This window comes from Festucalex cinctus, chromosome 1, assembly GCF_051991245.1.
Source record: "Festucalex cinctus isolate MCC-2025b chromosome 1, RoL_Fcin_1.0, whole genome shotgun sequence".
Classification (NCBI taxonomy): domain Eukaryota; kingdom Metazoa; phylum Chordata; class Actinopteri; order Syngnathiformes; family Syngnathidae; genus Festucalex; species Festucalex cinctus.
In genome coordinates this window covers 1,677,091-1,811,034 of record NC_135411.1, presented here as the reverse complement: position 1 = coordinate 1,811,034, position 133,944 = coordinate 1,677,091, and the positions used below count along the sequence as shown (strand labels likewise).

The window sequence follows — 133,944 nt, the reverse complement described above, 5'->3', positions numbered from 1 at the left end:
ATATGATGGATTTTAGTTAGTTGAGGCTGTTGAAGTGGAAGACGAAGCGCAGATTGATGAACTACAAAAACAAAACAGAGCAACCTCGTAAAGCGACCTTCGAGATAAGCGTACGGTTCCTTTTTGTCACGGCCGCAGGGAAAATGTGCAGGAGAATGTCGTTGTCCTCACCAAACCAGAAGGTTTGGCTTTTCTTCAGAACGGCGCTATTGTGCGTCCAACAATAGCGCCCTAATGGCAGGCAATTGTCGAGTTTTATGGCGTTAGACCATCAATCCCTCCTCAGTCACTATGTGAGGAGGACAAGCCTGTTAGCAAATCAATTGGCCTTCAAGCAGGAAGGGGCCGTGTCGCCCTCCTCTCTTATTTCCGGTCAGAGAGGACCGTCATTCTTTGGCCGACAAATGAAGTTGAAAAACGCTATATGATTTACAACCCTTTGGATGGGGCTCAAAAATGTAAATCAGCGGGCTCCAAAGTTTGAATGAGAGTCTGAATGTGTCGGCCTGGTGAATTGGCACAAGTTAAATGAGGCAGAAAGTTAACACTAAGATGAGAAACAAAAAGGCCAGCGAGAGCCATTAAGAGGACGTCAAGATCTCACAGAAAAAAAAGCAGCCCGGAGGACACTTTTGTGATAAAATAAACCCAAGGGTGATGCGGGGGGAAAAAAGACGGGCTCACTGCTGAGCCTTAAGTCTAATAATAATAAAAAAAAAGTGTTTAAAAAAAACAAAAACAAAAAAAAACACCTGGAGGAGGTGTGCTACGAGACGAAAACATGTCATTAAAGAACATTTATTTATTGGTTGTTTAGCTACTTTCAACATCATGAAACTACACTTTTAAAACTACACTTTTAACGTTTAAGTTTTAACCAGCTCAGTGGTCTAGTGGTAGAGTGTCCACCCTGAGATTGGGAGGTCGTGGGTTCAATCCCCCCGGCTGGGTCATACCAAAGACTATAAAAATGGGACCCAATTGCCTCCCTGCTTGACACTCAGCATTAAGGGTTGGAATTGGGGGGTTAGATCACCAAAAATGATTCCCGAGCGCGGCCCCTGCTGCTGCTCACCGCTCCCCCAGGGGATGGGTCAAATGCGGAGGACAAATTTCACCTCACTTCGGCGGATGTGACAATCAGTGGTAATTTAATTTAACAGGACATTGCCAAACTGACTGTGGTCAAAAGTCACAATGGCCACAAAAGTGGACTGACTTGGTTATGAAACTGACAGCGACAACACAAGGCTGGAAATAAGCGCTTTGTGAGGCAAATTTCGTATTTTGCGCCATATCAAGACACACTGAATTGCAAAGCTGACAATCAACCACCCAGACTGTCCACCAAAACCTTCGTTGGACTGGATGTACACCAATTCACATGAAGCAACACGCCAGTCGGAGGTCACGGCTCGAGTAGCTCGGTGCTACTTACGCCGCACCAGCTAGCTAAAAGTAGCAACATGCTCCGGCTGGCGACTGCTGTGGCGAAATACGTTGCGGAGTCACTCTCAAGTCCGTAATCATCACCTAGGTTGCGACGAATAAGCTACACTTCTATTCTGATAAATATCATCATCCACTTCTTACGAAAGGATGACGAGCAAAGATGGAGAAGCCATGCTAATTGCTAAGCTAAGACTGACATGGCTAGCGTGTTTAACATTGGAATTAGGTGCTTAGGGCGATTGAGTCCATTTTTTCACAAATGTCTGGCTTGAACTGTATTAAAGTGGAGAACATCCAACTTTGAACAACAAAGGAGAAGGCAAATTAAAAAGTGTCTGGACTCCGGTGAGAAAATCTACTCATTAAACAGAACCAGAATGGAAATGAATTATGCCATACAACAGCCAGGAGGAGTGGCCTATAAAGGTTTAATATATATCACTATAGTAGAAAATATTCACATATCAGGCATGTTATTAGTTTGTTTTCACGATGGAATCAGACCAACTAAATTAGAGTATGTGTATATGTTCAATCGATTCGATTTCGATTCACAAGAGTTCAGTTCGATTTGATTCAATTCAATTCAATCCAATCCGATATTAATTATGGAACATCAATTCTTCTTAAATATCAAGGACACAATAAAAACTCCACACAAACAATAAATTAGAAATTAAATTTTGTGTAGGCAATAACTGAATAAATGATTTAGTTTATTCATTAAAGTAACACGTGTTGTAATCACTAAGTGTTAAACACATGACATCAGCAAGGATGAGATGAAAACATTTGCATAATTCTAATTAAATAATTTTAACTATAAATTAAAAAGATTCTAAATAATGGCCTTAAAGTGCAATAAGTCAGGTCTTTTATAGATTCTCAACTCAACTTACCTCAACTCAACTTTATTTATAAAGCGCTTTAAGAACAGGCATACTTTTATATATGTAACAAAATACTTTTAAATTAAGTAAATTTCGAGAAAACAGTAAGATACAATAAAAATGGCCTTTAAAATTCTATTTTCTTATGTATTTATGGGAAAAGAGATATTAAAATAATTGAATCATGGTTTTATGAATCGATATCAGGCTCGAAAAGGAAAATCGATTCAATATTGATTATTCAATTTTTTTTAAACCCAGCCCTAATATGTTGGACAGTTTTCGTGGAAACAGATACTTGTATGGGTTATGTTTTCCACTGGTTGTCTACAGACGCGTTTAACAGGACCTGCTGAAGAACTACAGCATGTTATAAAAAGTAAAAATGATCATTAAGTTCACTTCCTTGATTTTCATGATTAGTTTTAGAAAATGTGTTGCTATTACGAATCAGTCCCATCATGGCTCACATGCTCTAACAATGTTAACCAAGCTCACTGCTGAAGCCTGGAAAAAAAAAAAAAAAAAAAAAAAAAGTCGAGTTGAAAGCTAGAATGTGAAAGGAAGTGAAATGGTAATCCGTGCTTCTGTCTTTTGTTTGGAATAGAAGAGCAATCCAAACAGCGGTTGGCTTTAGACAGTCGGGAGGGGAAGCGGGGCGCTTTGAAAAGGACACTTCCTCACCGCAGGAGGCAGAAAAATAAAATCAGCAGATTTAGCATGTCAAAGTGGCAGGACGGCACAGGGTGGGAGTCGAAGAAAGGGGCGGGGGCGTGCTTCAAGGGAGTGAATTTTCTCAGTATGGGGGGAGATTTAGGAAATTGGACTTGGTGGTTACTTTTATACGCCGATTTCTCCAGCCTTGAGCGCATACTTGTTCCCCGTTTGGCTGTTACTCAGGGGACAGGAGGGAGCGCCGAGTTCCCAATAAAAATGCCAGTGTTGCTTTCCAGCTTAAGAACAAGCTGTGTTTACATCAGCCTTCCTGGTAATTGCCGTTTAACTCCACAAAAGGACTGGGGTAAACATCCAAACACTAATACCGTCCTGGCACTGGTGTGGAAACGGGATTCCTGGTGTCCTCTTTCGTTTGTACCACCTGCATAAAAGGTGGCCTGAACAGTAGAAAGGCTTCTTTTATAATTCTATTAGAGCTCACAGTTGAGCAATGGCTCCTGACCCTGACTTAATTAAGTGGCAAATGGCGGAATGATTCTCCTCAACGCGAGCCCACGGAGTCAAGAACACATGACTGGATCCAAATAAAGAGCAACAAACCAGGACAATTAGTCAAGCCTGAAAAGACAATCGGGGATTTATAGGAATGGAAACTGAGACGCCGCGCCGGGCCGGGCCATCGGAAGAGGAGGGCGCCCGTCCCACTGACAACAATCAAAGCTTGCCTTTGGCTCCTCCTCCTCCAGATTGACTGCACGCACATCAAATAGACGCAGTGAAGAGGAGAAACGGTGAGCGGGCGGGACCGAGCAGCCTGAACGGAGCTCACAGTCGGGCACCTCGTAAGGGTTCCATTCCCATGCGGCCCCAAGCGAGGGGAGGGAAGAAGAAGAGCGACGACGGCGGCAGAGGGACAAGAGAGAGAGTTGGGGGCCAAGAGGGAAGCGACAGGAAGAAAAGAAAAGGCAATGAAAGCTGGGCCCCAAACTATCAAAGGTTGCTAAGGGCCAACAATCCAGTAAACGAAGCAGCCAAAAGTGCTAAATAAGTCCTGCTACAGTATATGCCTCCCCTTTTTCCACATAGCACTACAGCTAGCTTCACTTGCGCTATTTTTTTTTGTAGCTGGAGAAGTTACCGTATCATTCCTGTTGGGGCACCAACCAACATGTGGTTTCCCTTAAGATGATTTAAATAAGCCGTGAGGCTAAACAATACCAAAAGAACTGGTTGACATTTACATCCTAATTGCCAATTTTTGTCGGGGTCAGCAATTTAAATGATGGGAAGGGGCCACAATATTTCATCATTGGTACTGGGAGGGCCACATATGGCCACACACTTCTTAACCAGATTTCAATTCTGACGCTTTTCAGATTTCGGACACACACACACACACAAAATGCAATTGAAAGGAATACAAGAGTTATGAAAAACTATTCTGTGAAATGGTTAATTTCAACTCTTCCCTAAAAAAAAAATTGTCAATTTATGTTGAGCCATTATGATTTTATAGAACTTTTTATGATTTTTTTTGCATTAAGTACAGCATCGGCCATTTTGGATAGTATATCCAAAATATATAACTACAGGGTGTTCCAAAATGGTTGACCCCATTCTAAATGCCCATATCTCGGAAACTACTTGATGGATCGTAATGAAAGTAAATACACTTTATGTTGAAGGTCATAAGTTTTATTGGTTACATTTACAAAGAAAAGTACAAATATTTGTTGGTTCTATGACAGATTTTCATAAATGTTCAACATCAAGTGGCAGGTTATATTTTGGAATTACAGCGCAAGCGCTTTTTAGGACGTTCAGAACTTCCTTTCCTGGGTTTTGTGTAAGCTCGATGTTACGCACAAAAACTTGAAACGTTTCTACACAAGCTGTGAAAATTTTAGGTCATTCCAACGAAAATTGTCAAAATTATTGGCCTACGAAATGGGTCAAACATTTTGGAAGACCCTGTATATTAATTGTGAACTTGTTTCTTCAATCAGATTTAAAATTTATCATTCATTTAAGCATTTTTCTGGTTCGTTGTTTTGAACAGCCAAGTTTGACTCACAAACTATGAGTAGCGAGCTACACATCTTAATAGAGCGAATAATCAACACATCTGGTGAGTGTGATCTAGGGGTGTTCCATATCATACCTTCGACAATATCACCGGTGTATTTTTTGGGGTGATAAAAATTTGAAATGTCATGAAATTAACGTGATGACCTAATGCGTAAATTAGGAATGTAACGATATACAAACATCGCGATATGATATTGTCACGATATGAAGGTCACGATACGATAATTATCACGGTATTGTGGGGGCTTTGGCGATATTTAAAAAGATCACAATATTGTGCTTTTGTACATAACAGAAATGCATATAAACCACCTACAATCTCTAATGACAAATTTGAGGCACATGCTAATACAAGCACACATTGATCGCTTCACAAGCAAATTAGGTTCCCCTTCATCTGACAATTAGCATAGATTTTAAACATAGAAGGCCAAAACATCCCTAACGAAAATTACATTGCACTAATAAACTAGCCACTCGAGGGCACTAGAACTGCACAAATGGAAAACAACCTGACTTTTTTTAACAGACGTGTTCCTTTTAAATATTGTGAACATGACGACGACGATATTGTGGCAGTTTTAATATCACGATATCACGATATTGCCCTTATTGTGACATCCCTAACGTAAATGTCGGAGCGTGTGAGGCTACAAAAGCTGCAGCCAGTTCTGTCGCGTCTTCGGTAAAGTCGGAGTGAGCTTCATCATGCACTCATTATGAAAAAAACAGACGGTGATTGGTTAATACCGAAGCGGACATATTTTGTTTGGCCAAGATAAACAATCCGCGGTGTTTATGTTACCGTGACTGGTAATTCGCCACAAACACGAAGGTGAAGGTGCGCATCTTACGAGACCGTCGTCTTGAAAACGCAGTTTACACGTGTCGACACTTTTCCTGCCTCCCCAGTCTACAGATGTACAGTTTCCGCGTGGCGGCCATTTAAAAGGTTGTTTTGTGTGTCCGAGCCGAACCGGACGGGCGAGCATCTGGGCGCCGCGGGCGGGCAGACGGACGCGTTGAATATTTGCGACATTAATGAGCTTGTCACACTCGGCCATGATGGAGTGGCTGCGTTTTTGTGCCGACAAGGCTTAACATCCTTAAATGCTCATGCTGTTAACCCCTGCTCAACCCTTGACTCGCGCACAAAGCCGATAGGGGACGACGACACGTCGCTCTTGTGCCCCGGCACGTCCAAATCCTCCAAATTGCTAACAGCCACACCCCATTTGTTACTGTTGCTAAGCGCGTCAAGCTTTTTCAACTTTTTAGGAGTATATTTCAGAAAGTAGAAGGCAAAAGGTGTGTAGGCAAACTCGTTTATATTTTTAAGTCCAACTTGTCAATTAATCAACGACAAATTGGGTCGACAAAACATGTTATGAATCCATTAAGGTTGGACATAAGTTGAACTGAGCAGATATAAGTACTGCTATTTACATATGCATACCGACAAAATTAGCCCATGCTAAACGGTTAGCAATTGCGATTAGCATTAGCATGCTAGTGATTACCCCTTCAGGTAAACAAACACTCACTACCATTTAGTTCACACATCCATCATTATATCTACATTACACATGCAATAGTGTCTCTACAATGGTACAGCTAGCTGCTAGCTACTTGAATTTGTTTGTTTGTTTGTTTTTTTAAGATACCCGAGGTCAATAACTAACTTCCAGTTCCTGTCTTCTTCTAAAGACGTCTAGTGCATGGCTGCCCTCTACTGGTTAAGGGATGAAACCCTAAAACCGAGTGTCAGGTTATATATTTTGCATGCATTTTTTTTTTTTTTACAGTTATGTACTTATTTTATAAAATTTATGAAGGTTTGAACATTGAGAATGTAAAAGTTTATAGTAAAAGTTTTTCTTTTTATCTTAAAATGTATTTCCCAGAATCCCACCTCATATTGTAGTCAAAGGTAAAATCCTGGCGGATTCATACGACTTGTAAATCTTTGTGGTAATGGAAACTAAATTGCGACAACCATTCTCTATTTCTGTACTTCTGGCAAAAATTGTTTCTTCTTCATCTGCTTTCGAAGACGACGAAGAAGAAAAAGACAAAGTCAAGGTCATGGCAACTTGGTTTCGGTTTACCTGATTGTACCTTTGGCTACAATGTGATGCGGGATTCTGGTTAAAGTAAGTTTAAAAACAAAACAAAACAAAACATTCCACCCCTTCTGTTAAAAATCAGCAAAGGCCCAATTATCGGATGTCTCTAAAAGATTTTCTTCTCTGATCAGTTTATATGGTCTTCATCCCTCTCGCTGGGGATGAACTCCTTCTGGGTGCCTTTCCTGACAGGGTACTTCTGTGCCCCGCCATGTTGTGGTTTTCGTGTGTCTGTTGTGTTTTGGGTGTGTCCGATCATGGGGATGTGCGGGGGAGTTTTTTTTTTTTTTTTTCTGTTTTTACTTTTTATTGTATTATGGATGTTCAGCACTTTGAGGTGCATTTTGAATGTATGAAAGGTGCTAAATAAATAAAGTTTGATTGATTGATTGATATAACAGCCTCGTTGAACCTGTTCAATATTCACGATCATTGATCATAATGCGCGTGGTGGCTCCTACTGAGCCACAGACTCGGCTAATGAGAGATGATTTGACATCTTTAAGGTCGAACAAAAGTTTCCAGTGCCAGTCAACTTGGTGGCATGGGGGTAATTAGTGAGTGCGGTTCTCCCACACAGGCCTAATTACTGACCTGTGGCTTTGATTTAGACAGCGAGAGAGAGGCAGAGCCACTCTTTCAGTCATCTTAATTAATTACTCTTCCTCCACGAGTGCTCGAGGCTATGCTAAAGCTCTTCTGGGAGTTCTACTACTTGTAACCTGCGAGCCCTTCTTAACAGACTCATGTGCGGAAGGGGTGCCAGAGGAGAAGGGGTTAAAAGCGTTGTTGCAGAGGTGGAGGAAGCAGGGGCGGGGGCACAAGTTTGGAGAGGTTAGCGGTGTGATTCATTTTTATTACCGCGCGGCCCCTGCAGGCGGCAGGAGTGGCAAATTATTTCTGAAACAAAGTGGAGGGCTCTCATCAGAGCTATTACCTGGCCGTGGCCGAGGGCGGCGCGCGGCCCACAGAGGGTGACGGCGAGGGGCCCGCGCCGGTGAGGGATAGCCGTCCGTGTTGGCCCGCGCTGCGGGACATCCCCTCCCCTCCTCCCTCCCTCCCCCCAAATGAGAACTGCTGTCTCTATTTCTGTGTGTGTGTGCTGTTTTCTATCACAAACTCGCCAAGCAATTAGAGGCGACGTGCAAAACACGACGACTGCCGGGTGCTAATGAAAAGAACAACTCCCTTCCAATATTTGCCGAATGCAGTCACGGGCATGAGACGCCCGCAAATGTATTAACAGAAACAAACAATTAATTGATCGATTACCAGTTGGGATCGTACACCTGACACGTCATTTGTCATCTTCACAAGATATTTAGGGACGCTTTCAACTTTGTGGGAAGAGCTTAGAAAAGCACAACGCAAGGTGCCTGCTTGGATTAGTTTGGTGCGGAAGAAATTTACAAAGCACATTTGGGATAAACAAGAAGCAATTACGGTTATTTTTAGGGCCCGACCGATATGCATTTTTTTTAGGCCGATGCCGATAAAGATTATTGGCAGGAAAAAAACACCGATTGCCGATTAATCTGCCGATTATTTAAAAAAATATATAAAATGTATAAAATTAACCCTTTCCTTTTCAATGGGTGCGACTTACACACAAACATTCGCGATGCAATGAAGTATACAAGGTCATTCTATAGATTTATGTCAATAATAACGTATAAATACGTTTTTAATACTTTGTCCTAAACTCCCCAAAAAGTTTTTTTTATGTGATTTTTTTTATTTTTATGCTAGAACATAATGATGGCACTTCTAACCTGAAGTGGTCACTTAAAGCAATGGTAGTTATTACCAAAAAACGGCCAGCACGTGGCAGCAGAGTATAAGAGATCAGCCAGGGCCGTGTTGCAACAAACTTTTTTTCCCAGTGTTTTCAAGAGGTTTATAAATAATGATGAAACTTAGCTATATTCTAATGCTAATTGCTACATAACTGAAACATTTTTCTTTTGGTAGGTTCCATGTTTTTATAGTAATAGAACACAATATTCTATGGGCCTTGCAAAATCAGTCAAAATCCAGGAAGTACTTCAGTGAAAATGGCTAGGAGTGAATGAGTTAATTGAAATAAAGACGCCTCCCATTAACATACCTGCAATCAGTCTGATGTACACAAGTAATCTCTCATTCTGTCTGCCTATGACTGGCGTTCTCCATAAACCATCTTGCGGATGAACGCATTCACGCTAAATCGTCAAAAAAAAATCGAAAGCAGTAGGGGGTAAAACTGGTGTTGCAGGAGACATTCAATCAGACAGCCGGTTGATACTCGAGTAGTTCCTGAGTCGTTTAGATGAGGTGTCACTAATGTTTAGCGGGAGCGCGGCGCCACAAAGCTGCCGCACGTCTCCGGCGGGACACAATTAAAAATCGTCAAAATGACGCGCGGCAAAAAAGAAGTCAGGTGAGGATTTATGGCGTGGAAAAAGAGAAAGAATCCCATTAAGTTACCGATAATTCATCATTCATGATAAAGCAACACCATACCCGACACGAGAGCTTCTCGCTAACCATGTGATATTTTACAACCGCTCTGAAGATTACTTATACCACAAATGAGATTTATTGTTTGACAGTGGAAAATAATGGAGATGCCGCTCCGGGATAAGATCGTTTTTTTTTTTTTTTTTTTTTTTTTTAAAGACAATGAAGGACCTTCCTTCCCCAGGCGACACGCGGGACGAGTGACAGCGGTAGCGAGAGGAATCAACATCAATAATCTTTCTTCGGGACGACTGGCGCGAGCAATTTGGAGCAGAAAGCATTCGATAAATAACTGTAGGCCATCATTCAGTGGAGAAGTGGCAAGAGGAAAGGAAAGAGGCGGCCTGCCGCCTTTGCATCTGAAAACACACAAAACCAGCACAAGTACTTTTCTATGGAGGTTTGTCGTAATGTTTTGACCCGTGACCTGATCTGATACAGCAAATGAGAATACCACGATATATGAAATAGTATCAGCTAGCTTAGAGAAGAGATCAGTTAAAAAAAAAAATGACATTGCTGTGCTTCTTATCAAGGCTTGAATCGGACTGATTTTCAGGACCAGCTCTGTTTCATGCAAGTGAGCGAGTTTGCAGATTTGCTCAAGAGCAGAGCCGAAAGTTCAAAGCAAACATGGTGAAGTGGCATTTAGCTGTTATGCTGTATGAAGATGGAATAAGCTGCCAACAGAAGTGAAATTAGCCCCGGGTGTAAATGATTTTAAATCCAGGTGAAAAACTTTTTTTGTTTTCTTTTAAATATTTGAAACCAATTTCACAGTACAGTTTTATTATAGTCATTTTAGAAGCTTACTTTTATTTCTTTACACTCTAAAACAATTGGGTCAAAAAAGACACAAAAAGGGACCGACCCCACATTTTAGGTTATTGAATTTACTTAAAAGTAGTCAAAATTTCCTTTTTTTTTTTTTAATTAATATGGGGAAAAATCCACCTCCTCAAAAGCGTAACTTTTTTTTCTCTTTTCAAATTTCTAGCATTTCCATTCAGGTTTATTTTCACAATTCTTGAAAATTTAAAATAAAAAGAGGTGGATGGAAACTCGCCTACCGTCCATCTATGTTAGCAACGTACAGTGAGCAGCACAAGATTAAGATCGTAGATGGCAGAATTAACAAGCATTGCATGTTGCAATTTCCCTATATATATAATAAATATATCCCTTGGCTCAATAGAAGTTAAGAAACATTGGTTCAGCTAGATTTAGCCAATCAAAACAATAACTTCAAAAATGTGTGCATAAGGTTCATTAGGTGTGAGTTTTGTTTATTTATTTTTGAACAAAGATGCCTTGTGAAATGGAAGGCGCTGCGTTCACTTTTCCCCAGTAAGTCCAAAAGCGCCAGCAGGGAGAACGTTCAGACAGTGGCAGCCGTGACAGACAGAGCGATGACCCGGGCCCCGGTGATGGATATGTGACGGGGCCTCTGGGGGCCCGAGGGTCCGGCTCTCGGGGTTAGGCTTTAACTATAATGGTGTGCTTAATTACCTGCACAGCCACACAGCAGGCCATTAGTCAGCCCGGGACGCCAGGCCTTACCTGTCAGCGCGAGATAAACAACCGTCCAGCTAGCGCGTCTTCAGACACGAGCTGACGGTGGGACGGCAATTTTTTATTTTTTTTTTAAACATCACAAGATCTTTTCCCCGATTAACACTTACATGTCAAGTGAGGAACTTAATGGATTTGGAGCTAGTCAACGCATTTAGCACGAAGCTGCCAAATGATGTCACACTTGGTATGCTCAGCGTGAATTATGAAGGAAAATCAGGACATAAACGGACGATGTCGCAACAAGTTTGTTACATCAAGAAGAATCTGTTTTATGTGTGCTTGAAATACTCAGTTTGGGTGCAAATAAAGACATTAGAAGGTATGGTTTCGTCAGCCTACTGATACTATTACTAAAAATATTTATTATTATTAAATCCAACAAAAGGGAAAAATGCATTATTATTATTATTATTATTATTATTATTATTATTATTATTATTATTATTATACTATTAATATTTGTCTTTTATTTATTTTTATTTTTAATGCATTTTATTAGCACATTTAACATTTTAATATTTGTATTAATATATGTACAGTATTTCATTTTATTTATCAGCAAAATAAACAAAACCTTTTAACAAAAAAACTTATTTCTGTCAATAAATATTTAAGTGGGTTTAATGTTTTATAGTACTATCACTGTTCAATTATGTATATTATTTTGCTTGAGAAAATACACAAAAACACAAACACATAATACATTTCACAAAATGTATTTACTTATTTATGTATGTTAATATGAATATTTTTAACCTTATATTTATTTCCAAATTATTTAATGTTTCAAATTATAGTATAGTATTTATTATGATGAAAATAAAGGTATTTTATTTCATATACAGTATTAGAAAACAAATATATATTATAAATACAGAAATGGTAATTGGAGTTTTTTTTTTTTTATGAGAAGTATATAAAAATAATTGCCATCATCATCATAATCATAGATGTTTCGTGAAACATTTTTTCTTATGGCTGTTTCATGAAACACTTTTTGTTATATCATTATTTGTTATTATTCTTATTAAAACTAATATGAACCACATACTGTATTTATAATAAAACCACAATAACTAGCTAACTAACTATAGATCACCACAATGTATCCGACTGAACAACTTCTCAACCCTTTCATTGGGGAAAAAAAAAATAATAATAATAATAATGATAATAAAAATAATAATAATAATAATAATAATAATCAGAAATTGGTCTAAAGCACATACTTGCATACTGTTATAAACACAAACAATGCCAGCATGTTTCCGACACACTTGTGCAATCTGCATGTGTTCTGGATGAGCAATTTCCAATCCCAAATTTCATGTGATTGTAATTTGTGGATCTCACCTGCTGCTGTCGCTGCCCGGCCTGCTGTAGCCCTCCAGGGCGCCCTCCCAAATACTGTTGGCCATGGAGTTGCCGATGGCCGTCATGACCATGCTGAGCTCCACGGGCCAGTCGTCCAGGTCCAAGGAGCGCACGCGCGACAGGTGCGTGCCCAGGTTCCTGTGGATGCCCGAGCACTCGATGCACATCAGGGCGCCCAGGTTCAGGCTGGCCCAATCGGGATCTGCACGGTGCGGGGGACAACGTCATGTCACAATGTGACGTACAGTAACGCAGGAGAGTTTTAAAAAAATCAGACTTCAACATTAGTATTAACACTGGCTTTTTTGTGACACTGTCAGCCATTTTTTTTTTTTTTTTAATACGGCTAATATCTTAAGATGAGTTTGAAATTATATTAAACTGTTTTGGGATCACAGTATGTTTGACACTTTATTAATGTTGAAAATATTATTCTAGGTAATTATTAGAGGTGTGAGGCGATGAATTTTTTTTAATCATACTTAAATTAATCTCATGACTTCAATATTTAACTCACGTTTAATCTCAACTATTATATCTGTTCTAAATGTACAATAAAATCTACAAAAGAATATTTTTTCTAAGTTTTCAAAAAATGTAAACTAATAGAAATATGGCTGCATCTTTTAGTCACTGATACAAATAATTTCATTATAATGCATACAATTGAGTTAAAATTAAAAAGAGGTGCTGTACTGTAAAAAAAACAAAACGTGATATTGATTTGTGTTGGTCATATTTCTGCCACTAGATGGCATAATTGCATTTGTAGGGAATTGGTGACAGCTCAGTGCAGTTTTTTTTTTAACATGAAGTAACCTGTGAAATTCTGCACATTTTTAAAATTGTAAAATACAAATTGACCGCAGTTTCCACAAATATATGAATTATTAGGGGTGTGAATTGCCTAGTACCTGACGATTCGATTCGTATCACGATTCACAGGTCACGATTCGATTCGATACCGATTAATCCCGATACGAATTTATAAGTCGATTGTTGCGATTTTTTTTCATTTAAATTTAGAAAATACTAATCAGTAAGCTTGTAGAGTAACATTCTTCCATGCTCAAGGTGTGAATCCTAACCCGAAGTCAGACGTTTAGTTGAATATTTTTCCATTAAAAATGGAAGTTTAAAAATCTATTCACACACACACAAAAAAAAAAAAAAAAAAAAAAAAAAAAAAAAAAAGGGCAATGATGATAAGACGTTGAATCGGTAAGACTACCGAATGAACAATTCTGAGCTCTTTAAAAAAATAAAAATAAAAAAAATAAAAAAAATCGATTCAGCCGCCTATTGAATCGATTCGAGAATCGAGTTGAATGTAGTTTCGCGATATATTGCCGAATCGATTTTTTTTAACACCCCTATGAATTATTATTAAATATATCACTGCTAAATTTTGACATGGACGTGTCTGTTGCATTATGACTGGAATTCCCCCACTACAGGTTTTATAAGTAAAGGGCGGTCATTAATCCCACGTTTAAAAAAAAAAAAAAAAAAGTGTTAAAGGAACTTTACATTAACTCAAAATTAGCACACTAATTTTTACACCCCTAGTAATTATGATATAATAATGATAAATTTGCGGCCGGGCTGTGTCCCTATCTTCCGTAAATATTCATTGCTGTTTACTTCTGTTTTGTTCCCTGCCTGGTGTTTTTACTTTTACGTACAGTTTGAGCATCTGCGCATGCATTTTGTGTTCCGTTAACTTACAACACAACCACATAGAACGCGTGTGGCTGGAAATATACATGGAAATTAACCACATCCCAAAAGTAGCATGAATCAAGTAATTTGGAAATAAAGTCCTACCAAAATGTCGCAATGTAGAAATGGCAGAATTCTGAATAAAATTGTACCTAAGGATGTGCCGTAGTGGATCTTTGATGTGAACCAAACATACTCACTTGCTGCATCGCAGTCCACGCAGAAGCTGTTGCCCCTCACGTTGCGTATGGACTGGATGGCCATGGCGTCGCTCTGGCTGCCCAATCGAGACTGCGGCGAAAACGAGGATGAGAGAGAGAGAGAGAATGAGTTGCGGCCAACTAATCAGCGTTGGAGAAGGACAACGCTTTATAAAATGGAGCACGATCAAGCAGGCAGAGTAGAAAGGAGACTCAGTCAAAATAAAATATGAAAACAAGGCGTGCTGACACGAGCCGGCTTCTGTCTCTGATGCCCGTCACTTGTAATAAGACAACACTGCTGTGCACCTGTCTGGCAGCCTCCCATGTGTGACAGCGTGAGGAGGAGGCGCGATGGAGTTTGGAGAGGAAAAGAATGGAAATCAAGTGGCGGACGTACCTTATTCTTGATGCTCTCGCACGACTGCAGGCTGGCGAAGATTTGACTCTCGATGGCCTGCACCCACAGCTCGCGCTCCTCGTACGTGGACGCCTCGAAGTTCCACGTCTGGCCGGTCAGCGACACGATGATGAACTCAAAGGAATCCTCTTGTTCTGATTGGGAAAAAAAAAAAAGACAACTGATTTTTATTCAAAGTTAACAAAAAGTGGCTCTTGAGGAGCATGGTGGCCTAGTGGCTAGCACCTCTGCCTCACAATCGAGAGGTCATGGGTTCAAATCCTGGCTCTGATGCACTCCCATGTGGAGTGATTTTTGTTCCGGGTCCGCTAAATGGCGGCACACTATTGTACACTGTTTAAATTTGAAAGAAGAAGAACGAAAACCGGAAGTATTTCAAGACCAACCTTGTTTTTGCTGAACATTACCACATGTGAAATCCTGCATTTCTACAGAAACAAACCTTCATTTTCCAATATACATATTTGGGCGTGATTTTTGATGTACATTATGAGATGATTAATTAAGTTTGTTAATTCAAGAAAAGAATGGGATTTGATTACTCGGGGTTTTCTACAGCTTGCACACAGCTTGTTAAAGGCACGGTCTTACGTTTTCACTCAGGAAAATGCACTATATAAATACAGGATGTATACCCATGAACCCCTTCTCAATCTACACCTCTGGGCTTCTGTTAATGTGTGGTGGTGATTTGTTCCGAAAACCCCACCCCCCCCAGCCTGTATTTTGCCATTTTGTGTTTGTTTTGTCAACAGCGAGACGTTTCTGTGGACAGACAGTTGTTTACCCCTCCGGCCAATCGCAGAGTGGGGTGGTGGACGGGGGCCGGTCGCAGACGGGGCCGGGCGAATTTGGCGGCTGCATGACGTCACTCCCGTGGCAACTTGACAGCACGCACGGATTTTTTTTTTTTCACTCACTCACTCACTCACTCACTCACTCACTCACGTAAGCTTGTTGCTAACTTGCTTGCTAACTAAATTTTTATGAATTGATGGAGTTTAACAGCCTTAAAATAATGTATAAAGCCCATCATGAAATTTTATCAATTAACATACAAATCAAATTTTTTAAAAAAGGGAAAGTGAGTACTAATTATGAGGAACAGATATTTTTTCCAAACCTCAATACAGAACAAAACAAAAAGAACGATGTAGTACCGTATTTTCCGCACTATGAGGCGCACCTAAAAGCCTTCATTTTTTTCAAAAGCTGACCATGCGCTTTATAATCCAGTGCGCCTTAATAATGGCTCAATATTGAGCCGCAACAGGTCTCGCTGTCAAGACGCGGTGACGCGGATGCGCAGAAGATCCCGCCATCTTGGATTGCTAGCTAATACTAATACTTTACCTCAGAGAAAATAATAAAACAGCTGTTTATTCATTTTGGGAGTGAATGGAGTTGTCAGAAAGCTGGTTTGTAATCTATTAATAAAGTTTGACTGACCTACCTGACTGTTTTGTTGACATTCCCTTTAGCGCAGCATCATCTAATGGATGCTTAACGTAAACCCAGCCTCTACTTTAGCGACTTTATATGGAAAAAGTTTCAAAATATGTCATTCATTGAAGGCGCGCCTTATAGTGCGGAAAATACGGTATTTCAACTCAAAGTGTTAGTTTGTGCACCAATCTGGATTATCAAACAAAATAATCTCAGTCCATCTGTATTTTTAAAAAAAATGTATAAAAGCACAATTATTGTAAAACTATATATAGCACAAGATCATGCTGTTGAATTATTTTGTAGAATTGTTATATTGAAAGTGTCTTGACTGCTTGCTGTTATTGATTTTGTGTTGATCAGGGGCAGATATAAGTTTGACTTTTTTCTGTCCCCTTTCATTTCTTTTTTTTTTTTTTTTTAAAGAGTGAAATAAATTTGAATTTAATTGAATGTTATATAAATTGACTCAAAAGTACTATTTAGTATGTTTACTAAACAGGTTGTCAAAACAAAAAAAAGTGTTTGTATACAGAAATGCTTGTTTTAAAGCACTTTATAAATAAAATTGAGTTGAGTTATAGTTAGGCCTCTTTTTGACTTGCTCTGTTGTGCAAATTGTGATTGCCCAAACACAAACATTTGCTGCAAAATCAAGAACCACGGGAGTTTTCTTTCAAATATTCCGCCTCTCGGTCCAAATGAGACCAATTCCCCCGTGTCTCCTAAACACGAGTTGTGGACACAACATATGTTGCGACACATGCTGTCGTTGCTTAACAGCATACTGTACATCGTGTCGTGCAGCTGCAAGCACACGCTCGCTTCAGCTTGGCGCCAAATGATTTGTAATTACCTAATTATGTCAATGTAAAGAGTGGCCTCGTTTGCATACATAAATCGAGTAGACGCTCGGAGGGGGGAAATGAGCCACAAGGTGCGGGGAAAAAAAGATTTTGCAATTTGTTTTTTGTATACTACTTAATTGTTATAAATTAATGTGTATCTTCGGATTGATTTCTCTTTCATGATGTTTTAATATTGGTCTTGTTCAACACGAGCAACATGCACAGGTGTTTGGGTGTTATGCCCGTTAGTTTCAACAGGGTTTGTTTTGATTAGATCAGGGGTGTCCAATCTTTTTCATTTGAGGGCCACATACAGAAAATCAGAAGGACGCAAGGGCCACACAATGCTATGAAGAGAAATTGTGTTTAGTAATAAAAACTGTACAAATAATTTATTTGCGCTTTTGCATATTTAGAAAAATGCTACAGTATATAAACCAATTTATTTGTAATATGGCAGTAAGGTTATTATAGTTTTGGAATTTTTCATTTTAGTTTTTTTTTAAATTAGTTTTCAGGGTGGTTCTGTTAGTTTTTATTAGTTTAGTTCTTTAAAAAAAATGCTTAGTTTTAGTTTAGTTTGTTAGTTTCAGTATTAGTATTGTTTTTTTTTTTTTATGTGTATTACTTGTGCGCAATATTTTAAAAACACCATGGGAGCAACGTCATCTGAAGGTGCTAAAAGGAACTAAAAATCACATTTAAAATCATCCCCAAAGGCTCATGTATTAAATTAATTGCCAAAGACCAAAACTAAGGACATGTTTTCTATAATTATAGTTAGTTTTAGTTAGTTTTGTAAACATAAAATGTAGTTTCAGTTAGTTTTCGTTTTTTTAAAAAGCATTTTTGTTTTTATTTTATTTCGGTAACAATATTGTTTTTTTGAATTTTAGTTTTTTCATTAGTTTTAGTTAACTATAATAACCTTTAATGGCACCTGTTTTTCGATACCCTCCCTTCTTACTTTGACCATCTCCAAACATTTTTGTTTTGTTTATTTTATTTGAACTGAGTGAAATGTCATTTTTAGCATATGTCGTGGGCCACTGAAAAATGGAGGGCGGGCCGCAAATGGCCCCCGGGCCGTAGTTTGGACACCCCTGGATTAGATGAACATGTGAGTCGGGCAGTTACGTTTTAATATGCCTCACAAAGCTTTGCCATACAAAGACAATAGATGACTGTCTTGTATTCCAGCTTTGAGAAACATGTCCACATACTCAGCTAAGTGTCTGGTTGTTATGCCCAAACAGCTTTGGTGGGTGAGTTTGGGCACAAACAGCTTTAATGTGTCTTACATTGCCTCAATTTAATAAACATAGTTTTCACACAACATTTCGCGAGTGATAATTTCTCCATTCCTCTACAGTTTTCGTGACAAATTTGCCATCGCAAGTCAAAGCCTATTTATTCGACACGTAGCACAATCCATTCACTTGAAATTAACTCTGTACTACTTGCTAATTGACAGCAATCGCCGCGGTTCGTAATCAATGGCGGCTCCCGGGCGCCGTGACGAAGCTGTTAAATGACAGACGTGTGACGGATGCTCGTAATGTAGCGCCGTGGCAGAAGCAATAATCCAATTAGCTCCACACCGACTTCAATTATCTGATTCCGTTTGTGCAATCGACTACAGGTCGCGAGAATTGATCCGGGCCTCGCTGAGCCTCTTTATTTAGAGTTACAAGAATGGTCGGCTGTCACTAGAAAGCACTAGTTGGGGGTTAGCGCACAAATATAGCCATACAGGCAGTCTGCAATCTCTTTCAAAATGCCTCTTAAAAAAAAGGTACTTTTTCAAGTTTCAAATGGCAATGAGAACAAAGTATGTGGGACAGTGCCTTTGTGCAAAATAATTCTGGAAAAGGAGGGACAGCCGTGTGACTGTTTGCAAGTCAAGGCAATAACCTGCTTTTGCTTGGCTGCACGGGCGATATTTTGTTACTGTTACAGTGCTAAAATTTGCTATGTCGACTTTGGCCACCCTTTACGTGTGGGTGCCACTTAACTCATTCACTCCCAGCCATTTTCACAGAAGCAGTCCCGTTCGCTCCCGGCTGTTTTACTGGATTTTGACTGATTTTGCAAGGCCCACAGAATATTGTGTTCAATTGCTATAAAAGCATGGGACCAAAAGAAAGAAAGATTAAAGTGTCTTCTTTCATCAGGAAAAAAGAAAGAAAGTATGTTTCTATCTGTTTCCGTTTTGCAGCAATTAGCATTAGAAGAGAGCTAAGTTTCATCAGTTTTCACAAATCTATTCAAAATTGTAAGTAATTTAGCTTTTTTTTCTAGATGGCCCTGGTTGATCTCCTTTGCTCTGCTGCCACCTGCTGGCCATTTGTGTAATAACTACCATTTCTGCAACCGTTCTTTGCAGTTGAGAGGCTGCAACAAAGCCTTCTGTATGCTCTAGCATAAAAAAAACAAAAAAACAAAAAAACGTATAAATATGTCTTTGGGACACTTAAAAAACGTATTTAAACGTTATTGGGAGCAAATGAGTTAACACGTAAAAAGGCAAAAAAATTCAACTGTCTCTACTTTCTACTTACATAATGGCACCATACATTCTATCCATACCGCAGTAATTTTTCAGTGACGTGTATAAATGGTACGATAATGGAATGGCGGTACAAAGCAATTTTCAGCATCAGCACTTGTAAGATGGTTTGAAATGTTAAACATTGCCTGTTTAGGGTAAAAAAAAAAAAGGGTTTAGATGTTCTCTGTTAGACCCTGGAATAGATTATTTCTCTGTCCATTATTCATTTATGCGTAAAATACTTCCAAATATAGAAAGATCAGAGTGTAAGAATTGTGTTCAAATTTTCCCTTCATATAATTTGCTATTTTCAGGCTCAAATGCTGTTTTACTCCTTTTTACAGCTTTAAAAAACAAAAAACAAAAAAAAACAAAAAAAAAAACAGAACAAAGCTAATTACTCTGTTGGCTGCCCAGGCAATAAATTGGAGGCATTAAAAGACTTTCATTATGGAGATTAAAAATGCAAAGGATGGCTGACTTCCTAAACTGATGAGCAGAGAAGGGAAAACACATCTAATTCGCCATGCACACGAATGCACTCTTGTAACTGTAGCCACTGAAGAAGCTTATATTTAAAGCGAGTTACACGCTTATTCCAACAATGGGGCCAATTTGGGTGTGTTCGGAGTGATTTGCCACCCGTATCTACTCAAAACATAGTAAGGGCTGACGAGGTGATATTGTTAAACCTGTTCAATATTTCCGATCACAAATTCATTTAGCTCATCCCCGGCTTCCGTGATTCTGAAATGAGACCAAAACGATAGCCAATTAGGAAAAGATTTCAAGCTGTTGCTAAACACAAGACACGATTAAAATGACAAGACGGAAAACGCAGTTTAGTTATGGCAACAAACAATTAGCTTAGCTTCTTCTATTAGTTCTCCTACTGCTCTTTCTACTTGTTTGCATTTTTCAGGAGCCAGGATGCCCCGAGGCACCGTGCTGACTCTCACAAGTCACTCTTTGTTCTTCAACCAACATCTGGTTCAGGGGACGAGACTCATGATTGTCGATGGAGCTTAAGGGTTTGAACGACTTGATTTTTTTGTAGTAATCACTCATCTGATCAATGATGTCATTGATATATTTTCAGTACAGTAGAGTTGTCCCTGAACTTTTTTATACCACCCACCTGTTTCACGTACTGATATATTTAGACGGACTGGCATACAATCAAAAACAAATGATTAAAAACACAACTCAGCATTACAGCAGGCTCCACAAGGCATTTCTCTGTTTCACTGTTTTTATTTCACTATATTATTAGAGACTTGACTTGGATATTTTGCAACTGACCTTGTTTATGGCGCTACCAGTTCCTTTGTTATATCACCACATACTTGTAGGATACACAAGCCGTACGCTGTACTGCGACAAGTGCTACAATACTAGGGGCGGGAACCAGTAATTTCGCGTTGTCGTGCAATTCCTTCACACTTAGCGAGCGCAGTGTGAAAAGGGCTTTATTGTCTTGCGACACGGTAGACGGGCGATTTGATTCATAACCCCGGGTTTTCACCGGATGCGGTTGCGGTGCGGTTGCGGTGCGGTCCGGCGACGCAAGCAATTAGATTCCATTCATTCGAATGGTGCAGTTTACACCGCTTGCGGGTGCGTTGCGTGTCGACTGCGGAAGGCCTGCGGCGTGCCGCAAGCCTTCCGCAAGGATAGCCTATTTTCTATTTTTGCCGGACGCCGCAGGGGTAGGCCTCCGGCAAATGGCAAGCTAGCACAAAACACATCGAGCGGGACAGGAAGACCGACGCAGTTTCAAAATAAATTTCCGGTTACCTTTCAGAATAAAACACTTGCCAGCTCCTATTTCGCAAGTTTTTCAGCAAAACGTGACGTGGGCGTCGCCGGGCCATGTGCTCATTCACGGTTTAGACACCAGCGAACATTGGACGAGGAGAGGTTTATATTGGAGGTGGAAAACCACAAAATAATATATGACACGGCACATCCTTTTTATAAGGACTGTAATGTATTTTGAGTTTGATGTTCGCGATTGATTGTTGTGCCCGTCTCGCTTGCCGTACTGAGCGGCAGCCGAACGCGGAAGACAGAAATAAAGAGTGGACCCGCACTGACCCGACTCTCGTTATTAATATACTTTACAAGGACAACCAAAAAAAGGATGCTGCATGGAATCTCATAGCAGAAGAAGAAGAAAAGGTTAAATCAAAAGAAGTCCACCTCTCTTTCTGCTTCTCTGTTGAGCACAGACATTCTGTATGTTTGTCGTTGTGAAATGCCACATGATCGCGCGCGCGCGGTCCCGCGAGACACGTTGGGAAGTGGGCGGCGACGGAGCTGCCGCACCGCAGCTGTGCGGAGCCGGTGTGGATTGACAAAAAAATTGACCCGTCCGGAGCACGCAGTCAAGACGCACCGCACCGCAACCGCACCGCAACCGCATCCGGTGAAAACCCGGGGTAAGTCCTCTGTACATTGACAGACTGAAGAATGAGATGCCAAAAAGATGTGATTAGCGGTTAGTCAACGTCAATCTTCAGCTCATTTTTTTTTTTTGTCTTCGCCGTGTGTGTGATCTTTCACATTTTAAAACTAGGTGAAAATGTTAACTCTTTGACCGCCAAAAACGTTTAATAACGATTAGTAAAATCACAATGTATCCCGCCATAAACGTTAAATGACGTCAACTACGTTATTTTATTATTATTATTATTTTTAATCAATGGGAAGTGCAATGTCTAAGTGCAGCGCTGTCTGGTCAATGAGTTGTGGAATCAGAAACACTCACAAACTATGGCCAGTAGATTGTATCTCTTTTCAATGGGCTGCCAGTGTATGGAATCTGATGAAATAGAATTTTTTCAAGGATGATGTGAAAGATCAAAGCCTTTGTCACATTAAATCTAATTCACAGAGCGTCACTAAACAAAAAATATTAGCGTCAAAGTCACTGTTTTGGAGAAAATGTATCTTTTCACAAAAAGGTTGTTTTCTCCTTATCTTTTCAATTTTCGCTCCATGTCACTCAAATTACCCATTTTTAAATGGTGATTACTAAAGAATGGAATAAGGTAGAAACACATTTTTTTCTAATGAAAGAATAGAATGCGATCTTTCATTTGTTTTTTTTGTATATGTAGTAAAAGCACACAATATTCTGTTTGCCTTGAAAGATGAGCTAAAATGCTCGAAATTGGCTGGCACTGCGGCATGTGGCAGTAAAAGAGTTAATAATCAGTACAATACAGTACAGTTATTCCGTCACAGTTTGACAATTACACAGCAAAGTAATTCCGCTGCATGTAAGTGTTGTTTTTTTTTTCCTTCTTCAACCAGACACACTAAATCTTAACATGAACAATGCGCCCAAAGCTTGTATCGCTGCAAGCTTTACAGGCAACCTGCAATGAGGAGCCTGCGAAGAGGCCATTAGAGCTTCTGTTATTACCTCGTGGTTGCAGGTGGCATCCTGGAACAATCACCTCGTCACATTATGCTGAGCATTAACCTGTTGACCGTGTTTATCCGCCAGCTCTCCATCAACAAGTTCCTGACAATTACAAATAAATTTAACGGCAGGAGAGAGCGGGCGACCGAAAGCCAGCCGGTGAGTGATGCGCTAAATATGATTTTCCTTAATTAACACGGCGTAATAAAAAAGGGAAGTTAAGAGCGTAATGGCTGCGCGGCGACAAAGAGGGAGCAGCGGAAGAAGATAAACATCGTCCGGCATTTACATGGATCATAAATCACTTACACAACTTGTTCTGGGAAGGAAGGAAGTTTGCATGTTAGCTGGCATATGTTCACAAGAAATGGATGGATGATATATGGCTACAATGTCTGCTGGAAGATGCACAAAAGTTAAGATAATTTGTAACTACTTATAACGACCATGTTAGTGTATGTTGGGGGTAGACCACGGAATGCTAAGAAATTCAGATTACTGTTACAGTGTGGTGGAGATTCTGGAAAATGTCAAATTTTGTCATCAAATATTAACTAAGCTCAGTGAAATCTATGGACAAGAAACACAAATAAAGAGAATTGCGCTCAAAGCATTTCAAGATCAGGCTCCTTTGTCACGCTGAAAGAAATGAGGACAGTGACAGCACCTGTGGACCAGATTAGCACCTCAGGGCGCCGTCGCGAGTCCAGCTGAGTTCTCCATTGTACGCGAGCCTCTCCGGAGACCGCTGTGACAAAACCTTACAAAGGACTTAGCAACAATCTTTAGCCTTGAGGACCTCGTCTTCTTTCCCTTTTTTTCCAAATCCATTTGTGTGAACACTTGGCGGAGACGCCGCTCGGAGGGGGCGAAAGGTGAGCTATTGTTTGGCGCCGTGGCATCGCCTCGTGTCGCACGCCGCCGCACGCGTCAGGCAGTCACTTAAAGAAGTGCTCGCCATTCCCCGTGAATTAATGAGCAGTTGGGAAGAACAGGCCAAGGCGGCGCCCATCTGTAAATGTCAGCGGCACTGCTTGCTCATTTTACACATCATTAAAGCCAATATTCCTAACCTGTATCAGAGCAATCAGGAGCAGGCCATTACTGCGACAGGGGCCCCCCGGGGGGGGAACCACGACCCAACTCAGACAGAGAGAGAGAGAGACACTGGATAGCACTCGCTATCTATCTGACACACACCTCTGCACACCAACACCAGCCAATAGTACAATAAACAAACACATGAAATCAGCGCCGCTACCGCTAATAGCTAGCGCGTTTAACAACAGAGCCCGATGAGAGCGGCGGCCAATTAAACGCGCGTCTGTGGGCAGCCCCAAATGACAATCTTGTTATTTCCTTCCCTCCGTCGGGCGCGTGGTGCGCAGGAAGTCATTACGAGAGCGCGGGCTCCGGGGACAGCTTTGGGAAATGAGAGCGAGTCGGGGAGCGACAAAAAAACCAAAGTATTGAGATAAACACCCGCCATTAGCGCAGGCAGTTAAAGCTCCATCTCCTAATCCTCAGCTGGACTCCAGAGGAGGTTAACCCTTGCTATGCTGAGGTGCAGGACATTTGCACACTTGACTAAATTGATTCTCCTTCGCACAAAAACTTTACACCAGTTGGGTGAAGTGCTGGCTGACTTCAGAACTTTTGCTGTTTTCAACTTGCTAACTACTTATTAACTTTTTAAGCCATGTACCTCCTACTAAACGAACCTTATTCTGGCTAATCAAGGCATCATCAAGCACCATTTATTTGCAGACTAGATGAGGAGGGGTAAACATCTACTGTGGAGAGAGTTCTGAGTTTCTAGAAGTTGTTGCAAATCACTTTTTTTGGGGGGAAAAATAGATGCTACAGGGGTCGTAAAAGTTGACCAAAGTTGTCGTAAAGTCCCTAAGATTGCAACACTGAGTATCCACTCGCTAGTTTGCAACTCCCTAGCTCCTCCCATGGTCACCATGGTAAAGAAAGTCGCATTATTATTCATTGTGAAAATGTATCATACGTTTCCTTTAAGCCAAATAACCACCTGTCTTTAATTGACAACTATATAATTATCTTATGTCAGACATGCGATTGTTCACAAATGGACATTAAAGAGTTCATTAGGACTGCTGATCCCATTTGAACTCTGAGCAAAACACGACACATTGTCTTACCTCGTGTTGTAAACAGGTTAGCTTCAGAAGAACATTCCGGTATAATCTTAATGGGAGTCCTACACAATGGTTGTGTATGTCTGTGACTATGTTTACATGCAGTCAATAACCCTTCAAAACCCGAATATTGCCAGTACTCTGGCTTTGAAAGGACAGGCCAACATGCGCAAGTCGAAAACCGAAACATTTGGTTATATAAACACGATTGACGTACCTCATCTGAACGGAACATTGGTTTGTATTCTGTGAACGCTCTATTCACACTTTTGAGTACAGGAACTACAATATAAGATGGCCACCACGCATGTTGCCACCCATTAGGCAAGCCTAACTTGAATACTTTGAATTCTCTTCGATGTGTTAACGTTATTTTCTGTCTTTACGGCGAAAATGCCACAGTGTGTGTATATCTAATCACTAGTGTTGTTCCGATACCATTTTTTGGCTCCTGATACCGATACCGATGCCCAGCTTTGCAGTATCGGCCGATACCGATACCATACCGATACTTAAGGTTTTTTTTCGTCAACATGAAAAAGCTGCCCTGCCATTGGTTCAGAGCATTCAAGAGCCAATAGGATCTTAGATCGGCATGCAGTGAACATGTCACATATCAGTGAATGTCGTGCACCAGCAAGACACAAGATGCAGCATCCAAAATCCTATATTAGCTTTGGAATTAATGGTATCGGCATGTTACTTGTGAGTAGTCACCGATACCACTGTTTTAATGCAGTATCGGCACCTCTGCCGATACCAGTATCGTTATCGGAACAACACTACTAATCACATATACCGTATTTTCCGGAGAATAAGTCGCTCCAGGGTATAAGTCACACTCGGCCAAAAATGCATAATTAGGTAGGAAAAAAAAACATACATAAGTCGCACTGGAATATAAATCCCATTTTTTGCAGGTACAGACATTACGTCATCTTGGAAGGAAAGTTATGACATTAAGAAAAGAATAGAGGACAGGCTGAATAAGTCTAAGATATGCTAACACGATGACGGTTCACTACTTAGAATATGATTTTCTTTTGGGGGTGATTTGTGATCAGTCGTTCTCAGTTGTCTTTGTAAGCTAGCGTTTGAGGAGTTGGAGATATCTAAGTCTAGAATAAGTCTAGAGTAAGTAGGTCTAGAATGCCCTCTTGTGGCTGTCTGTGAAATTATATACTCCTGGTATATTTTGTTCATGTGTAAGTCGCTCCGGAGTACAACAAGAGCAGCCAATCTATATAAAAAAGTGCGACGGAGTGCCGGAGGATACGGTAAGCGTGTATATAACGCTCCGGTGCGCATCCCACCGAAAATACACAAACGGAGGTAAACAAACATGGCGACGTAGCACAGAGCCACACTTTTGGAGTGAGGTGGAAACGGACTAGTTTATTAGTGTGTTGAGTGACATGAATATAATGTCTTTTAATTGACCAAACATTAGAAAGTCAAAAGTAGAAATGACGTTTATTTGTGTAATGATGTCCGTACTTCACGGCTCAGATTGGGATATATATACAGAAGTAACTCTGTCCGCACATGCATGTACGTAAACGGGCCAACCAAATGTTTTGGAATCCGTAATTCTGATCTTAACTCGAATATTGATTACCGGTACATGTAAACGTAGCGTATGTTCCACTGAGCTGCGTAACTCATTAGTTCGGTTGTTGCCGTATCTCTCCATAAGTTTTTTTTGTTTTTTTGTTATAACCGTTACTTTCACTTGGCATAAATTGTATTACGAATGACTCTGTTTTTTGCATTTTCATTGGCATTACTATGATTATGATGATCTTAATAAACAAAACTATCTTCTTCCACTATGCTGCTTAACATTCTTCCATTCAAGTGGCAGATTTTTTCAAGTCGACACACTAATGATGTTTGCTGACACCGTACATTCATCAGAGAGAACGCAACTCTTTATCGGCCATCGGTTTTCCAGCAGAGTTTATGGTGGGGTAGCTCATTGAAAGATCTCGTCAGCGGCCGCTGAGAAACGCATTATGGGCTGTCACTTGTCCCGCCGTGCGTTCTGCATCATTCTTTAAGCACATGAGAAGTTCATTACATGGCAGAGCGCAGGATATTAACCAGCGTGTCCAATGTGAGAGGAGTCGCATGGTAAACGAATGCATCGAAAGTACCGGTAATGATACTTGAGAATATTTTGAGATATTATTATTGTGTCCATTGCTATATTATCCAGCAAGGTAAAAAGTATTGGGAAACGTGTTTTCCCCGCAGCAGTTATTATACAAACTGTTCATTTGGAGCACGATCAAAAACTGCTTTTCACACAAATTCGTAAAGCGCCTATCCCACTGAGCGGCGTAGGTTTGTGAAGGCAGCAAATTTTTTTATGGTTACTAACAGTTTTGTTGTCACCAAGAATTGATTTAAAGCTTCCTTTTTGACAATAAAAACTGTTTGCATCATTTAAACTGTTAGTGAACGTCTGTGGAACGTCTTTGTGACCTTGAACAAATTTTGAACATGCTCAAAACTTTCTCATAATACGAAAAAACGTTTGTGACCATCAAAACTGTTGGCAAACATCTTTGCAACTAGTGTCGGGAATGTTACTTTATAAAAGTAATTAGTTATAGTTATTCATTACTTTCTCATAAAAGTAATTGAGTTAGTAATTACAAAAGTAATTTGTTACCAGGCAAAGTGACTATTTTCACTATTTTTTTTAATTGTCTTACTGTATATCAAATAATTTGGATTTTATTAAAAAAAAAATATTATTGTTATTATATTTTTTTTATACATGGACTTCAAATTATGTTTAGGCTACCTCTAAAAGGCAACATTTAGGCTACTCGACTATTGTCTTTATTATATTTTGTAGAATGGCCCCTGAATGACAAGTGAGAATGAGGAGTAAACCTGCACATCCATTTTTGGAGGTAGTATCAGAGCCAATTTAAAACTGCATGTAAAAGGTGGAATTTTCCGGACTATTTTTTTGTGAAAAAGGCTACAGTTGACAGCGACATCACCACGTTGAATATAAACACATTGGCAACTTAGTGATGATGATGATGACTCTGGCCTCTGTGGTCAAGAGAGTCATACAAATCTTAAATAGCAGCTGTCAAGAGGCGAGTATTTTTTTTTTTCATGTCTAATGATTATAAATGCTAAGCATCATTTAGGAGGCGTCAACTCCATTGTTGTCGTTTTTTCCAGCGTATCCATCTTGTTGATTGATCACGCCGCTCGCCTGACATCAGTTTTATGGCCTCTGAGATGCGTCTGAGTGTTTCCACAATGCCATCCAATTAGAGCGCTCCATTCATCATTTGTGCGGCGGGATCGTTATTAATTGGGTGAAGAGTCGGGCTGACAATCCCCCGCCGAGACAGGCTGCGGCTTCTGGACGGGGCAGTACGCACCATGGCAACCCAACTTTGAGGATGTAATGGCAGCGCGCCTCCATGCACTTTTATGGGCAACCATTCAGCTACATTTTAAATCAATTAGCAGCAACCGAACTCCAGCTTGCAGTTTTGTCATCATTTTGACAACACCAATCATAAACGTATCATCAATTTGTAAATATCTTGTGTCTCTCTTATCTTTCCTACCTTCATTTCCTGCGGATAGACCGTCAGGCTTGGTGATGCCCGTGCTCTTTTTCCGTCTGTGTTTCTTGCGGTTGGCGTGTGGCGAGGGCGGCGGCTCGAGCTTGGGACTCGTGGCGCTGCCCGCACTGCAACTGGCCGGGTCGCTCATTCCGTTGGCTGGGGGGAAAAAATAGATAAAGCTTTAATTAACAGGCCAGAGGGCTCAGTTATAATAGTGAGTCGTATAAATGTATTAACTCTTCATCATAGATACAACATTGCATTATTACATTCAGTCATTATCAACCTTTTGAGTTTGATATGAGAAATAACAGAAAAATTGTGGCAAATAGGCGAGATATTCAAACGCAGTGGTTTGAAGTACAAATGCTCCTAATGACGTACAATTTGGATGACCATATTTTTAACGGCTGGAAAAAAAAAATTCTCTGACAGTTAATGTTATAACATTTTATGTGTCTGGTGTTAATTATTGCGTTTATGGAATAACCGTTTCTTCTTGTATGGCAATATATATTTATATTAATGATCTGCAGCATGCCGACAGTTTATGCTCATGAAAGAATCATTCTTAATTTTGATTGAATAGGAAATGAGGTTTTGTAAGGATAACCTAATTCAACAAGCATCGACTCTGGTGCAACTATCTAGTTATTAGGTATGTTAGCATACTATGTAACCTTTATTTAAAAAGTTTGCGAACAAATGCAGCTTATATTGGCACTACTCACAACCAACATAAACAAAATGATTAGCAAGAAAGATGCAATAAATGTAAATGGTTGTCAATTGTTTGAACGTATGTTCTCAACTGTATACTATGGTGTTTATTTTAGCCGCCATTTTTAAATTTTGTGTCAGTTTAGTCCAGTTTCAATCACACTTGTTAAGTTTTATTATAGTTAGTCACCCTCATCCCGTTTTTATTTACTCGACTATATATTAAATATATATTTACTCGACTAATAGCATTTTAGTCTTTATTTTAGTACAAGAAACCATAATTTTATTCGTCTAGTTTTAGTCAACAAAAAATGTTAACATCTTAGTGTAATTTTAGTCAGAACAATCATATTACCCCTGTATTTCTTTTGTAAGCAGATAATGTTGAACATTTCAGATCTCAAACTATTTCACGTAAAATGTTCTCTCATCTTTTTGATGAAAAACAACTTCACACACAATTACAGTATATCATCAAGTGGCTACTATGTACTAGTAAATTAGCCAGCATTAGTTAGTGGTTGGATTAACATTATTGTTGGATGGTTATAGCCAGTCGATTAATGTTACATTATAACGATAAACTTACTTTTTTTTTTTTTTTTTTTTTAACTTATCACCATGAATCCACCTCCTGTCTGTCCCATGTTTGTGCATGTTGCACTCACTCGCTGCAGATTTGAAGGGGGTGTGTCACTCTATGTCACATGACAGTGTCACAGTGACAGATTAGCAGAGACCTGATTTTACAAAATCAGATAATTTTGTTCATGAACTAAAATGTCCATAGATTTTAGTCCAGTTTTTATTAAGCGAAGTACATTTTTGTCTCATCTTCATTAATCGACGAAAATGCATACTGGTTTAGTCCCAGTTATTGTTTATTAATTAGGGTTTTAGTCGAGCCTAGTCTAGTTTTAGTCCGGTGAAAAAGGTGTGTGAACGAAAATATTTTTCTTTAGTTTTCATTGACGAAATTAACACTAGTATACGATAATCATTGTTATTAAAAAAAAAAAAAAAAAAAAAAAAAAGTACAATATAGAGAGATTAGAAGTTTGACACTGACAGGTTTTAATTACTGTTACAAAGTCAGAAATAGCGGTACAGTATGTGTAAGTGTCAACAGCGACAGTGTAGGCTAATGTTAGCATTTCTGTGTATCTCAAATGTCCAACCTGGTATCCCAATAAGTGACAAGTTGTGGTTTATGTCAACCATAAGAAGGACTACCTGACTGGGAGTACCTTTCAATGGAAATTTACCACAGCAGGTTGCTACTTGATAGATAATGGTAGGTACAATCTGCACAAGTGCCAAGCTAAAGCATGACAACACGCTAGGCTAATGTTAGCATTTCTATTTGTGTACAGTCTTCCCTCGCTATAACGCGGTTCACTTTTCGCGGTCTCGCTGTATCGCGGATTTTTTTTTAAGTGCAATTTTGCATAATTTTTTTTACAGTAATATGCCCATTTTATAAAATTTATGAAGGTTTGAACATTGTCAAAGTTTGAACAAGAGAGAAATGTGAGAACATGTAAAAGCCTAAATGAGAAAAGTGTATAAATTGTGCGGTCGGGGATTTTAGAGCCTTAAAACATTTATAAGAATTGTAAAACATAAAGCTAACTACTTCGCAGATTTCATTTATTGCGGGTATTTTTTGGAACCTAACCCCAGCGGAAAACGAGGGAACACTGTATCTCAAATGTTCAATCTGGTAATGAGTGACAAGTAGTGGTTTATGTCAACCATATTATACACATACACATTAAAAAAAAAAAAAAAAAAAAAACGTTTAATGGAAAATTACCACAATAGGTTGCCACTTGATCGCTAATAATGTCCATTTGGTAGGTACAATCTGCACAAGCGCCAAGCTAAAGCATAACAACACGCTAGGCTAATGTTAGCATTTCTATTTGTGTATCTCAAATGTTCAATCTGGTAATGAGTGACAAGTAGTGGTTTAGGTCAACCACATGATACATATATATATATATATATATATATATATATATATATATATATATATATACAAAACAAACACAAAACCTTTTGATGGGAATTAACGGGTTGCTATATGTTAGCTAATAATGTCATTCGTCTTTAGACTTGATGGCGCAACATGTGGTTCCTTTATCCAAGGTTATTGTGAACATGCTGTTCCGCTTAATGTTTAGCAGAAGTGTATAGAACACATTGCTACTATATACACAGTTTTACTCATAACAAGGCATTGCTAGCAAGTAGAGCCATGAAGGTACACCATGTAGTGGAAAAGGGGCATCATGAACCCTCTCAGTGTTTGTTGGACTCCATTGTAACTGTTTGTAGCTTTTCCAGGGCTAGTAAAACCACGGAAACAAAAAGTACCACCCAAGTAATAAGACATTGTAGCCCTCAAGGTTCAGTAATACGACCTAACAACACGGACTGGGTTCATCATCTGTTGCCAAGGAAACAATTCAGAACTTCCAAGAGTCAATAAAGCTCAGACAACATATTGAGTCACTTGTTTGCTTCCTAAATTGTTCAATTATTTGAACGCGTTAGCCTGACAAAAGCTCATATGCATGAGATACGTGTATAAAAGCCGACAGGAAACGGTTACTTCACTAACTGTGTTGTTGCTTTCCGCGGAGTGAACAACAGGTACGGGGGCCATCAGTGGACAAATGGACACTTCAGTTAGCCTCCGGCAAAACTATATGACTGTCTGAGAGTGACGGTCGGGGGGGGGGGGGGGGGGGGGGGGGGGGCGCAAAGAGGCAGCTTTGTTTCTTGTAAGTGATTTTATAAATGTGATATTAACCTGTGCTACCGTTGGGCAAAGGGATAAGAGGGATGGGACAATGGGAGGGGGTTGTCAGCTCGCCATCCGTCTGATTTCCTGACATTTGACATCACTTTCCCTTCTTCTTCCCCCTCCGGATGCCATTATGAAGCTGGGAGAGGAGGTTGGTGTGGTAGGGTGGGCGGAGGGAGACGGGCCTGAGGGGAGCAGGGAAGGAAGGACGGTGGGAGGGAGGGCCGGTCGGTAGATGGGCCCCATATTGCTCTGCTCTTACCACCCTGTGTGGCGCTGGCAGCCTCCTCTATTGTCTCCCATCAAAAGCTCATTGTAGTGTGGCAAACTCCATTCATTTCCCTGAGCGCCGTCCCAGCCCCCGGGGGCGGAGTGCAGGAGGACAAGAAGGCTTCGGGATTATTGCTGTTGTCGTTGCCAGTTGCACATGCCGTAATGTGCGGCGCGGCGCCATTAGCCAGTGTACAACATTAGGCCTAATTCAGTCATTACCTTTAGGGAGATGGGGCTGTATTGGAGGAGTGGGATGGGCTCAGCGGGGGATTGAAGATGCTAACGTCGAGGAATGGGAGCGTGATGGCGGTGGTGGGGGAAACTTGAGCTGAGAAGGCCCGCGGATTGTTTGGAAGTGGGGAAAGTGTTGGAGACAACACCTGAGACATTTAAGGTGAGGAGATTGGATTTTAGTAACATTGGGCTACAGTTTTTGTTCGGGATGTAACGATAAGGGCAATATCGTCATATCATGATATTAAAACCGCCACAATATCGTGGTCATCATGTTCACGATATTTAAAAGCAACACAACTGTTCAAAAACAGATGGATTTCCATTTGTGCAGTTGTAGCACCCTCTGGTGGATACTTTTTTTTAGTGCAATTTAATTTTCATTAGGGATGTTTTGGCCCTTCTATGTTTAAAATCGATGCTAATCGTCAGATGATTGTTGTAATACGCTTGCGAAGCGAGTCAATATGTGGAGGAACTCAATGTTGGCTAGCATTAGCATGCAAGTTCCTCAATATTTTTATATATCTTATATTTACATATTTTGATATATAATATTTATATTTTTATCATATTTTTCATTGCTGTTATGTATGCCTGTTTGTCTTGTTTAATAAATGATTGAAAGCACATTGGAGACTGTTGCTATCTTTTCTTTTCACTTGACTCGAGCAGTAGTGGACAGTTGTGCTAGAACATTAACATATCCTTGGGATATGTACACTTATGAGCATAATTGTAAATATACAAAAGCTAAACAATACATGCCTAAATGATAAAATAATGCTATTGAGTCATCACCAAAATTCACATGCACATCTCAAATCATGTCAACTTCAACCTCTGAAAATAAAACAATTGCCACAGTATTTTGGATTTTATGGGCATTTTAAGTCTTTTTCTCACCATATGTTTACACAAACTATATTTGAAGCTCGCTTATAAATTACAAAAACAACAAAACAAACAAACTCCTAAATTGGGGCATTCTTAGTAGATATAGCATGAAAATAATGTATCCCCTTTGGTCGTCGCCAACACTTGTCACTGAAACTAACCAATTACACCTCAAATCTATAAAGGTTATCACAACGTTTCAGCCTGAGAAGCGATTAAAAAAGGGGACGTTGCATCACATTAATAAACATAGCTGCGCCGCTGGTGTCGACTTGAATGGCAGCACGCAGCCACACATGTAGCACATCCTGGTCCAGGCGTCTGTTTCAATTTCCCTGCTCGCCTACAACAGCCCCCCTGAGACGAGTCATTAGCTGGCTCAGACAGCTGGGGGCACGGGGGTCCTCCGTATGCCTCCCCCCCCCCACTCACCAACAACCTCCCACCCTCGGCTTCCTCCTCCCTCTCGATGCTAACGTCTGTCCCGCCATCCCCGCGCCGTATGGCGGGGCTGCGAGATTGGAAGTGCGACCCGCCTGCGACGTGACAGCCAGCATTTGTTTAATGTCGCTTGAGGTTAAAGGGGAGGGCGACGCCTCGAGGGGGGTTCTCTTACAGAGAGGCATGAACACCTCTAATTATCAATTTCTGGCCCTAATGTTGTGGAAAATGACCCCTGGGTCTGCTCATCCTCTACCTGAAACAAAGATGGAGATACGCCTCTCCTTCTAACTCAAGGTTGGGCAACCGATTGCCCTGAGCCGTATACAGCCCGTGACAGCATTTGATTCGGCTTGGCAAGCCCCGCCCTAATGCTGACTGACCAATCACAGCACAGCACGATAGTTTGCGAAGATAGTTATCAGTTAAAGATCTGTGCCTTAGTTCTTGGTTTACAACAGTTTATTCCGAAAATTTTAAAAATCAATGTGTAAAAAAAAAGTACATATATGTATATATATATATATATATATATATATATATATATATATATATATATATATATATATATATATATATATATATATATATTAGGGGTGTGAATTGCCTAGTACCTGACGATTCGATTCGTATCACGATTCACAGGTCACGATTCGATTCGATACCGATTAATCCCGATACGAATTTATAAGTCGATTGTTGCGATTTTTTTTCATTCAAATTTAGAAAATACTAATCAGTAAGCTTGTAGAGTGTAAGATTTATATGAAAATGTATTATTTATTTATCTGAAATTTCAGTCTTATAGAGGTTGTAATCTGTTTCATGTTTGAACAGCATTAAAATAAAATATTAAGGCTTAATGTTCCGTTCATATAACATTCTTCCATGCTCAAGGTGTGAATCCTAACCCGAAGTCAGACGTTTTGTTGAATATTTTTCCATTAAAAATGGAAGTTTAAAAATCGATTCACACACAAAAAAAAAAAAAAAAAAAAAAAAAAAAAAAAAAAAAAAAAAAAAAAAAAAGGCAATGATGATATGAATGAATGAACAATTCTGAGCTCTTAAAATAAATAAATAAAATAAAAAAATAAAAAATTAAAATAAAAAAAAAATAAAAAAATAAAAAAACGATTTTTTTTTTATTGAATCGATTCGAGAATCGCGCGATGTAGTATCGCGATATATCGCCGAATCGATTTTTTAACACCCCTAATATATATATATATATATATATATATATATATATATATATATATATATATATATATATATATATATATATGGTTAACATTGCGTTAGTGGTCTATGAGTTAAGTAGTAAAAATCCAGCTCTTATTATCAACATCAAAAGGCGGCCATTTTGACACTTGCTGTCGAGTGAAATTGACATCACAGTTGCTCAGGTCTCAGGCAACGACCAATCACAGCTATGCAATGGACATGTGAGCTGTGATTGGTCGGTGCCTGAGACCTGAGCATCTGTGATGTCAATCAAGCAATCAAACTTTATTTATATCGTATCTTTCATACGTTAAAATGCAAATCAAGGTGCTAAACAATTAAAACCATAATACAATAAGGAAATAAAACAAAACACACCCATCCCCTACACACATACAAAAAAAAAAAAAGCCGGGGCACAGAGAAACCATGTGAGGAAAGGCAACCAAGAAACACTGGAGCTACAAACTAAAAGACACAAAATAAAAACAGTTAAATGCTAAAAGAAAACAGAATAAAAGGCAAAAACAAGTCTAAAAGACAATATGATAAAAGGAACTGGGAATGAAGAAAAGAAAAGTGGTTAAAAGAGATCCTTTAAATATCAACAGCATGTGACAAAATGGCGGCCCCCTGAGAACAGCTGGATTTTGCTTCATAACTCATATTCCACAAATGTAATATTAATCAGAATGTCATGTTTACACTAGTGAGGTCACATATAACATATTGGCAAGAAATATTTGAAGGTTGACTTCCCCTTTAAGAAGCGATGGTAAACAACAATATATATTTTCTATAAAATCTCCCCTTCTGACTTTTCAACAACTGCGGGATCCTATCGCAAATCCGTAAGTGGAGACGTAATTTCATTGTTATTCAAGAGGCTGCGTGCGACGAACGCTGTGATTTCCGCCGGGCCCCTTGACACGGCAGCCCTGCCTGTCCTCAATCAAACGGCTGCAATTAATGGCAAAAATTAGAAACAATCACCGCCTCCCCCTTATTATCCTCAATTAGAGTGTGCTAATCAAGGCCTGATCGCGCTCCGCTGCTCTCTCCAAACTAAATGTCAAACTTCATTACGGCCCGCCGTCGAAATCAAACCCCCCGAACATGCCATCACCTTCACATCGGGAGGCCCGTTGCGCAAAACACGCTGCTGCGAGGGAAAAAAAAAAAAAAAAAAAAAAAAGAGGCTGTGCATCAATTTTGGAGCTTAATATTTCTGTATGGTATAGGTACAACTGTGTGGGAGGCACAATTGAAAATTAATCTTAGTATTTTAGATGTCTGAAAAACTATATTTTGGGTCCAATTTGATTTTAATCAGGTTTAAATAAACAATAAAGAGCTGAGTTGAGAGGAGTTTTTTTTTTTTTTTTAAAGTGGTATCGACCACCCCTAAAGATTAAATAACCATCCCTTTATTAGCAACACAGCGGGGAATTTTTGCATTATAACAAGTATGATTAAGAAAAACATTATTGTATTGCAAAGGGAAATTTGTGCCAATCACTCTTTGTAATTTTTCTAATGTATGCATTATAATGGCTAATACCGTCTACAGGCCATTACACATCCAGTTAACGATCTTGATCTAAAAAATAAACATAAAGCAACATTACTTAATCATTTGACTTAAAAAAAAAAAAAAAAAAAGCTTTTAAATCATGGGGATGGTATATTGGCTCATAACAAGCAGAATAGCATGTTCTAATCTCTGATGGATTATCCCTGACCAATCACAGCTCACCTGTATTCTGAAGCTAGTACCTGATTGGTTGTTACCTGAGCTGCGCAACTGTGACGTCATCGTCAGTCGACAGCAAGCGACAAAATGGCCGCCCCCTGAGATGGATAAAAACGGCTGGATTTTGCTGCTTAACTCGTATTTCACAAACTAGTGGGGGCTTTTACAACATATTGCTGGAAGGAATTTTTTGGGGGGTTGACTTCCCTTTGAAGAGCACATCGTTTTGATCTAAGACAAGCAAACAAAACTTTCTTCTCATTTAAAACTGGAGCGCAAGGAATGCTTGAAATAGATGATGGTTTTCTGACGGAATCACTTGTTTATAGAAAATTGATAAATGAATTATTTAGTTCATTAAAGATGGTAAAATGACATCATTTTATAGACCGTGAATAACATTTAACCAAAATCACTGTCCTTAAAAAAAATATTTAAAAAAATGTAATACCGTAATTTGACGTAAATTCTTTTAAATTTAATATTTAAGTCATTTTATTAATTCGCTTTTGCAACGTTACACAAAAAATTGTGTCAGTTTATAAAATGAAACAAATAACCATGTGACTGACTGGCATGTTGCATGACAATAGAGTTTAAGAAAGACACAAATTTGTTCACAGAAAGTTGTCTCTGTCAAGACATTTGGATTTGTTTAAAAAAGTACACTAAAGTACTCACTGTGAAGAAGACATCAGTTTAAATATCGTGTTTTAGTGATGGTACAAAAAGAAACTATTTTCTCATTTAAAAAACAACAGTTTATGTCTTGAGTAGTTTTATCGTGGATTTATTACCTGACCAATGTATCGATAATCGCGGCATCCTCATATCGTGAGCTTTGTATCGCATATCGTATCGTATCGTGAGGTACCCAGAGGTTCCCAAATCATACCCTAAAACATCTTAAAAAGACTAATAACCACCTAATTAATTTAACTCCCCCGTCGTCAGTGAATATTCATATTCTAAGACTTTTTCCAAATTCTAACAGTTGAACATTGTGAACAAAGTGGGCAATGCTCAGCCACATTAGCAAACCTTGAGGAACTTTAGACTGTCTGCGAGCTTCAAACGTGGCCCCTTGCTTTTAATTTACCACCAAAGATTGAAGTGCAAGGAGGAGCGCGGCGTCTAAACAAGCATGCGGCGCATTAAGAATGGCTGCCCTCATGAGTGCCAGCATAAAAAAATAAAAAATAAAAATTGGGCCTGGATTTAATCAAAAAAATCGGCGCTCAATATTCAAGAGCTGTTGCGAGGTGTGCGTCCGCCTTGGCACAATAGCTTTACAAATGAGCACATTCTCTAAATAATATGGAAATGGTTACGTGGGCTAAGAGACGGATTCATTCGGGGCCCAATCATCAATCTGATGCTCTTTTTGCATCCCGCCGTTGTCGTCCCCTTTTGCGTTTAACCTGCAACCTTCGCCAAGGATAATGGAGCGACGGGGCTTCATTTAGGTCCACGACGGGAGCGAACACCCGTCACTGCGGAACACCCTCCCATTGATTGCTGAACAGGTGATGGAAGACTGGCGACGCATTTCAATCATCTTTTCTGAGAGTTTCTGTTCCACAATATTTGCTACAAATGCATGATCTCATCACAGATGGCTGCAAATGTTGCTTCAATAGCCGAAAAACTCACAAATTTGTGTTTCCTTGTGAAAACTGATCTATTTTTGGGGTCGCGGACTTGACTTATGGATAAAATAACAATGTTGACCCGTTTAAAAATATTAAGACCAATGTAAAAAAAATAAAAAAAATAAAATAGAAACTGTATAATTATGTAAGTTCCTTTTGGATCAAACTATTCAAATCAATTTATATATTGGCGATATTGGCTAATACAACATGTATATCGCAAAGACATATGAAATTTTATGCTTTTATCTGAATTTGAGTCAGCCACTAACTAAACTGTACCACCATCCAATAGTTGAACATTATCGAGAGGTCATTACATTTAATTAACTAAGATTATATTGAGTAGGGGTGTGCTCAAAAAATCGATACGGCAATATATCGTTGCGGGCCTCACTACAATACACGTGTATCGATACGCAGGCGTCAGAATCGATATTGCTCGTGAACTTTAAATAGACAGTTAACGTTTGCCTTTGCAGCTTGCATTGTACCTAAAAAATAAAAACCAGCAGCATCTTTGAAGTTAATTGCCTTCAATTAATGCAAAAATAGCTCACCAGTGATTGGACACTGTGTCTTGCTAAAAAAAATGAAAGCAGAGGAAGAATATCAACATTTATTTACTTATAAACTTAACATAGCATGTGTCTTAATGTACCAATTTTCGTATGTTTTGTTTAAAAAAACGAAATACAATGTGTTACATGAAAAAAAAAAAACTTTTTATTTCCCCAAATATTTCAAAATAAGCACATTTTAGAGCTGTAATTTTAATACTTTGATATTTTTGCTCATATCGGCTTATGCCTATTAAATTTTTTTCCCGGTGTGTCTGTGAAAACTACTCCTTGCTCTGCACTGCATACATATTTAGACCAGGCATGCCGCTTGGTGGTAAACCAGAAGAGCTGCTAACAAAAACATTTTTGTCATCCAGCATAATAAACATATCCTTTAGGTATACATATGACTGTTATTATAAAATGCAAGTAAATGAATGTGAAATATCGGGATACGTATCGCCTTGAAGATCAAGTATTGGGATACATATGTATCGCGATACGTATTGTATCATGAGGTGGGCGGCAATACCCAGCCCTAATATTGAGTTTGCTTATTTTGCTGCATGAAAAACTGTAATTCTTTCATTAGGTAATAAAAATTTAATTTCTTTACACGTTAAATAATAACGCAATAATATCGCTATATTCAGCAACCTTATCGCATATCGCATAATTTTCCAATATCGTGCCAGCCCTAATATATATATATATATATATATATATATATATATATATATATATATATATATATATATATATATATATATATATATATATATATATATATATATATAGCGGCGGCACGGTGGTCGAGTGTTTAGCGCCGGTCTCCTCCCACATTCCAAAGACATGCATGGCAGGTTAATTGGGCGCTCCGAATTGTCCCTAGGTGTGCGTGTGAGTGTGGATGGTTGTTTGTCTCTGTGTGCCCTGCGATTGGCTGGCAACCAGTCCAGGGTGTCCCCCGCCTACTGCCCAGAGCCAGCTGAGATAGGCGCCAGCACCCCCCGTGACCCTTGTGAGGAATAAGCGGTCAAGAAAATGGATGGATGTATATATATATATATATATATATATATATATATATGTATATATATATATATATATATATATATATATATATATATATATATATATATATATATATATATATATTATTATTATTATTTTAATTTATGTTGGCAAAAACTTGGGGTTGGAGTGCAGCATGTGCACAGTGCAGATTTTTTTTTGGTAACAAGAAAATGTTTCAATGTAAAAAAAACAAAAAAAAAACAATTACAAAATATTCAGACAAAATTCTTTGAAACACTAGAATTATGCAAGTTCCTTTTGGATGAATTTTTAAAAAGGTGCAAATGTATATATTTAAACAAATCATAAATTAGTATTAATATATATATATATATATATATATATTTTTACGATTATGCAGATTTTATAATCGTGGAGTGTAATATTTGAAATTGTAATTTTGAATTTCGATTAATTGCACAGCCCTATTACTATGTGATAAATTTATCCACTGACACCAGTTTGAACAATGGACACGGAAATGGGTGAACATGTTGAGAATGGACGTGGGTCCAAAATTGAACAGAAAGTCACCCAGTTCGATTCAGAGCCGCCATTTTGAGTGGTGTTACATACATTCGAAATGGACACGTTTGACAGTTTGAATTTAATCTTATTTAATAGGAATAAGTGTTTTTAAAAATAAAAGGAAGACAAAGTTGTATTTCTTCTTCTTTTTTTCTTCTTCTTTTTTTTTTTTTTTTTTTTGCTGATCCAAAAAAATGATCTGATCCGAACCGTATTTATTTATTTATTTATTTATTTATTTATTTATGTATTTATTTATTTATTTTTTTTATCCATTGCACCAAGTGATTAATACTTAGTGAAATGAATAAAAATGTGTGTTGTAAAAAAACTGCATCAATATAAATAAATTAAAAATGGATCATTAATCGTTTCATAATCGAACCGTGAGTTGTCCAAAGATACCCCTAGTTTTTGAGTGGTCAGGTGTTCAACCCTGAAAGTACACAAATTTTCACCAAAATATACATACTTGGAATGATTCATGACATTTTCAAGTCATGTTTCGGGCCCCAAAAAGTGGTGATTCATTTACACAATTTGATGATTCCAAGAGGTCTTGGGCTTTATTGGAAATACATGCTCCTCGCTGGACAGTGGCCATTTGTCGTGACAAACGTGTCAAATCATAATCAGGACGCACTTTTGCTGACGGGTGACGGCAGAAGCGATGGCGCCGCGCCTCCAAATGAGCGGAGGGCCTCGCAGTCGGCCTCCTGCAGCGCTCGTAAAGCGCGCTCTTTAAACTGCCGCGGCCCCTGGGAGAGGACGGGGAGGGATGGAGGGGGGGCGGGGAGAGCCTAGAGTGGAGTAGGGGCGGGGGGGGGGGGAGTCGCCGCCGCCAATCTAATGAGAACTACCAGAGTGCAAACATGCATGGAAATGACTGTTATTCTGTTGATGTGCATTTAAGTGCTTTTTTACTGCCAAGCACAAAGAGAGGGAAATAACTGGTGATGAATGGTACCCCCGAAAAACATTCATTTTCCTCCGCGCAAGAGAAGAGAGCAGCAAGAGGGGGTGATGATGATGAGGGGGGTGGGGGGGGGTGGGGGGCTTTGATGGAAGGAAAAGACGCGCGCGCTGAATATATTATTTGACTTTGGTCGTCGACGCCGCCGCTACGGCGAGGGTGGCGGGAAGTTAACCTTCCGGCGTCGCTCGGCTCGGCTCGGCACGCGCTCAAAAAGGTCACGACGACGATCGCGAGGCCCGATCAGCTCATCAGCCAAATGAGCCTCGCAACACTCGTAACGCGCCTTAAGTGGCCGAAATTCTCATTAATGTGCCAGATTGTGAATGAATACGACGATTAGAGACATTTTCCTCCTCAAGTCATCTCATTTCATATTTGTGTGTTTGTATGCGAACATGCGGATGAAATAGTCAATATAATACGTTTTGGTATTCATTAGTACAACATGTGCCCATTTAACAAGACTTTTGAAGGCTTTACTTTTTTAAACCGTTTACTGCTGTCACCAAACTAAACCTAATTTAACTGTATTTAATCTAGAACTGTCAAATGATTACATTTTTTAATCAGATTAATCACATCTTAGAATTTTGATTAATCATGATTACTCACTGACTTAAAAAGGCTTTTTTTCCCCCAACATATTTTGCCCGCTAATTTTGAAGCGCACCTGTTATGTGTTAATTTTTTCGACATTTAATGTTATGAGGACGTCTTGAAAAATTTATATCCACTGCACATGCTCATCCTGCTTTTTCTAATCAATTAATTATTTGCATAATTTAAAATGGGAAAAAAATGACCTATGGCATATGTAAACATTTATGAAATGCTTTACTTTAATGCATGTAGTTATGTTAACGTAACCATCCGCTGTCGGCTAAAAAGGATCATCTGCGGTCAGAATTAAGTGTGATTAATCTGTGGCAATAAATTAATTAATGTGATATTTTTTTGTGATTAATTAATTAGTTAACGCTTTAACTTTGACAGCACTAATTTAATCGTAATTCGATTTCATGTTAACTGCAGCACACACTTATCAAAAGTTTGTACAAAAGAAACTTTTTTTTTTTTCAGACCAATACCAGTACGATTACTCAATTCTTGAGTACCGATACTACAAGTTATTTTTGATACATAATAGTTGAAACAATAAAAAGACTAGCATTTTTCCTTAATATTGCACAAAATTAAATAACAATTTTCTATTCTTCTAGTTCTTAATCATGAAACGGACACACGAGGGTGGCTGATACTTGTATCGGTCACGAGTATCGCTACGTTGAAATAAGGCCTGGTATCGGCCTGATATCGTACTCGCACATCCCTCATCCAAACGATCTTATTTTAATCCAATATGTTTGTGACTTCATGCAAAACTAGTCTTAATGAAGCTCTCATGAATTAAAATAATAAAACTCTATCATGTTTCATCTCAATGTATTTTTAACGTACTCATACCGAAATGTTTTGATTCATTACAATTCATCTCAATTTAATAGCTGCCTAAATTACCTTAATCTAATTCTTGCCATACAATATATATTCGCTGAGACTAACAAGTTATCTTCCTTTAACTCATTTGCTCCCAATAACGTGTAAATACGTTTTTTTTTTTTTTAAATGTAAGTGTCCCAAAGACGTACCAAACCTAGAAAACAGGTGAGCTGTGATTGGTTACCTGAGCCCTTGTAATGTCATTTTCAGTCGACAGCAATTTACAAAATGTGTTTTTAACTCATTTGCTCCCAATAACGTGTAAATACGTTTTTTTAATGTTCTAAGTGTCCCAAAGACGTATATATACGTTTTTTTTTTTTTTTTTTTTTTTTTTTTTAATGCTAGAGCATACAGAAGGCTTTGATTCAGCCTCTCAGCTACAAAGAACGGTTGCAGAAATGGCAGTTATTACACAAACGGCCAGAAGGTGGCAGCAGAACAAAGGAGATCAACCAGGGCCATCTAGAAAATAATCTAAATTACTTACAATTTTAAATAGATTTGTGAAAACTGATGAAACTTAGCTCTCTTCTAAAGCTAATTGCTGCAAAACAGAAACAGATAGAAACATACTTTTTTTTTCCTGATGAAAGAAGAGACTAATCTTTCTTTTGGTAGGTTCCATGCTTTTATAGCAATTGAACACAATATTCTGTGGGCCTTAGAAAATCAGTCAAAATCCCGTAAAACAGCCGGGAGCGAACGGGACTGCTTCTGTGAAAATGGCTTGGAGTGAATGAGTTAACAGGAAATTCAATGAACATCGTCGTATAAACTATACGTACAAGATGTATACTTCACAAAAAAATTAACACATTTTATTTTTTTCCCCCCATGTTGACTAAATTTTAAACTAATCCTAATCTGGTATCAATTTAAGGGGTGTCAGGTGATTAATATTTTTAATTGTAATTAATCGCATGACTTCAACAGTTAGCTCACGATTAATCACAAATTTTATATCTGTTCTAAATGTACAATAAAATGTAAAATATTTTTATAGCCTATTTAGCTCATTTGGTTCATTTCACATGTGTAGAATTTGTTAGTAATAGACTTTAATAATAAGATGTTTATTGGGATTTTTTTTGTCGTTTTTGACATGCTTGGAAATTAAGACACCTGTTTTGTTGTGTTTAAAAAAAATACAAAAAATAAAATGTGTAGAAGAAAACTTCTTCTGTTCTTTGTATTTTTAATAAGGGTGTCAGGTTATTAAAATTTCTAATTGTAATTAATCCCATGACTTCAATAGTTAACTCAGGATTATTCACAAATTTGATCTGTTCTAAATGTACGATAAAATATTTTTTTCCAAGTTATCATACTCTTGTTAATATAAAAGTGTGAAAAAATGTAAAACTAATAGAAATATGGCTACCTCATTTAGTCATTGATATAGTAATTTCATAATATTCATAAAATTGAGTTAAAATAAAAACAAAAAAGATGTATTGCACTGTAAAAAAAAAACAAGTGTGATATTGATTTGTGTTGAGATTATTTTCTGCCACTAGATGGCATAATTGCATTTGTAAGATGTTGACAGCTCAGTGCATTTTTCTTTTCATATTCAGAGTATCTAATCTTGAACATGAAGTAACTTGTGAAATTCTGCACACTTTTACAATTATAAAATACAACTTGAGCTCACTTATGGGCAATTTCGAGCCTTCGTTGAATGCATGTTTTAAGAATGTGGCAGAGAACTCCACCTCAACACAGGAAGGCGAGATCCGGGATTTGAACCCAGAACCCCAGAAGTGTGAGCTGGCCGTGCGAACCATTAAACCAGCGCTCTGTCTCACTCGATCGTATCGCATCTTTAAACATAAGCATCGCTTACGGGCGCCGCTGCTCGTACTGGTGTTGATGGCGTCGTTCCACTGGTCGGCGCTGGAGACGGAGAAGGAGTGCTGGTGCATTCCGTCCTTGCTGCCGCCGAACAAGGAAGCGCCCGTCTGCAGGGACGTGCTGCTGTTGGAGTGCGGAGCGCCTGCCGACAAGACAAGAAGATCGCCCGTTAGCGCCACTTGCGAGGGAGAGGAAACAGTCAAAAGTTTTTTTTTTTTTGTTTTTTTTTTGGTGCAGGAGCACACGCACACGCACACACACAAAGCTCCTCTAATTAGGCCTTAATTAACAAGATACACTCTGAAGGCTAATTATCTCGCCTCATCCCTCTGACTGCCACATCCATCTCTCCGCGCCGGCGTCAGCGGGCGCACTCCTCCTCGCCTCCAATCAGGCAAGCCGCGGACGCCTCTTCACTAATTCATGGGCTCAGCGGCGCCATGTGGGGCGCTTCCTCCAGCTCGCGGGCACAGCCAGGATCATCATGAACTCACAACTCTTCGCCATTTATTCATAGTGAAAAGAATTTAAGCTGTAAGCAGTCATCTTTACTGAGCCAAGCCACACAAAAAAAAAAGTGTAGGAAATGGGTTTATTGTATCCTTCTGACATGTTCTTCCTGTTACTATATGACGCTGGCAGAGCTAGCAATTTGTTTCCCCACTGGCCGCTGAATTGGTGGAAGCTGGTGTTTGTGGATCTCGCTCTGCTTCACCTATCCTTCCTTCCTCATTTAGTCTTTCCTCTGGTCTCTTGAGGTTTTCCTAATTTGTTGGAATTTAGATGTTTCGGGGGCTGGTAAAAGATTCTGGTTTGTAACTCTGGTGTTTGTGGATCTCACTCGGCTTCATTTATCCTTCCTTTCTTTAGTCTTTCCTCTGGTCTCTCGAAGTCTCCCTAATTTGTTGGAATTTAGATGTTTCTGGGGTTGGTGAAAGATTCGATATTAATTCTGGGTTAGTAGGTGGTGGCTGGTTGGTGCTGGGTTTCACTTTGCTTCATTGTTCCTTTCTCTGATCCTTCCTCTGGTCTCCTGACAACTTCACGACTCTGGCGGGACTCTGAAGTATTTGGTTAAGGTGAAGGTTACTTTTTTTTTTTTTTTTTTTTTTTTTACAGGATTCAGCTGAATTAATGAGCACTTGAATTAATGCATGCACGTGCTCGCACACACCCAAAAAAAAGAAGAAAAAAAAAGAAGAGCAATGATGTTGACATGTTAAATCAGTAAGACTACCGAATAAACATTACTGAGCACTCTCTCTCTCTTAAAAAAAAAAAAAGGATAGTTGGACAAAAATATATATTATTTGTAGTAAACAAATCATTATTGGGCCAGTTGATGGTGGCACACTTGTCTAATGTCTAGTATATCTGTTTCTATTGGGGGTTCATTTGGAATTTGCTCAAAATGACTGCTTCAAAACCAAAATGGCCAACTTCCTGTTCCAGTTCAAATGAATAAGAAAAGACGAAGGCCTGAATAATTTACCACATTTAAATGTTAATGGAAATGTAAGGAGAATTCAGTAACACCATTTAAAAAAAAACCTGCTAAAAATTAAAAATTAATTTTTAGCTGGTTTATTATTATTATTATTATTGTTCTATATTATGTATTATTTATTTTATTCTATTTATTTATATTATTATTATTATTATTATTGATCATTTAATTTATTTTTAAATTATACAAATTATTTAAAAAATAAATACTATTTTTCTAAATTATTTTTAAATATTACTTTATTTTGGTTCCAGGTACACATATCAAGGCCTTTGATTTTATGATTACATATTAGCTTGTGATTGAGGCAACAACAGCAGAACATGTATAGTGTGTGCGCGAGTGTGCGTGTGGGTCGCTCAGTAAACTAAGCGGCACGGGCGCTTGTTAGGATAATATGTCCTACTCATTATCCAGAGTAATAAGTGTATCAAATTCACATAATCATGTCTAATTAGTATCGGTAATTATCTTGTTGGGCCCAAGAATATTAATCTTGGGGTCCCAGAGGGGGTGGGAGCGCCATCGCAGCACGAGTGGGAGCAAGCGCGAGAGCGAGGGAATCACGCTGAGGAGCGGAGAGGAAAATTAGCATGCGGAAATCAGAGCAGAAGAGGAAGAGGAGGAAGAGGAGGAGGAGGAGGAGGAAGAGTGGTATTGGCAAGCAAAAAATGGGAAACTTTGTTTGAGTAGAAAATAGAAATGCAGCATAAGGTCACCACATAGGTGATAGAAACAGGTCAATAATAAAGCATATACTAAGAAATACGTTATAAAGATTTTATTGCTTTTTTTTTCAGGAGCAGCAATAATATTGCTGAGTCAATTTGGAGTGAATTTTTTTTTATTTCTGATCATTTCTTGTCTCCTTTGTGGTATCAAAGTACAAGTAAAGAACAATATGCAGGCTTATTTTCACGTGAAACGTTAGCGCTGTGTTCTGTTAAGCTACACTTGGCGATGCTAACAGAATTAGCCCACATTACATCATCAATCAAATATCGACAGAAGGTAAATACGAAAGGCAAAAGTTGTCCTGGCTGGTCCAATAATGAGAACAGATGTCAGTGGTATTCTCGAGTTGCCATGGTAACAACATAGATACCATTCTACTTAAGACACGCTAGTGTAGCATCCATTAATTGAAAAGCTGAAAGGTAAAATTACTCCGTATTGTTGCTTTAAAGAAAGTTTGACTCTCGCTATATGAAAAACAGATAACGACAAAAGAGCGTCGCCTGCTATTTAAAATTCAACAATCACATCTAATTGTCAAATTGGATGCTAATGATAAATGAATTATACATGGCTGCACCCATTAGTCCCCACAGACCACTCCTGCATAAAGGGGACGATAATGTAATTACAGTGGAGAAATAATAATCAGCTTGTGGCATTTGAAAAGAGCTAACAGCTCCAGCCAGGAGCGCGCCTTCGTGCTACATGCAAGCAATATGGACGCTAATGAACACTGTCAACTGTTACTCAACTTTCGGAGGGTCAGTGAAGGCGTCGTAAGGGTTAAATGTAAACACAATGATAAACTAGATTGCGTCTCAATGAATAACAATATCATTCAAATCAAAAAATCAAACTTGTTTAATACATAAATTGACTACAACGCGGGAATATTTTATGATTTATGAATACAAGATCTATCAATATGACATATGTAACAATCAAAATTATCTTCAGTCTAGAAATTACTCAACTCAACTCAAGTTTATTTATATAGCGCTTTCAAACACCTGAACTGTCACAAAGCGCTTTACAGAACACACACACACACACACACACACACACACACACACAAAAGTACTAATGATAAATTACATTTCATCAAATTTTGTGTGAAACTGCTATTCAACTTTTTTTGCAGTTACTACTGATGTTATTATTAGCATTATTGTGGTCATGCTGCTTTGTAAGGATCATTTAATGTCTCTCTGCAAAAACTGGACAGCATGAAAATGGTTCTGTAGAAAATATCTCAAATGTGAAAACAGAAAATCATACTGCATAATGTTATTAAAAATTAGGGGTGTCAAAATTAGTGCCTTAATTTGGAGTTAATTTAAAGTTACTTTAACGCTTGATTAATGACCACCCCTTACTTGGAAAGCCTGTACTGGAAGAATTCCAGTCACAACGCAGCAGACACGTCCACGTCAAAATTTAGCAGTAATAAATGTTATAATAATGCATATATTTGTGGAGATTGGGGTCAAGTTGTATTTTACAATTTTCACAAGTTGCTTCATGTTAAAGATTAGTTAGCTCTTAATATGAAATGAAAAATGCACTGAGTGGTCACCAGCTCTTACAAATGAAATTATGCCATCTAGTGGTAGAAAAATTACCTCAACACAAATCAATATTACATGTGTTTTACAGTACAGTACATCTTTTTAATTTGAACTCAATTTTATGAAGTATTATGAACTTACTGGCTCAATGTCTATATGGTGCAGACATATTTCTAGTAGTTTAACATTTTTTTTTTTATTCTTTTATGTTAATAAGTAGGGATAGACCGATTATGGCCAGGCCGATTATCGGTGCCGATATTTGGCATCGGCCAGTTTTTTTTTTAATCTGAAGGCCGATAAAGTTGGTATCTATCTCACTGAGCAATGAATAATTGCGAACGTAGCGAATTTGGTATTTTCATCAGAATTTGTAAGACGTTCACAGTCAGTTTTTATTTGTCGTAAACACATTTGGAACATATTCAGACAATTTTTCACTGTGAAGATCTTTTGAAAACTTTCCCGAACCCTAACAAAAAACCCAAATTAGCGAGTCGCTTGCATTTGTCACTCAGTGAGATGCAGGAAAATTTTCATTTATGGAACTATTTAAATTTCCACTTTACAAAAAATAGGAACTCCCTACACTTTTTATTTTTAAAAAAATCAAAAAATTATGTTGAAATTTTAGAAAACTTTATTTACAGTAGAAATCTTTCGGGATCTATTTACTTGCTTTTTGATTTTTATTATTATTATTTTTTACTTAGCTTAACACAGGGTAATGACCCTGGAAGCTCTGCATTTTTTGTTATATTTTTCTTTATACAAATCTGTCAATATAGTATAAAGAAAAAAAATCCTCTATTTCACAGAAAATGAATATCGGCTTGAAATATCGGTTATCGGCCTCCTTTACTACTAATAATCTGTATCGGTATCGGCCTTGAAAAAAAAAAAAACCATATCGGTCTATCACTATTAACAAGATTATGAAAACTTGGAAAAAAATATTTTGTTGTACATTTTATTGCACATTTAGAACAGATATAAAAATTGTGAATAATCGTGAGTTAACTATTGAAGTCATGGGATTAATTACAAATTAAAAATTTTAAATCGCCTGACACCCCAATTAAAAATACAAAGAACAGAAGTTGTGTTGTTTTCTACACATTTCATCGTTGTTGTTGTTGTTGTTTTTTAAAACTATAAATGGGTCAATTTGAGCCACAACAAAACAGATGGCTTAATTATCCAAGAGTGTCAGAAACGACAAAAAAAAAAAAAAAAAATCACAAAAAACATGGTTTGTATCTTATTATTAAAGTCCATCAAATCGCAATGAGCTAAATATGCTACTAAAGTGATTCTGCATAAAGATAAAAGTACAGATATCCTCTCGCGCATTTTGGAGGAGGGAGGCGGTGGTGATAAGTAGAAGCGATGGATTAAGCGGGAAGCGCCTCGCCTCTCTTTAGGCCAGGGCCGTCAGCGAGCTGATGAGCCGTGACGAGGCCCGACCCCTCGGTGGAGTTGTTGCCATTATGTACGAGTATTGGCATAATGACGCGCTCATGCTAATGCGGGGCCGGGCAGCACATCATCTGCCTCCGTGTAATACACCGCTATGATGATGATCATCATCATCATCATCATCATCATTCCGGCTAGCATGCTGACATCCTCCCACTCTGACCTCTCCACATTACTATGTCATCTGTTATCACATCTATCTAGCCATGCTACACCGCAATTAACATTTTTATTGTGTATTTTGGGCATCCGGTTTACGTGGATGAGATTTCATCTCTGCTGTCATTAATGACGAGTTAAGTGAGTGACATAATGACTGTTACATATATTGTGCAAATATTTTGCATAATGATTAGTGTGAATCCACTAAATCACGCGTGGAAAGAAATGAAAGAAAGGAAACAAAACATGTTGCTCTAATGTCAAAGTAATATGAATATCATTCCTGTCAAGTGATATCAGAAAGTAAAGTGCATTATAATTTTGTGTTGTTGTTTTTTTTCATGGATCATAATTTGACTTTAAAAAAATAATAACAAAAACAAATGATTTGGAAATTGTCATATACAGTATATTCTATTCGATAACAATAAATCTTTTAATTCAAATATATTTTTTTTTTAAAAAAGCCTTTCACTTTGGACAGTCACTATCAGGGTGGGAATTACCAATTATGATTCACATATAACTTTTGAGAACCAAACTCTTACAACTTTTTGTATGATTTATGACCTAATTTCACTTAAATTTGACCTCAATTGGGCCAAATATGCATGGCCAAGTAAGCTATAAATAACAACCAGTCTAAATACTTCCTGTTTTTAGTAATAATAATTACAAATACATTCCGAAAATATTCCTATTTAATGTTAGTTTACTGCAGAGTAATCCGACTATTCTTAATGGGATACTTTACTTATTTAGTCATTTTTGGCAGTCAAACATTAATATTTTGCCTGTAATTAATTTGATACTTTCATTATTTTTTCACATACAAATAGTACCTTTAAAAACATGTTTTGCAACTTGCTTTTGACTGAAAATGGCATCACAAGGGCTCAGGTAACCAATCACAGCTCACCTGTTTTCTCGGTTTGGTCATGTGACATTCATAAGCTTTTTTTTTTTTTTTAACAATATTGTGACCTTTTTTTGTATTGCTAACCTCCCCACAATATCGTGATGAATATTGTATCGTAACTTTATTGTATTGTTTGGATATCGTTACATCCCTTCTTTATAATGTTGCGAATTTTAGATTTTTTTTCTCTCGCAAATTTGTGAGTTTTTGTCTCGCAATTTTTTTCCCCACTTTATAATGTCACAAATTGATTTTTTTTTCGCAAATTTGTGAGTTTTTTTTCTTGCAGTTTGTCCACTTTATAATGTCACAAATATTAGATTTTTTTTTTCCTTGTAAATTTGTGATTTTTTTTCCTAGCAAATTTGACACTGGATAATGTCGCAAATATTTGTTTGTTTTTTTTCTTGTAAATTTGTGTTTTTTTCTTGGATGACCCCCCTCTAATATATACATGGCCCGAATACGTCGTGGTAGGTATGTGCTAGCCATGAGGATTATAGATAAAAGTAAGTTTCAGTGTGAGACAGTGCTTCATTTTTGTACAATATTCAACTGAATCCTGTGAAGTTTCATTTTGCGAGAGCAGGCAGGAAGTACATGCACCTCTCCTCCCTGTAATCTTGACTACAAGTGACGAGTCCTATTAATACTTGGAGGGTGCGGATCTGTCAGTGGTTACACACAAGCCGGGGGTGGGGGGGGGGGCATCGTGTCAAAAAGGGTTGCGCTCAGCAGCCGGCAGAGAAATTAAACGTGGACGCCTGGCAAAGTGGTCTTCATCTTCCCGTCTTGCCCCGCCCTTCCTTTGCCTCGCCGCCACTATCCCTCTCCTGGCGGTGATTATAAAGGTCTTTAGAAGCGAGGGATGCATGAATTACCAAAGGCAAAGACAAGGCTTGTGATTTAGTCGCCCTGAATGAGAAATTACCCCTTTGTTCCCCTCATCAATTGCATGTCTAATGAAATCAAAACCCTGATCGCATAATCAGAAGAGGGTCCTCCACCCGGAGAGAGACCTGATGTGATTTGTAACCTTTCTCTCGCTAAATGCAGATTAAGGCCAATCTCACTCGCTTTGTTCCCAGATGCGCATGGCGACTGATAACGTCGGGAATTTACCTTGGAGGAACCTATACGAACCAGTTGGGGCTGTTTTACCCCCCCCCTGAAAATCTCAGCCGTCCTGTTCCGAAGTGGGAACGACCCTGACGCCACGTCCTCGGCTCTGCAAACTCTTTCATCTTCTCTGCATTTTGACTAATTGAGACATTCGGCGGTGCCAGCGACCTGCCACGACAGTGCCGAGGCTCCGCGGGTTTTTGGCTCGGAACATCGTTTCCTGGCCACTTGGCTCCAGTGAGAACCCGCCTCTCTCAACAGGGAGGGGAAGGCTAATTATTATTAATTACTCTTAAACGTGACCCCAATCACACTTTTAGCAGGCCAGCTCGCCACTCACTAGAGGCTTTATTTTTAAAACTTGAACCTCTGCCATGACGCTTTGGACCAGACTGAGCTCCTCACCCTTGCACAGACGTAACTAGGACATAGGTCGAGGCCACGTCCCAACAAAAGCAACTTTTTTTTTTTTTTTAATGCATCACTGATGAAGGACTATTAAAATGCTTCTCGTGGCCGCTCGTTAAGGTCTCATTGTGCCACGCTAACTATGTGCGAGGCAGCTAATTTGCATGTGTGGAACATGTGGAGAACACGTAATTAACCTGCCGGGACACGCGCATTTTATGATGAATCACAAACCCGGGACATAGAATGAGCACAGTAATGACAGAGTCATTATACAGCGGAGCAATACGGTCAAGGAAGCTAAATTTAAGACTTTTTATTAACGCTTCAAACTTAGAAGTTCTCATTTGCTCAATGAGCTTCTAGAAATTGGCAATTAGGCTCAAAGGTATGTCACACGCAAAACATTGTGAGGCTAATTTCAAAATATGAAATATTTTAATGAAATTATTTTTAATTGACTGCAGGTTGAAGACTATTTAAATCTACTGTTTTCATACTCAAAATCGTTATTGAAGAAAACCAAAGTTTCCGACACTATGAAAAGTACCCTGAATGCATTTTGCTTTCGTAGCATTAGCAACTAGCAAGTGTGTAGCGTATGCTATTCTGTTGTCCCTAAGCGTCCTTTTAAGTTGTTTAATGACAACAGTTGGAGTTAACTATAAAACTAAATACACAACGTTAAGAATTACATCCACTGTTATTTAAATGCAAAACATGCTTCGCTTTTAAAACATCGCTAGCCTAGCGTTAACAGGAAGTTAGCAAATGCTAACAGGAAGTTAGCATCAACATCGGGAGTGTTTTTCCTTCAAATAACGAATGTCCACACACAAATCTTGTGGGAACACCACACTGCCTCCTAGAGGCCAAAACACAAAGTAGCAGTCAGCATTTATTCTTACTGGGGTTTTTTTCAGCTGCTATTATTGAACTTTATTGTTATTATTGTGTCATTGTCCTTTCAAGTTATATGCCCAGTAAATCGCAAGACTTGTGAAAATAACACAAGATAAAAATATATAAGAGAAAAGGTTTACAGCAGTTGTAAACAAGTAAGAATGGTTTTATTATTGACACATAAATCTGTACAATAACCTTGTATACCTCATGAAGTTTTTTTATATGGACTTGTCATTCAAAGCAGAGAATCTTAATAGTGAACGTTTGTGCATAAGTGACACCCATTGAAAAGGAATTCGGCAAGGGGTTAAGTTTATGCATTAGATATATATTTTTAAATAATTGGCAGATTAATCGGTAATCTGTATTTTTTTTCTTGCCAATAATAGGTATTGCATCATTGGTCAGGCCCTAATATTTGAATTTTATTTAGTTTTTAAAAAGTCATTATATTCCTTTTCATATACTTGTGGCAAATTCATTACGTTTAAAAATGCTGTTCCTTGCTGAAAAAAAAAGTGATCACTTATGCATGTTCAAATAAACAGTTGCAGTTTTGTACAGTTTGAACAAGGCCATTGAAACGTGACTCCATTAACGAGGCACGAAAGCGTTACCTGTGTTCCCGATGCCCAGTTGCAGGGCGCTACGGTCCTTGGTCATCCCGTTGGTCTTGGGGCTAGCGGTGGGGGCGACGGTGGTGGCCACGGCCCTCGGCGGTCGCTTCCCGGGTACTTTGACGGTCGTCCGCAGCAGGTCGATCTCCTTCCCGTGTACATTCTGCATGTAGTCCTGTGGGAGCAAAAAGAGTTTTTCTTCACAATGGATACGAGTGATTCACTAAAACGAGAATGGAGGGAAAAACGATTTGAAAGTCCATTGCTGTTAGTTAGTCAAGCAAATAGTTGTACGGTCATTATAAACCCACAAGGGTGCTCATGTGATTAAATGACATCAATGACAAGTGTACAGCGGAAGCAGACACTTTAGCAACATGCTAATGCTGTTAACAAGTGTACAACTGTCACATCAGTTGGCTATATTTTCTGTTTGCGGGCTACGTTTTATAACTTTTGTAACTAACTACATGACGTACTCACGTGACACGACTTGATGTGAAGTGGACTCATCGGCCAAAGCTTCATTTTGTTTAATAATTGCTGTCAATGATGATGTTGACACTTTAGCTAGTTAGCATGTCACGCTAATGGCTAACTCCATGGCGAATGTCACTGTTAGTGTAAGTATTTGTGTTGCTGGAGCTGAATAACAGGATTAATAAAAACAATGTGTTGCCCTTTATCATTGTTAAGTTATGAGTTACTTGTAGAACTGTTGTATAATACCACATTGTGATCAGAGGTGGGCATTCCATCACTACTGATGGACTGACTGTCAGTCCGTCACTGACCGATACTCGTTTTTTCTGATGAATGACGAGAACCTTCAAAATAATGTTGATTGAGTGATGACGGAAGTGTGGTTAAAGTAAAATGGCGGACTAACCATCACTGAAGTGTGGTGACAAAACAAAATGCCCACCTTGCTCTGACTGTGATTATCTTTGGCAAGACCAAATCACAATTGTGGTTATAAATAGTACAATAGTCCCGCTTGTAGGTTACTATTTTCCTACGTTAGAGCGCATTAAGAGTATGTATATTGTAAGAACCAATTAAAAAAAAATATATTGCTGGAAAAAAATAACTGAAAGTGGGGAAACACTTGACAGTAAATTTTAGAAATAATCTCACAAAGCTCGATAAATGTTCAGTTTGTGCAGTACACGTGACATGAGAGAACTTCTCCTTTTTGACTTTCATTTTGATCTTTTAATATTCCTGTATGAGTATTTTTATTGAATTTCCTCTTGGTGGATTGTGTTCAAGCATAACACACAAAATGGCTTTTTCATTGACAATGCACAAAATAGCATCACACTTAAATATAACATTAAACAGCGAGAACTGACTTAGTCAATGAAATGAAGGATGCACGATAATGCTATTTTCAACCGATACAATAAACCAATCATTTAGAAAGTGCTGATGTTAATAACCGAAGTAACCCGATAATTGTTTGCAAAATGAACTTGAATACAAATATACTTTCGAGTCCTACTATAAGTCTAACATGTCCAAATACATTGAAACATTGTGTAAAGCAGCATGAAGCTGAATTTTATTGATATTTCTACTTCAAAGAAAACCAGTAACTCATTTTGAGTTTACCAAAACAAAACAATCATGTTTTAAAAATCCAACAAAAAAAAAAAAACTAACATTTTGGTGAGACACAGTAAAGCAAGCCCACACTGGCTTCTGCCATGTCGCCATGATGCATCTTCTGTGAACACGAGGTTGCACACATGACATCACGAATATGCGACACTACCATAGGAGAGGGGAGGGGTTGAGGAGTTTGGCACAATTTGAGCCACAACCACAACAGATGGACCAACGTAGCAGGTCTAATACTATCGGCTGATTTATTTATTATCTGGTTTATCTGTATGACATCAAATTGGTTGATAATTGCCGATAATTATTGGTGGATTTCGTCATTATCTGGTTTATCTGTTTGACGTCAAATTAGTCGGTAATTGCCAATGATTACGATATTACCGTGCATCCCTAAACGAAATGATGTAGTACATCATCAGCTGTCCCAACGCTGCCTCTTGAAACAGCCTCACCAATGAAAAGCAAACACTCCTTCTGTTTCAATTTGCTCTAAAGCCTAAATGTGGCGAGCCAGGTTGAAAATCATCGTGCTCAGCAGAAAGAAAGAGAAAACAAAAACAAAAACAAGAAAGCGGCGACGACGGCCGTCTTTTCCGTCCCCCCACCGGCTCCTGGCTTTTATTACCAAGCCATAAAGCACTCATTTCTTTCCCGAGCCTCCTTGCTAATTACCCAGTGAGCGCTCTCATTTCGTTTTATTGCGGGAATTAACAGCCAGATCGAAGCGTGCAAAGCTATTAAGATGTGTGATTAAGCCACATTCAATTAGTTTCTACAAACAATTTAATTGATGTAGCAGATAGAATTAACAGAAGGTGATTGTGTGGATGGCTTGGCTGGCTGTGAAATTAAAGGATCCCGCTCGCTCCCTCGTTCGTCTCTCTCTCCTTTCCCAGCCTCTCTCGTCCCGCTCCCCCCCCCCCCCCCCCTTTGCGCACTTCCTCGCTCGGCGGCTCCGAACAAGCTGTTACGGAACTTAACGCAACCCTCATTCGGCGCTCCCTGCGCGAGGCCGCGCGTTCATAGAGCGGCCCACTGACCTGTGATGGCTGTAATGATCAAGAGATAGCAAGTTCAGTCAATTACGTACATCGTGGAACGGCGTAGCTCGGCTCGTAAATTAAGATGCTCGCGACTGCGCCGGAATCCATTTGCTGCGAGGCTGACCCGTCTCGTTAGACAGAAGACGTTAATAGCTTTCATTTTTTTATCTTGTCGGAACAGACGCTCGAATGCTGTGGTGCAAAACGTACCTGCCCGTGAAATATTTGGAAGTGGACCACACAGAAAGAATATATTTGATATTTTATTGATCCTCACCAAGTCAGATCTGTGTAATATGTGGCAAATGAGGCAATGACTTCGATAAAAAGCTCTGAAACGTTGCATCCGTTTCTGCCATTTTGGCTGCTTGTACATGTGACATAACTGTTATTGAAGGGTAAAACAAACAAACATTGGAAAAAGTGTGAAAATAGCAGTATTACTACATCTGTCTAAATCAGTGATGGCATTTGGCAATTGATTTATTGTAAAAAAATCCAACAAAAATATTGGTAAAATAATGCATTTACAGTTAATGTATTTAGACGGTAATTGGCAAATTAATTATTCAATTAATTATGAATAATGCAATTATGATAAGAATGGAATGTTTAGATTTAAAATTGTATCATCATTATCATTATTATTATTATTATTATTAGGCATAGAAGATTTTATTTATAAAGCACTTAAAACAACCATTGCTGCATACATGGAATAAAAATCTCACAGTAAAGAGAGGTAAGAACAAAATAACACAAAATAATAAATAACGTAAGTTACCAGACATGTGAAACTAGCTTTTTTTATTGAGCGCATTTTTTTTCTACCACTCTTCTACTTAGTTATTAGGGTTATTTAAAAAAAAGTCACAATATTGTAAAAATAAATAAATAAATAAATAAATAAATAAATAAATAAATAAATAAATACAATAAAAAGAGCTCATACTAAACAAAAGCACAATATTGTGCTTTTGTACATAACAACAATCCATATAAACCACCTACAATTGCTAATAACAAAATATTGTTATTGAGGCACTTACAAGCACACATTGATTGCTTCACAAGCAAATTAGGTTCCCCTTCATCTGACAATTAGCATAGATTTTAAACATAGAAGACCAAAACATCCCTAATGAAAGTGAAATTGCACTAATAAACTAGCCACTAGAGGGTGCAAGAACTACACAAATGGAAATCAACGTGACTTTTTTAACAGCTGTGTTCCTTTTAAATATTGTGAACACGACGATGACGATAATGTGGCAGTTTTAATATCACAATATCATAATATTGCCCTTATCGTAACATCCCTACTTTAAAGGGGAAGTCACCCCCATTTTTAAATTTATTATTATTATTATTTTTTTTTATTTTTTAATCACAATAATATGTTCTATGCAGCCCCACCAGTCTAAATATGGTATTCTGGTAAATATTGCTGCGATTGGCTGGCAACCAGTCCAGGGTTACTCTGCCTACTGCCCAAAGCCAGCTGAGATAGGCGCCAGCACCCCCCGCGACCCTTGTGAGGAATAAGCAGGCAAGAAAATGGATGGTTAATATTGTATTACTGGAATACGAGCTAAGCAGCAAAATCCAGCCGTTTTTATCCATCTCAGGGGGTGGCCATTTTGCCACGGTAACAACCAATCACAGCTCAGCTTCAGAAAACAGGTGAGCTGTGATTGGTCAATGTCTGAGCCCTGAGCAACATTGATGTCATCTTCAGTCGACAGCAAGTAGCAAAATGGCCGCCTCCTGATGGCTGGATTTTGTTTCATAACTCTTATTCCACAAATGTAATATTAATCAGAATGTCATGTTGAGACCAGTGAGGTCACAAAAAACATATTATTGTCAAGAAATGGTTAAGATTGACGTCCACTTCCAGAGCAGTATCCACACCCACTTTTTCCCCTTGCTACGTTTACGGGTCTCCCATATTTAAAAATCGGCATTTGTATACCTCACTGAAAGCGTGCACAAAAGAAGAGTCATAGATGGAGACGGACGTTCTTCGGCGTGGCACCGACAGCCAGTCGGGTGTTTAAGGCGTATTAGCGGCCCGGCGGGACGGTGACAAAGACGGATGCGGAGGGCCGGTCAGGCTCGGCTGCCACGCGGGGAGAGCCATCACAAGTACATGGCAGCGTGGGGCCGAGACGCGGCCGTGTCTCCATTAGCCGTCGGCGGGAACGAGCGCCGCGGGAGGGAGAGATGACCACCAGGACGCCCCTCTTGCTTAACACTAATGCCCGAGACAGGAGAGTGGCTTAAACAGCCATTATACAGCAATCAAGCCCAGGCCAATCATTAGCTACGTGTTTGTAATCGACTCCGATGCAGCAGCGGTAGTAAATGTAATCGCACGGAGAGCGAGTGAAGCTCGGCGGTCGGGACGGAGGGAGCGGACCAAACACATAAACCCGATTGAAAAAGAAATGGAATGTGAGGAGGAGGAGGAGGGGCTTGCGGGCACGACGATACTCACGTGTAAGCTGGGGTGATAAGTGAGGACGCCGTTATCGCACAGCGTGACGTACTTCTTCTTCCATTCCTTGTTGAGGGATTTGCCACTTCGCTTCAGGAGGATTCCCTGGAAGAGACGACATCACGCGCGGTGAGCGCCAGCCATCGATGGACGTTTAAACAACATGAAATCAGCTCGCGCCGCTATGACGCAGAGCGCTCGGAGCAACAAGAACTCATCGGGTCGGAAATGTTAAGCACAAGTTTGTCTGAAGTAGAGGTTTACCTATAAAGCGAGCATTGCAGCAAACATACCACAAAAAAAATCAACACAAACTTTTTGTTTACAATAACATGTTGAATGTGCCCCCACTAGTCCAAACATAACATTTTAAATCCTACAGCAATTGAGGAATGTGTTATGCAGCGAAATCCACCCGTTTTTATCCATCTCGGGGGACGGCCATTTTGTCACTTGCTGTCGACTGAAGATGACATCACAGTTGCTCAGGTCACGACCAATCGCGGCTCCCCTGTTTTCTGGTAGTTTGGTAATGTGACGTTTACAAGCTGAGCCGTGACTGGCCGTCACCTGGGCCCTGAGCAGCTGTGATGTCATCTTTAGTTGACAGCAAGTGACAAAATGACCACCCCCTGAGATGGAAAAAAACAAAAAACAAAAACGGTTGGATTTTGCTGCTTAACTCATATTCCACAAACACAATATTATTCAAAATACCGTGTCTAAACTAGTGGGACTGTAAAAAATTTATTATTGGAAAGAAAATGTTTGGGTTGACTTCCCCGTTAAGATTTATTTATACTTTATTTTTTATTTTTCCTCCTAAATACGGAAATAATTTATTTAATACACTGTAAAAAAAAAAAAAAAAAAAAAAAAAAGCATCTTGTGTTTTTTGAGGGCTAAAACAGTAATTTAAGTTGGAACAACTTTAAAATATAAATTGTTGACATTTACGTCAACTACAGTATGTAGTTTTTTTTCTTTTCTTATATCTTTAAATTCAAGGAACAACAACAAAAGTGGAACCGTTTTGTAAACTCTTATTTCTTTTTCACAACAGTAAAACCTTAAATATTTAGCCCAACTTTAAATTTTATCAAGTTGCCTTGAATTTTTGAGTTTATTCAACATTTTTTCCCACTGTATACATGTACTATAATTAAAAGTGAAGAAAATTTTTTTTCTTTGATGTATTAATGGATTAATCATTAGTAATGAAAAAAATGAAAAGAAAGCACTTATTTTTTTTTTTTTTTTTTTTAAATTACCTATTTTTTTTACCTGCACATTTTTGCTTGTATTTTTTTTGGGACAAACGGAACCCATTTGTTATAAAAATCAAATCCGGCTCTTCAACACTAAAATTTGTCCACCCATAATCTAACCTAATCAGATTTTTGAAATTTGATTTAATCCGTATTATATGGTGCATTCCACAAATGGCCGACACGCTACGGAGAAAACTCTTCCGTTACGTCGACCAACAAAAGTGTCACAGCACAGTTTGCAATGTCAACATTTTAAAACACATATAAACATCCTAAAATTTAGTGATAATAAAGAAGAAATCTGAAAAGATTCCCTCCAATTGAGTGGCTGTCATCTTTAGTGATGCAAGTGATTCGTTGTGGTGACCATCTGAACCTTCGCACTCCTTTGGGGCACATTCAGACCTCCTTCCTGCATTCATACACATAACACGGCGAACTCTGGAAGACCCCTCTAATCCGGGGGATTAGGGAGTGTGATCGCCCCCTTCAAAGCCCTTTTTTTCCTTTTTTTTTTTCCCCCTATTGGACTTTATCATCCAATGTAGGGGTGGCGGCCGTGGGGGGGCTTTTAAGGTTCTCTTATCTGCCGAGGGAATCCGCTGGCAAACAAAGCAAGTTCCTCGGCTGGAGGTGACCAAACGCTTCTGACACAAGGAGGGCCAGCAGGCTCTCTGCTGTTAAATGGTGAGGAGGGGCACGCTTAATTAGGGGATTAAACATAGCCCATGTTTGTGCTTTTACAGCCATTGTGTGTATGTGATGGAGAAGGGAATGTGGAGGAGGAGGGTGTGTGTTTGCTTGCAAGGCCCAAACTGCAGGCTCTAATCCTGATTAACACATCAGGAAGTTGACCGTCGGTGACCTGGGCACCAGGCTGTTTGCCGACAATCATCCTAATCCCGACCGTCACTTTGTTGGTGTGTGTGTGCACGTGCACGCGCGAGTTTTTGGTTTTAATTTCATCAGGAAGCACAGCAATTTTATATTGCCAAATTGACACATTTTTCATATAACTTTCTCATTTTAATATCTGCGGTATATTTGCTACATGTCATTTTCCACACTGGCATTAGTAATTGTACAATTTAATTACCCAGATTTGCTATATAAAATCACTGTAATTACATTGTTTGTTTGTTCTCATAATAATTTTGTGACTGTGCATCAGTGTTAAAGGGATACTTCACTTATTCAGCCCATTATAGCAATAAAAAGTTAATATTTTTCCGGTATTAATTTGATACTTTCATTATTTTTCACATACAATTAGTCCCTGTAACTCTTTGACTGCCAAAAACGTTAAATAACGATTCTTAAAATCACGACGTATGCCGCCATAAACATTAAATAACGTCAACTGTTTTTTGTTGTTGTTTTTTTTAAATCATTGGGCAGTGCAACATCTAAATGCAGAACTGCCTGGTCAATAGGTTGTGGAATCAAAAACATTAACTATGGCCAGCAGATGGCAGCATTTCATCTCTTTACAATGGGGATGCCGGCGTATGAAATTACAATGAAACATGACTTTTCAAGGATGATGTGAATGATCAAAATGCCTTTGTCATATTATTATTTTTTTTGATAACGTATGGCAGTAAAAATTTTGTAAATTGCTGTCGACTGAAAATGACATCACAAGGGCTCAGGTAACCAATCACAGATGACCTGTTTTCTAGGTTTGGTCATGTGACATTCACAAGCTGAGCTGTGATTGGTTACCTGAGCCCTTGTGATGTCATTTTCAGTTGACAGCAAGTTGCAAAATGTGTTTTTAAAGGTACTAATTGTACGTGAAAAATAATGAAAATATCAAATTTATTATAGGCAAAATATTAATGTTTGACTGCCAAAAATGACTAAATAAGTAAAGTATCCCTTTAATTGGGCCCCCCCCCCCCCCCCAAAAAAAAAGAGATGAAATTATGTATTTTAAATAACAGAAAATTAACTTTCTTTTTCAACGACCTCGTTTCCGTTGTTAAAGTTTTTAGGAATCAAAAAGTGCTTTTAACCTAATTACTTTTTTTTTTAATGGATGCTTTTATGGTAAACTTGATGATGTCCTTCAGCTAATCACTCCCCCTCTTCTCATCGCCATCAATAAAATAAATGTAAACAAGTATAAACAGCGCTTTCTAATCATAGAAAGCAAAATGACGGCGCCGGCGGGCAACCCGGGTCGCCGTCGCGTCGCGTGTTCTTACAAGAAAATATGCTGTTCATCTCATGATCTTGCTGGGGCGTGCACTAATCTATATGTGCAATCACAAGGCGCCGCTTCTTCGCATTATTCGACGGCGGCGTGAAGCGGATCGATAGACGACGCCGCGGCGATAATGTGAAAATCTTTAACAACGGACGGAATCATTTTTCATTTGTGTCACATCCGGTTGCCGGCAAACGGCGAGCGAGGCGTGATGCTTGTGAGCTTGCCGTTATGTGGTTCGTATGGAGAGTGAGGGGAGCAGATTTCATGTGTGGGTGACTAAATCGTAGACCTCAACCTCACCTAGGAAAAAATTGATGTTAGCCAATTACGGCATCGTGTTCAATCACACAATCACGATCGGTTGAAATTTTGACTTTGTCGAGGAAGTTCCATATTTATAGGCCCACCGTGTGCACACGTTAGCTGTCCATACCTCCTCAGCAGTTGTCCTCCCGAACTATTTTTATAGATGGGAGGGGGGAGTGAGGGGGGTAGGCCTGCCGTGCGTAATTTGGCCCTGCTTGAAGGAGGGGGGTGGGGGAGTGGTAATTAAGATCACATTGAGACTTTGATCCCCCTTGATTGTCCATTTGACTGGCCTGCAGATCTGTTAGTCACACTACACCCCTCCACCCTCGAAAAACTCCTTTGTAGATAAAGAAAAAAAAAGTGGGGTGGAATGGGAGGTGTCATGATACTTTAAGAAGGTGGTGCCACATAATGTGTTGCTTAACAATGCGAGGGCTTTACACCCTCAAGATGGCTCGAAGGTGCATGGGTGTGCGTGAGTGTTTAACTTCCTGCTCACCTGGAACAGGTAGACAAGCAAGGGAATGACATTCATCTACTTTAGAAGCCACGACAACGAATGCAAACATGTTGTGGGCAGATATTTATGACCATGTTTAAAATGGAGGATTTGGACTCAAATGTGTCATTAATTCCATATTGTATATTATTCAGTGTCATTTCATTAAAAAAAAAAATATAATTCAGAACTTTTCTAATGTATCATTCATTGTATTTATTTAGCCATGTATATAATGATGTAATGTTAATTATGTTATTATGACACAAACAAAGTAAATCAAATCATTGCAGCAGGCATGATTTAACTCATTCACTCCCAGCCATTTTGACAGAAGCAATCCCGTTCGCTCCCGGCTGTTTTACTGGATTTTGACTGATTTTGCAAGGCCCACAGAATATTGTGTTCAATTGCTATAAAAGGAACCAACCAAAAGAAAGATGAAAGTCTCTTCTTTCATCAGGAAAAAAAAGTATGTTTCTATCTGTTTCTGTTTTGCAGCAATTAGCATTAGAAGAGAGCTAAGTTTTAGCGGTTTTCACAAATCTATTTAAAATTGGAAGTAATTGAGGTTTTTTTCTAGATGGCCCTGGTTGATCTCCTTTGCTCTGGTGCCACCTGCTGGCCGGTTGTGTAATAACTACCATTTCTGCAACCGTTCAAAGCCTTCTGTATGCTCTAGCATTAAAAAACAAACAAAAACAAAACAAAACAAAAAAACCCCAAAAAACAAAAACAACAACAACAAAAAAACTATAAATACGTCTTTGGGACACTTACAACATTAAAAAAAAAAACAACGTATTTACACGTTATTGGGAGCAAATGAGTTAATATAAAGTTCTACTTTAGTGTATGAGTAGTATTTAATTTAGTACAAAGTAAGAACAGCTATGCGATCGATAAACATAAAAGACATTACATTTAATTACTACAAATTACTTAAATATATGAATAGGTATGCTTATAGTGATGCAAACAGTGCAACACAAATGCTCACTTTTTATTAACATGTTAATCATTTATGTATTTATTATTGTAGTTTGTGTTCTACATTATGCTGACAACCGTTCACGATATTTTGCCCTATGAATATACCGCAATAATATTAACAACGGCCATTAACAATAACACAAGTTATTTATAATGCAAAAAATCAAATCAAAATGTTTCTCTGACAGTGCAATTCAAGCAATTGTCATTACAAAGGCAGAAATTATAATAAAACATATTAATCTGAACGACCAACATGATAATTATTATAAACTTAAGGATATTAATCATATAAATATATTTTTTGTCTTTTGACATTAGTGTTACATATTGTATGCTCCCAGTATGTCAGTAAAGCCACAGTGGCGCTTGGGAATTTGTGAGTCGCCTTCAATACCGCTTTATCTGTGCTGTGCTACCATCTAGTGGCCATTTTAACACACGGCAGGTGAAACATCTCAGAAGCATTTTCATTGGGCAACTAAAGCAATTGTTTCCAACCTTTATTGAGCCATGGCTCAAATTTGACATGAATATAATCTCAAGGCAGTTTAAAAATACATATATACTGAAATAATGGCCTCCTCTCAATTCACTCACCATTTACTTGAGTGTGAAACCTGAGCCTGTTTAGTTAACATGAAGATATCACTTTGTTGTAATAGGGAAAAGGTAGATACATAGATTAAGTCTTCCTTCTAGTGGAAGAGCAAGATATATTTAAATATTTTTTTTTAATAAATTATTTTCAGACCAATTAGGTTAAATTGTGTTTTTCCCATAGTACACCTACACAGAATATTCTGTAGTGTAAATCTGACTCTATTAAAGTAATTTTTGACTCTATTCAGATAGGGACCAAATAGACTCAGTTTTAGAGTAAACTAAGATTTATACTAGCAAGAAAGTAAAATAAAAAATAAAATAAAATGAAACTGACTCAAGGGTTCAGGTTCGAACTCACGGCCTTCAGCTTGGGAGACGGCCACTCTACTACCTGGGCTATGCCCCTCCTACTGTTTGCTTTTCTCCAAGCGACCAAAGATCGTTGTTGGTCTGTTGGAGTTTGGAAGATTCCATGCAATCATGGAATCAGCTGCAGCTGACATGAGCGATATACTAGCAGAAAACAGGAACTGTGTGTCTCCTCCCAAGCTGTAGGTCGACCTTGAGTTGATTTCATTTTTTATTTTTTTTTCCCAATCCTTTACTCTCTTCGAAGTGTAAATGTTATTCTGAAACTGAGTCTATTTGGTCCCACTCTAAAGAGAGTCAAATTGACTCTACAGAATTTACTGTGTGATTATCTTTCATGGCACAATAGAAGTTGGGAATCACTACTACGACTGTACTAAAAAATGGGCCCAAATTTATTTGGTCAATTTCGAGTAGATCCGAGTCATTTGTGGTCATCCATAAATCTCATTCACTCGCAGCCATTTTCACTGAAGCAACCCCCTTCACTCCCGGCTGTTTTACTGGATTTTGACTGATTTTGCAAGGCCCACAGAATATTCTGTTCTATTGCTATAAAAACATGGAAACTACCAAAAGAAAGATTAGTCTATTCTTTCATCAATTAGATTTTTGTTTCCGTTTTCCAGTAATTAGCATTAGATATATAGCTGAGTTTTATCATTATTCACAAATCTGCTTAGAATTGTGGGCAAACGGCTTGTTTTCATCATGGCCCTTTGTTGTGCTCTTATACTCTGATGCCACCTGCTGGCCGTTTTTGTAATTACTACAATTTTTTCACCCGTTCTCTGTAGTTGTGATTCTGCATCAAAGCCTTCTGTATGCTCTAGCATAAAAAATAAACACATATTGAGGATACTTAATACATTTAAAATAGAACGTATTTATACGTTTTGGGGCGCAAATGAGATAAAAATCAGTCAGGTGAGATTATTATTATTTTTTTTTATATCATCTTATATATTGTTTCAAAGGGGAAGTCAACCCAAAAATGTTATTTCCAATAATGTGTTCGATGCGCCACCATGATATTCTGATTAAAGTTTGTAGAATGGGAGTCACAAATACTGAAAATGACATCGCAGTTGCTCAGGGCTCAGGTAACGACCAATCACGGCTGACCTGTTTTCTGAGTTTGGTCACGCGACGTTTGCAAGCTGAGCCGTGATTGGCTCTATACTCACCCGGTGCATTGTGGGAAACTGAGGCTGTAACGTGTGTGCGCGTGCTCACCTGTTTGATAGGAATGGCCCTTCCACTGCCTATGCTGTCTGTCTTACTCTCAACGCTCTTTGACTGCTCGCTGGCTTTCCGCGACTGCAAGGAGAACGAGAGACACAATCAGACGCCGCCCACGATGATGATGATAATGATGATGTCATGGTTTGTGTTGTGCAAGAGTATGAACGTGTGTGTGCGTGTATCTGCGTTTGTTTTTGTGTGTGTGTGTGAGTTGCAACATAAAAGTCCAAAACAAAACAGCTCAAAGACAAAAAGCAGAGCAGCGCGACAAAGAGCAGTAACACCAACGTGCAAAAGCAAGACCACAATTGACACACATCTCAACACTGAGGACGACCACATATTTATTCTGAGGTTGATTTTTGAGTCATGACTCAGCCCTGAAACCCTTTTTCGGCGATCCGTTTTGCTGCCGGTTTGACTCCCAGCTCAGGTGGGGGCGAGCGGCTGCCGCTTGCGCATAACGCAGTCGATATATTAAAAGTTTAAAAAAGGAGAGAAGGGATTAGTTCATGTTAGTTATCAGCAGCTTCCCACGACCTGAAAACTCCTAAAAGGGTATAAGCAGCTTCTACATGTCAAATAAGTCACATCTTTCCTTCAAAACAGGGGAAAAGAGCATCTTTGCATCATAATTTGTTCAATAAAGCTTCCCACCAAAAAAAAAAAAAAAAGATGAATCGGGACAGACGTGCATGGTCTCACTCAGAACATGAAGAAAAACGCCCATGCACGCATGAAGAGAGGAAGACTTGGCACTCACGTTTCATATCTCTAACATTTTTATTTGTTTTGACCGTTAGGATGACTTGTTTGAGCTTCTATACAGACACCATACAAAGCAAGTCACAAAGTTCACTTCAAAATATTCAACAGATTGAGAGCCAAACATTTGCAGTTCCCCACAAAGTATAGGATGGACGATAAAAGGCAGTATTTCATTTCATATATGTTCTTCCTTTTTTTTTTTTTTTTTCCATGTATAGAATCAAATACAATACAAGATATACAGCAGTCTATCGGGTTGAAGGTAAGTCGGCTCGTGATAGAAAAAGCGATTATGCGAGAGTTCGTCATCATCTCCGGAAAAAAAAAAAAAAAAAAAAAAAGATAGAAGAACAGAAGAATAATCAATAAATAAATCAAGTGGAAAATACATACAAGTGGAACTACATTCATACAGGTCGGTGCAACCCCAGCTTGTCTCTACGCTAACTGACTTTTATGAAGGCCTTCATAAAAATAAAAACTGCTCTAGTCTAACTTGCAAAGGAGAAGGAATCAAAGAAAAGACAAAGAAGAAGAAAAGAAGAACGTGGCAACTCGAGTCCTTCAGTCCGGCTTCATGGCAAAAAGGCAGTGTGATGATGTAACGTGTGGGGGGGACGTGTGTCCTTTTGGCATACAGGTCCAACTTTTGTGTGTGTGCGTGTTTTGTTTTTTAAATGTATATATGTGTGTGCGTGTGTGTGTGTGTGTGTGTGTGTGTGTGTGTGAGTTGGGGGTGGGGCATTTCCAGTACAGTCCCTGCAGTCTGTCTCGCGCTAATTTCTCATTATTCTAAATCTCTTCTAATCGGGGGGTGGAATTGGAAAGCCCTTGTAGTTGACCGAAGGATCTGTAAATGGGACATTATTGGGATTCTATAAATAGCACTGGATGACCATGAGGAAGGAAATTGTTGCAAATTCCGAGCTTAATGTGCTTGTCAACGCGCATAAAAGAAGGACAGACGTCTTAGCAAGTTCTTCGTAATGGAAGCACTAGGAAGGAGGATGGTATGATCCAAGATGGCGGCAAGGGAGGTGCGTCAGAATAATTAATAGGGGCTTTTTTTTTTTTTTTTTTTTTAATTTGAATTGTGGGACATTAAGGCATATTCCCGTCCCTCCAATCATCAATCAATCAAAAAACAACAACACGGCGTGACTACTTACACAAGATTAAAAAAAAAAAAAAACTTCGGACAAGGACGATTGGGAATATTATTTCTCTCTCTCCAAAAAGGTTCTTCATTGCTATATTAACTGTACACCCCTCTCCCCTTCCTCCTCTTCCTCCAGACCTCCTCCCACCCCCCCTCCTCCTCCTCGCTGCTCCTCAGAAGGTCATGAGCTGAAACTCCCGCTCGGCCTGCCACTCGGGCACCCACACCGGGTAGGTGGCGTGCTTCGGAATCTCCATGACGCGGACGGGGAGGAGCGGATCGTTTCTCTGGTGGACATGGTTAGTCACTACCTAGCAAGGGAGGAGGAAGGGGGAGTAAGGGGGGGAGGGTAGGGGGAGGGGGAGACAACAAAAAGGGAGGTATAGCACAAGGCCTGGACTGCTCGGAGGGCCGCCCACGCGCGGCTCCCACAGCAGCCGTGGAAAGGCGGTAAAGGAGGATGAAGAAGAGCAGGTAGAGGACAGCGGGGGGGAGGTCAGCGTCAAGAGGGGACTGACCAAAGAGGAGAAGAGAGGGACAGGGGGGGAGAAGAGGCAAGAAAAGAAGCAATCTCACCTTGCCTGCACTGTCAGAAAATAGGGTCGTTTTTTGACTTTAAAATTCCCCAAAAGTCTCAATTTTTGAGGGGTTCGCCAATCGTCAGGATGAATCGAATTTACCTGAGGAGGAAGCCGGGAAGGTAACCCCTGGTCCAAATTAAAGCAGTGGCATAGCATGGGGTGGAGAAAAAGGGGCGATATGGTGGCAGAGAACTAGAAACACCGTAATTGCCAAACTATAAGCTGCAACTTTTTTCACACGCTTTCAACCGTGCGGTTTATAAAATGATGCGGCTAATAGATGAATTTTGACATCCTGAACCGTAACAAGCATTTGTAGTCATACAATTAATTAAATTAACACGAAGCGAGAGAATATTTGATCTTTTTCTCATTCTGTGTGGGAGGATTTCCCATCGACAAATTGATTTATTTTCACATTGATATCTTTGGGGATCTATTTTGTACTGTGGATGAGGCCATCGGCGGAAGGTTACATGAAAAGAAGGGGGGAACTTCTGCCATTAATTTAAAGCGTGCATGTGTCCTCTTTTTGTTTTTTTTCTTTTTTTGCTTGTTTTAGAGCAGTGGTGTCCAAACTACGGCCCGGGGGCTATTTGCGGCCCGCCGTCCATTTTTTGGTGGCCCGCGACATATGCCAAAAATGGCATTTGACTCAGTTCAAATAAAATAAACAAAACAAAAATGTTTGGAGATGGTCAAAGTAAGAAGGGAGGGTATCGAAAAACAGGTGCCATTAAAGGTTATTTTAGTGAACTAAAACTAATAAAAAATGTAAATGAAAAAAACAATAGTTACTGAAAGAAAATAAAAACGAAAATGCTTTTAAAAAAATGAAAAACTAAGTGAAACTACATTTTATGTTAACAAAACTAAAACTAACTAATTATAGCAAACATGTCCTTCATTTTAGTCTTTGGTAATTAATTTCATACATGAGCCTTTGGGGATGATTTTAAATGTGATTTTTAGTATATTTATTTTGATATCAACCGGAATAATGACGTTTGAAAGTATGTCACAGAAGTGACGTCATCTAGCAGCAGCCAATAGAAAAGCAGCTTCAGGTGACGTTGCTCCCATGGTGGTTTTTAAATATTGTACACAAGTAATACACATTTAAAAAAAAACAAAAAACAAAACTAATACTAATACTGAAACTAACAAACTAAACTAAAACTAAGTAATTTTTTTTTTAAAGAACTAAACTAACAACCCTGAAAATTAATAAAAACTAACTAAAATGAAAAATTCCAAAACTATAATAACCCTACTGCCATATTACAAATAAATTGGTTTATATACTGTCGCATTTTTCTAAATATGCAAAAGCACAAATAAATGATTTGTACAATTTTTAGGACTAAACACAATTTCTCTTCATAACATTATGTGGAATTTTGCCGTGACACTGTGATTGTCCATGACATGGGGAAGAATGACTTGCCTGCATTCTGCGAGTTGAAAGTGGGTAAGCGAGATCTTCTGCTTACAATAATGAAAGTGGTCACTTACATAGTACCGTCTTTCTTTGTAAATATCTCATTTTCAATGTGGGCACATGCGGCTTATAATCAGGTACGCCTTATAGTCCAGCAATCACGGTAAGTCTTCCGCTCTACCTCGCAAAATTACAAAAGAAAAAAATGGAAAAAAGGAGCATCCTCTACTATTCTCTAAAAATACAAATTTGCTGGAACTATGCTGATGTGAGTTCAGGATCTTCATTTAGACAAAATGACTGCTCATTAGCAACACTACAGTAAAATCATTTTGCATCCCATCCTCTTCCCATTTAACATTCCTCATCTTTCATGGAGGGCCTCCCAAACTTGGGGCCCGGTCTCCAAAAGGGAGGTGGTGGGTTGACTTTTGTTGGCTTGCCGACAGTTAGGCGGAAGAAAATTGTGTTGTGGAAGAACAAAATGTGCAATTTGGGACGTAAGTTTCAAATGTTTGGGAAGCCCCGGCCTACATTTTTAATGAATCCCATCGGAAATTATGATGTGGCAAGGGGGAAGTTAACAAGATGACACAATTTTGGAAGGGTGCACAATTTTCAAAGGAGAAAAATATTAGTCTGATTATAATGATTTCACCCCGATCTTCCTATTTAACAGTCTCTGTTCGTCATGGCGTTTCTTTAACGTACAATTTCGGCCAGGAATTCCCAAAATGGCCTAGAACAAGTCGAGGGTCAATTTTTGATGGGTCACCAAGAAGAAAAATTGCTAGAAAAGTTTCCTAACGAACGTTATAGGGAGTGACGTAAGATGGCGTTGGGTAAGCCGCATTTGTATGTATTTATTTATTTATTTACGGAGCCACAACACTGACAATAAGATTTGGTATTGAAAAAACAAATGTCAATATGTAAAAAGCTGTATTGACATTGAAACAAGAATTGGCATTTTAAAACAAGTATTGACATTGTAAAAGGTTGCATTGAAAAATAAAAGACAGATATTTAAAAAAAAAAAAAAAAAAAGAATTTTCTTTTTCAATGTCAATCTGCAGATTTTTTTTACACTCCTTTTTTTTTTTTTTTTTAAAACAAGTGTCAGGTTTTCAGCTTCAGTTCTCTTTTTTTCTATTTCAACTTATTGGGAGCGTAGTAATGTGGAGGGGGGGGGCTTTGAGCGTGAGAGAAGAGGTGAGAGTGCACCCTCTGTCGGCTAATACAACAAATTCACCAGGAACTCGCCACAAGGTTATGTGGTTAGATATGTTACTTGTGGCAATAAAACCACAATGTTTGAAATTACTTTATGCATCATTTCATGCTAATTTAGCTAACGTGCTAAGTGATTTACTGCAGAAACATTAACACTGACGTCACAAGGTTGGGAAAAAAAACAAAAAAAAACACAGGCGGTTTTGCAGTTCCTGGTGAACTTGAGCTGGCAGGCGTTCTCGTGCCCAAAGCCCCGCCCCCAACCCCGCCCCTCCACTAAAAACACTGCCAATAAGTTACTTGTTTCAATATCAATGCAGCTTTATCAACAATATTTTTTTTTCAATACCAGATCTTATTGTAAATGTTGTGGCTCCATATTTATTTAGCTGTCAAAATTCTAAAAGAAGAAGAAAAACAAAAATATATACAGTAGTTGTATTACTAGAAGTGGGGGTCAAATGGGGTATATGCCACGGAAGAGGCGGGACTGTTTTTGCACATCAGTTTGTTTCCGGTTCAGTTTGCGACGTGTGGGCTGCGTCAAAAATACTTGTGCTTCCGACTTTGTGCCCCTCGGTTGCGCGTTCGGAAACAAACTGATGTGCAAAATCACGTCCTGCCTCTTCCGTGGGCATATACCCCATTGTATTCATAAGGATTCTAAAAAAATAATCAGCGGCAGTGGCATAGCTGGTTGGGAGTTGAGGCCAACTTTTTTAGGGTGGACGCTTCATAGTAGTAGTAGAATGTTCCTGAGTTTGTTTGTTTTTTGCCCCCATGGTGGTTCCTGAAGCTACAATCGACACCAGAAATTCCTAAACATTCCAAACGGCTTGCTATATTTTCATTATTTTCTGCATTGCTGCTCTTAACATATGGTGGCCATAATGGCTAAAAAGTACTTTACACAACAGATCTGAATATATGACTGGATAGCCGCTAGCCCATACAAAGCCCACCGTACAAGCTGTTGAAGTCGCAGGGCGGCCATCTTGCTCCTTCCGTCGCTTGAGCAGACTACTGTATAAAGTATACGGTATACGTACAGATGAGACATATACAGCTCGTAGGCAGTTCGTATAAGGCCGGGGAGCAGGGTGGAGGTTTGTGGAGGGGTAACAAGTAAAGTATTTACCGTATTTTCACGACTATAAGGCGCACCTAAAAGCCTTCAATTTTTTTTCAAAAGCTGACCATGCGCCTTATAATCCAGTGCGCCTTATATATGGATCAATATTGAGTCGCCACAGGTCTCGCTGTCAAGACGCTATCGGTGACCCTGCACAATCGGTGAAGCGCATGCGCAGAAGATCCCGCCATCTTGGATCGCTAGCTAATACTAATACTTTACCTCAGAGAAAATAATAAAACAGCTGTTTATTCATTTTGGGAGTGAATGGAGTTGTCAGAAAGCTGGTTTGTAATCTATTAATAAAGTTTGACTGACCTATCTGACTGTTTTGTTGACATTCCCTTTAGCGCAGCACCGTCTAATGGATGCATAATGTAACCCAAGCCTCTACTGTAGCGCCTTATATATGGAAAAAGTTTTAAATATGTCATTCATTGAAGGTGCGCCTTATAAGGCGGTGCGCCTTATAGTGCGGAAAATACGGTAAGTATAAAGTCCTCTGGTTAATGTTTACGAATTTAAAACATCATAAATCATGCTGTTTCAACTAAGTACTGTCTCAAATGTTCTTCAGTTTCCATCCATCCATCCATCTCCTTAACCGCTTGCTCCTCACAAGGGTCGCGGGGGGTGCTGGAGCCTATCCCAGCCAGCTTCGGGCAGTAGGCAGGGTACACCTTGAACTGGTTGCCAGCCAATCACAGTGTTCTTCAATTTCGATACTGCAAATTATAGGGTGGTATGCTGAGAAACATTTCTTGGGAGGAGCAATATGGCGGTCTCGCAACCTCAAAAGTCTTGGCCTAACGTCTATCCAGCCATATATTCAGATCGGTGTGCAACCCACACTACGTCACTGCCCATTGGGTAAATTACTGGAAGCCCAAGGTCATTTTTAAAGGTAAAATAGGTTAAATAAATAAATAAATAAATAAATAAATAAAGCATTTGTACAGCCGATGACCCAAGTGTCAAGCCAGTGTACCCCTAAGAGTACAATAATTCATTTTTTTTTCTGAGAGTGTGAATCTTGTCTCAAATCCAAGAATAAAAAATGAGAGCATTATTTTAAAAGGTTGGCTCGAATCTCTGAGACAAATTTGCGGCTCGGTGAGATGAGGAGAAGGAGAGATGAGCGCAGGCAGAAGGGGAAGAAGACAATTATAAAAAAAGACACGCTAAGGAAAGTTTAGAGTGGTTAGTGCACACCACAGGCTGCCGGTTAAAGCGACAGGACACGGACTGGGTGGGGGGGTTGAGAGAAGACGAGGGTTTGGGATGGGCAGGTTTTCTCTTGTTTTGTTTTGTTTTTTAGATCAGATTCGACAGGGGCAAGTAGGGAGGGGGGTTATTATCAGAGCTTATGATGTAAAAAGAGAAGGATCCAGTCAGTCAGAACGAGAGGGTGTGGGGGGTGAAAGATTTGGATTGGACAGCGCAGGGGGGCCTTCGTCGTCACAGGTTCCGTGAGAAACCTAATCCACTCACTACATCCAATTAGAGGAAAAAAAAAAAGGGACAAGAAAAATTTCCACAGTGTTAATCTTTGTTGTTTGCTTTTTGAAGGGCTCTAATATAACTTGTGTTTTCTGTTTTTTTTTTCAGTGCCCACTGTGCTGTACGAGCCTGCATAGGAGACAAGAAAGGCTGCTCGGGCACTTTTTGTCTTTATATGACTCCCCCCTCTGGTGGACAAAATGCGCCGCGCCCCCTTAGTAATGCGCGCGGGTGTTACTTTGCATCAGCTGTCGCATACTTACTGTGAAAATGTTGGAGCGGCGCTTGGACTGCTTGCGGATGGGCGTGGGCGTGTTGGAGGCGGCGATGGTCTCGATGCGCATCTCCCGCTGGCTTATGCTGGGGGTGGAGGGGACGGAGGAAGAGTAGTCGCTGAACGCGCAGCCGCCGTTGGCCGCCTGGCGGGGGAAGAGGAGGGGGAAGAGGAGAAAGGAGGAAGGTAAAGAGGACACCATCGGATGAAAAGGAGGAGAGGAAGTGACAACAACAGGTCAATTTGGGTACAAGTTTAGAAGCGGTTACATAAGGAAACGATGCAGACGCTTTCCATTTACACAGTGTGGAAAGTAGGGGCGTGACAGCCAATTGATTGATTATTTGTGAGGACTTGATTGTTGATTGTAACGATGGGAAAATACAGTTGAGTGTACTACTTAGGTTTGACCAGCAGAGGGTACTGTTGATTCAGTATCTACTAATTTGCAAAGAAAGGAAAATACTTCACATTCCCCGTTATTCAAATGGGTTAGGGGAGTGACAACAAATAGCAAAATCTGTCCAAAATGTCCGAAAATTGTCATCTCACAACATTACTCTTAACAATGAATAACTAACATATTATTTGATATTGATAACTTGCCTGGAAGTACAGGGGCGCAAGCATGCTTTTGCAAACCCATTAAAATAACAATTACTACTTTCCAATTGACCGATACTTTTATACAGAGGTGTCCAAACTACGGCACGGGGGCCATTTGTGGCCCGCCGTCCATTTTTCAGTGGCCCGCGACATATGCTAAAAATGGCATTTGACTCAGTTCAAATGAAATAAACAAAACAAAAATGTTTGGAGATGGTCAAAATAAGAAGGGAGGGTATCGAAAAACAGGTGCCATGAAAGGTTATTTTAGTTAACTAAAATTAATAAAAAAAACTAAAACTAAAATTAAAAAACAATATTGTTACCGAAATAAAATAAAAACTAAAATGCTTTTTAAAAAATGAAAACGAACCGAACCTACATTTTATGTTTACAAAACTAACTAAAACTATAATTATAGCACACATGTCCTTTGTTTTAGTCTTTGGTAATTAATTAGCCTTTGGGGATGATTTTAAATGTGATTTTTGGTAGATTTATTTCAATATAAACCGGAATAATGACATTTGTCACACAGAAGTGACGTCATCTAGTTTTTTAAATATTGTGCGCAAGTAATACACATTAAAAAAAAAACTAATACTGAAACTAACAAATTAAACTAAAACTAAGCAATTTTTAAAGAACTAAACTAATAAAAACTAATAGAACCACCCTGAAAACTAATAAAAACTAACTCAAATGAAAAATTCCAAAACTATAATAACCCTACTGCCATATTACAAATAAATTGGTTTATATACTGTAGCATTTTTCTAAATATGCAAACGCACAAATAAATTATTTGTACAATTTTGAGGACTAAACACAATTTCTCTTCATAACATTATGTGGCCCTTGTGTCCTTGTGATTTTCTGGATGTGGCCCTCAAATGAAAAAAATTTGGACACCCCTGATACCTTCTTGTGACATCACAGCAAAAGTACAAAAATATGGATGAATTTTTCAGCCAATTTTTTTTAGGCTACAGTACTCATAACCGCACGACAAATAGTCGTGATTAGCTGATAATCGGACCAAATTTGAGTTCTCCGACCCCTCCAATGCCAATCAATGAACACAAGGTCTGACTGTCAAAACGTCTCTGAGAATTATCCTAAGTCAGGGGTGGCGAGATCCGGTCCTTGAGGGCCGCATTCCTGCTGGTTTTGGATGTTTCCCTTCTTCAACACAGCTGATTCATGATCAGCTCATCAGCAAGCTCTGCAGAATCCTGATAACGAGCCTGTTAATTGGAATCAGCTGCACTTCGAGTAGGGAAATCTATAAAACCTGCAGGACTCCGGCCCTCGAGGACCGCAGTTTGCCACCCCTGTCCTAAGTGATTACAGTGTGTTAAGAGATTTTTCCTCATGGATCTGCTCGGAAAAAACAGTTGGGGCAACAATCGTAAATGTTAAACCTATGCAATATTCATGATTAGAAATCCTTACGTGAAACAAATGGAGAGTTTGACATATAATGCAGAATTGCAAAAAGACCCACAAACTGCCCTTGTGGTCCTACCTGATTAATGTGAACTGAAGGGATGGTTGCGGCAGGGACTGACGAGTGGCTGGGCGAGTTGGGCAGAGACTTGCAAGGGCCGATGGAGAGCTGCTGCTTTTTCCTCATGGCCACCACCTTCTGGGCCACTGCAGGAAAACAAGCATATTAGTGTCACACAATGTTTGTATTTGCTTATTTCCTATGACTCAGGATTTTTCCGATCAGGGACCAGAAAAGAGAATTATATGAATACAAAGTTACCATTATTTTTTGCCCTTTTTTCAAACTACAATCATTAAACATTCATACACTAGTAAATATTAAATTATGAATATATTTCAGCGTTGTTGTAAAACACTATTATCCATCCATCCATCCATCCATCCATTTTCTTGACCGCTTATTCCTCACAAGGGTCGCGGGGGGGGGGTGCTGGAGCCTATCTCAGCTGGCTTTGGGCAATAGGTGGGGTACACCCGAGACTGGTTGCCAGCAATCGCAGTAAAACACTATTATGTTTATTGTATAATACTGTGTTTTTATTATTTTTCAATGGCTGGAGTGTGCCACCTCTGCCTCGCAAACAGGAAATGGGCGTGTGCAACGATTGCTCCATGATCTGTTTCTTATTCTACGGAGCCCCTCTGGTGTCAGGGTCTGAATTTTTATTTATTTTTTGCTAATCTGTACCCACAGTTTACTAAACTGTAAACTGTAGTAAACCGTGGGTATGGTTTACTAAACTGTGGGTACAGATTAGTAAACTGTGGGTACAGATTGCTAAACTGTGGGTACAGATTAGCAAAAAAAATAAAAATTCAGAACCTGACACCAGAGGGGCTCCGTATTGTTCGGCACATTAAAGTAAAAAAAAATAAAAATAAAAAATAATAAAATAAAATAAAAAATAAATACAAAAATAAATAAATATTAAAAAAAAAAAAAAAGCACGACTGTTGATATCGCGCCTCCATAATTGCGCAACACTGCAACTGCATTTAAAATGCGTTCTTGTCGAGCTCAATCAACACAGCTGGAGCGCGGTGCAAATTAGGTGGAGGTGGCCGCCTCTGAATTTTGTACACAGGAAAAACCCTGTATGTCATGTAAACATGAAGAGCTAAAATATTGGGTAGCGAGGTACTAAAAATATGAATAATTTACCCAATGATGACAAAAATAATAAAGATCAACAGTAATATCGCAACAATTCTAAAATCAATCTCAATTTTTTTAAAGGACTTAAAAAAAAACAAGTCTATTTTTGTTTTTTAATATATTATTCCATTGTATTTGTTTATTTTGGGTGGCATGGCTCCATGGTAGAGTGGTTGTCTCCCAACCGTGAGGTTGTAGGTTTCGATCCTCAGCCCTTGTGACCATGTCGAAGTGTCCTTGAGCAAGACACTGAACCCCAATTTGCTCCCAATGGACCTGGCAGTGTCATGCATGGCAACAGCTGACCACTGGTGCATGAATGTGTGTATGAATGGGTGAATGTGATGCATTGGAAAGCATGTCAGTCCATTTACCATATTTCATATTCAATCTATTCCCAATTACATACTGCAAATGCAATTTTTTTATTAATTGGGAAAGCAGATGACTGAAAAAAAAAAAAAAGAATAGTCACAACCAATTACGTACGTTGTCATTTGATGCGACGCTGAAAGTGTGACCAACGTTTGAGCGGCCCCGTGCAACTCCTCGTTTAATTAACGCGGCAAATGGCAAATTAGCGTCGGGAAGACGGGAAGCGGCGCTGACAGCTGGGACAGGTAAGAGCTGGGACGACTTCGCCTGACAGCAGAAACGCCTTCATCTCGTTTTAATCGGCACCAATTGGGCTTTGGGACGCAATTAAGGAGCTGGACCAGCAAATGCAAAGTCAGCGTTTTGTTTGATATTGTGGCCAGCTTTCAAATATGCTATAGGGAGAATAAAGGATGACTTCGTTATAGATTTAAGGGGAACTTTACATACTTGATGCTTTATTAATAGAAAGTATACTGGACAAATCTATGCACTGATGGCCGGCTAAACTGTGAAGTGACAGTAGACGGCGGGTAAATGAGTGTAGAATTTCCAAGCTACGGTAGCGGACCATTGGCCCTGGGTGAGGATGCTCACTGCCAGAGACCTCTGCTACTACCTGTGTGTAGGTGACATGAGCACATTACAGCCACATACGTCCAGCCCAGAGAAGCTTTACTGAAAAACTTAAAAATCATTGATTCTGAATTTTGCTATTCATTGTGTTTTTTTGAGTGGCAAAATATCAATTTTCATTTGCAAACTGGGATGCGAAACTCGAGAGTCAAAAACATTCTTACATGTTAACAATCAGGGCCCAGTTGTTCAAAACTCAGTTATATCTTTAACCATTGGTTACGTAGATTTAACTGACCATTAACTTTAACGGCAGTGTTATCTTGTTGTTCAAAACTGGGTTAACTTAACTTAACCAGCTGTTAACAGTTAACACACCTAAGGACCGCCGAGTATCCAGGGCTTGACTTTGACATTCCTGATTATTCTGATGAAGTTAATCACATGTTACAAAATACTCACAGTAAAAAATAAATGATGATGATTTAAAAATAATGTCACAAAAACTCCTATATTACTTTTCATCGTCAGCAGAAAACTTCCGGCTTCTTTTTTCTTTCAGCGAGTGCTCGGGGTCATTTGGATAGTATTCCATTGCTTTTGCCGACCCGGAAGTAAACAAAAAGAGGAATTGTGGGATATATCGGTGCTAACCAGTGACATAAACGGCACGGTTAACTTTGACGGTGCCATTAACAAACGGCGTAACTAACCATGTTTTGAACAACACATATTTAACGGCCGGCTAGTTAAGTATTTAACCGGCGGTTAGGGGTTAATTAAACAGTGGTTAAAATAACCGAGAATTGAACAACTGGGCCCAGTACGCTAACGCAAGATACCCCGAGTATGAAAAGATTTTAGACAGATAGATAAGTACTTTAAATTGTGCCATGAAGTCAGGGACTATTTCTGATGAGATTGGCGATGCTGCTAATAGGCTAAAAGTTGGCATGCTAACTCATAACAAGTAGGAACCTGGGTACAAAACGTGTTAATTTAGATTTTAAAAAGGATTTTACATTGTGTCATGTAGTCAGATACTATTTGTTGTGAGAATTGATAATGAGCTAGCATGCTAGTAGTTGGTATGCGAACATAAGTGGCAACTGAAGACCAAAACAAAACTTGAAGGCAAATGTAATATCTTTATATAATATTTCTGAGAATTGATTAAAATGTTAAAGTTTATATGCTAGCATATAACATGACATCATGGAGAGTATAAAAAGACGTCAGGCCGAGCGCTAAGTATTTACATCATGCCATGTATGTTTGCAAAGAGACTTGATAAAATACAAACATGATGCTACCAAATTGTATGCTAACATGTCCTCTCACCATCCTGGAAGACCCTCTCCACATTGAGGCCGTAGGTGGAGCAGGTCTCGTAGTACGTGCAGCGCTTCAGGTCATTGGACAGCTTTCTGGCCCGCGAGTCATCGATGACTCTGGGGTTGGCAGCGCTGATGGCATCTAAGGACAGAATTAGTGTTTCAAGAAAAGCCCCGAATGAAGACTGAATGGCCATCATGAGCAAGTCCGACGTAAACACCTTGTGTCCCCACGAGGACCATGGGCACCTCGGCTGCGTTCCTGTAGCTGGACAGGCGCAGGAAGTAGTTGTAGACCGTCTGGAAACTGATCTCGTCCTCCAGGCTGAAGACAAAGACCACCGCGTCCACCCAGGCGGCAAACTGAGGGAACAGAAAAAGATGATGGATGTTAAGTTGAAGAATAATCACATTTCCATTTTTTTTCCCCTTGCCCCGAAACAGTTTATTTAGTTAGCTACAGCTATTATTTTGATTACATTAGTACATTATTGCTTTTACAATAGGTGGCCGAGTGGTTAGCACGTCTGCCTCCCAGTACTGAGGACTCGGGTTCGAGTCCAGGCTCCGACCTTCCTGGGTGGAGTTTACATGTTCTCCCCGTGCCCGCGTGGGTCTTCTCCGGGTACTCCGGTCTCCTCCCACATTCCAAAGACATACATGGCAGGTTAATTGGGCGTTCCGAATTGTCCCTAGGTGTGCTTGTGCGCGTGGATGGTTGTTCGTCTCTGTGTGCTCTGCGATTGGCTGGCGACCAGTTCATGGTGTCCCCCGCCAACTGCCCAGAGCCAGCTGAGATAGGCTCCAGCAACCCCTCATGACCCTTGTGAAGAGTGAGCGGTTCAGAAAATGGATGAGTTTTACAATACAGACCGATGAACAGGATTTGCAAAGGTTGACACTAAATCAATAAAAATGAACATACTGCAAAATAAAGGAATACAACTATATTAAATAAAAATTGCTTTTTATGCATGGAAATGGCAATATAGAAAAAAATCACAATTTACACAATTATAAAAATATCACAATGCCAACATGTATATTATGTAGGTGAAATATTCTGAACACTAAATTGATAATAATAATAATAATAATAATAATAATAATAATAATAAAATTAACAAATTAGATTTATTTATATTTCTGTGTATACAAAAATATTTACATCATATAAAATTTAAACTGAATAAAAAAATATGAATATTTCAGTATATTAAGAATCATATAGAAAAAATAAATAAATACATTTTATCAAGTACCAACATAATAAATACCAATATAATACAAAATCTAACAGTACATATTTGCATACTTGGATACAGTTTTTAGTATGGTAACAGAAAAATAGAAAATATCGTGCAATATTCATATTCATGTAGAGTTTATCCGTTTGTTTATTGTGAGTGCAGCTTGCAATCATGTATATTTTCCCATTGGTCAATTAATAAATTATCACTTATTCCCATAATTGTGCAAGTAAACCCAACCCATCTTGAAAAAATATAGCTCTCACCACTCATCACCACATGATGGCAGTGTGTCACCATTTGTGACCTAAATGAATTTGGACATAACCAACAGGAGGTGGAAAGAGTGAAAACGCTGTGGCCAACCCCTGTCGGTAGTAGAATCCACACTAGTACGCATTGTTATTGTCTTACAATGAAATCTTTTTCATCTTTGTGTCGAGTCACGCACAACTTGTGTTATCTTTGAGTTGTTACAAAACAGCAAAAACTTCGAGTGGAGGCAAACAATGCCTCAACGCATGTGCCATTGATTTTCAGTGCGGCCACAGAGGGATGAAACACTACCAAAAGCCAAAAGGTAAGCAGAGCTGCATTGGGTTTTGTCAGATGCAGAGATGAGCAGTCCTTGATTGCTTGCAGAAGTTAATGAAACAAATGGATAAAAGAGGGACAATATAAGGTTGTTATATTTATTTTAAATATAAAAACATAGCTTTTTTTTAAGACAAGTCTTACATTGTTAAAGAATTAATGAATGAATATTAAAGTTTAGTATCAAGAGAATAAAGCATTTCAGAGGGAAAAAAATAGTTTAGACAAGTTAAAACTATTCACAGCAGACAATTGACTCACAGTGTTGTAACTCCACATAAATATTTTTTTCTGGATACTTCCTGTCCTCGTTATCACCTCACCAGAAGTAATAAATCATACATGGAATAAAATTACATTTTACCACCCACTAGTGTAATAAAGTAGGTCACACCACCTTAAACTGAAAAGGTTGCTGAAACTGAAATGTATTATTTTATTCTTGTGTTGGGCTCTGTAAAGAAATAAAATAAATAAATAAGAAAAAGTAGTGGAGACGAATGGGAATACCCATTAAACTATTTTCTATAGCGCTTGTCCTCGGGTGATGGTCGCGGGTGAGCCGGAGCTTATCCCAGCTGACTTTGGGTAGGCGGGGAGCAGCCTGGACTGAACGCCAACTAATCGCAGGGCACATATAGTCAAACCATTCCTACTCATATTCCCACTGATGGAACATTTTACAGTTTTCGGTGACCCTAAGAGTAAGTAGAAACGATGAATTTGCCGGCTGCTCCGTCTCAGCATGAGGTTGGATGATTGCACAAGTGATTTCAAAAAGAAGACGAGGGAGCGTATCATATCAAAGCTTGTTATCTTATCATTCCTCAGTCAAGCTTCCTCCGTTATTCTTTGTATTCCTCAGGCTTATGAAAACGATTAGCTGCCTTCTCTTAGGTGTTTGACTGCAAGTTGCTCGTTGATCCGCTGTGACCTTTAAATGCATGTGAGTGGAAAGGGGAGAAAGCAGCAAAAAGAGCAGCAGGGAGGTAATGGCGTGTGGGCTAATACTCTCTTTCTAGTTGACTGCTGCTGATGTTTTTTTTTTGTACTCACCTGTAACTCTGGAGGCCCTCCTTCGTCTCTTATCAAGAGGAGGTAACTCTGCCCGTCCACCACGATCTCCTTCTTGAACCGACCACCTGACAAAAAATGACATGTATTATTGCTTTTAATCAAGTATTGTCATTGAGATTTTATTGCTGTTAATGATCTCTTGAGATTTAAATAAAGTTTTGGAGAAAAATGAAAAACAAATATAAATGAAAATATGAAGTTCCAAATAACAGTCAGCAAAAAGAGAGCAAAAACAATGCCAGGAAAAGCCTACTGGAGCATATGAGATGTCGAATGCTACATTAGCTAGCTCGCTAGCGACCAACTTTTGGTAAACAAAACACTTGTTTGTATTTGTATCTGCCTGACTAGTGTTTCACATTTGAGTCTGCTAGTGCTATTTGGCAAAAAGTAATTAGCTAGCTAGCTGGCTAGCTAGACCAACTTTTGGTAAACAAAACACTTTGATGCGTATCTCCCTGACCGGTGTTGCGTATATGAGTTTGCTCGTGCTATTTGACATGAGGTAGCAATGAGTCAAGATTGTAGAATGCTATCTTAGCTAGGTAGCTATTGACCAACTTGTGGTGAGCAAAACACTTATTTGTAGTTGCCATGACTGGTGTTGTGAACTTTGAGTCTGGTAGCGCTATTTCTCAGTGAGTGAAGATTGTAGAATGCTACATTGGCTGGCTAGCTAGCAGCTAACTAGTTAGCTATCGACCAACTTTTCCAGAGCTGGGTACATCTGTTAATCGTCACTTTCCATGATGTGAAGCCTTTGGAAAATACACAGACTGAGCACCAAATGAAGCACATTTAAATTCATCATCCGGGGTGAGTACAGACGGTCCTTCTCCTTCTTTGTATTTTTGTGAGGCCTCATGTCAGTCAGCATTCGCCGAATATGCGAAAGCAAGTGGCGAAAGGTCGGCATTGTCATCGACGGGAATTGACGATTAACGGAAGTGCCCAACTCTGAACAAAACATTTTCATTTGGATGCGCCATGACCGGTGTTGTGCAATTGAGTCTGCTAGTGCTATTTGACAAGAAGTAGCAATGAGTGAAGATTGTTGATTGCTACGTTAGCTTCTCGCTTCAGCCACTGACTGGTTATCTGCCATATATTTGTCACTTGTCATCAACAGATAGCTCAGATAGCTTTAACATGTTGCATTAATAGTGGTTGGTTTCATTTTCTACTGTGTGACAGTTCATCTTAAAGACCGTGATGTTGCTGGGGGCTTGTCTGTGCCACTCAGGTATCACTACAGAGCCAGATGAGCGTACGCATCGGGGGGAACTGGCGGCATTGCGGTGACTTTGTCGCCCGAGCGCCTACCGCAGCAGCTGTGCATTAGACACGCTAAATTGCAATTCTTCGCCTACGTAATTGGCTCCTGAGAGACCCCCGGCCGGCTTCCTGTCAAGGCACCGTTGTGACGCTCACGAGGAGCTTCCCTTCGACTTGTCGCCCAAACTTTTTATGAGGTCACGCTGTGTTGTTGTGTTGCATTATCAGGTACACCACAACACAGGCCGACACACAACAGTAAAAACAAGTCACCGTTTGCTACTTTGCACCCCTCTGTCTAGTCCAAGAATTTTCTATTATCAACTCCAGGCAGTAGGAAGCGTCACCTTCATGATCTTTTCATCTCCAGGGGATTAATTTGTTGGTTTGTAAGCCTTTCGATTCTCGTTGGATGCAAGACATTCCTCCGAGGTTGTTCTCATTACCTTTTGCTGAGAATTGTCTGTGCGTGTTTGTGTTTTTCAGAGAAGTGAAAACACATTAGACAACCGAGAGACTGGTTTCGAAAGTGTTCGTATTCTCAAAAACAGTATAGTAACTAAGACAACCAAAATATTAGGAACAGCAATCAGTAAGTAGACATGAGAAAAAGGGAGTAAAGGAAGGAAGGCAGATCAGCCTTCAGTCTCAACGAGTGCACAATTCTTTCCTACATGTTCGTCATCATATTACATCTCATATAAGATGCATATTATTCCCAGCTGCAGATAAGGGAGTCAACACTCAAAAGTCAATCCCGTCTCGCACATTGTGATCGCTTGGAGATTAAAACATGGACGGGGGGGGAAAAAAAAAGAAGAAAAACTCATGCCTGGCTTATGAATATATCCCGAGCGCCATTTGACAAAATTGAATAATACAGTCAGTTGCGATTAGGACATGAATCAAAAAAAGGGAGAGCGAACGTGTCCCTGCAGAAAAAATTATTATATATATTTTTTACAACTATGTAATTTTCTAGCTGCACGCAGGCTTCTTGGTGATAAAGAAGATGATATTGTAGATGATAAAGAATGGGAGCGCTTTGTCAGGGTAAAAATGCTCTCCAAGTCCATTTTTGTCATGGAACTTCAACTATATCACACGAGACCTCAGTTCAGTGAGCATTTAAAGGAATACAAGACTTATGAAAAACTAACCAGCTATTCTGTGAAATGCTTCATTTCAACTCTTCCCTAAAAAAATTGGCGATTGATGTCGAGCGATTATGATTTTATAGTACTTTTATGAATATTTTTGCATCATGTACAGTATCGGCCAATTTGGACAGCCACATCACCATCGTGATGCACGCTTTAGTCCACATAAGGAGAGGAACCCCCTTAATTTATTAGAAGTATGAGGTTTCTGGGGTTGGCATAAGACTCTGGTTTTGTAACCACGCAGGAGGGGTCTTGTTGGTGCTGGACTTCACCTTGATGGATTGGATGTACTGGCTTCTATGGATCTCACTCTGCCTTATCGATCCTTCCCTCCTTCCTCTCTTTAGTTTTTCCTCTGGGCTCTTGAGATCTCGCTAAATTTGCTGGAATTTAGAGGCTTCCGGGGTTGGCGTAAGACTTTGATTTTGTAATCATGGGGAAGGCAGGAAGTGTTTGGTCGGTGCTGGATTTCACTTTGATTTACCTTTCTTTTCTCTTTATTTCTTTTTTTTTTCTGACCTTTTCTCTGGTCTCCTGACCATTTAAACCTCACGACTCTGGCAAGATTCTGAAGTACCTGGTTAAGGCGAAGGGTAATGGGATATTTATAAGGTTTTAGGTGAATGAATGAGTATAAATTTATACGTATTTGCACGCACGCACACGCACGCACGCGCACGCACGCAAACGCACGCACGCAAACGCACGCACACGTACACAACAAAAAAAAAAAAAAAAAAAAAAAAAAAGAGCAATGATGACAAGACGTTGAATCGGTAAGACTACCGAATGAACAATTCTGAGCTCTTTAAAAAAAAAAAAAAAAAAAAAAAAAAAAAAAAATTATTTGTGTGGATCTATTTTGTTTCTTACTTGGCGAACAATTGTGACTGAGTTTTACTGGCGGAAGTATACCTGCGGTGATGAGGCAAAAGATAAAACGGATTGAGAGAGTTATATTGTACTCACTCTATGGAGCGAGGCTACTCAATAAAAATTTGCTGTGGAGCTATAATTCCCTCTTGTGTGCTGTTCTTTCTCCATGACCTTAGCTTGAAAGTTGAAACTATATCACTCACACACACAAAAAAAAGAGTGTTACACAGATGGCAGAAGCTAGCAAAGGATAGAGAGAGCAAAGCAGTGGCGGGAGTTCCAAGGACTCAGGGTGTGGAAGGTAAGCGGCGGTCGATCATTGGGTTCAATATTAGCTGCAAGCACCACCAGAGGCGAACTAAGTTTGCCAAGTTCTTCTCCTTCGGGCATCCGAAGCAGAAAGATGGCGGTGAAAAAACATGTCAGTCTACCGAAGGCGAGGCACAACATATGTGATGTAATTAGTTAGGGCTGTGCAATTAATCGAAATTCAATTACAATTTCAATTATTACACTCCACAATTACAAAATCAACATAATCGTTAAAAAGATTTTTAATACTAATTTTTGAGCAGTTAAAATGTATACATTTTGACCTCTTTTTTTTTTTTCTTTTAAAAGAATTTAATATTTAGTTTCACCCAAAAGGAGCTTGCATAATTATAGTGTTTCAAAAGAGTTTTATTTGTCTTAATATTTTTATTTTTTTTCAGGTTAAACATTTTCTTGTTTTGTCCCAAAAACATAAATGATTGTCCAACTGCACAGTGGTCCAAAAGTAACTTACATAATTATAGTGTTTCTATTGTTTTAATTGGTCTTAATATTTTTAAATGTTGTAAGCATTTTGCTGTTTTGTACCAAAAATAAATAATCGTTTGAATAATCATGATTTCAATTATTGCCAAAATATGTGATTATTATTTTTTCCATAATCAAACAGCCATATAATTAGTGATTTATAGACCAATAATTATATATTTAAAAAATGAAAATGTACGTTAATGTGATAGTCGAACATTTTTTTTGCATATTATTGAAATTAATAGTGGATTTTAAAGAGAGACTTGACTCATTGATCCATTTTCAGCAATAAAAAAGTTAATATTTTGTCTATAATTAATGTGGCAACTTCATTATTTTTCATGTACAATTCATACCTTTAAAAATATATATTTTCTATTTGCTGTCGACTGATGATGACATCACCTGTGCTGAGGAAGTAGGTAATGACCAATCATGGCTCAGTTTACTGACCAAACCCAGAAAACAGGTGAGCCATGATTGGTCGTTCCCCACTTCCTCAGCACAGGTGATGTCATCATCAGTCGACAGCAAGGAGAAAAAAAAATACTTTTTAAAGGTATTCATTGTCTGCGATTGGCTGGCAACCAGTCCAGGGTGTACCTCATCTACTGCCCAAAACCAGCTGAGATAGGCTCCAGCACCCTCTGCGACCCTTGTGAGGAATAAGCGGTCAAGAAAATGGATGGAAGGGATGGAGGTATTCATTGTACGTGAAAAATAATGAAGGTATCAAATTGATTCTGGACAAAGTAACTTTTCACTGATGAAAATTGTTCAATGAGTCAAGTATCCCTTTAAAATGAATGGATTAGATCACCAGTAGATGGCACTAAAATATTACACACAATCCCTTTAATGGCTTGTATAATAGTAATAGTGTTGTTGTTTTTTTAATGTTTGTGTGACACGCAGGAATGATGATGATGTTGACTGTATGTCTCTTGCCTCTGGGAAAATGTGTTTGACGAGCGCTTTGTGGCCTCAGAAGTTCCGCCGTGTTGGCTGGCTCTCATTCGATTGCATAAGCAAGTGTCCATTCTTTCAAAAGGTTGACTCAGTTCACCTCCTCTCGGCGAGTGAAGCCACTTGAGTCAGTCGCCCTGGCAGCCTCGTCGAGTCCACTTTAGCCTGCTTAGCAAGAGGCTGGACACTCTCAGCCCGCTGGATGAATGACGCTTGTGTAACGGCGAGCCATCCACGCAGCGGCAGTTATTATTTTTTTTTAAACTGAAGCTTTTGACGATTCAGACAAAGCGTCGAGAAAGAGAGCGTCTGCCGCCTCTCGTAACAGGGATCAGAACAAGGCGCCGAATGAATGATTTATGGAGCGAGAGTCTGCAATGGAAGCATATATGCTGTCAGACTATGGATTTTGTTGCATAACCACCCAGAGGTGTCTTCAAGCTCCTTCTATGATGATGATGATGATGATGAGGATGATGATGAGTTACGTGAGCAGGTCAGGTCTCACTTAAAAAAAAAAAAAAAAAAAAAGTAGAGAGAGGGCGGCCGAGGTGGGCGGCACTCGCACAGTGGCTCAGACCTTGACATCCGACGGCGCTCCATCCGTTGTTGCCATGGCAACACACCCCGGCGATTGTTTCTTTTTTTTTTTCCCGCACGCTGTATATTAAAAAACAGCCACCGCGGAGCTCTTTTATCGGGATGATTGGAAATGTGCACAACACGGCTGCTAATCGGGTACGTCGAGAGGTGTGCGGCAGGGATAAATGGCACCCGGCTGGGGTGGTTGCAGCAAAATGGCAGAAAATCCGGGACACAAGTGCACGCTGCAACTATTCCAGTTAATCTTTGAGGATGCCGAAGCGGGGCCAGAGGGCGCCGTTCTCATTACGATCCTTCTGATACGCTTCAGTTGTCATCTTTGCGTCTCCGCAATTGAAACTGAGGCGTCATTTTCAGGGATAAACGGCTCAGGAGAGCAACCTGCATTCAAAAGTTTGAGGGCAAATATTATAGAAAAATTTAAATTTTAAGCGTATATACAGTGGATAGCTGGTTCTCGTTTATCTCACTTTTTTTTCTGAAAATGTGTCTGTGGGTTGCGATAAAGTATCTCATTTACATAATAACCCCCCCTGCACAGTTTCTCTGTCCATAACATGGCCACGCTGATCATTTCATGCTGTATGAAAGAAACACCATCATGCAGAAAAGGTCAAACTGAATGATAAAATAAAAAAAGTAAAAAAACAAAAAAAAAAATATTTGTCTTAAATCGACATTTGAATGATATTTTCCTTAAATAAATTATGATAAACATATTCAATTATCTTTATTTAATGAAAATGAAACTGAAAATAATGTAAAATAATTTAATATAATAATAATAATAATAATAATAATAATAATAATAATAATAATAATGATGATGTAACCTGTACACTCTAAAACAGTCCAAATTAAACCATTATTTGGGTAATAAATCAATCAATCAATCAATAAAAAGACTGATCTTGATCCACTGGGGTCATTTTGTATCGAACAACCCACATAATTGGGTTGTTTTTTACTGGGTTAAAATAACCGAAGTATTGGATTGGTCCTTTTTTTCTTCTTATTATTTTTCATAATAATAATAATAATAATAATAATAATTATAATGTAACTTGTACACTCTAAAAAAGTTGGCTCAAAATTAAACCATTATTTGGATAATCAATCATTCAATCAATCAATCAATAAAAAGACTGATCTTGATCCACTTTCAAAAATGGGGTCGTTTTGTATAGAACAACCGCCATAATAGGGTTGTTTTTTACTGGGTTAAAATAACCGAAGTAGTGGACTGGTCCTTTTTTGCTTCTTATCATTTTTCATAATAATAATAATAATAATAATAATAATAATAATAATAATAATAATAGATTAAATTAAATTATTTTAACATTATTTTCAATTTCATTTTGACCCAAATTATTAGTAGGGATGATTTTTTATTTATTTATTTATTTTTTTTGTGCCCGAGTCCAAGTCACTTGATTTTGAGTATGTGCCGAGTCCTGATACAATACATCTGCAATACAATGTAATGGAAAAGGAAAAGAAGAAAAAACATATAATTTAAATTTAGTATCAACTTCACTATAAAGGTCTTTAATTTAATTCGTTTGCTTTTAAATGTCTGTAAATCTGTTATTTCTAAATGTTTGGTTTGGTTTATGGAACATCGAACATACAATACAAATTATAAAATAAAAGTGAAGGAAATGTGTTTAAATGAAGTCACTACATGTTTTTTTAGTAACAAAAAAACACATGCTTTTCTTCTCCCAGCTTTGCGATTATATTCTGTGGTAAATGCATTTAGGTGTGCTTTTGGCTGCCTCGTGTATGTAATGTGCAATATAAATGAAGTTGCTGCAAGGATTTCTTACCTTCAGGAGACTCCTCCTGCACATACGTCCCCGTCAAGTAGCGGTGGACTAAGGCCGACTTCCCGCTGGACAGATTCCCCACAATTCCCTGCAAAAACAACAGAGAGTCAAGAAAAATGAGTGAGAGCCATTTACGGCTATTTAGTTACATTTCAAATCATGGCTGCTCGTCACACAGTGCAAATGAATCACATGCCGGGGACTTGCAATAACAATTAAAAAAAAAAAAAAAACTCATCAAATGGGACAGACAAATGGTGGAAAGATGAGGAAATGATCACGACAATTTAATATTTTCTCAGGGAGTTTACACAGGCAAATGGATGCCATACACACGCACACACACAAATCTAGATCTAGGCTGTGTAATTTAGTATACTTTGTCCCATTTTTATTCAGTTGGGGTCAAAAAGGTAATAAAATACAGATCATGATATTTAAAAACATTTGAATATAATGTAAATATGCAATATTAATTTTTCAAATAAATGCAATAGAGTAGCTTGTTTTTTTATTTTTACTTTTTAGGAAAGTGCAACAAATGCACTGCCATTAGCGTAACACACATTACCTACTATTAGTATATTACAATATGATCTGCCATAACTGTGATTAAATGCAAATGTATTGTAAAAGCCGAGTTTGTGCCACTGTGACATTATACAGGAATGGAATTAAATTCAGTGATTCTCTCACATACAACTAGAGGGAGCCGTTAGAAGTTCACAAACAACAGAATCTAACTGGAACTCCTCAACTCAACAGCATCAAGTTGCCACAAGATGGTGCCAAAGTAAATTAAAGCTGCTCTCTGTAACAATTTGCCCAAAAATATCTTTACAGTAGCATTTTTACTTAACCATTTCCCGCCCTCTGTCTGTGGATGTGACGTCATATGCGCATTGTGTACGTTAAGACGGGTGTGTGCAGTTTCATTTTTCGTCAACCAGTGGCAGTAGCGATTCGAAATGTCATTTTCTGCATTCAGTAGCTTTCAATGTGAAGTCAACATTACTTGACAAGAATGCTATATGTGACCTCACTAGTCTAAAAATGGCATAAAGCCGTCTTTATCCATCTCAGGGGCGGCCATTTTGCCACTTGCTGTCGACTGAAGATGACATCACAGTTGCGCAGAACTCAGGCAACGACCAATCACACAGCTCACCTGTTGTCTGAAGCTGAGCCGTGATTGGTTGTTATCTGAGACCTGAGCAACTGTGATGTCATCTTCAGTCGACAGTCAGTGGCAAAATGGCCGCCTTCTGATACTGATAAAAGCTGCTGGATTTTGCTTAACTCATATCCCACTAATGCAATATTAACCAGAATACCATATTTAGACTAGTGAGGCCATATAAAACATATCCCAAAATATTTTTTGTGTTGACTTCCCCTTTAAGCAACACTTTTATTGCATTGGACCGAATACAGAAAGAATAGGTGACTTCGTCAGTGGAGCGGTTCCAAAAACAAACCAGTGATGTGAATTCTCAAATGTTGAACCACAAAATGCTGTTTTTCACTTACATGAATTATATTTTTTTGTTATATTTACTATCATTGCCACAAAGGAGTAGCTATAAAAATGCCACATTACATTATCATCTTATGTACCGTAAATGAAAGTCACAAGTTGTTGCGCCTTCTTTTAATTATATTTTCTCTTTATGTTTTGCGCATAATCGTTCAGCTCTTAATCATCAGCAGAGTGCAACTTAATTACAGCAACAAAAAAAATGCTGTAATTAATTGTATAAAACAACAGTCCACCACTTTTTTTTTTTTTAACTGCTGCAAAATTAAAAGCAGCTGCAGCTTGCAGAGAGGATCATCAAAGTAAAATGTTGAGCTCAGCTCGGATCACAGTGGGATGTAAAGGAGAGTACACGTGTTTGTTTAGGCGGTCTTCTTGGGAGAAAAGTCACTTAGCATACATGTGATTGGTTACAAGCTTTGCTGTGTTTCCTCCTGCCGGTGAAGAGGGGTTTAAAAAAAAAAAAAAAGTTTTCAGGGGGTGGGGTTGGCTACGACATACCTCATCGCCATCCTCCTCGTCCAAAGATCATACGTGGGCGCTAAAGTCAGGTATGGTTCTAATTATAAAGGACGCCTGACGGGCAATCGGCATCTGATTTTCCTCGCCACAAATTCAAGAGTTGGCGATATGAGTGTGTGAGTAAGTTAGCAAAACGTGTAGGCTGTGCGCTGTGAAAACAATGAGTCAACTCAGAAAGGCTACCACCACCGCCACGCCGCCTTCACGCAACAGAAACGCTGCCTCAGCACTATGTCTCAATTTGGAGATGCTCCGTTACAACATCCAATTTGTTTGGATTTGGAAGCAAGTTTGAAAAATGGCGACAAGCACGTCTGACCACGGAGCTGGAGGAGCTGGCCAGAACCGTGTTTTTTTTTTTTTTTTTTAAACCAGCTCCAAGCTAGTTAAAGAGATATGACAGATTTAGCCATTTTCAGCAATAACATGTTAATATTTTGTCTAATTTTGTCCATTAATTCAATAACATAATTATTTTTCATGTACAATTGAATTAATAACTTTAGAAATACATTTTTTACACTTGCTGTTGACTGAAAATGACATCACGTGTGCTTCGGGCTCAGGTAACCATAACCAATCATGGCTCAGTTTGAGAAAATCACATGACCAAACCCAGAAAACAAGCACTAATTGTACATTTATTATAGACAAAATATTAACTTTTTATTGCTGAAAATGACTAAATGAGTCAAGTGCTTCTTAAAAAAAATGGTTTGTCCACATCAATCGAACAAAAATAAAATTGCTCCTCCCTGCTTTCCCGTCTATATTCACGAAGTTGGGGGAATGCTAGGCGCTAAGCTAACTTGCGCCGCACCACATACACGCATGGCCGTTAGTCAATCGGAAGAACGCTTAGTACAGTATTGTGAACTCGCCAAGAATGGTCTTCCTACGAACGTACTGGAGAACATACTGTACTTCCTAAGAATGCTCGTTGTCATTGGAACTGCTGTGTACTTGTGACTTACGAACGCATACTGCGGCTTGCTAGCTGGCGCGGCTAAACGCTATCCTCTCTCGTCTAAGTGACAAATCTTCGCCTTGGCAGCGGCAAATCTATCTTGATCTTCGGGGTTCTTTGACAAAAGCACGTCACAGGCAAGTTATTAAGACACTTGGGGACTATTTAAAATTGTTAAAATAAAAGACAAAAAGGGCATAATGTCTCCAGGAGATTGAGCTTCAGAGGTTCTACTCTATTTAAGAATTAAAAGCAAGGGAGACGAGGCTAAAGCTGAAAAAGACCCAAAGCGATTTATCTCTTGCTTAAAAAGAAATTGACACCGTTCGCCTGATGTCTTATCTGCATGAACTTTTACTTCATCCTTGAAAGTTGCGCACCAAATGATTGCTTTTCTTCTCAGAGGTTTAATTGCGTCTTTGCTGAACAAACCCCCGTGCGGACCCGGCCAATTAACACCAGCAGAAGTTGGAGCTGCCTTTTAAGTCATAGTGGCGCCAAGAACGGAAGCGTTCCATTTTCTATTCGTCGACTCGTGGACGATGGCTGTGCTTTTTGGCAGTCTGAAGGGTGGGATCGCACCCAGGATGCGGCGACACTCATCCAGCACCAAAACTGTCACTCATCCCATCACGTGTCTCCATGGAAACACATTCATTACAAAAAAGAAGAAAAAAAACTCAAGCTAATTGGCAGGTAAATGTCAAACCAATTCCTTTTAGTGTTCCCAAAGAAACAGGCATACATAAGCATGACGCTTACGAACTCCAGGGTCACACTGACAAGAATTCTGACTGGGGACTCACCACTTTCAGCTCTGGCACAGACCGGCTCAGCGTCCATTCCTGACTGTTGACAAAAGAGTCTGAAAGAAGGACAAAAAGAAAAGGAGTCCATATTAATAAATCACTCCTCATTATACACAATTGTCATTTATTACGGCGTTTGAAATAACATTTATGCATGTTTTAAGCCATTCAGGTGCATATGTTTTTTTTTTTCGGTTTCTCTGTATTAACGGCATTATTTTACATACATAGTGAAATGAACTGAGCTTCCGCCCCCAAAATGAAGAATATGATTTTTGTTTAATATTGGGATTCGGGACTGTTTTCTTGTAAAGTTGTCATTATTGTCTACAAATTAGAAGCTCATTCATATAAGAATATTACATTGTAATACTATAACATTTCCTGAAAAAAAACAAAAAAAACAAAAACATTATTATTATCAAATTGCAACTAAATTCCACCCCAAAATATTTTTTTATTTTACCATTTTTAATAATTATTTCAACTTTTCCCCCACTTAAAATTACTACTTTTCTGAATTGAACACCCATATTGATCTGTAGAACATATTCCTGCTAAGTCTCATTTCAAGATTTCATACTCCATAGTAAAATAATACTTCAGTATTGTCAAATAAAATACTTTTTCATGTGATTAAAAAAAATCACAAAATAAAAAAAAACCAATATATATATTTTCTCCCCCCAAAATGTTTTCCATCTGTCCATTTTGTATTCATAACATTATAACTATTCACATTAAATAAATAAATTACATAAATAAGCAGATTTGCGTCTTTTATAATCTTACATAATATTAAATAGTGAATCAGTGTAATCATCTGATGATCGTGCATCAGCTGATGCAGCTGGCTTGTAGTTAAGCTATAAAAATGTGCAATCTGTGACAATATCGCCCAAAAGTCCTTATTGGCACGGAACACTTTGCTTAAATAAATGAGGTGGCTTTACCTCGAGAAAAAAAAAAAAAAAAAATCACAAGTCTTGCTTTAGTGAATGAACCATTCATTGTCATCATTATCATTTCGTCTTGGGAAAATTTGCAATCAGGTTGTCTGAGGGTGTCCAACACCTGCACACTCTAGACAGCCTCTTGTACTGTGCCCGTTTCCACACAAGGGGTCCACACGACCGAATCCACTTTTTTTTTCTGTCACGAAGTCGCACATTATCTGACTTGATTGAACTTGTTCAGCTTCACTGTGACATTTCAAGGTGAGTCTCGCACTGAGACGAGAAGCAAAACTACCGTGTCATAACAATTAAAGCAAAGGCCATCCTTACGGGTGTGGGTCACAAATTTCTAACAAAAAAAAAAAAAAAGAGAGAGAGAAGATACCATTTTAAAAGAGAGCGAGACTACGAAGATGTGTCACAAAATGTGTGCAAACTATTGGCCTATGCGATATGCATATCGCAAAGACATGCAATACGTTTGATTTGGAATTTTATGATTTTATCTGAATTTGACCAGTCAGACTGTCAGTTTTGCCTGTTTGACATTTTTAAAACGTGACAAAAAAAGGAGAGAAGACACTCAGTTCAAAGCTCGCGAGGAGAGAGGAGAGGAACTGACTGATACAATTCACTACTGCTGAAAAAAATCCCCTCCTCACCCTCTCTTTTTATTTGGTTTCCCCGCCCCTAGTTCCATGGGCGTTCCAACCCGAATAATGCAAATGCAAAACATAGTTGGAACAAATTCCCACATCAACTTACATCTATTCCATTTACAATGTATTTTGTAAAAGTGATAATTTTGAGTATCGGGTATTTATTTTTGTAATTGCTACTTTTGCAATGCATTGGAGGAAGGTGCAAAAACAATTGTTTCAAAGTCAGTACTTTTCAAAAATAGATTTCTCTATTACAATAAAAATAAGATTTACTCTGGTGGAATGAATTCTACATTTTCTGGAAAATATTAAACATAAAGTGCCTTTAGAAATAAATAAGACTTCTTTGAACCAAAATACTTTGTGTTTTCACAGATTTCTGTACTTTTAGCAGCGGTAGTGTTCCGTTAAATTATTCTGGAAAATAATCGTTTTTCAACATTTATGAACCGGAATCTAATCGTCACGTGGCAAACCTCGATGAACCTAATAATCGATGTATTGGCACACCCCTAGTCATCGCTGTGAGTACCGATATAAAATAAGACTGGTTAAAAACTTTGCTTTTTTCTTATACCTTTGATTAGGGACTTTTAAACAGCTTTAATTAAGTGTTTTTTTTAATTATTATTTTTATTTTTATTTTTATTTTTATCATTATCATTTTAAACTTCCTTATGTTAAATTTTTTAAAGTTTGTTGAATAATGTTTTAAGATTGTTAGTTTGTAACCTATTTTCATTTATTTTTCTTCCTCTGAATGTTAACTACTGTTTCTTGATGCTTATGTGTTGGCTTTCCTCGTGTAAAGCACATTGAGTTGCCTTGTGTATGAAATGTGCTATACAAATAAACTTGCCTTGCCTTGCCTTGCCTGGTATTGGCACCGATACAGAAACCTAGTATCGGGAGTCACCCCTCATAGTCTTCCTCAATTTGAGCCAGGAAAAACCACAACTTTATCAACGTTTGTGTCTTTTTTTCCTCAAAAAATGTATGACAGCAAACACATACATACAAACATTTTAATCATATCCATGATTCTCCCAAAATTTGTATTTTCTTGTTTACAAAAAAACAAATAAAATCTGAAAAACACTGTTTTGTTTTGTTTTTTTATTTCATATTAAAAAAAAAAAAAAAAACCTTCTTGGTGCCCTTCTAGAAAAAGCAAATCCATCTTATCCATGATTCTCCCAAAATTTGTCTTTTCTTGTTTACAAAAAAAAAAAATCAGAAAAACACTGTTATATTTTTTTATTTCATATTTAAAACAAAAAAAAACCCAAAAAAAAAACCTTCTTGGTGCCCTTGGAAAAAAAGCAAATCCATCTAAATCCTACTGAGAACATCTTGTTAAAAAAAAAAATATAACAGTTTGAAGAAGTAAACACAAGATCATCACCACAGTGATAAACATATATACAATTTTCTCTTCATGTATGTACACTCAAGTATCGCAACCCCTGCAATTAAGTGGGGAAAGGCCCTCCGCTGAGACGTTGATGCATCAAGACTTCCCACGGCGAGTGCGGAGTCTTCACGCGACCTCTTTCACGTGCACCGAGTCTACACTTTTCCTGTTTAGCGGTGTCCTTTTACACCGCACTTTAACATCCACTTTACGGCTTTTACATGTCACAACATGCAGAGGAAGAAGAGAGCCGACTGGTTGGGTTTCGACTACACGTCAGTGAAGGCACGTAAACACATCCTCGATCAAGCTGTCGGCTCGTTTACAAGCATTTCCTGTTAGTTTTGAGGACTACTACTTATTTGTAGTATTGTTTTCTTGTTTTTTGTTTTTTTTTATCACCGGGGAGAGATCAGTGCTCAGAGCTTACAGCACGACCGTGCATATAAAAAAGGCCTAATTGAATCCATGTGCTCCACTTACGTCACCCATAAGGAATGAGCATCCCCCAAATGACTGTGCCCCAGAAGGGGTGGGGGGGCGCCGAGCAAACCCACCCACGTTTGCGATGCCTTGACAGGACACCAGCGTCTTTGTCTAACAGAAAGCGGGAAGCTGCAGCTTGTTTGCCTGCTTTTTCACTTCACCGCTCATGTCGACTTGCATCTTAAATGGCCAGTCAGTTTCCTGGTGGATTACACTGGCAGGAAAAAAATGCAAAGCCAGCAAAAAAAAAAAAAAAAAAAATGGATGTGCAGTGGTTTATTTCAGTGGGGGGACCTTGAAATCTATATTTCCCCCTCAAAGATTTTTCCAACCAGCGTGCCCACTTCAAATTATAGAGGGTGATTTTTAGCTAGCAATTAAGTGCTTCTGCTTCCCTCGGTTGGGCATCAAATGATGTTCACTGTTGGACCATCGGAAAAATTAAATCAGTCAGGAAGGAAGGGGTACAATGACTTTTCCGAGTACCCTTAACCCAAGTTGTACGTAAGTGACAGAAATTGTACAGCAGCCATCAAGATTAGGTCTAACAGTTGATGCGCTAACAACAATGTAGGAGAACAAGATTTTAGACGGAGACAATTTTTTATCCCAGAGGAGACTAAGAGCAGCAACGTCGAGACTGTGGTATAACAACGCAGCATCTAGCACAGCAACATTCATCTGTGCTTATGTCCTAATTTGCCATACTGGCTTGTTTATGCCGTACTAGAGTGGTTCAAACGACCAGCAGCAAATTTCCTGAAGTCAGTTAGGATGGCTCCAGCTCCCAGTGATCCTGAACAGGATAAGTGATTTAAATAAAAAAAAAAAATGTATATGGGTGGATCACAGTGAAGACACTGATCACGTTAAGAATTAGGGATGTAACGATAAGGGCAATATCGTGATATTAAAACTGCCACAATATCGTCGTCGTCATTTTCATGATACAGTGTTCCCTCGTTTTCCGCTGGGGTTAGGTTCCAAAAAATACCCGCAATAAATGAAATCCGCGAAGTAGTTAGCTTTATGTTTTACAACTCTCATAAATGTTTTAAGGCTCTAAAATCCCCGACCGCACAATTTATACACTTTTCTCATTGAGGCATTTACATGTTCTCACATTTCTCTCTTTTTCAAACATTGATAATGTTCAAACCTTCATAAATTTTATAAAATGGGTATATTACTGTAAAAAAATATGCAAAATTGCACTTAAAAAAAATCTGCGATACAGCGAGACCGCGAAAAGTGAACCGCGTTATAGCGATTATTTATAGCGGGTATTTAAAATCAACACATCTGTTCAAAAATTCAGATTTCCATTTGTGCCGTTATAGCACCCTCAAGTGGCTACTCTTTTAGTGCAATTTAATTTTCATTAGGGATGTTTTGGCCCTTCTATGTTTAAAATCTATGCTAATCGTCAGATGATCATCGTAATATGCTTGTGAAGCGAATCAATATGTGTAGGAACTCAATGTGTGCATGCATTAGCAAGTAAGTTCCTCAATATTTTTATATATCTTATATTTATATATTTATATATATAATATTTATAATATTTTTCATTGTTATGTAAAAAAGCACAAAATTGTGTGTGTTTTTTAGCATGAGCTCATGTTTTTTTTTTACAATATTGTGACATTTTGTATCGTCAACCTCCCCACAACATCGTGATAATTATCGTATCGTGAGCTTCATATCGTGATAATATCCTATTGTGATGTTTGGATATCATTACATCCCTATTAAGGATTTCTCATAATTGTTAACTACAATTGCCGGGTTTACATGGAGTCTTGTATTTGGAGCTGACAAGTTATCGATTATCACATTAATCTATTTTAACAATCGAGTAATCGTTGAGACATTTTTTCATTTGCAAACATCTGTTTTTACATTGTAAAACAATGACTGAACCGGTAACATAGTACAGCATCAAACCCCCCACCCCCTCTTTTTTTTTTTTTGTTTGTTTGTTTATAAATCGCTATAGGAATACAAAGTACGAAATAAACTTCAATCAAGGGGAAATGCTTTTGTAATACACTTTAATAAAATGAATCAGATTAGTCGATTAATCGATTTGCGTTACGACAGATTTATCTATTCTAAAAAATATTCAATAGTGACAGCACTAGTTCTAATTAATGTCTAATTAAGAGTTGACCAGATCTTCAATCGGATAATGCTATGTTGGTCACTGCTGGTGTCGTAGTACGTTTGCCTGACTTGGGTGGGTGTCTCGATATTATATGCGCTGCGACTGACGGGCGGTGTCGTCCGCTTTTTGCCCAAAGTCTGCTGGGATTTGCTCTAGTTCCCCTTAACCCTTAACTACAAAGTGGGACAGAAAGTGAACGGATGGATTGGTTTAACAAAGTAGGAAACTGATCAAGATCAATATGCATCACTATATACCTATTAGGGGTGTTAATTGCCTAGTACCTGACGATTCGATTCGTATCACGATTCATAGGTCACGATTCGATTCGGTACCGATTAATCCCGATACGAAATTATAAATCCATTGTTGTGATTTTTTTTATTTTTTTTTATTTTGAAAATACTAATCAGTAAACTTGTACAGTGTAAGATTTGTATGAAAATGTATTTATTTATCGGAAACTTCAGTCTTATACAGGTTGTAATCTGTTTCATGTTTGAACAGCATTAAAATAAAATATTAAGGCTTAATGTTCCATTAATATAACATTTTCTCATGCTTAAGGTGTGAACCCTAAGACGTTTTGGGAAATATTTTTCCATCAAAAATGGATATTTAAAAATCGATTCGGCCGCCTATTGAATCGATTCGAGAATTGCGCAATGTAATATTGCGATATATCGCCGAATCGATTTTTTTTAACACCCCTAATACCTATACATCTCTACAAGTGTTTACATGCTACAAAAATGATTAATTTTTCCTAGGAAATCACAATGTCGCATAACTGGTGAGCTAGTTTTACAACAGGCCCATTACGACTTGTGGTCCTTGGTAGCAAGACTAGTCTAGAATTCAGCTGAAGAAACAAGCCCTGGAAATGAACAAATTTGTCACTTACATCTACAAACCCAAGACTTTTTCTTCATTCTTCACGATTTTGAGAAAAGGTCAGGAGGATCTCAGAGTACATTCCTGTTCTTCTCTCCAGAAGCAATTTACAGAGTGACTAGTCAAAGCCGTTTATCGGTGTTCTGCTGAGTGCCCAAACACCAAACCGTTATCTGTCGAGCTCAGCGATAAACACAATCAGCCGAGGCAGACGCAAACATCTCCATAGCTCTCCACCATTCCAATGCGGTCGCCATGATGCAGCTCGCCTCACGCTCTTAAAGCAGGCGTCTCCAACAGTGATAACTTCCAACCGGCTAAACGACACGTTGGTTCAACCGGGGTCTCCTATTTAAATGTGCAGATGGAGGAGTCTGGCGCTACAATGCCCCGGTTGATTGAATCAATTTGTGGAGTTCGAGGGGATTAGTGTCTGATTTAGCTCCCATTTCCGTCTGCCTAAAATGGCTATTGAGCAAACAGCTGGAAAACGTGACGGAAAACCTTAAAAAGGAAAACGCCAGCCGCTGAGAGAGGGTAAAGATCCAAAGAGAACAGTCATAGTGTGCCTTGCTCTATCACTAACCTATGCTAACGCAATTTTAAAGCCATGATTAGAGAACACATTTGTATTAACACCCTTATGAAAAATATGAAATATGGTAGTAAGAATGCCTTCTTTTGCCAGCGTTTGTACTTGCTTATAAATCCCGCAAATTAGCGAAACGGCAGAAAAAAGGTATAAGACCATAGGACACCAACACCATGCACCTAGCATGTAAAGTTGTAAACAGCCCTGAATCCATGTTACATAAACTTCTGTCCTTAACAGATAAATTACTCAACACAAACAAACCACTATGATGTGAAGCTCATCACTAGCATTCGTTAGCATACTAGCATAACGGAGTTCCGTTGAAAACTAAGGACGTAACAATCACAACATGATCGCGATATTAAAATTTGCACAATATTGTCGTCGTCATGTTACGGTATTAAAAGCAGCAAATCTCCGCCACAAAGCATGACTTTTCGGCCACTTCAGCCAAACATTGCATTGTGAACTACATCGACCATGATACTTTACACCGCTGAGCCAATAGCAAAACAAGCTACGCGGTGTTGATAGAGAAATTCAAGACGGCGGCTAGCGGTAAACCTACTGGCATTGACATAGCAGAAAACTCGGAGGACGAGATACATTTGTTTTATTATATCGCCAACCTCCCCACAAGATCTTCTCATATTGTGAGTTTCATATTGTGATAATATTGTATCGTGATGTTTGGATATCATTGCATCCCTATTGAAAACCAACCAAGGACCCCCCTGGCATTCAATACCATCACGATTTGCTTCACTCCCCTCAACTTAACTTTTTAAGGACACAACAAAGACAGATAGCAGTCTAAAAGGTAACGGCAAGATAAACTAAGACCAATGTCGTCTTACACTTTGCAGTTTGGTGGCCCATTCCTCAACTTTCAGCACCTCAACTCACCACACCGCTTCTATCACCGCACACTGATCACTCATGCATCCATCCACACAACAGAGCGGCTTTGTTCATCCACAGGTGGGGGGTGGCCAGGCAGAATCTCAACACATCAAATCCATGACTATCCCATCCCCCCCCCCTTGCTAAGGTATACAGGGTCATCATCAGGAAGCACTTCCACTAAGGTGTGTTTAGTTGTCATGGTTTAGAGGGTTGGTGTGGGGGGGGGGGTATTTCAGCTTTCTGGATCTAATTAGGCAGCGAGCACTTTAGGCAGGTAGTGACAGGCAGCGAGTCCCACCCAGGGCAGCGAGGCACTCGCTAGGCGCGCCTACATTCCTGACGCCTGACTGCCTCGTACTCGGGATTATAAACGGACAAACAGAGCAGGACCTGGCCACGCTCGCTGGGACGTCTCCGAGGTAACCCGTGACAACAGAAAACCAGCGGCGGACGAACGCCGCCGACCTTAGGACGCAATTCAACGGCATAAAATGTCACCTTTGCCGGTTCAAAGGTCTGCGCACTGTTGACAGTGAATACAAAACACGCACAACCACACACCTTTATAATAGTGATTTAAGTGTTGAGTTTTTATTGCACCTGCTACCTCCTTTTTCCATAGACCCGTGCCTAAAGTCAATATTGAGCTGGGGACAGAAAGCCTATAGCTGCTCCTTTTACACTTTGCAAAAAGACCTAGGGAGCGGATGGTAGTACTAGTAAGTGATATAGTTCACAGACACGATTGTTCACAAGTGAACAGTAATTTGTTAACTGCTCAACTCATTTGAGCTCTGTTGCAAACCAAAACAGAAGCATCGACGAAGGCACATAAACAGCCTCTTACTGTAGATGACTTAAAGCATTCGGCATTCGGAGGTGTGGAAAACTTGTTTTTATTGTGGCATAATAAAGGTAAATGAAGAGCGTGTTATGAGTAGAATGTTTTTTTTTTAATTCAAAAGACAGTGTATAATTTGTATTTTATGTTAACTTACCAAAACGCTACATTTTTGTATCCATGATAAAACCCTGCCGAGCTAATTTATGGCAAAAAGCTAGCTAGCATTTCAGTATTTAAAAAAATGTGTAGATGAGAATAAAAAAAAAAAATCACATTTTTGTATTCATGATTATGAAACCCTGGCTAGCTAACTTATGGAAAAAGCTAGCTAACCATTTCAGTTTAAAAAAATAAATAAATCAGAGGTAAATGAAAGCGTAGATAAAAATATGCCATTTTAAACAAAAGGTAGTGCGTCGACTCGTTAGTAAAACTGACAATTTCACCCTTAACTTTTTTTTTTTTTCTCCTTTCCAAATCCTTGTTAATGAAGAGCTTGTAATCATGAGAATGTTGTACAATTTCCTGCCAAAGGCAATGAGCTGGGACATTTTCACTCTCAGTTTCAAGTTGTTTTTTAATCTGCGTCTGATAAAGGTTAATGAAGCCCTGAAGATGAATTAGTGCAGCTTCTAACAAAGGCACTGAGTAATTATTACTACAACTATGACGTACAGTATTTATTAGGAATTGTTTGTTGTAAAAACAAACAGAAACTTTGTATTAATGGTTTGGAAAGTCTGCGGTGTGACAACATGGATCGGTACACAGCACAAGTACTTAACAGAACACCGTTAAGAGTTAACCTTTACACACCACGGCTTAAGCCTTCTCCGCCTCTGCCCTCGCCATCTCAATTTAGCTGCATTAGCCTGCCAAAAGCACCCCTAATACAGCCACTGACTCTCTTAATGCGGCGACTTTGGCTTGTGCCTCTGAAAGGCCAGCAAACGGCAATGTGGAGGCTGTTCTTTGTCTTGGACAGAAAAACGCACTTTCATCAGTCAAACCATCCGTGAGAGTTGTAAGCCCATTCATTGGGCCATCGCATGGATCAAACTTAAGAAACTGAATGTGAGGCAAAGTTGTACTGAACGGACGGAAATGGACCCAAAAATAGAAATTCCTAAAGCACTCCACATGTTTTTGAATGCCACCCAAAACCCAAATTCCCCATGTGTTTTTCATTTGCCTGTCCTTCAAACAAAACAAAAAAAGTGCACTTGAGACTTTCTGTACAGCAACCGGGGGAGGTGGGGGTGCAATGTGAATAGAACACTGAGTGGAGAAATTAAGTCTTGCAGGTCTTACCTTGACCTTTATGAGACTCTGCGCCTGCCAGTGTCTCTATGGCGACAGGCAGTGACTTATTAGTCAGAGTCAGCACATGCTGACCTGCGTCTTTCGATTCGCATTTGTCCGGCTGTTCTTTCCTCCTGAAGCGGTTGGCTATGAGCTGCCAAAAGCTCGGCTCCTCCTGAGCTGGTTTGGACAATTTGGTCGGGCACAGGGGCACCTCCATCACCTTGACCTTGCCCCTGCTGCGGTACTGGATGTACTGCAGGCCCCCGTCTGCAACCTGCTCGCCGGAAGATGGCAGAGTTCTCCCCGTGAGGTACGAGAAAGGCTGAGGAGGCATCGGGTCAGCAGTTTTGGCTTGAGCGAGTTCCCTCGTAGCCCCCTCACACCCCGGAGTTACTTTGTCCCGGGGCCGAGTCCTCCGGATGCGCATACTCAGGCTCCGTCTCAGTGAGCTCAGCGTGCTTTTTGGACCATCAGATTTGACTAGCTTAGCAGAAGATTTAGCACATTTGTCACCATCGCTCTCCTTGTTCTTATCTGAAGAGGTTTTACCAAACAACCTCCAACGGAAGGCTCCTTTTAGGAAGTTTCCCCCATCGTGGCCTGAGTGGCTCTGCTGCCTGCTTATGTCGTCATCAGAGGCCCTTTTCCTTAGCTCCAGTACAGTCATACTAAGAGGCCTGGTCTTCACGCTTCTGTGGCGCACCCTGGTAATCACCTCTGCAGGGACCGGGGCTCGTTGAACCACAACCGGATTGAGACCATCCACAACCCTCAGCTCAGCCTTCCTGCTCCTGTACAGCTGGCTGCCCTCCATAACACCGGTCCTTTTCAGGGAGTTTTGCTTGCCCTGCTCCACGAGGACCGGGCCTGGGCCCAAAAGCATGCACATGCTCCTCGGCCTCCGGAGTCGCTCCGGTTGAGGCTCACTTTGCTGGTCCGCCGGTTCGCCATACATGCTCATAGTCCTCCTGCCGGGTGAGGCCTCATCCTGATGAGACCTGCGCAGCACAGCCCGAGGCAGCGTGTGCCCTGTGATGGCGCCATGTTCGCCAAATGCCAGTCCTCTGGCATGGACATTGACGGAGTACTTGTGCAAGTCCTGGGCATCTGCATCAGTGATGTCTGAGGAGTTACCTGAGCTCTTGGAGGGATGTCTGATATAGCCGTCACTCCTCATTCTTTCCTCGACCACCTCCTCCTCGTTCTCCTCCACAACCACCTCTCGGCGTAGACTCCCTCCTCTCAGGGACGGCCACCTGTCTATGACGGGACGCTTCTCCATGATCTTGTCACCTGGCTTGCAACCATTCACCAGGGTGAAGGGTGACACCCAGCCCATTCCTAGCTCGGACACCGGGTCATCTCCTTGCGTTTCATTGAGGGTTACGGAGATGTGGTAGGTGGTTTTCCCCTGCTGCTGGTGGCCAACTGTAGCATCCGCTGTCCCGCTGCTGAGGAATAGCATGGCACTGTACCCAAACCGATTCACACACTACAGACAAAAGGACTCACATGCTGCCAAGAAGTTTTGGCATTCCTCAATTTGAAGAGCAAATTCCAGTTCCAGGCATAATCCTTCACCTTTGACATGAGAGCAAACTTCAAACAAGTCAGAGCAAAGCCTCGCTGCCACCTGCATCCTCGCACAAGCACTTGGACGGCCGCCGTGTCCGAAACAGACTTTGTTCTACTTGGTAAGAGTACAAACCGGCTAACTCAAGAAAAAAAAAAAGAAAAAAAAAAAAGAAAAAAAAAAAAAAAAAAACACAACCTCCACTCAGTTTGCCAAAGTCATGACTGCAAAAGTTGCACAAAAAACAACTCATCCCTCCTCTTAGGCAAGTTGTGAACTGTGAGCAGCTCTTGTTGCGAGTGCTGCAGACAAGCCCTTTAATCTCTGAGCTGAGGGAGTGTGTGTGTCTCTGAACTTTCAAGCAGAGCCATGCAACCCCCGGGAACACATGGAAAACAAGGAGTGGAACCCACAAGCCCCCGTTGGCTCTTTTCTCAGAGCTGCTCTGCTGCTACTCCTCCAGCAGCTTTTGAAAACATAAAGAGGAAGGAATCGACAAAGGCTACGATATCAGCCGTGAAAGTGTGCTGCCCATATGCAAAAACACAAAATGGCGGGAGGGATACTTTGGAATTTTTAATGAGGGATGTGGGGAATGGGGATACAGTCACAGGAATGCTCTCATTCTTTCAGATTTCTGCAGTTCAACCAGAAAAAAAAAAATGTTGCCTACAACTACATGGACCCGCATACACACACATAGTTGGTGCCACTACATAGCCCACACACTGCGTGGGAAGCAAAGTAACTATTTTTGGTGGGGAAAATCGTGTGTTTTCTTCACAGAACGGCTTGTTTCCATATCATAAAACATTAACTTCAACAATACCGAGGGAAAAAACTCTGCCAAGTTAGAAGTAGCAGATTGAAATGCTGTATAATCTATTAAGCCAGGTTGGGTTTTGCACAGTAAGAAAGGCAAAATTTGCCCCAAGCCAGCATTCTGGTTCGAGCAGAAGCACTGCCCCCTTGTGACCAGAAAGACACATACTAATGGCATTCCTGCAAATGAAGTGAAATTGCAACCTTTCCTCAAAATAATGACAAAACAGCAACAATAAAATGGGTAGTAAGATTCTGAATAAGTCAGCATTTTACACAGAATGAGGTTATGAAATGTCCGAGTAAATGTGCCCATGTGTAAAGATATTCCAGAGAAGTGCACAGTTTATCACCTGACAGTTACTTCTCCTGAAATCAATTGTCTACAAATATTTTATAGGTGTACCAGACACTGGCGTTGACGTCATCTACTTATCTATAATGGAACAATCCAGCAAAAAAAAACAAAGCACTAATGATGAACTAGAGCATGTTGGGTTGATTTTAGAGAAAATAGAGCAGCTGGGTGAACTCGGATTGCCCTGATAAAATTATCGCAGCGCCCATGCATCCGTTTTCTATAATGCTTGTCCTCATTAGGATTGTGGGAGAGCTGCAGCCCATCTCAGTTGACTTTGAGTGAGAGGCGGGGTACAACCTGGAGGGCACGTATAAATTAAATAAAATATTCATACTCAAATTCACAACTTCGGAATATTTAGAGCAGTGTTTATATTGTTGGAGGTGCTGAACCCGACCAGCTTCATGTGCGCATTCACCGAAACTTTATTGATTTTAACATGAACAGGGAGCGTAGCCTTTTGAATCGAATCTACCTTTCTCTTCTTCACCTTCAATTTAGAAAATGCTGTGTTCTTTTATTTCATCTCCAAAAGTGTTTTCGCAGCACAACCAACCAGTTTTCTTAAAATGGAACCCAGGGGAAGCAGAAACAATGAAAAAAGCAGAGGCCCCAGGATTGAATCCTGGGGAACTCCATATGCTCCGTTATACTGTATAATCAACTATCGACTATGAGCTAGCATAGCTCTGACTCAGGACAGCTTTTGGTGAAACATAATTTTGAAGTGATACCAAGTGGAAGGAAACAAAATCCTGCCACTCAGTCCCAATGCACTTCCATGACCAAGAACCTCCTGTCTAGGTTTCTGTCAACACTAGGGATTTAACGATACCGGCAATATCGTGATATCGTGATATTTGAACTACCACAATATCGTCGTCGTCATGTTCACGATATTTAAAAGCTACACATCTGTTAAAAAAAAAAAGTCAGGTTGATTTCCATTTGTGCAGTTATCGCACCCTCTGGTAGCTAATTTTTTAGTGCAGTTTAATTTTTATTAGGTATGTTTTGGCCCTTCTATGTTTAAAAGACACTAATTGTCAGATGAAGGGGTTTGTAAAATGCTTTGAAGCGAGTCGATATGTGGAGGAACTCAATGTGGGCTTGCATTAGTGAGTAAGTGCCTCAATGTTAAGTGTAATTAGAGATTGAAAGTAGTTTATATGTATTGCTGTTATGTACAAAAGCACAATATTGTGGGGGTTTCTTTGTATGAGCAATTTCTTTACAATATTGTGACCTTTTTTAAATATAAACAACCTACTCACAATATCGTAATAATTATCGTATCATGAGCCTCATATCGTGATAATATCGTATTGTGATATTTGGATATCGTTACATCCCTAGTCAACACATGATAAGTGTCCACGGTGACTGTCCATATATTGAAAATTAGGTTTTTGCGTTTGAAAAATTTTATGGAATCCCAGATGAAATTTGCACCGGAGCACCATGGTGACTTGCTGATGTTTGTGGGAGTTATGCTAACCGTCTCCATCTTTGGAGTTATGCACAATTAAACGACACGGTAGGAAATCCGGTTAAACCGTGTGGGCAATCAAAACAACATTCCGCGAATAAGTCTACTTGTATTTTTTTTATTGATGTTGCAATGTGATCATTTGATTGATGAGCTTCTGAGGAATGAAGCGCTCCAGTGGTGGACGTTTCACTACAGTTAAGCACCTTTGTGTGCTCGTGTGTTATCAGCAGATGGAATGACGACGATTAAAACACATTCCAAGAGGGTTCAGGAAGTCGTCTTGGGTTTCGGTGCAGATAGTATAAATATATGCAGGGAAGTTAGCCATAGCGTGTCTATAGGTCAATTTTAGAACGAAAGTGTGTGGAGTGCTGCTGTTATTTATTATTAGTTGTTTTTTTTATACCTGTGTCCAGGAAGTAGGGGTTAGGAATGCTGTACGGCTCGTTGTCAAGCAAGGGGTCCTTTTCACTCCATTGGTGTCGACTTCGCCTTCGACTCCCAAAGCAGAGCGGCATAATCTACATCTAATCGACTTATAATCAACATAGCCGCAAAACTGGGTCGCTCATTGGCTTCTTCTTCCTCAGATCCAGCATGTTGCTGCTCCACTCCCGGTGGCCACGCTGGATTCTGACATACAAAACGCGGGGACCGTTTCGTCCTTGGCGCTGCAGGTGTAATCAGCAGGGTCCGGCGTCATGAGAAAGGCTGATAGGATTAAAGCTAATCCACTCTTCTTCTTGTCTTTGTTTGGGCCCCGTCCAGGAAGAAAATGAGTGTGCTGCTACGTGCTAGCTAACTCCCCCTTCCAAAACAAAGAGTAGAACAGGTAACAGTGATTCTCTTGTGTACTTCTTTTTCTGTCCCGCAGCCAAACATTTCCCCCCCTTGTAAGTCGGAGCACCTTGATAGCGGCTGGGCGGGTTTTCACAAAAACTGGACAAGCATGTTTTTGTTTTTTATGCTTCCTGAAATGCCGTGCTGACGAAACTATGCACACAATGCATGTTTGTGTGTGCGTGATTGTGCATGTTAGTCATTTATGTGTTTTTGTTTCACCAACATGGCCCTGACCCACATTATTCAGGTGCCTTTACAACACACTATTACCTATTATCTGTTATGATGCAAATGAAATGGACAAAAAGGGAGTTATGTTTTGATATTATTACATTCAAGGTAAGGAAATGAACAGTAGATAAAATATAGCTTTCCATTTCAAAATGATGAGGAATAAACAATTCTACAATATACTAGGGCCTGACCGATTAATCGGCCAATTATGGCCCTTCAAACATCAGCCAAAATCATTGGCCAATGGCCAGCCCTAATATTGTAGATTATTTTTATCTTTATGTATTCGAACCATTTATAACAGTTCTACATACATTTAAGTGACACTGGTCTCAATATTTGTTACACATAAATCTATGCCATAACCTTGTACCTAAATACTGAATACTGTAATGCAATTTGTTTTGTAGGCGGACCTGTCATTCAAACAAAGCAAATCCTAATGTTTACAAACAATGCTTAAGTTAGCATGGAACTTGTGCAATGAATTGGAAGTCACTATTTTACTGGTCATTGGCTGGTCAAGTTTGTCCAATGCCCATTTTATCATATCATTTTTTTTAAATAAATAACTAATTTGGGACTTTTATTTTGAAAAACATTTAAAGACAGGAGTTTGTATCATCCACAAGACGGTCAAGAACCCACATGAGCAGCTATCAGGTTTGTACTGTCTCACACTATGCAAAGTTACCCTTGCTTTTAGCAACGGAAAGGTCCCGGTCATATTTCAACAAATGGTATGACCTAAAAAAAAAAATATATATATTAATTTTGTCCAACAAATATATATTTCCATTAGGGGTGTTAAAAAAAAATCGATTCGGCGATATATCGCGATACTACATCGCGCGATTCTCGAATCGATTCAATAATCTGTAGAATCGTTTTTTTTTTTTTTTTTGTTTTTTTTTTTTTTTTTTTTTTAGGATTCACACCTTGAGCATGGAAGAATGTTATATGAACGGAACATTAAGCCTTAATATTTTATTTTAATGCTGTTCAAACATGAAACAGATTACAACCTCTATAAGACTGAAATTTCAGATAAATAAATAATACATTTTCATATAAATCTTACACTACAAGCTTACTGATTAGTATTTTCTAAATTTGAATGAAAAAAATCGCAACAATCGACTTATAAATTCGTATCGGGATTAATCGGTATCGAATCGAATCGTGACCTGTGAATCGTGATACGAATCGAATCGTCAGGTACTAGGCAATTCACACCCCTAATTTCCATTCTAATTTTACTTGTGTTAGCTAGCTAGCTTGTTTTGTTTAGATAGCTACTTGTTTGATTTAAGTTTAAAATATTTTGTGGTGCGGCCAACCATCATCTGGTGCGACCATTGTAGAAATCTTTCCCAGATATATACATGTCCTAAATTGTAGATAAAGGTACTGGTAATTAATTTTGTGTGTATTTAGAATAAATTAAATTCTTTTTATTGTTCGCTGTATGTTTAATTGTTCAGCGTCTTGAGTTGCATTTTGATGTGTGCAAAGTGCGATATAAATAAAGTTTGAGTGATTAATTGAGAATTTAATTATTTGATTTGACAGTATATTCTTCATAGTTAGCTGTATTTTAGTTCAACATTATTTTTATTACTCTAATATGTATGTGTCTACTTTCCTTCACTGAGTCAGAAAATTTCCTGTCACCCAAAGACAGATTACTGCATATTTATAAATGCAAGTGTCCCAAACGTATATTGTCTACACCATGCAATTCCTTTTTCAATTTGACTTCAGGTTTGATTAGTAAGGCAATCTGCATTTGACAGTTTATGCTTTGCAATTTTGGTAAGCAAATTATTCCCTGCTTTTGCCAACTGAGCAGCAATGCAAAATTGTCGCCTGGCAAGAACTTGTTCTATCCCCGACAGCAGTTTCAGTTTGAGAAGCTTTACAACCATCACACTGCTCCAACAGGTAGTACAAATGACGATATCCGTGGCAAGTTTCTGGAAACATGATCGGTCTCACCAAACTCATCCAGATGGCTGCACTGGAACTCAGCATCAACAAAATTCTCAATTCAGCGAATGCCTCGGAGCGTGATAAAGCTTTACCCGTCCAGACTTCAGGTTGTTGAGCGTCATAATCTTCCGCTTGAAGCCTAAAAGCTGCTCAAACTGGCACTAAACCGCAGTCAGGGACAGAAAAACTTCTTGCCAGGCGGCAATTTTGCAACACTGCTCCAGCGAGCCGTGGCCAAGGGAATGATATGCTTAGAAAAACTGCAACGTCAAAGCTGTCAAATGCTGATACTCTCACATACATCTGAATGATACCTGAAACGAAACGGGGAAAAGGAAGTCTATAGTGACCTTTGGGACACCCAGTATGGCGGACCAAGGTAGCATGAATTTACAGTCGTCCTCTTTCTTCCACAGCAAACCATTTCTGACATACAGGAACAGAGAGCTCCTCCACTGGTTGCAGCCACACGTGCACTCCATTTTCCCTCCGTTCCTTCGCAACCAACCATCAATTCCACACAATCGATTGACTTCTGCTTTGTACACTGCGGTCCATTATGTACGGCCGCGCAATCGAATACAATCCACGATAAAGAGCCCTATCAAATTGCGCGCATGGCAGACAGCAACGTGCCCTGCGGATTCAAATCGGCAGACGCCATGTGCCACAAGCGGTGCTGTCTGTCTGGCAGATTGTTTTGCTGACGTGTCCAATTCACGTAATCTGGAGGTTTAGGAGCCCCCTCGTCACTACAAGAACATGAGTCATGGAATCGTGCGCATATGTCATCACGCATGGACTTCCTGTGCCTGACACAAACCACTTCCAGCACAAGGCGCCACTTCTCTTTCCGTCTATTATGCACTTCGACATTTGTTCTCGTATTGTGTCCTGGGCTACTCAAGTGCACTCTGTAATAGTGGGAAAAAATATAGAGTATTAACAACATTTTATAGAATGTAATGAATTCATCTGTTTCATGATTAATTCATTGTGTTTGAAAGATCGTTATATCCCAATATAGCATTTTTCCCTGAAAAAAAAAATTGATAGCAATTTTCTATTCTTCTAATTTTTAATTTCTAGTTTCTAGTTCCTGATCATAAAATGACCACAAGAGAGTGGCTGAGTACCACCAAATAGATGCTATTCGTTACCCGATGTATGATGTTTCCCATTAGCTGTTAGCATTAAGCTAGTAGATTTTAACGTAAAGTTACATGGCCACTATTTGTTAGGTCATGTATGTCGATTCCCCTTAAGTGTTAGCATTAAGCTAGGAGACTTGAAAGCAAAGTTATATAGGTGCTACTTATTAGCCCATGGATGATGTTTCCCATTAGCTGTTATCATTAAGCTAGTAGATTTAACGTAAAGTTACATGGCCACTATTCGTTAGGTCATGTATGGCGTTTCTCCCCTTATGTGTTAGCATTAAGGTAGGAGACTTGAAGGCAAAGTTACATAGGTGCTACTTATTAGCCCATGGATGATGTTTCCCATTAGCTGTTAGCATTAAGATAGTAGATTTTAAGGCAAAGTTACATGAATGCTATGTTAGCCTATGTATGGCATTTCCCGTTATGCGTTAGCATTAAGCTAGGAGACTAAAGGCAAAGTAACAGGGATGCTATTCGTTAGCTCATGTATGGTGTTTCCTATTATGTGTTAGCATTAAGCTTGTAGACTTTAAGGAAAAGCTGAGTGTTTTAAATAATGTAATAATTTTTGGTATGATTAGTTTGACAGTAACATCAACTGGGGTGGCTTTAAACAGCTTGTCTTTTTTTTTTTTTTTTTTTTTTTTAGATTTGGTCACTATCTGCCAAACGGTTGCTTGTTGTGAAGTTGAGTTCACTGCCGCTATACATCGCTCAATCTCTGAAATTTTTTCTCTCTAGTAAAAAATAAAATAAAATAAAAAAAAAAATGGCTGAATGACAGGTTCACATCTCAAAAAGCTCAGTTCAGTTGTATCTCAAGGAACCACTGTATTTTGTTGCTGCATCTGCGAGATAGTTAATATTTTATTTTCGCTGATAAAAAGGCACAGTAAGTTTCCAAACATCCTATCTAATAAATACTAAAATATCATTGATTGCGTCAATAGAAAAACCTCAGGCACCCACAAATAAATCCGTCACCTGCGTTATATAGGAGTGACAAATGTGACTCACAAGGTGCAATGTTGGAACAACAAGACACATCTTCTTCATTGTTATTGATGTCACGCTTCCAATTTAGCCTCGTGCGAACGCCGGAGAGGAAATCAATGCGTCTGCCGAGGCACAAATGAGAGGAAAACGGTTCGGGAGCCTGTCAAGAGGACCGGCGTGTGACATCATCGCGGCCGTCACAAGCAGCCGGAGGCCTCCAATTGCAGCCGACGATACCCAATGGCCTGGCTTGAATTGTTATGGGCAATCTAATGAGTTCCAATATAAGAGCTAGAGTATATATTACAAAAAAAAAAAAAAAATCAGCCTTTATACACATAATGTGGATTGGCAGACTCTGTGTGGTGGTAATTTGCAGTCGTGTACATCTGCACTGCGTCATATGGAGAGTTGTTCCGAATATGTTGTGTACTTTTAGCAAGGCTTTCGTTCACCAATGTGAAGCAGATGGTACCGATCACATCACAATTTGTCTGGCATTACCAAAATAGTTTGTTTTGTCAACTCAACTTGTTATTTTTAGGTTTTTGTCACTACATACTTCAGTTGAATATGTTTTACTCCCAAAAAATTGGCTCAATAAATCTTTTTAATTGATGAAAAAGAACAGCCATAACTTTTGCCTTATTATTGTCACGGTGTGGGGTGTTGGTGGCAGGACCCAAATGCAGGAGGCAACAAAAAACCGGGCAAGGCAGGGATGCAGGTAAAAAAGGGGATTTAATTAACAAAAACTATAAACAAGGTACTATGAAAAAATTAACAAGATCAAAAAACAAACACAAGGCATGGCATGGCATGGAACACAGGGACAACAACAGGCACAACAGATACTATGACTCCACAAGAACCAAACGGAAAACAGGGAACTAAATACACACAGGCTAATGACAATGACTAGACACAGCTGGGCAAGACACAAGTGGCAGGGGAAGCTGATTGGTGGATACACTGGGAAGGGAAGAAACACTCAGGTGGACGTGGTTTGACATAACGGGACAAGGGAGGAAACAAGGAACACATGACAAACGACCAAAAGACAAAAACCCACCCCCACCAAACCAAAACATGACATAACCCCCCCCTCAAGGGACGGCTCCCAGACGTCCAACATAAAAAGTCCAAAAACAAGGGCGGGCGGAAGGGGGCACGGAGGAGGGCACACGGCCCCCCCAGCCGTCCCAGACAAAAAGCAGTTCAGGAGGGCGTCCTCGACACCCGACAAGAGAGTCCCAGCGGGGCCAGTCAGGAGGGCGTCCTCGACGCCCCACGAGAGGTGAAGGCAGCCGCAGGGCTTGCGCCGCCGGGACTTTGAGCGATGCCTGGCGAGGTTCCGGAACTTTGGGCGGCGCCCGGCGAGGCTCCCGGACTTTGGGCGGCGCCCGGCGAGGCTCCCGGACTTTGGGCGGCGCCCGGCGAGGCTCCCGGACTTTGGGCGGCGCCCGGCGAGGCTCCCGGACTTTGGGCGGCGCCCGGCGAGGCTCCCGGACTTTGGGCGGCGCCCGGCGAGGCTCCCGGACTTTGGGCGGCGCCCGGCGAGGCTCCCGGACTTTGGGCGGCGCCCGGCGAGGCTCCCGGACTTTGGGCGGCGCCCGGCGAGGCTCCCGGACTTTGGGCGGCGCCCGGCGAGGCTCCCGGACTTTGGGCGGCGCCCGGCGAGGCTCCCGGACTTTGGGCGGCGCCCGGCGAGGCTCCCGGACTTTGGGCGGCGCCCGGCGAGGCTCCCGGACTTTGGGCGGCGCCCGGCGAGGCTCCCGGACTTTGGGCGGCGCCCGGCGAGGCTCCCGGACTTTGGGCGGCGCCCGGCGAGGCTCAGGGGCGAGAGGTTGCAGCAGACGAGGTTCAGGAGCGAGAGGCTCCAGCAGACGAGGTTCAGGAGCGAGAGGCTCCAGCAGACGAGGTTCAGGAGCGAGAGGCTCCAGCAGACGAGGTTCAGGAGCGAGAGGCTCCAGCAGACGAGGTTCAGGAGCGAGAGGCTCCAGCAGACGAGGTTCAGGAGCGAGAGGCTCCAGCAGACGAGGTTCAGGAGCGAGAGGCTCCAGCAGACGAGGTTCAGGAGCGAGAGGCTCCAGCAGACGAGGTTCAGGAGCGAGAAGCTCCAGCAGACGAGGTTCAGGAGCGAGAGGCCGCAGCAGACGACACAAAGGAACGAGAGGCTGGAGCAGACGAGATTCAGGAGCGAGAGGTCGCAGCAGACGAGGCCCAGGGACTTGAGGCCTGTCTGACCCGTCACTCCCGACGCCACGGAGCCTAGCCAGTACCTCTTTTAGCCCGGCAATGGCTCGGTCGCAGGACTCAAGCGCCTTCTTCGCCCCGGGCTCCCATTCCACCCTTGCCCCCGCTGGGTCCAGTTCTGGTGGAGTCATTCTGTCACGGTGTGGGGTGTTGGTGGCAGGACCCAAATGCAGGAGGCAACAAAAAACCGGGCAAGGCAGGGATGCAGGTAAAAAAGGGGATTTAATTAACAAAAACTATAAACAAGGTACTATGAAAAAATTAACAAGATCAAAAAACAAACACAAGGCATGGCATGGCATGGAACACAGGGACAACAACAGGCACAACAGATACTATGACTCCACAAGAACCAAACGGAAAACAGGGAACTAAATACACACAGGCTAATGACAATGACTAGACACAGCTGGGCAAGACACAAGTGGCAGGGGAAGCTGATTGGTGGATACACTGGGAAGGGAAGAAACACTCAGGTGGACGTGGTTTGACATAACGGGACAAGGGAGGAAACAAGGAACACATGACAAACGACCAAAAGACAAAAACCCACCCCCACCAAACCAAAACATGACAATTATCTGCCGTGTCCTTTAGAAGGAGACACTTTTCCTTTGTAAAATATGTTTTTGATTTATTAAATTGGTAATTAAGCAATTCATTACAACAATTCTACTTATAATAAGTAAAGTTGAGTTGATTAATGTTATTTATAGAACACAAATTCCATCAACCTTTGTAGTCCATAGCATTTTTTTGGTGTGTTTTTACAAATTCTGCCTAGCAACAAGCGACAAGGTGTTCGAATATTGCGTATCTAGTGTTTCCCAGCCTTTATCGAGACATTTTTAAGAGAAGACTTTGTTTCTTTAGACCGGTACCAGTACAAGTACTCAACTCTTGAGTAGTCACCTATATTGATGATACCAAGTACCGATACCGCTAGTATTTTTGATATATATGTTGTTTCTGTAAAGCGCTTTGTGACAGCTAAAGCTGTTTTGAAAGCGCTATATAAATAAAGATGACTTGATTTGACATACCCCCCCCCCCCCCCCAAAAAAAAAAAAAAAAAAAAGGACAGATACTTTTAAAAGAAACACATATATATCCCACAAGATACACAAAATGGCCACAGAGCGTAGTCAATGCAGGCATCAACCACTTTTGTGAGTACGGATGCCTGAAATAAGGCTAGGTATTGGCTCGATACCGATACCAGGTATCGGAACACGCCCATCCCTACATATTTTAAATTAGAAAAAAAAATCACCAATCAAAAAGGTCAAATGCCATATGGCAAAAGTAAATATACAGCTTAGTTTCCATTTAGTGGTAAATGGTTCAATTATATAGCGCCTTTCCACTTTACAAGGCCCTCAAAGCTCTTTACATTCGACTACTCATTAATAGGGATGTAACGATATCCAAACATCACGATACGATATCACGATATGAAAGCTCACGATACAATAATTGTCACAATATTGTGGGGAGGTTGGTGATATTTAAAAAAGGTCACAATATTGTACATAACATCAATGTTATGTTATTATTATTATTATTATTATGTTATTAGTATAATGTTAATGCACGCACACATTGAGTTCCTCCACATAACTTGCTTCACAGGCATATTATGTTCCCTTTTATCTGACAGTGTAGATTTTAAACATATAAGGGCCAAAACATCCCTAATGAAAATTAAATTGCACTAAAAAACTAGCCACAAGAGGGTGCTAGAACTGCACAAATACAAATCAACCTGTTTTATAACAGGATGTGTTGCATTTAAATAATTTAAATGTGCAAATTACAAGATTTAGACCATTTTAAATTAAAAAAAGATATTTAATGATTAATGGCGTATCAAAATAACTGTAGATCAATTTGACAATTGAGTAATTGTTGAGTACTGTAATGAAATAATCCTTGCACCGCTACATCAAATCGTAATCCTACGGAATCGAACCGAACCGTTCCATTTTAATCGAACCGTCCTTGTATCGGATCGCATCCCACATATCGAGATGCGTATCAAATAGTCTTGATTTGAGAGATTTACATCCCTAATAGAATGTTTTTATTTCACTAACATAGCTAGATGGCCAAAATTGCATTATATCTGGTAAATACGTCATTTTGGAGCAGATTGAACAAAATTAGATAATTTTGGCACACGACTGCAGTAGAAAATTACTGCGCTCGATTATACTGCACTATATCTGACAGTGGCAAAATAAAACTGACACTGTTCATCGAAGCAGAATTGTCAATGAAGCCCTTATTTTTGTGTACCTAATAATGTGACTGGGGAGTGCGTAATAACTGCGCAGAGTCGCAAGTGTAATTTCCCGGGAGACCGCTCATTAAAGCATGTCAAGGTGACACGCTGGCAGACGCAAACACACGCGCCGCAACTCCTACACCGGATCAATATTGCGTCTATCAAAAACCCAATTATGCGTGCTGTTGTGTAATCATACATTTTTCCAAAGAAAGTAATTGAACATATTTGGTTTGAACCCAGAAAAATGAGTCATTTACTTTCATTTAGGCTCTTGACAGCGTTGCTTGTATACCTGCTGAGTGATGGCGACACAAGTGAGGCGCTGGTGGGGGGGAAACGTAAATGAAGAACATGCCAAAATATGCTTTAAATATTTATAGCGCTGGGATAATTTATGACGCATAATTAGGAGTGTAGGCAGCCGTGTGGGACTTTTCACATTTTATTTGCTACCGTTCAAATCTTTGTGGCATAAATAACTATCAAGTGGAACCTCTGAAGGTGAATACCCCAAAAGTAGTACAACGGGGATTTTTTTTTTTCTGATGCCACAACGGAAGAGTACCTGTGCTGCTAACTATAAGACAGTAAAAAGTATGGGATGTTCGATACCACTTTTTTCAAACCAATATCAGTACGAGTACTCAACTGTTGAATAGTCACGGACACCAAATAGCGACAAGTACTTTTGATTAGGGCCCGACCGATTAATCGGCTGCCGATTATAATCGGCTGATTATTGGCCTTCAAACATCGGCCAATTGGGCTAAATGGCCGATTATTTCCCCCTTAAAACATTATCGAAGAAAAACGAAATTTCCGACGCTGTGGAAGTGCCCTGAATGCACCATTTTGCTTTCATAGCATTAGCAACTAGCAAGTGTGTGGCGTATGTTATTCTGGTTATTCTGTTGTCCCTAAGTGTCCTTTAAGCTATTTAATGACACCTCAGTTGGAGTTAACTCCACATAACGTAAATAATTACATCCGCTGTATATTTAAATACAAAACATGCTTCGTTTCTAAAACATCGCTAGCCTAACACGAACAGGAAGTTAGCAAATGCTAAAAGGAAGACAGGAAGTTAGCGTTGACTTCGGCAGTGTTTTTTCTTCAAATAACGAATATCCACACACAAATCTTGTGGGAACACATACTCACAGATGAGATAACGCTACGCAAAGGCACAAATACTTCCCAATGTGTGGAAAAACGAGTTATTTTAATAGCATTCAAGCGCAACCTTCTTCTGTACTCACTTCAAGTGTGTACGCCATGGATGCATGGCACCACACTGCCCACAAGAGGCCAAAACGCACAAGAACAATCAAGTTATCTTGATTTATATTACACTTTCAAACAGCCTTAGCTGTCAGTAATTGTATTATATATATTTTTAATAGATAATCGGCAGATTAATCAGTAATTGGTGCTTTTTTTCTGCCAAAAATCGGTATCGGCCTCAAAAAGTGCATATCGGTCGGGTATTATTGATACTAGGGATAGATCGATTATCGGCCGGGCCGATTATCGGTGCCGATATTTGGCATGTTGACAAATATCGGCCTTTTTACGAATCTGAAGGCCGATAAAGCTGGAATCTCACCGAGCAGCGAATGCATGCGAACGTAGCAAATTTTGTGCTTTCATCAAGATTTGTAAGATGTTTCTCGACGCTTTTTACTTGTTGCAAAGACTTTTCAAACGTATTCAGTCAATTTTTCACTGTCTGCGAAGATCTTTTGAACCCTGACGAAAACCCAAAATTAGATACATTTAATTTTGTATACATTTGTCACTGCTGACACTGGGAAGTCCCAACACTTTTTAATTTATAAAAAAAATAATAATAATAATTAAAAAAAAAAATTGAAATTATTTAATTTAATTAAATTATTTAATTTTGGAAAACTTTATTTACAGTAGAAAATTTTAGAAAACTATTTATTCTCTGCAAACACTGAAGTCCCAACACTTTTTAATTTATATAAAAATAATAATAATAAAAAATACAACAAATTTAGAAATTATGTTGTAATTTTGGAAAACTTTATTTACAGTAGAAAACTATTTATTTATGTATGTATTTATTTATTTATTTATTTATTTATTTATTTACTTGCTTAGTTTTGAATTTAGCTTAACACATGCTGATGAACCTTGGAAGTTCCCTACAATTTCTGTTAATTTTTAATTAAACAAAACTGTCTATTCTTAATATGTTTAAAATTAAAAGAAAAGTTTTTTTGTTTTTTTTTACGCTATTATTTTCTCTTTTACTGCAAATGAATATCGGCTTGAAATATCGGTTATCGGCCTCCTTGACAACAAATAATCGGTATCTGCATCGGCCCTGAAAAAAGCATATCGGTCTATCACTAATTGATACATAAAATTCCAAAAGAAAAACAATGAAAAATAATTTTAAATAATGACCAATATATCTCCCATTCATTTTCCTTACGATTAAATTAAATTAATGGCAATTTTTCTATTCTTCTAATTTCTATTTCCTGATTGGAAGACGAGTACGAGATAACTCGAAACAAGACCTGTTATCTTTTGAATTAGAACGTCATTTCAATCAAGAAAACGGCTGCGCATAATTAATTTTTTCCGTATCTGCGGGAATATGATGTAGCCGACCCCAATTTTTAAGCTTCGTTGCAAGTCAGTCCACACAAGCGCACATGTAAAGGAAACACACAAAAGCAAATTACATTTGCTTTTACCCCCCCCCCCACGCCCCCCTCCAAACTAGGCAATTACATATCACCAGCCAATTTGCCAGAACATCAATCTAGCGAGCCCATTTCCGCCCCGTCCTTTGTCTGCAACAACGGCAAATTTGCGCCTGCGAATGAATAAGTCAGCAGAAGGAAGAGTGCCGCCAAAGTTTATGCTAATGACGCTCGCGCTAGTGCTGCCGGCGCGTGGGCGTGCGGGCGAGGGGAGCTTTTTAAAATTCAGCTGCACCAGCGACGAGCATACGTCACCGTTGCTCCACTGCGGAGAAAATGATACGTTCCAGGACATCTGTGGGAGGAGGAGGAGGGGCGGGGGGGGGCATCCAGACGATTTCTGGATCGACAATTCCGTTTGTATAGCGCGTACGTGCGAGGCAAATGCATTCAAATGAGTGAGCGGCGCGAGAAGACAGTGATGGAGCGTTTCGACGGCGAGGAAGTTTATTAGCGTGTTTGAACGGCAGAAGGCAACTCCTTTGAGGGAACACAATTAAACGCGCCAGCACGTATTTGCACCTGCAGCCGGCCAAGCGCGCTGATTAGGATTGCGGGGGGCTGAATTTCCCGTGTGCAACCAAATGGAAGGCCGACGTACATTTCCGTAAGTGGGAAAGCGCAAGGGAGTCACCGACAGCGAGGACGACAAAACGAACAAGTGAGAGTACGTAGGAGGAGGCTGCGCTCTTTCTCCAGGCAGCTTTGTGTGTGCGTGTGTGGGCTGGTGGCTTCCAAGCCTCGTTCACACAAAGCGAGGTACACTTATAATCAGGCCTAATTTCAACATTTTCCCCATTCACAGTCAGCAAAGGTCCAATTATCAAAGTTCTCTTAAACCGTTTCACAACCATGGTTGAGAAAAGGGTCTTACATAAAACACGTTGAGAAGTTTGCCGAAGGTCAAATTAAGTTCACCTGTACGGTTATAGTGTATTTTATGTTCATGGTGAAATGTAAGCCCAAAGCTGAATATCCCGACCGTTTTTGTACACTGAAATAATGACAAATGACTCATTTACTTACTCAGTGTGAAATGTGAGCCTTCACACTAAGTTAAAAAGCTGATATACTTGCAGGTATTAAAGAAAGGCACACACAGAGATCTTAAATAATCATTTTCAAACCATGGAAGTGAAATTGGATAATTCCCCGCAGCGCCTCAGACGGTGGTTGGGAATCACACGCTCGAAAAGATTACTCTGGCGACTGGACTGTGCGGTGGTGTGTTCAGGGGTGAAAGGGGGCCGGAACTAGGGGCGGGCGATATGACGATATAGGATCGTTAAGTGGTGACGATCTCATAAAGCTGAAAGATTGACAAGATCGTCTGTACTAGACAAGGCAAGGCAAGTTTATTTGTATAGCACATTTCATACACAAGGCAACTCAATGTGCTTTACACAAGGAAAGACAACACAAGCATCAAGAAACAGTAGTTACCATTCAGAGGAAGAAAAATAAATGAAAATAGGTCACAAAATGTACTAAAAAGAACATACAATAACAATCTTAAAACATTATTCAACAAACTTTAAAACATTTAACATAAGGAAGTTTAAAATAATAAAAAACACTTAATTAAAGCTGTTTAAAAGTCCCTAATCAAAAGGTGTAAGAAAAAAGCAAAGTTTTTAACCTGGATTTAAAAGAATTTACACTCGGGGCTGTCTTCACTTCTGTTGGTAGCCTATTCCATCTGTGTGCAGCATAACAGCTAAATGCAGCTTCACCATGTTTGCTTCGAACTCTGGGTTCCACTAGTTGGCCCAAGTCTGTCGATCTCAGAGCCCTGCTGGGTTTGTACTCAATCAGCATTTCTTGGATATATTCAGGACCCAAACCATTTAGTGATTTATAGACGAGTAGCAGAACTTTAAAATCGATTCTACAGCTGACTGGGAGCCAGTGTAAATCCTTAAGTACTGGAGTGATATGTTCTGATCTTTTCGTTTTGGTCAGAACTCGAGCTGCAGCACATTTTATACAGTTCAACTTTATGCTTTGGGCACCTACGTTTAATAAGACCCACAACAATGGCCAGATGAAACCCACGTTAGCAAGTAAGTACATCAATAATAAGTGTTATTAGTGCTTATATGTACATTGAGGTTAATTATATGTCTAATTATAACTTCAGTTATGGATGACACATTTACATGCATTTACCGTACTCATGTTTTTTATTTGTATTTTTTGTTGTAACAGAAGTCGCAGTCGTTATCACTCCCATAAATCAGTCATACCGGCAAATATTTTTCAATATCTCCGTTTAAAAAAAATCAATTAAAATAAATTAAAAAAAAAAAAAAAAAAAAAAAAAAAAAAACATTTTGCCCACTTCAGCCGAGTGCAGTACTGTAAACTAACCAACAATTAGGTCTGTGCACTACACTCTACAATTACAAAATCAGCATAATTGTAAAAAAATGATTAATGCTATTTTTTTGCACGTTTTAAAAATTTTAAAATAACTAATTTAATAAATTATGTTTCATACAAAAGGAACTTGCATAATTATAGTGTTTCAAAGAATTGCATTTGTCTTAATATTTTTTTTATTTTGTTTTTTTTTTATGTTTAAAATTTTCATGTTTTGTACCAAAAAATAAACGATCATCCTAATCGTGATGTCAATTATTACCAAAATAATTGTGATTAATATTTTCTTCATAAGGGCGGCACGGTGGTTGTTTAGCACGTCTGCCTCCCAGTTCTGAGGACTCGGGTTCGAGTCCAGGCTCCGGCCTTCCTGGGTGGAGTTTGCATGTTCTCCCCGTGCCTGCGTGGGTCTTCTCCGGGTACTCCGGTCTCCTCCCACGTGTGCCCTGCGATTGGCTGGCAACCAGTTCAGGGTGTACCCCTCTTACTGCCCAAAGCCAGCTGAGATAGGCTCCAGCAAACCCCCCCCCCGCGACATTTATGAGGAATAAACGGTCCAGAAAATGATGGATTTTCTTCATAATCGAGCAGCCTGTCTTATTACAAACAAAATCATTATATATATTTTTTTTTTATATGAGCTTTTTTTTGTGGAATAACAGAGTGAGTTTTTATACAGTATTGAAAGTTTTTTTTTCTTTCACCAACCTCCCCGCAATATCGTGATAATCATCATATCGTCATGTTAATATATCATTACAATTGAATAATATCTCAAGTTATATCTCATTAGTTAACTCTTTTACTGCCACACGTTATCAAAAAACAACCCCCAGTGCCAGCGGATTTCGAGCATTTTAACTCATTTTTCAATGCAAACAGAATATTGTGTTCTTTTGCTAAATAAACAACATGGGTACCACGTTAAATATCTATTCTTTGATTAGAAAAAAAAAGTATGTTTCTACCTTATTCCGTTCTTTAGTAATCACCATTTGAAAATTGGTCATTTGAGTGACATTGAGCGAAAATTGAAAAGAAAAGATACATTTTCTCCACAACAGTGACTTTGATGCTAATAATTTTTGTTCAGTGACGCTCCGTCAAATTAGGTTTAATGTTACAAAGGCTTTGTGTCACGCCGCCACCGGCGTGACGGCCCATGCTTTTATTTTTGTGTTCATGTTTCCTGTTTTGTTTTGAAAATCCTAACTCTCCTCTCACCCCAGGTCACTTGCCCTTCCTGCCGCTCCCTAATTACCGGTCCCCGCCCATGATTACCACCACCTGCCACCAATCAAGCCACAATAAAAACCACCTGCATTCTCCCCTCCGTGGCCGAAGTGTCACACACAGTCAGTGCATGGAAGCGTCCCACAGTCCTTATGTCCTCGTTCATGTTGCCAACTGTTTTTGCCTTGTTTTTGGGCCTTTTCCTCCCCAGTGGAGCGCCTTTTGTTACCCCTTTTGCCTTGTGTCCTTTTTCCTCCCTAGCGGAGCGCTTTTCGTTGTCCCCAGTACCTTTTGCCTGTTTTTTCCTCCCTAGTGGAGCGCTTTTTGTTCTCCACTTTTTTGCTTCCCTGTTCTCCTCTCAGCTTGAGAGGAGACACCTGTTGGCCGGAAATAAACCTGCTGCCTTGGTGGCTTACCTTACGCCTGCGTCTGAGTCCTACCTTACCTCGTCGTGTCACTTTGATCATTCACGTAAGCCTTGAAAACATTCTATTTCATCAGATTGCGTCATGTTTCATTGTAATTCGCAGCTCTAGTTAGGGCCCGAGCAGCTACCGCTGCCATCTGCTGGCCATAGTTAGTGGGTGTTTTTGATTTCACAACTCATTGACCGGCTGCGCTGCACTTGGACGTTGCATTGACCACTGATATAATCACAAAAAAAAAAAAAAAGTAATTGACGTCACTTAACGTTTGTGGCGGCATACATCGTGTTTTTACTAAACGGTGTGAAACGTTTTTGGCGGTCAAAGAGTTAAAAAATGATAAGGAGAAGAAGAGTTTGCAAATAGAATTGAAGCTACCAGATGCGTCTTTTCCTGTCATGGGTGGTGCCATGTGGCACCATTCTGCCTCTCACAGGTCAGTCTTGGTACTACAACTTCCATCAGGTTTGAGGAGAGACCTATGATATGATATTTTTTGGGGGTTATCTTTCATCATCTTTCAGAGCAGTAAGCGGACTTACAATCTTTCTCATCATGTGTGGGACCCTCATTTTAAAAATCATTCCGAGTGTGTACGCTCGCTTCTTGGGTGCCACCTTCTGAAACCCGCGATCGAAACCTGCTCCGATGCGACAGCTTTGAAGCGCTATTGCTTTGTGTAATCTTTATGATAATGTAGGAGCAAGCAGCAAGAGCACTGTTATTTTTGGCAGCGCCACACAGAGAAAGAGAGAGGAAGCAGAACCGAGGCCTGCTTTGATTCCAAGCGAATCAAGTTACACCTTTAATGTCCCGTAATAGAAGTGTTGTCAAACGGTTGGTATAATACAGTGGTGGAGAACAATACTAAATGCATCATTCATCAAAATTGGTAAGAATATTTTATCTCACAGCGAGTTTACAATGAGGCCACTCGGAAATCTCGTTAAAAGCGGCTTCAACGCTTCACCACCTCAAATGACGCTTTAAATGCTCTCATCAATCGTATCCAAGCTTGACGGACTTGCCGCAAAACATATGCTTTTTTTTCCTCTTTTTTTTTTTTTTTTTTTTTTTAATACTGTCGCTGATGCGGCCAGCCGGATTCAACTGGCCAATCTCCGTTTTCATATTCTGGAACAACAATCTGCAATATGTTGCGCACCATCTGGAGGTACGCCGCGTTATTATTTGCCTCCGCCGTCCAGCTGTAAACAGCCGCGCAGAGGTAAAACAAATGCAGCCACCAAAAATGACTCCCACGGTCGTGCTCGTGCGGGCGGGCGGCTAGCAGCTAGCGGCAACATATGGCTAACCGGCTAATAAGTCGAGTCAAGTCATATTACAGAAGCACAACATAAAACATATAAATAAGATGAATCTGAACTTGGGCTGCCTACTAATGTGCTTGAAAGTTTTATTCCTAGTTACAAACTGGGTCTTATTTTAGGAGGGATGCAAACTTGCAGCTTGATCTTACTTACCAATAAGTGTCATAATGAAGCAATCAGGCTACCTGCATCCTAATCAACCTCCATTCTTCTGCCTAATGACATTAGAGCAGCATTCATTTTTCCATCTAGCAGCTTTAATAACTAGTGGATATATACTGTATGTATATACTTTGTCGTGTTTATGTGATTGGCTCATAAAAGATGTGATGTGAATCAAACTTTTTTCTTGTTCTAATTATAAACCATTTTCTTTGAGTCATTTTATACAAACTGAAGTAACTGAATGTTGTTTTTTTATTAGGAGGTAGTAGAAAAGAAAAGTATTATTATGTACAGTTCTGCTACGATACAATATTGATACACCAAATGGCTCGTGTCTATAACATTTAGACCTTGCAAAAGACAATTTGATACGGTTTTCTGATACGTGTGGTGCAAAACGGTTCAAGGACAATTTCTATTTGAAAACGGAATGATTCGAGTCGGTTCGTATGGAAGCCCAAAAGTGTCAAAATTCAATAAATAAAAAGGTCATTTTGAAATAACTATCCTTTTGATAAATAACAGTTATGTAATACGGCCATTAAATTTTAAAATGAGGTGTTAATATTATTATAAAAAGTGCTATGCCATTCTTTAATATGTAACAAATATTTTATTTTGATTAAATATTTCATGATTATTTTAACGTCATACTTTTTAAAAATAATGACAATTTATTTTCAAGGTTTTATAAGATAAGAAAACGTTGTTTTACAAAGTCAGTTTTTGACAGGCCAAATCATTCGGCTGTAAAACGCCATTATGTAAAAGAAGACCATTGTGGAAAAGGACATTATGAAATAAAAACTGACTTGGTAAAACAAAGTTTTCTTATCTTATAAGACATTGAAAATAAATTAAATGTCATTATTTTTAAAAAGTATGACGTTAAAATAATCATTATGAAATATTTAATCAAAATAAAATATTTGTTACATATTAAAGAATAGCATAACACTTTTCATAATAATACTAACACCTCATTTTAAAATTTAATGGCCATATTACATAATTGTCTGCTATTTATCAAAAGGATAGGTATTTCAAAATGACCTTTTTATTTATTGAATTTGGACACTTTTGGGGTCCCATAGGTTCATTCCGCTGGAAAGTATTGCTTGAATTATTTTAACTGTATTTGAGCCAAGCATTTAAGTTTTTAAAAAAATGTCCTCTGTAGTGGACACATCATAGCTTAAAAATAAAAATTACTGTTGAAAAAATGGCTCAAAAAGATTGATTGATTATTGAAAATAGATGTCAATTAATTTGATAATCGATTACTTGTTTAATCGATTCATTTTGACAGCTCTACTCGATACGTATCTTGATATACAAGTATATAAAATACAAGTGTAACAATTGGATTCCGTTGGAGTCGATGCACTCACAGATTTTAAACCACAAAATGATTTTCCAGTTCAAACTGGTTTTGGTTACACCCCTACAAAAATGATAAAACATGTTCTCGTACATACATACTGATAACTGTGAAATAAGTAACGGTACTTTAAAATACCATTAACACTCATATGAGTCGAATGGAAATTAGACTAGACCAGATATGTGATCAATAATTCCTTTGTCTGGTGGAGCAGCATGTGGCTGTGGCACATTATCCAAGGTTCTCTTTGAAAGCTTCTGTTATCCTCCTGACTACCAGCAATACAAATTTGTCCTCTGTAGTGGACTTTTTAAACCTGAATATCTCCCACCCAGTGCATACGATTGAATTAACTCCTTTTGTACTCTATAGAGGACATTCAGAGCTTTCCAATGACACCAAAAAAGATTGTGAGGGTGGAGTTCACGCTGAGCTAGTGACGTGTAAAACCGACCTGCTGAAACAGCCCATTTGAGAGTGCTGTTTGAGCTAATGTGATACAAACACCCATAGGAAAGGGAAACATGGGTCATTTATCTCACAGCTTTGGGGACTTAGTCAGGCTATGGTAAGGCATACTTATGTCAAACCCCCCCCCAAAAGTGAACATATCATATGAGGGGACCTTTAAGAAATTATGTTGAAATTTTGGAAAACCTTATTTACATAAAAAAAAAAACTTTGGGAATCTATTTACTTGCTTAGTTTTTAATTTAGCTTACGTGCTGATGACCCTGGAGGCTCCCTGCAATTTGTGTTCTGATTTTTAAACAAAGCTGCCAATTATTTACACTGTATGTTTAAAATTAATTAATTAATTATATATATATATATATATATATATATATATATATATATATATATATATATATATATATATATATATATATATATAAATATATAAATATATAAATATAAGGGGTGTGAATTGCCTAGTACCTGACGATTCGATTCGTATCATGATTCACAGGTCACGATTCGATTCGATACCAATTAATCCCGATACGAATTTATAAGTCGATTGTTGCGATTTTTTTTCATTCAAATTTAGAAAATACTAATCAGTAAGCTTGTAGAGTGTAAGATTTATATGAAAATGTATTATTTATTTATCTGAAATTTCAGTCTTATAGAGGTTGTAATCTGTTTCATGTTTGAACAGCATTAAAATAAAATATTAAGGCTTAATGTTCCGTTCATATAACATGCTTCCATGCTCAAGGTGTGAATCCTAAAAAAAAAAAAAAAAAAAAATCAATTCTGCCGATTATTGAATCGATTCGAGAATCGCGCGATGTAGTATCGCGATATATCGCCGAATCCCCTAATATATATATATATATATATATATATATATATATATATATATATATATATATATATATATATATATATATATATATATTGACACCTAATATTTTTCTCTCACTGCAAATGAATATTGGCTTGAAATATCGGTTAGCGGGCTCCTTGACTACTAATCAGTATCAGTATCTGGGGGGGGAGAAAAAAAAAGACACCATGGTCTACCACTAGTTAGGTCGTCGTAGTTACAGAAACTAAAAAACCTGTATTTAATTTACCATTTCATCATTTCTAATGAGGCTTAACTTTCTGCTCACTCATATCGCTCATGTCATTTTGCAGAAGACACCATCATCTCCAGCATGTGCTTTTAAACCCCACGTTGACTGTGATAAATGAAGCTGTCATGGAGGAGGATACAGATGTTTGCACTGGCCTCTCTGCCTCCCCACATCCGTCGACTTAGTAGCAAATAAGCTCTTCCGCGCTCTAATCTCGTTTACCGATGCAGTGGCGTGACCTTTTTGTGCTGTGAACCGAGCGTGATTATAAAGTTGTTGTTTTTTTTCTTTTCTTAAAATGGCAGAGAAATCATTTGAGTGCCGCCGTCTGCGGCATGTTTACCCGTCTGCTGCTGCTCCTTATTTTTTGCGGCATGCCAAATCGCTCGCGCCTAATTTAGTCGACGCCATTTAGCGTGAAGTGAAGCTGAATGTCAGTCACCTGCGGAACTAATGCTCCATTGAAGCTATTTCACAGGAGGAATAGTTGAGAGTCGCATCTGTCACAGACAGGCCAGTAAATAATAATAATAATAATAATAACAAAACCAAAACACACAACAATTCGTCCCCTATTGAATTGCGGGTGCGTCACCGTTATGCGCCGATTGCATAACCCGGCTGCCGTGCAGGGAGCGGGATTGAATGTTTTATTTTGTCAACACGAGGAGAGTGCGTGGTGCGTTTGAGGGGGTGGCGTGCAGCAAAGAGTGACAGTATTTTCTGCGGACTTCTATGCAGGGGGGGGGGTAAAAAAAAAAAGTGCTTTCAGCTGCCTTGGTTGTTGTCTCAGCGTGAGCACGCGGCACAGGAACACAGACAAAAGGAAATTACACGGAAGCTTGTGCCATAATGCCACGCTATTCTGGGCTCCTCGAAGAAACAGAGATTATTTACCAACGGTGCTGGCTGGCTTTGGCTCTGTCAGTCATTTTTAACTTCAAAAATGCACTAAGACCCTTTCATGGGATTTCATTCATTTGTTTCTTCGTACAGTCAAACTTCGGTTTTCGAACATAATCCGCTCCAGAAGGCTGTTCTAAAAGCGATTTGTTCGAAATCCGAAACAATTTTTCCCATTATAATTAATGTAAATAATTTTAATCCGTTCAAAGTCTAAAAAAAACTTATTCCAAGTTTTTTTTTGTTTTTTGGTTTTTTTTTTGTTTGTTTTTTTACTATTTACCATACATAGAAAAGGGTAGAAATAGACACTGTTTTATTTAGATATCCTATCTAAAATGATGAAAAAAACAGCAAAATTCAAACATCTTTTTTAAATTCAATAGTTCTGCGCACCACTTTCCTCTTTTCTTCACCAGCTTTACCACTTGCACTTGCTTTCTTTGGACCCATGATTAGGGGCTAATACACGCTGCAAAACTAAAAAAAAGATTTGCGTAAATAACAATGAACAGGTCTGCTCCAAACGAACTTTGAACACGAATGTGCTACGGAGGAAGCATCCTGGGCATTCGAGGTAGCTCGGCTCCCGAGTGAGTCGCGTTCAGGTACGCTCGGCTTTTTTCAGTTTGGTTGCGTGCCGAATTTTTGGACGAATTCTGAGACATAAAATTCTCGAATTTTCTGGTTGAAAACCGATTTGGTTGAGAACAGAAGTGTTCGAAAACCGAGGTTTGACTGTACATTAAATATGGTTGAAGATAAGTGCTGAAAACATGTGCAAAGACAGAGAACAATTTTGTACTGATTTGTTGCGATGTAGAGTCTTTTTCACCATTGCACTTGTCTGGAATTTTGGCGCGTCGCTGAAACTAAGCCGATGTACGCCATAATTATTTCCAGGACACAAAACTGAGTGAGGCAATGACTTAATGGATGCCGCTGCTAGGGCTAGCTTGCTAGTCCACTAGCTAACTAGCCCGCAGACCGACTTTAGCATCATCGGGATAACCTAACGAAGCGTTTTAAGTATGGGAGTTTTTAGAGCCGTTTGAAGTTCTCATTGCATGTTTTTTAGAACATTTGACCTCGACTGTGGCCACGTGTCACATTGCTGCTTAATCCAAACATTGAAGCACTTTGTGATCCCTGATGTACAATTGTTTTCGTTACTGATAACCTCCTGACTACCAGGAAAAAAAATATATTGTCCAATCATTTTTATTTTGATATTCTGCAATCTTTGTGAAGTAACTGGAATACTGCAAAAGAAATTTTTGAAAAACAAAAAAGTTTTTATTTTTAAGCTATGATGTGTCCACTACAGAGGACATTTTTTTTTAAACTTAAATGCTTAAATGACTTTGATTGACAGGCCAAGTCATTCGGCTGTAAAACGCCATTATGTAAAAGAAGACCATTGTGAAAAAGGACATTATGAAATAAAAACTGACTTTGTAAAACAACGTTTTCTTATCTTATAAAACCTTGAAAATAAATTAAATGTCATTATTTTTAAATAGTATGACGTTAAAATCATCATTAGGAAATATTTAACCAAAATAAAATATTTGTTACATATTAAAGAATAGCATAACACTTTTCATAATAATACTAACACCTCATTTTAAAATTTAATGGCCATCTTACATAATTGCCTGTTATTTATCAAAAGAATAGTTATTTCACAAAGGCCTTTTTATTTATTGAATTTTGACACTTTTGGGCTTCCATACAGCAAGGGGGCGAAGAAAAAAAAAAAAAAAGAACTTGACACTACAGACTTTGCAAAACTGCAGAGCTACGTTTAGCTACAATGTTGAGCTCACTTAAAAACTGCTTTTAACACTTGTATTGCGACTTATATTACAATAAAATGAGCCCTTTCGACATGATAAGCTCAATTTCAGTGATGTAATGTCATATTATCGCCTGC

At 39.2% G+C, this 133,944-nt stretch overlaps 1 protein-coding gene and 1 long non-coding RNA gene across 2 annotated transcripts; one reads left to right on the top strand and one right to left on the bottom strand.

Moving 5' to 3' along the window:
• Nucleotides 1–12,657: 12,657 nt before the first annotated feature.
• Nucleotides 12,658–107,376, bottom strand: LOC144012625 (arf-GAP with GTPase, ANK repeat and PH domain-containing protein 3-like). Its single transcript, XM_077511731.1, has 16 exons — nt 105,843–107,376; nt 95,605–95,663; nt 91,773–91,860; nt 84,233–84,318; nt 81,554–81,695; nt 81,340–81,474; nt 77,908–78,035; nt 75,763–75,918; nt 67,677–67,760; nt 60,179–60,283; nt 55,010–55,184; nt 45,576–45,725; nt 29,071–29,226; nt 15,005–15,159; nt 14,605–14,695; nt 12,658–12,884 (listed from the first exon to the last, which is right to left on the bottom strand). The coding sequence occupies exons 1-16, from the start codon at nt 107,299–107,301 to the stop codon at nt 12,658–12,660; spliced, it is 3,396 nt and encodes a 1,131-aa protein (XP_077367857.1). The 5' UTR covers nt 107,302–107,376.
• Nucleotides 107,377–110,504: 3,128 nt separating this feature from the next.
• LOC144012641 (uncharacterized) lies at nt 110,505–115,617 on the top strand. Its single transcript, XR_013282150.1, has 3 exons — nt 110,505–110,761; nt 110,853–110,916; nt 115,401–115,617. It is a non-coding gene; the product is annotated as an uncharacterized LOC144012641 (long non-coding RNA).
• Nucleotides 115,618–133,944: the final 18,327 nt, after the last annotated feature.

What these genes read in the sequence shown, in the direction of transcription:
- LOC144012625 (XM_077511731.1), bottom strand. Translation starts at nt 107,301, where the DNA reads ATGCTATTCCTCAGCAGCGGGACAGCGGATGCTACAGTTGGCCACCAG. An exon ending in GGTCCTCGTGGGGACACAAG is followed by an intron (nt 81,475 to 81,553) that starts GTGTTTACGTCG and finishes TTCTGTCCTTAG; the next exon opens with ATGCCATCAGCGCTGCCAAC. An exon ending in CAGTACGAGCAGCGGCGCCC is followed by an intron (nt 29,227 to 45,575) that starts GTAAGCGATGCT and finishes TTTTCCCCCCAG; the next exon opens with CCAACGGAATGAGCGACCCG.